Consider the following 117,808-nt stretch of genomic DNA (forward strand, 5'->3'; position numbering starts at 1 on the left):
TATATATACAAAGTATAACATGAATTTTGAATTAAAAAAATGTTCTTTAGGATGTATAAATGTTTATGCAGCCCTGGTCACAAATCTGGCCCCGGCCCTGACTATATTTTATCAAATCCGGCCCCAATCAAATATTAACCCCGGTCGCTTATTATTGTGTTGCCGGTTTTTATATACTGAAATTCAGTTTAATGTAATTTCAGTTTCAACTTGTATAAGTTACAGTGCAATTTTTATTCTATTCTTCTAAATGTAATCTTTTTGAGTTAAGGTGTTTTTTCTCTGGGAACATGTTTGGAGGTACCTTTATAATGTTTTACAGATGGTTTCCAGAGATTTATAGTCGCATGACAAAGGGTGAAAAATGCTGATTCTATACCCTTAGAGTTAAGCCAAAGATTTTTAATTTTCTATTTTGTAAGATTTTTTTGAAATTGGCTCAATATTGTGCCTAATATTCTAAAACAATAAAGTGAAAACCAACTAAAAGAAAAGTAAAGATAATCGTGTTTTCCATAATTAATTACTTTTTCATAACAAGTTTTTTCCATAATTGTTAACATTTATTCATTTTTTAGTTTTTCTATGACCCCACTAGAACTTGTTAGGGCTTCCCTCCTTCCACTTTTATTATTTTCAAGAAATTTAGAATGGTTTTGTCTTTTTTTCTTAGAAAAAGACAAACTTTTCTTCCTCAAAAGTTGCAGATCAGGTTGCTGATAGAAAGAAATAATATATATACATGTATATATATACATATATATATATGTATATACATATACATATATATATATATATATATATATATATATATATATATATATATATATATATATATATATATATATATATACATATACATATATATTATCACATAGGGTCATATATATATATATATATATATATATATATATATATATATATATATATATATATATATATATATATATATATATATATATATATATATATATATATACATATATATATATACATATAACCCTAACCCTGATGATTTTGCAACCTTAATTTTTAAATCTTATTGTTAAAGCTTAAAAGAGGATCTTTTTAAAATACATTTATACTGTTATTTATAATACATATTTAAAAGGTTTCAGCAAAAGAGCAAGCAAAAGAACATTCTATGGCTGCAATGTGGCTTGGGATACCTTTGGGTATTTTACTAATTGTTGCATCATTTTATACATGTTTTACATGGTATGTTTTTGTTTACTTTGTGATTGATCACATTTTGTATAATTACAATAGTTTTAGTTATAATAATTATAATTATAATATAGTTATAGAGAAAAATTTGGAATTTTATTCATGGTCCTTGTTATGAATATATTATATTTGTGATAAATATATTATGAATATTTATTTATATAAATATTTTTATAGCTATGTAAACCTGGAAATAATCATAACAACCCAAACTAGAGTTACATATTTATAAACCATATGTCTACCATAACCTGTCTTTGTGAATAATATAAAATAAGCAAAATTTTTGTTATGCATTATCTATAATTTTTTTTTTTAATATATATATAATTCTTGTATTAATTATACCATTAAAATTTTTAGGTCAAAAGCTCCAAGAAGAAGACATGTTGGTAAAAAAATTTTAAAATTAATTTATTTGCAATAATTTAAAAATAATTTTTGTAATAACTTTAAATATATATTTCTTATGATTTTGTTTATAATATTTATTTGTAATTGAAGTTTTTGACCAAAAATGGGAATTTTAGTTATCAATTTTTGATAAAATTATTTTGTTGTGAACACAGAAAATCTGAAAAAACATTTTTTTTTTCTAGTCATAATGGACAAAAAGCCAACTCTTCCAGAAAATGAGGAAATTGTAACAAAAAGGGTGTCAGAAAAATACCCAGGATCTCCTGACAGATACCTTTATGCAGCTAATATAACTCCAAGCCCATCTGAACTAGAATGGGAACATGCGTGGGATTTTCTTGCAAATTCTCATTTTAATGGAAGCAAAAAAATATTTAAAAATTTTAAGAAAGAACATAGCAAGAAAGTAGCATGTGACGTGCAAGTAGCATGGAAGGAAAAGGAAACAGATAGCATTGCAACAGTTGATTCTCAAGGCTCGTGTTTTCAATGGAAACATCAAGATGATTTCGAATGGTCAAAAGATAGAATTAAATGCCTAGGAAGAGGTTTACTAAATGTAAGCACAGAACATTTACAATGTTCAATATCTGTAAGTTGCTTTATATAATACTTTTTTTATAACTTGCAAAATATTAGATCATGTCCGGACATGATCACCCTGCTACTGGTAACATATAATCCAGTACAACCTGCTTTGTGTCTTGTTGCCTAGTAAGACTCACTTTTTAGAAAAAGGCTAGAAGTTAACTTTGACTTATTAAGCTCCCTGCTTTGAGGCTCTTATTTAAGTAAAGCTTTGAGTCAGGTACTCAGTAAAAACACTCAACCTGGGAAGATGTTAAATGCATCTGGCTACTGTCTTGTATAAAGCCTTGTAGTTAACGACTTTATGGGTAAACAGAAAATTTTTATTTAAAAGGTATTATTTGAAATTAAAAGGTATTGTTTGAAGTTAAAAGGTATTATTTGTCATTAAAATGTATTATTTAACGTTAAAAGGTATTATTTGACATTAAAAGGTATTATTTGGTGTAAAAGATATTATTTGACATTAAAGGTATTACTTTAGTTATGATCCATTATTCTCAGATTACTAAATCTTGTCTTTTACCTCAGAAGTAAAGAAGACCACAAAAATTCTAGCCTAAAATCTCTCATGCATGGATTTAGTTTTTTTCCTTGAACATCAGTTCTTTGGAATTCGCTTCTGTCTTTTTACTTCTATTTATATAACTCGCAATCTTTTAAGTTGTCTGTCAATTGTTATTTCTTTTCCATAAACTTTTAACTCTAATAGTGGTTGCTTGCAGCCTTTTTGGAATCAAAGATATTGAAAAAAAAAAAAAAAGTTTGATCTTTGTATTTCTTTTAAGGTTAAGGCAAAAGTATTTGCAAAATATCTTTTCTCTGATTCGCCTTGTGAATCTAATGACCACCCTCTCCAGTCATTTCAAAGAAACAAATCGGTTTATTATTAGACATTGAAAAACTCCAGTCTTTTTTGCTAAAGTTATTTCTTACTTTACTCCTCTACAGCTTGTTTGGTCCAGACAACATTCCTGTCACAGCCTTTTAAAAGGGCTACTTAGAGCTTTTTTCAATTCTCTTTAAACTATTTAATAAGTGCTTCACTGAATCTTGTTTTCCTGCCTGCTGGAAAATGGTATCTGTGATTTCAATTTTTAAAAACTCTCAAGATTACTCTGATTTATCTAACTATTGCCCAGTCTTTTTACAATTAGTAGAAAAGTATTTGAGTCTTTAATTAACAAACATTTAGTATCTTATCTTTAGTCTAAAAACTTACTCTCTGGCAACTTCAATCATTTCGCTTAATAGAAGCTTCTTTTGTTCTACTGCTGACTTGCTAACCATTAAAACAGAAAAGTTGTATCATGTATTAGATGGAAGCGTCAACCAAGAACTGTTGCACTTTTGTTAAAATTTAGTCTTCTCCATTAGCTCAATTTATATGGTATATCTAGGATAGTTTTAAAATTATTTTTATTTGATTTTCTAACTGCAGTATTGTAGTTATTCTTGATAGACAATGCTCTTCTTTATTTCCAGTAAAATCTGAAGTACAACAAGGTTTCATCCTTTGTTCTGCATTGTATATCATTAACATTAATGACCTTCTTGATAATCATACCTCTAAAGCGGCTCTATTTGCTGATGACACAACTATGTACTCTTGAAAAAAAGTCGTTATTTTTATATTCTTTAGAACAGGTGATCTTAAACGAGATCTTTCCTCTGTTACAGTTCCTCTGTATCCTATGTTACAGATAGATATCCTCTGTTGATCCTCTACAGAATGGGATTTTCAGTATATAATATCCCAATTGGAAACTCAGTTGCTTACTGCTGATAATTATTGTAGTATTGTTGTTTAATGCAATTTCATCTGCAATTGTTGTTGATATTCCTATATTGATGAATTGATGAATATTGATGAATTGATGAATATTGATGAATTGATGAATATTGATGAATTGATGAATATTGATGAATTGATGAATATTGATGAATTGATGAATATTGATGAATTGATGAATATTGATGAATTGATGAATATTGATGAATTGATGAATATTGATGAATTGATGAATATTGATGAATTAATGAATATTGATGAATTGATGAATATTGATGAATTGATGAATATTGATGAATTGATGAATATTGATGAATTGATGAATATTGATGAATTGATGAATATTGATGAATTAATGAATATTGATGAATTGATGAATATTGATGAATTGATGAATATTGATGAATTGATGAATATTGATGAATTGATGAATATTGATGAATTGATGAATATTGATGAATTAATGAATATTGATGAATTGATGAATATTGATGAATTGATGAATATTGATGAATTGATGAATATTGATGAATTGATGAATATTGATGAATTAATGAATATTGATGAATTAATGAATATTGATGAATTGATGAATATTGATGAATTGATGAATATTGATGAATTGATGAATATTGATGAATTGATGAATATTGATGAATTAATGAATATTGATGAATTGATGAATATTGATGAATTGATGAATATTGATGAATTAATGAATATTGATGAATTGATGAATATTGATGAATTGATGAATATTGATGAATTGATGAATATTGATGAATTGATGAATATTGATGAATTGATGAATATTGATGAATTGATGAATATTGATGAATTGATGAATATTGATGAATTGATGAATATTGATGAATTGATGAATATTGATGAATTGATGAATATTGATGAATTGATGAATATTGATGAATTGATGAATATTGATGAATTGATGAATATTGATGAATTGATGAATATTGATGAATTGATGAATATTGATGAATTGATGAATATTGATGAATTCATGAATATTGATGAATTGATGAATATTGATGAATTGATGAATATTGATGAATTGATGAATATTGATGAATTGATGAATATTGATGAATTGATGAATATTGATGAATTGATGAATATTGATGAATTGATGAATATTGATGAATTGATGAATATTGATGAATTGATGAATATTGATGAATTGATGAATATTGATGAATTGATGAATATTGATGAATTGATGAATATTGATGAATTGATGAATATTGATGAATTGATGAATATTGATGAATTGATGAATATTGATGAATTGATGAATATTGATGAATTGATGAATATTGATGAATTGATGAATATTGATGAATTGATGAATATTGATGAATTAATGAATATTGATGAATTGATGAATATTGATGAATTGATGAATATTGATGAATTGATGAATATTGATGAATTGATGAATATTGATGAATTGATGAATATTGATGAATTGATGAATATTGATGAATTGATGAATATTGATGAATTGATGAATATTGATGAATTGATGAATATTGATGAATTGATGAATATTGATGAATTGATGAATATTGATGAATTGATGAATATTGATGAATTGATGAATATTGATGAATTGATGAATATTGATGAATTGATGAATATTGATGAATTGATGAATATTGATGAATTGATGAATATTGATGAATATTGATGAATATTGATGAATTGATGAATATTGATGAATTGATGAATATTGATGAATTGATGAATATTGATGAATTGATGAATATTGATGAATTGATGAATATTGATTAATTGATGAATATTGATGAATTGATGAATATTGATGAATTGATGAATATTGATGAATTGATGAATATTGATGAATTGATGAATATTGATGAATTGATGAATATTGATGAATTGATGAATATTGATGAATTGATGAATATTGATGAATTGATGAATATTGATGAATTGATGAATATTGATGAATTGATGAATATTGATGAATTGATGAATATTGATGAATTGATGAATATTGATGAATTGATGAATATTGATGAATTGATGAATATTGATGAATTGATGAATATTGATGAATTGATGAATATTGATGAATTGATGAATATTGATGAATTGATGAATATTGATGAATTGATGAATATTGATGAATTAATGAATATTGATGAATTGATGAATATTGATGAATTGATGAATATTGATGAATTGATGAATATTGATGAATTGATGAATATTGATGAATTGATGAATATTGATGAATTGATGAATATTGATGAATTGATGAATATTGATGAATTGATGAATATTGATGAATTGATGAATATTGATGAATTGATGAATATTGATGAATTGATGAATATTGATGAATTGATGAATATTGATGAATTGATGAATATTGATGAATTGATGAATATTGATGAATTGATGAATATTGATGAATTGATGAATATTGATGAATTGATGAATATTGATGAATTGATGAATATTGATGAATTGATGAATATTGATGAATTGATGAATATTGATGAATTGATGAATATTGATGAATTGATGAATATTGATGAATTGATGAATATTGATGAATTGATGAATATTGATGAATTGATGAATATTGATGAATTGATGAATATTGATGAATTGATGAATATTGATGAATTGATGAATATTGATGAATTGATGAATATTGATGAATTGATGAATATTGATGAATTGATGAATATTGATGAATTGATGAATATTGATGAATTGATGAATATTGATGAATTGATGAATATTGATGAATTGATGAATATTGATGAATTGATGAATATTGATGAATTGATGAATATTGATGAATTGATGAATATTGATGAATTGATGAATATTGATGAATTGATGAATATTTATGAATTGATGAATATTTATTAATTGATGAATATTGATGAATTGATGAATATTTATTAATTGATGAATATTGTTGAATTTATGAATATTTATGAATTGATGAATATTGAGGAATTGATTAATATTTATTAATTGATGAATATTGATGAATTGATTAATATTGATGAACTGATGAATATTGATTAATTGATGAATATTGATGAATTGATGAATATTGATGAATTGATGAATATTGATGAATTGATGAATATTGATGAATTGATGAATATTGATGAATTGATGAATATTGATGAATTGATGAATATTGATGAATTGATGAATATTGATGAATTGATGAATATTGATGAATTGATGAATATTGATGAATTGATGAATATTGATGAATTGATGAATATTGATGAATTGATGAATATTGATGAATTGATGAATATTGATGAATTGATGAATATTGATGAATTGATGAATATTGATGAATTGATGAATATTGATGAATTGATGAATATTGATGAATTGATGAATATTGATGAATTGATGAATATTGATGAATTGATGAATATTGATGAATTGATGAATATTGATGAATTGATGAATATTGATGAATTGATGAATATTGATGAATTGATGAATATTGATGAATTGATGAATATTGATGAATTGATGAATATTGATGAATTGATGAATATTGATGAATTGATGAATATTGATGAATTGATGAATATTGATGAATTGATGAATATTGATGAATTGATGAATATTGATGAATTGATGAATATTGATGAATTGATGAATATTGATGAATTGATGAATATTGATGAATTGATGAATATTGATGAATTGATGAATATTGATGAATTGATGAATATTGATGAATTGATGAATATTGATGAATTGATGAATATTGATGAATTGATGAATATTGATGAATTGATGAATATTGATGAATTGATGAATATTGATGAATTGATGAATATTGATGAATTGATGAATATTGATGAATTGATGAATATTGATGAATTGATGAATATTGATGAATTGATGAATATTGATGAATTGATGAATATTGATGAATTGATGAATATTGATGAATTGATGAATATTGATGAATTGATGAATATTGATGAATTGATGAATATTGATGAATTGATGAATATTGATGAATTGATGAATATTGATGAATTGATGAATATTGATGAATTGATGAATATTGATGAATTGATGAATATTGATGAATTGATGAATATTGATGAATTGATGAATATTGATGAATTGATGAATATTGATGAATTGATGAATATTGATGAATTGATGAATATTGATGAATTGATGAATATTGATGAATTGATGAATATTGATGAATTGATGAATATTGATGAATTGATGAATATTGATGAATTGATGAATATTGATGAATTGATGAATATTGATGAATTGATGAATATTGATGAATTGATGAATATTGATGAATTGATGAATATTGATGAATTGATGAATATTGATGAATTGATGAATATTGATGAATTGATGAATATTGATGAATTGATGAATATTGATGAATTGATGAATATTGATGAATTGATGAATATTGATGAATTGATGAATATTGATGAATTGATGAATATTGATGAATTGATGAATATTGATGAATTGATGAATATTGATGAATTGATGAATATTGATGAATTTATGAATATTGATGAATTGATGAATATTGATGAATTGATGAATATTGATGAATTGATGAATATTGATGAATTGATGAATATTGATGAATTGATGAATATTGATGAATTGATGAATATTGATGAATTGATGAATATTGATGAATTGATGAATATTGATGAATTGATGAATATTGATGAATTGATGAATATTGATGAATTGATGAATATTGATGAATTGATGAATATTGATGAATTGATGAATATTGATGAATTGATGAATATTGATGAATTGATGAATATTGATGAATTGATGAATATTGATGAATTAATGAATATTGATGAATTGATGAATATTGATGAATTGATGAATATTGATGAATTGATGAATATTGATGAATTGATGAATATTGATGAATTGATGAATATTGATGAATTGATGAATATTGATGAATTGATGAATATTGATGAATTGATGAATATTGATGAATTGATGAATATTGATGAATTGATGAATATTGATGAATTGATGAATATTGATGAATTGATGAATATTGATGAATTGATGAATATTGATGAATTGATGAATATTGATGAATTGATGAATATTGATGAATTGATGAATATTGATGAATTGATGAATATTGATGAATTGATGAATATTGATGAATTGATGAATATTGATGAATTGATGTATATTTATGAATTGATGAATATTGATGAATTGATTAATATTGATGAATTGATGAATATTGATGAATTGATGAATATTGATGAATTGATGAATATTGATGAATTGATGAATATTGATGAATTGATGAATATTGATGAATTGATGAATATTGATGAATTGATGAATATTGATGAATTGATGAATATTGATGAATTGATGAATATTGATGAATTGATGAATATTGATGAATTGATGAATATTGATGAATTGATGAATATTGATGAATTGATGAATATTGATGAATTGATGAATATTGATGAATTGATGAATATTGATGAATTGATGAATATTGATGAATTGATGAATATTGATGAATTGATGAATATTGATGAATTGATGAATATTGATGAATTGATGAATATTGATGAATTGATGAATATTGATGAATTGATGAATATTGATGAATTGATGAATATTGATGAATTAATGAATATTGATGAATTGATGAATATTGATGAATTGATGAATATTGATGAATTGATGAATATTGATGAATTGATGAATATTGATGAATTGATGAATATTGATGAATTGATGAATATTGATGAATTGATGAATATTGATGAATTGATGAATATTGATGAATTGATGAATATTGATGAATTGATGAATATTGATGAATTGATGAATATTGATGAATTGATGAATATTGATGAATTGATGAATATTGATGAATTGATGAATATTGATGAATTGATGAATATTGATGAATTGATGAATATTGATGAATTGATGAATATTGATGAATTGATGAATATTGATGAATTAATGAATATTGATGAATTAATGAATATTGATGAATTGATGAATATTGATGAAATGATGAATATTGATGAATTGATGAATATTGATGAATTGATGAATATTGATGAATTGATGAATATTGATGAATTAATGAATATTGATGAATTGATGAATATTGATGAATTGATGAATATTGATGAATTGATGAATATTGATGAATTGATGAATATTGATGAATTGATGAATATTGATGAATTGATGAATATTGATGAATTGATGAATATTGATGAATTAATGAATATTGATGAATTGATGAATATTGATGAATTGATGAATATTGATGAATTGATGAATATTGATGAATTGATGAATATTGATGAATTGATGAATATTGATGAATTAATGAATATTGATGAATTGATGAATATTGATGAATTAATGAATATTGATGAATTGATGAATATTGATGAATTGATGAATATTGATGAATTGATGAATATTGATGAATTGATGAATATTGATGAATTGATGAATATTGATGAATTAATGAATATTGATGAATTGATGAATATTGATGAATTGATGAATATTGATGAATTGATGAATATTGATGAATTAATGAATATTGATGAATTGATGAATATTGATGAATTGATGAATATTGATGAATTGATGAATTGATGAATATTGATGAATTGATGAATATTGATGAATTGATGAATATTGATGAATTGATGAATATTGATGAATTGATGAATATTGATGAATTGATGAATATTGATGAATTGATGAATATTGATGAATTGATGAATATTGATGAATTGATGAATATTGATGAATTGATGAATATTGATGAATTGATGAATATTGATGAATTAATGAATATTGATGAATTGATGAATATTGATGAATTGATGAATATTGATGAATTGATGAATATTGATGAATTAATGAATATTGATGAATTGATGAATATTGATGAATTGATGAATATTGATGAATTGATGAATATTGATGAATTGATGAATATTGATGAATTGATGAATATTGATGAATTGATGAATATTGATGAATTGATGAATATTGATGAATTGATGAATATTGATGAATTGATGAATATTGATGAATTGATGAATATTGATGAATTGATGAATATTGATGAATTAATGAATATTGATGAATTGATGAATATTGATGAATTGATGAATATTGATGAATTGATGAATATTGATGAATTGATGAATATTGATGAATTGATGAATATTGATGAATTAATGAATATTGATGAATTGATGAATATTGATGAATTGATGAATATTGATGAATTAATGAATATTGATGAATTGATGAATATTGATGAATTGATGAATATTGATGAATTGATGAATATTGATGAATTGATGAATATTGATGAATTGATGAATATTGATGAATTGATGAATATTGATGAATTGATGAATATTGATGAATTGATGAATATTGATGAATTGATGAATATTGATGAATTGATGAATATTGATGAATTGATGAATATTGATGAATTGATGAATATTGATGAATTGATGAATATTGATGAATTGATGAATATTGATGAATTGATGAATATTGATGAATTGATGAATATTGATGAATTGATGAATATTGATGAATTGATGAATATTGATGAATTGATGAATATTGATGAATTGATGAATATTGATGAATTGATGAATATTGATGAATTGATGAATATTGATGAATTGATGAATATTGATGAATTGATGAATATTGATGAATTGATGAATATTGATGAATTGATGAATATTGATGAATTGATGAATATTGATGAATTGATGAATATTGATGAATTGATGAATATTGATGAATTGATGAATATTGATGAATTGATGAATATTGATGAATTGATGAATATTGATGAATTGATGAATATTGATGAATTGATGAATATTGATGAATTGATGAATATTGATGAATTGATGAATATTGATGAATTGATGAATATTGATGAATTGATGAATATTGATGAATTGATGAATATTGATGAATTGATGAATATTGATGAATTGATGAATATTGATGAATTGATGAATATTGATGAATTGATGAATATTGATGAATTGATGAATATTGATGAATTGATGAATATTGATGAATTGATGAATATTGATGAATTGATGAATATTGATGAATTGATGAATATTGATGAATTGATGAATATTGATGAATTGATGAATATTGATGAATTGATGAATATTGATGAATTGATGAATATTGATGAATTGATGAATATTGATGAATTGATGAATATTGATGAATTGATGAATATTGATGAATTGATGAATATTGATGAATTGATGAATATTGATGAATTGATGAATATTGATGAATTGATGAATATTGATGAATTGATGAATATTGATGAATTGATGAATATTGATGAATTGATGAATATTGATGAATTGATGAATATTGATGAATTGATGAATATTGATGAATTGATGAATATTGATGAATTGATGAATATTGATGAATTGATGAATATTGATGAATTGATGAATATTGATGAATTGATGAATATTGATGAATTGATGAATATTGATGAATTAATGAATATTGATGAATTGATGAATATTGATGAATTAATGAATATTGATGAATTGATGAATATTGATGAATTGATGAATATTGATGAATTGATGAATATTGATGAATTGATGAATATTGATGAATTGATGAATATTGATGAATTGATGAATATTGATGAATTGATGAATATTGATGAATTGATGAATATTGATGAATTGATGAATATTGATGAATTGATGAATATTGATGAATTGATGAATATTGATGAATTGATGAATATTGATGAATTGATGAATATTGATGAATTGATGAATATTGATGAATTGATGAATATTGATGAATTGATGAATATTGATGAATTGATGAATATTGATGAATTGATGAATATTGATGAATTGATGAATATTGATGAATTGATGAATATTGATGAATTGATGAATATTGATGAATTGATGAATATTGATGAATTGATGAATATTGATGAATTGATGAATATTGATGAATTGATGAATATTGATGAATTGATGAATATTGATGAATTGATGAATATTGATGAATTGATGAATATTGATGAATTGATGAATATTGATGAATTGATGAATATTGATGAATTGATGAATATTGATGAATTGATGAATATTGATGAATTAATGAATATTGATGAATTGATGAATATTGATGAATTGATGAATATTGATGAATTAATGAATATTGATGAATTGATGAATATTGATGAATTGATGAATATTGATGAATTGATGAATTGATGAATATTGATGAATTGATGAATATTGATGAATTGATGAATATTGATGAATTGATGAATATTGATGAATTGCAACACTTTTACTATGCCCTCCATTTTACATCTTCTTGTATTATCTTTCACCACTGATCTCTCATGGAAAATATATATGCATTTCATTTCAAAAATACTATCTGCTAAGATTGTCTTTTTTATTGTGTTAACTATTTTCTTACTACTGGTGTCTTCCTCTCTCTTTCTCTCTCTCTGTCTCTCTCTCTCTCTGTCTCTCTCTCCCTCTCTCTCTATCTATCTCTCTCTCCCTCTCTCTCTCTCTCTCTATCTCTCTCTCTCTCATATATATATATATATATATATATATATATATATATATATATATATATAATTTTAAATAGTTCTACAAAATAGAATGTTCAATGCTCTTAAAAAACAGAGCAATTATAAATTAGTAGAAAGGCCTTCCATAAAGTATGTACCCAGTAAATGTATGAATGCGTACAAGGGGGTGTTAATTGCAGAGAGAAATTACACGGTTTGACTATCTCTTGTTCTCTATTTCTCCTAAATTTCTTTTTTTCAACAAAAGCATTGAATTTCACGAGTTTTAAAAAATCAATATTATGTTATTTAACAAAGAAATGTTGAATTAACTAAAAGTTTTTTGCTTTTAATGTTTTGAAAAATCTATGCCTTTTGGAAGGTGAATGTTGATTTTGTAATGAGTAATTCATGCAGACGCAGACGAAGGGGGTCGTTTAAGGCATACATGTGGGTACAAAGGAAAAGGGTCCTAAATCAGTGGTTTTACTGTGTGCGTACTTTATTACTTTTAAACTTAATGCATGGGTCATGATTTTCCGTAAAGAATCTGATCATTTCTATTGCATGCTTATGCCTATCATGCATACTTATAGTCTATCTTTACTTTTTATTACACCCTATTACTACAATTATTTTATTACACCCTATTATTTATTATACCCTTTTATTACTATAGTGTCTTTATTTGCTATGTACATCTGTTCAAAATGTCTTTTCAATTTTTGTATCCTTCCTCTTTTCCTAATTTTTATAACAAATTGCAAAATAACAAGTTTTAAAATAAGATAAATTATCTTCCTAGATTTTTTTTTCATCCATAAAAATAATAATAAAAATAATAAATCCATAAAAATAATAATTAATAATAATAGATCTTTTCATAAAGTTTTCCTTATGATTATTTTATATAGTTTATTTATTGAATTTGAATGACTTTTATTTGATTGGCTTTTTATGTATTCAATTTCAATCACTAAGCTTCATAATATTCATTTACATTTATAATTTTTATTATTTTAATTTCAGAGCACAAGTTTTAACTATGATGCTCCCCCATCTTTTGAGATTGCAAGCCATTTAGATACATTTTCACCAATAGCTATGTCTTCTCCACAGTCGGTTTCAATTGAAGAATTACTTGGCATGAAGAGATGTAAGCCACTATTAAGGTGCAACTATCTGCAAATTTCCTTTGATCCAGACGAGGAAGTGAAAACACCTGAACTTTTTAGATCAATAGTAAGCTTGACTGATGACTTTAGTGATAGCATTAACGAAACTATTAACCAGGACATTAGTTTAACAGATTTAACACAGAATGATATAAGCTGTTCTGAAGAAATATCAGTTCCTTCAGATGATATGTTGTTGAATATACCTCCACTGTACTCTCAACTTTCTCCTAAGAAAGTTAATTTGGAAACAGTTCATCCGATCAAAACAAATAAAAATAATTCAATCAAAATAGATCAAAATCAACCAGTTGTTGAATTTATTTCCAATTCACACATTTTCAACCTTCATTCTTTTGAAGAAGAAAATAGTTTGGTGTGCAAAGATAATTGTTGTATGGTTTACTTGGACAAACTCTTTGAAGATGTTGTTGAAATTGGTTTGGAAGATGCTAAACATGAAAGATCCATGGAAGATGTTAGATGTGATTCTATTCCTAATAGCATTAATGGATCTGACCAATCTTTGTTCTTAAAAATTCGTCAGCCATCAAATACCAACCAATACTCTATAATGAAAAAAATGTATTTTCGCATTAATATGCCAAAATCCTCTCAATTTAAAAGCATAATCAGTAATACTGTGAAGAAATCTCAAAGGGAAGCAGCTAAGGATGCCAAACAAACATTAGTACGTACTCAGAAAATGCATATGAAAAGCTACATAGCATTACGCCAACAATGTCGAATGAATGAAGCCACAAAGATTCCATACTTACATACAATAAAACGAACACAGTTTCAGTCTAAAGGTGTCAAAAAAATTTCTAATATTATTAAAGAAAATCGAACTTTAGACCCTGATGTCTTAGACTCAGTAAATCCAAGTCGTTCTTTAATACGAAAACGTAAATCTTGTATAGTTTCATTAAAAGAACAATATCCAGTTGTATTTAAAAGTTCACTGAACTCTCCTAAATGTGGAAAATTAGCTTTGGACAATTTTCAGAGTGAAATGCGTATAATCAAAAATCGTTCTCCTTTGCATAAGCGCAAAGTCTTACATAGAAGGCTCAGTTCAAAGGTATTCAATTTAAATTATTGTTTATAAATTTTTTTTCAAAAGTATAAAAAAACTATACATATGTATATATTTTTTTAAAACTGCAGAATAAGATTGAGGTAAAAAACGAAGTCATCAAGCAACCTGAAGATAAGCTATCACTAGAAAGAAAGTATGTATTTATAATTTTATTAAGTAAATAAAATTTTATTTAAATCATTTGGATATCATGAGATTATACTTCTCTTTGCATTAAACAAAATGTCCATTTTTGTATAAAATAATTTCAGAAAGTTATCACTTGGTTCAACCTCTTTACTGGTTTGAATAAATTTATATATATTTAAATATTTGTTGATAGTCAAAATGAAACTTAAATTTTGCAATAATTAAACATTGTTGTCTTTAAAAATCATTTTAAGGATAACTAATTACATTTCTAAATAAATATAAAAGACCAAAATAGAGTGGAAACCAAGACGTTTATTTTTTTATACACAGCTTTTATCTCGATGTATAATGTATTGTTTGCATTTATTTTTGGTGTGAGTGGCAGAAGAGGGTGTGAGTCGGAGAAGAGGGTGTGAGTCGGAGAATAGGGTGAATGGGGAAGGAGTCAATTAATTCCGCTTTCATTATTTCTGAAAAAACTAATATTACTATGCTTATTTTTGTGTGTTCTAATTTTTTAATGTGTAACCATGTCAATCATGTCAACTTACACGTTTAAATTATATTCTGTAGGGCGTTTGCTGGGCATCTAAGCAGATGGCAGTGTGAGGAGCATCTCCCATAACAATCAGCGCCTGATGAAGAAGGCATTAGAAATTAGGAAGACGAATAAAAATGAATTTTTTTTTTAATCATATTTCACGACTAAACTATAAAAAACCTGACTAAATACATACAACTTACACAATTTTTTTTTGTAAATATTTTATTTGTAAATATTATATAGAAAAAAAAGAGTTTTTTATGTTTATTAACTTGACGAGCTAGTGACGAGTTAGGTGATGAGGTATTAAACTTTTCATCTTTAAATTTTTATTAATGAAAGTAGAAAATTATTGCGTTTATTTGCTTTACTTCCATTTCTATAGAGAATATTATTAATTTAATTTGTGAAGTACGTCGAAAAGAACGTCAAAAGTTTAAAATTTGTGAAGTACGTCAAAGGTTTAAAATTTGTGAAGTACGTCAAAGGTTTAAAATTTGTGAAGGACGGCAAAAATTTAAAATTTGTGAAGGACGGCAGAAGTTTAAAATTTGTGAAGTACGTCAAAAGTTTAAAAAGGAAAGGGTAAATAAATTAAAAAAATATTTGAAATTCCTTTTATCATTAATTAGTTATATTGATATTATTTGTTGTTACTTAAATAAGCAATTGATATGTAAATGTTTTTCGACTTTTTATGTAGAAGTTGTATAAACAATAGATACAAGCAATTACTAAACGATCACTTCTTATTTCAAATCTTTTAAAACATATGTTTAATAAACAATATTCTTTTTTAAAATGAAATTTTTTTGTAATATAGATTTAAAGAGTCCTTGCACAGGTTATCTTGTTGGAAAAAATTTTAAGGTTTTGACAAAAATAAATACTTTTTAGGTGTGTATGAGATAAAATTATAGTAAGTTCCTAGTAAGTAAGCTCTTAGTTAGGTCTTTTATTTAATTAATAATAATTCATCGTTATTTTTTAAACAAACCAAAAAGCTATTTATTTAAACATTGAAATATAAAATGTTTTAAAGGCTATTTTGTCAAACAAAAATTAATTTCCTACAATTGCAGAGAAACTGATTATATAAATATAAGATGCGGTGTTTCACAAGGATTAAAACTAGGGTTAATGTTTTTCTAGTTTGTATTAATGATTTAAGAAAATTTTACAATATATGAGAATATTTTTTTTGCGGATAGTGCAAATTTATTTCATTCTCATCACGATGCAAAAATATTGTTTGATGTTTAGCATAATATTTTCAGTTGATTTAACCATTTATACTTCCATGAATTTAACTAAAACAAGTTTTAAGTATCTTGACAAAAATGCAGCCTGGAAAAGCTTAAAAAAAAAAAATATTTAAAATAATAATTTGCTATATTAAAGTAAATCAAAATTTTGATCTACTTTATAAAGCAAAGCATTAAACAAACAAAAGAATTGATCAAATTTATTTAGTATTTATCCTTAACTAATTGATACCTTGATTAAATAAACAAATGATGGAGAAATAAAAACATCCTGATAGAACCAATACCGTTTTAGCAATTCCAAAGAAATGTTTATTAAGTTAAATATACTTTAATGTTTATCAACGAAATTTTTATTATACTATTTTTATTTTCAAGTTAACGCTTCACCAGATTGTCATGCAGCATTTATATTCAGAGCTAGACTTTGCAACATTCAGAGCTGGACTTTGCAACACATTTATACTCAGAGCTAGACTTTGCAACATTCATAGCTTCAGACTTTGCAAAACATTTTAATCTTTGTAAGAATACAAAAGTATGAAGTAAAATACTTATGAAGTTACTATGAACTCTTAATAAAATCAAATTGTAAGAAATGGCAAGAGTGAACAAAAGTAATTTTTAAGGTTTTATGGACAAAGTAATTCTTGAGGCTTTCTGGATTGACAACGACAAATTTAAAAACGTTCTATAGTTTGTTAACTATCGCATGATATCGCATTTAAAGTTCTCTTATAGTAACATGTTGTTAGAGAACTTTAAATGGATCATTCAATTTTTATATTTATTTGTAGCATAATAAATATGTAATTTTTTATATTTAAAAGTTATAAGTTATTACTGTGAATGCATTTTCATTATTTACTGAAATTTTGTGAAAGCATAACTTTTAACTTTTTCAAACTCTATTCCAAACTTTTGGCCACAGTCGTGGTCAAAAGTTTAGAATCACCTCATCATTTATATAAAAATTCGATTTTATATTGTAATAAAAGAAAAAAAGTTCACTTATAATGACACAAAAACACGTACCAAACATTTTATACTATTTATTAACAACTATAACAATTACATTCTCGTGATTCAATACTTAGTATACTGTCCCTTGGCCTTCAGAAAAGCTGCTACTCGATTAAGCATGGAACAGCTAAAGATTTGCAATACTCAGATGTTATACTGATAGCCCATACATCCTTTATGGCGTCTTTTAACGTTTTCTCTAACGTTGGATGTTCTTGATTAACTGCTTCATGGTTGTCCACATATTTTCAATCGGGTTTAGATCCGGACTTGACCCAGGCCATGGACCAAACAACTGGACACCTTTCTTCTCTAACTAGCGTCTGACAGCTGCTGTCTGGTGGCAGGGTGCACCATCATGCTGAAAATGAGTGCAGAAGTGTATTGCCCTATATGGGGGAAGCTTATCTCTCATAACATCCAGGTAAACTTACCCACTAATGGTTATATTCTTCAGCATAAAATAAATACCACCTGTGCCAAATGTGCAAAAGCTGCCATGGTCTTTGGGGCTTGTTTGATCGTTGGGGTCACATATTTTGCATTGTACCTTTGGTTGATGGGTCTTCAACCTACTCTGTTGTACATGCGTACTGAGTGAAGGTTGATTCTTTAAAAAACATGACATTTACCCATTGATCTTCTGTCCAGGTCTTGTACAGCTTACAAAATGTTAATCGATCTTTGACATTCTTCTTCGTTAATTTTGGCTGGCTTACGTGAGGGCAGCTTAAATTCAACTAGCAAACGCTTTCTGACAGTCTGGGTCAGCAGTCTCACTTCAGCAGGTATACGGTCAGCAATGTTGACCAAAGACATGTTTAGTTAAGCAATCGCAGTTTTTTGGAGTAGCCTATCAGTTGCTGCTAACGTCACTTGAGGTCTACCAGAGCGTTATCGAAATTTCTAACTTCCCAATTCGGCTGTCCTGGTCAGTTTTCTTCTCAACGTATCCCAGTCATCAGTTCTTGGATACTGAGGACTGGGATACGTTGAGAATCTGTGCAATTTTTGATTGGGACATGTTCTGCTGGCTTCGAACATAAACCTGAGCCCCCTGTTGTTAATTCTCTAGAACGCATCATTTCACAAAATTAGATTTATTGTTTTCATATGTTTTATTTATTGTTTCCATATATTTTATCATATTATAAATTATTTATAAATTGATTAAGATAAAACAAAAAAATTTTAATTAAATTAATTAAAAAATCAATTTATTTTTATCAGACATACCTCTGTAATCTTGCAGCTAATTTGAATGAATTTCTAACTGACACAGAAAATGAAAACAGTCAACATCCAAATATTCAATATCAGTCTATTAATCACAAAGTTATTTACTGTCATATATTTATGCCATTTATTTTATTTATGCCAGTTATTTATTGCCATTATTTATGCCAGTTATTTACTGTCATTTATATATGGCTTGTGATTGGTGTTAATAAGTTATGCATTACAGCCTAGAAATAGCGTATGCAATGTCTGTTAACCTCTTAACTTTATTGAATAGAGAGATACAGACAGCTGAGGTGTTGAAAATAGTAATCACTAGTGATCTCTAGTGTTCAATAAACTAGCAAATTGATGTACTTCTAATAATGTTTGGTTTTTAATACCAAAATCGCAGAAATTAAATTTTTAATTTTAATTTAATTTTTACGTAATGCTTCTTTTTTTCTCGCTTTATTGTTACAACCTCAGTCTCTTTCAAACGTTTTCTTAGTTAATTTTTTCAAATGTCCATTTGACCTCTTAGCAAATAATGTTTATCCATTTGACCTCTTAGCAAATAATGTTTATCCATTTGACCTCTTAGCAAATAATGTTTATCCATTTGACCTCTTAGCAAATAATGTTTATCCATTTGACCTCTTAGCAAATAATGTTTATCCATTTGACCTCTTAGCAAATAATGTTTATCCATTTGACCTCTTAGCAAATAATAATTAAAAAACTAAAATCTAAACAAAAAATAAAAATAGTTTTTATTAACAAGAAACAGTAACCTGTAATCCTTATCACCTTTACTTCATAAATTTTTCAAATTTGGAAAGCTAATTTCAACAGATTTGTGAATTATTTTTTATGAAATTTTCTAACATAATTCAGTAACACTAAATGCATCTAACAAACAAACAAAGAGTTAAAAGTTGTTTTGAAAATGAAGTCTGTTTAAATTTTTAAAAAACCAATCATTTTATTCTGTACTTTAAATATAAAATTGAACTTTAGATAAGCTAATCAGGAACAATGAAAAAACTTAGATCAAACTTTAAGTTTATTGCATGAATCTTGGATGTTGAGTGTATAAATCTTGGATGTTGTGTGTATGAATCTTGGATGTTGAGTGTATGAATCTTGGATGGTGAGTGTATGAATCTTGGATGTTGAGTGTATAAATCTTTGATGTTGTGTGTATGAATCTTGGATGTTGAGTGTATGAATCTTTGATGTTGTGTGTATGAATCTTGGATATTGTGTGTATAAATCTTGGATTATGATTGTATGAATCTTGGATGTTGAGTGTATGAATCTTGGATGTTGAGTGTATGAATCTTGGATGTTGAGTGCATGAATCTTGGATGTTGTGTGAATGAATCTTGGATGTTGTATGTATAAATCTTGGATGTTCTGTGAAAACTTTAGCTTAAGAGCTGTAATAGTAAAAAAATAATTTTGCATTTCCAAACTCTGTTAAACATCAAAAAAATTAAACTGAGAAAATAATCAAAACGTAAAACATTTTGTTAAAAGAACAATATTAAGATATTATTTCTCAGAGCTTTTCTCTTCAAAGTCTATTTAAACCAATTTAGGATGTGCTTTGATCGAAAAGTATACGAAAGTATAATATTTATAATTTATATAAGTTAACTATATAAACAAAAAAGTCTGTCACTTTATAAATGTTCTCACGTTTTTTATAATAGCGACTTATAAGAACTATATCCAAAACATTGTTTGTGTCCATAGATATGAAAGTATAAGACTGTACCCTTTAGCGATGGAAACCCTGGTGTTTTCCAGGTGCCACCTCATGACACAGGCACCTGAAAAACATGACCTTATTTTGTGTTGGATTTTTGTATAACTCTTTCAGTTCTCGAGCTGCGTCTGTTATGTGGTTGTGTAGCATACTCAACAAATTTTTGCTTTGAGCTTTTAGAGATCTATAAGGAAAATTATTCATAGCAATTTTTATAAATGATAATTGTTTAGAAAAACAAAGATAACAAAAAGTATACGAATTAGATCAAAGTACAGGCACTAATGACCAAATTTCAGCTGGGCGTATGCGAAATGAACCTAAATATAGCCAGTAAAAAAAACTTTACCCTAGAGTTTTAAAAGACAGCCAGTATAAAAAACATGTCCTTAACTTTTAAAACTTTTTTGGGTTAGCATTTAAAATACTTAAAAATTAAGTCTATTACTAAGTATTGAATCAATAATTTTTTTAAATTAATGGGTTGAAAGTTAAACAATAAGTAAACCAGTTTTAAGTTCAAACTGGTTAACACGTTAAAACTTTTAACAAAATTAGATTTTTTTTAAGTTTTCTATGAACATGTTCTAGAACATCAATTAGAAAATGATTGCTTAACTTAATACTAAGCATTCATTAAAAAATAAACTTGTCTAAACTTTATAAGGATTGTCTAAACTTTATAAGGATGCACCTCCTTGTCCATAAGAAAGATAAAAATAACGTATACATGTTGGTAACAAATAAAAGGACAATTTTTTTTTTTAATATATATGTAAATAAAAACACAAAACTAGATAACTAGTTAAACTAACATTTTTAATAATTATGATAATTAATGATAATTATTATAATAATTAACATATTATGAGTAAAGAAAGATAATTAATGACAATGTAATAACTTTTAAGACGTCATAGAAGATATACATAGAATACAATATTCACATTACCAAAACAAATAATTCAGTTAATTCTATAAATAAACTTTTTTTAATGCTCTATAAAATATTTTTAACTAATATATAAAGTTAGTCAGAAACCATTCATAACAATATAATCAAGTTACTTATTGTTTGTTTTTTATTTTTATTGGCTCATTTTTATGGCAACGATTTTTCTATAATTATTCTTCTATAATTATTCTTTTCTATAATGCTTCTGCTTCTTTTATTTTTAAGTTTTAGTTCAACCTACCCATTTCCTTTTTTCTCTCCATTTCGAGCTTTTTTTGTATTTTCTTTAATTGTGACTCGTATGCTTCCTTAGAAGTAAGCACAAAAAACTCGTCTGTATTTTTAGACAACATTTTCAATACATTTTTTTAATCTATTTTGACTCTGCAAAATTTGGATATGGAAAAATATTATCATCTCTATCTCCTGAATAAGATAAATTTTTAAAAGAGAAATTTATAAAAAAGATTTAGTTTTTAAAAAATCAGAAGCTAATGATGTTGAAACAATTTAAAAGATGAGAAGCTAATGATGCAAAATCAATTGAATTCTGATCAATTGGCTGTTTAACTTCAGAGTCAGAAACTTACTCGTCAATGCAGCTTGATTACTTGTAGCTTTTAGTTTGACAAACATTAGATTAAAGTTTAATAAATTAGACCCTTTAAGTAAGCAGAACTGGAAACATTCCAGCTATTGCTTATTAATAAATCTTTCCATCATACTTAGTTCCACTAAACCATTGCTGGTATGTTCTGGAATTTTCACTAAGATTGTTGGTTCAGCTAATTAGCCAAGATCATTTGCTATTGCAGATCTTGGGTTGGTAGTTACATTAAAAGTTGTTAATTGACTCGATATCTGGTAAAAGTATTTTTGCGTTGTCTCTTGTCTGATTAATCTGCTCAATTATTGTTGTATAACCAATTGTTTTAATTTGATCAAAGAGGCATGGATTAGTCACTAATTAGTGACTAATCCATACCTTTTTTTTTCGCAATTCAGAAGACAATTTAACCTGTTTTCAGAACACAAATAGTTGGGTAAGAAAGCTTCAGACGGAACAATGGAAGAATTATATGGAAAGGTTCCACACAATTTAAAGCCAGATTTAATACTGGCTATAATGAAAAATTTGTTTTATAAATTATTAAAATTTTTATTTTAAGATTATTTTTTAATATAATTTTCTTTATAAGCCATAATCTATATGAAACAATATCTTTAGTTTTTTGTTTCACTTATTTTAACTTTATTTTATTTTTAAGTCATACATCCAAATATTGTATAAATATTATACAAATATCTAAAAAAATAAATGCATATTTAAGTAATTATTAGAACATACAATATAAACTACTTATAGATGAATATTTTAAATAAATATTTGCTGTGATGTTACTCCTATTATAAACGCACGCCAACTAAACTAACTTTTTTTTTTAATAGCTAAGTTGCATTTACAAGCGTAACGCAAAAATCAAGACATAAATCATGGAATAATAAATTTAAAATGTGTCTGGAATTGGTCACTGACTCGAAATTCGTCATAGAGATAATAAAATTGTTGTTATGGGCGATGCCAAGGATAATATTTTTGATGTTTAAATAAACAAGAAATACACATATTTATTTATATTTTCTCTTTACCATCCAGTAAATAAAATTACAGGTAAAATAAAATATTTTAAAAAAGGAAACTATATAAATTAGGACCAGTAAAACAACACGGCTCTCAATGATGTTAGCCTGAAATACTAACAACTAGACGATGTGTTTTCCACAGATAGTTGGTTTAGAGTTTTCAGAATATTCTCCTCCATTAAAGTTTTAAAAAGTGCTCGATGTTCTTTTAAGTTCCATAACTAGAACGATTGCTTTAACATCGTTGCAGAATTCTTTTGCAGTTCTTCCACAGGTTGTGTAAATTTAATTTTTTTTTGTTCTTTCATGCGCATGTTTATCATAGTGCACTGCGGAAGAGCATTTAACTAGAAGTTCACACCTCCTTTCTTACTAATGTTGCTTATTGGGCTAGAGCTAGCGTCGAACCTCGGAACTCTGGGTTCTGAGCCAGATCTCTAACCAATGCGCCACGGCGGCTCAAATTTATTAACTTGTATTAATAAATTTATTAAATTTATTAACTTAACAAAACATAATTCTTTTTCGTACTTCAGTAGCATGAGACCATTCGATCTTTCATCACTCATTGTTGTTCTCAGTTGTGATTTTACAATTTTGAGTTGACTGAAAGAACGCTTATTTGATGCTACACCATAAGCAGTTGTGATTACAAAAATGCATAGTTTACGGGCTAGTTTCAGTATTTCCTTTAATTTCACAACATGGTACAAAATGTCTTGCAGCGTCTTAACTGGTGTTCTTAATGACTTAAAGTCTTTATCACCTTCTAAACAGATATCTATCATAATTTCCATCTGGCTTTTCAGCACATGAACGTCAGGAATTTGATCCTTGTATCCAGGAGAAAAGTTTTTTTTGTTTTTTTGTTAAGGTTTCAATACCCAAAACGTCCTTATTTAAAGGAAAACTAAAGATTTTGATGATGGAGGAAAATATTTTCTTTAGAGCCGCAGAATTTTTGGTTAAACCCATGGCTAAATAGTCTATGACCTCTTTGAGTTCTTTTCGGTAGAAAGCTTTCATCTCCATTATTGTTAATCTATGGTGACTTTGCTCGTGCGGTCCATCTTGTTCTAGACAGGTGTACAAATTGGATTGGATTGTCAATGCGTTCAAGTTTTTCCTTTAAATGACTAAATCTTTTTGTGCTTGACGTGAAGAAAACATGCAATTGTTGGAGAACATTAAACAATTCTCGTATTAAAGTATTAACATTGCAGGCACGTTCAAGAGCAGTGCTTGTTCTTTGGTCTAACAAGGTACTTAGGGCACATTATGACCAACTTCTTCTGTTATATACTTTTGTACTTCCTTAAATTGTACAGACATTGAACTCGCGTAGTCATACGACTGAAAGGCCATTTTTGATGTGTCAATGCCTTCTTTATGTAAAGAAAATTAAATTAGCTCAGCCATCCCTTTTTTAATCTTATCAGTGCATTCGACTGGTTTCAAAAGCCTTTCCCAAATCTTACCGTTTTCACTGGCTGTTCTTACAACTATACTCATTATGCCCTTGTGTGACATATTGGTAGTAGTTTCGGCCATCACAGAAAAAAAATTGGAGCTGTTAATTTCATCAATGATCTGGCTTTTCAATTCATTTGCAACGAAACTAATCATTTCATTTTAGGATGATGGACTCTTGTATGTAACTCTACTGGACGAAGGGATCTATCTTTAATCCAGGCTTTTAATGTGGAATTATTGCGAGAGATGAGATTGACTACTGCAACAAAGTTACCTTTGTGAGCACTGTCAGATTCCCTAAATGCCAGCCTTTGACTTCCTAAAGTCTTGCTTGTACCGATAAGAATTTTGACAGTTTTTCTATTATTATTTTCTATTATTACCTCTACTTATCGCTTTTCTATAAGAGCAAGTCTCTTGGATTTATCAATAAGGTGGTCTATATGTTCTTTTTCATAAAAAAAGTGACAATATTCACTTAATGTAACTTTATGTGCTTGAGAGGTGAAGTGCGCCTGAAGTTTGTCTTTTCCATAGCTTTTCATCTTGGACCAAGATCTAACATTTATCCAAATATGTTCAGTTTTTTCCTTCTTTCCAGCACCCTTGGGGAAAAGGCAGCAGACAATACAAAACGTGACATCCTTCTGGTTGCTGTATTTTAATTGTTCAAACTCTTTATACCACTGAGGATTAAATCTATCTTTACCGTCACTTAGGAAGCTAGCAAGCTTTGGTTGGTGTGGTACTAACTGGAGTAAATACAATTTTTGATTGTATATGGATGTAAACCTGAGTCATGGCTTATCAATGCTAATGAATCTGATTGGTCAATTATAATATTTTGAGCTTTGATATCGAGTTTTTTTATAAGAGCGTTTCCCATTTCCAAAACATTTTTTGAGATTTCCACCACAGAACTTGTTGCATTCACAATTTCAATTGCAGCAAATTTTTCATTTACTAATTCTTTTTTACATTATTTTTTATGTCATTACAATCTTTAAGATTATCAATTAAAACACCCAAATTCCCATGAGCGAAAGACAATTTGTTGTTTAACTGCTTACTTCAGTAGTATCCAAGTTAATAATATTTGTGTCATCCTTTTCTTCTTGGCCAGGAAACTCTTTTGCTCTGGAAAACAAGCGCAGATACCATAATTTACCATATTTTTTAAATGAGTTAATATTTATAAAAGTTAACACTTTTATGATAATAGAATAAGGTTAATAACCTTATTATCCTGCAAACTTAATTCCGATCATACTTTAGTATACTGATAATTGGAAGTAATAACAGGCGCAAAGCGTTTATATCAATAGCATTTATTTTCTCATGCTTTCTTATAAAAAGCTTTATATTAAATTATTATATTTAAAATATGAATCATATCATTTTAAATGATATTATATCTTACATATAAAGACAGAAATGTTAAAATCAAAGCATGGAAATAAATTTTCAGCGTAAACATGTTGCAGCCATTTTTATTGTTGATAACGAAAAGAAGTAGCGCAAAAAAAAAAAAAGTGGAAATCAAAATGGCGTTTCATCATGACGAAAAAGTTCGCCACGCGATATACTTCGTCTTAAGTCGTTTAATAAACGTAAATTTTATTTGTCTGAGTAAAAATAAAAATTCCATCTTTGGTGGATTTTCGCAAACTTTTTAATTTTATTTAATTAGAAAATATTTTTTTATTTTCTCACCGATTTCCCAACTGTCCCAACTCGTGGCAAGGAAATTCCCAACTTTTCTCTTTCCAAGATTATGAGGGGGGAAGACCCCCCTTACCGCTGTTTTGATGTTTATTGTAATTTTAAGCTTTTTACAAACTTTCTCCTTTTTGTTTGCTATAGTATATAATATCTTTATATATCAACAATAGAACTTTAAAAATGTTTTAATTTGTATTTTAGAAAATTGGATAAGATTTAAAAAATTATTACACAAGCGACAGGATTTGAACACTCACGTTGTACTTTGAAAGTGCAGCAAGCTAACTACTTCGACCACACACACACAGCCACTTCGGCCACACACTTCAGACACACTAAACTGCCAATTTTAAACACTATTTAAAAAACAAAAGACGGAATATAACTATAAAACGGCAAATAAATACTTCAAATCTTGTACTTTAAATCAAAATTAAGGAAATTGTAATACATTTTTTAAATAAAAGTAAAACTTTATAAAAGTAAAAATATCTATAATACTTTAAAAATGTTTATCAAAAAAAATGTAAAAAAAAAATGTGAAAGAGCAACGATTTGAACCACGACGTTTCACATTACAGTACTGCGAGCTAAGCACTTCGGCCACTAAGACGTATTGTTGAGTCAAAGTTTCAAAACTATTTAATAAACAAAAGACTTTTTAAAATGGCAATTAAATGCTATACATCAAAATTAAGAAAATGTTGTCGCAATTCAATTTTAAATAAAAGTATAACTGCAAAACTTGATATAAGTTTAAGCATTACATAATTTGAAGTTTACATAAGTTACATATTTGCATACATTTTTTTTCATATTTTTTGATACAAAATGTGCTGCGATTCTTTCTTGCCATTTACTCGGGTCTAATGGTTGCTGTGACTTCCGTGTCAAACACTTACGAATGAGTAACGGCATCATTGAGTTCATTATTAAAGTATTATAGGATGCGTATGCAATGATACCAGTATAGATGCCATTTATAATTGATCCTACTTTGCATTCTGAGACTATTTCGTTTAAGATGTTTTCAGAATAAATGTTTTATAAATAAGGCGATAGAATAGAACCTTGTCGCGCATTGTGAGAGACTAAATTAATTTGAGGTAAACCTTTGATATGATATGTTTGCAGTACCAGAAAGCTACAGCAATGACGTTGTGTGTACTATAGTACAATGGAAGTTTTTTTGGAAATAGACCTTCTCAAATAGCAGATTCCAGTTGCAAGTATCAAAAGCTTTATTGGCATCTAAACTGCACATATATAATAGCTGATAGCTGCTAGTGAGTAATCGCCTAAGTTGAATGACGTAAAAGGAAGCACTAAAAAAATCACTCTTATCCAGCTAGCACACATACGTTGATTAAACGTTAGAAAAATGTTGCGCATTGCGTTGGTCCAACATCAACCGCCAACGTTGTTTTCATATCATTTTGGTGACAAGTGCGATGTCGCCAACAACCAAAAAACAACGTCGGCCCAACGTTGTATTTTAAGTCGGCGTTGCGTAATATTTTACGGAATTAAATTTATTTGTTATATATTTAGTATATGTATATGTATATATATATATATATATATATATATATATATATATATATACAACCCTTAGATGTTGTCCGAAAGTTTTTTCGATATTTTGTTGACAAAAAGTAAAAATTAAAATGCAAGACCGGAATTTTTTTTTTTTAATAATGATAGACTGCCTGCCCTAACCAAACCCTCAGTCGATGTAGCAGCACTCCCTTGCGGGTCAGGCTATTTGTCAGTCGATGTAGCAGCACTCCCTTGCGAGTCAGGCTATTTGTCAGTCGATGTAGCAGTACTCCCTTGCGAGTCAGGCTATTTGTCAGTCGATGTAGCAGCACTCCCTTGCGAGTCAGGCTATAAGATAGTCGATGTAGCAACACTCCGCGCATGATTTTCAGTAAAAAAAATAAAAATAAAAACATTTTATTAAAAAAAATAAAAATAAAAACATTTTATTAAAAAAAATAAAATAAAAACATTGTTTATATTGTTAAAAACATTCACAATGTTTTTAAAACATTCTGGTCAATTAAATTTGCGTTTTTGTGGTTTTTTTAAAAAACGATTAATTTGTAATTAAATTAATGGTTTTTACTTTCGTCCAACACGGAAATGTTGGACGAAAGTTAAAAGTAATTAAAAGTGACGTATATGTTGGCGTAAGAATCACTTTTTTCCTTCCGCTCTTCCCAAAGCCAACAAACTATAGATCTATTTATTTATATATATATATATATATATATATATATATATATATATATATATATATATATATATATATATATATATATGTATATATATTATATTTATACGCATGTATAATTGTATACGCATAAATAACTGTAAATGTTATACATACATATGTTAACCATCTTGATGAATTATCATTGCTGATGATTTTTATTAAAACTTTAATATTGCATCTGATAAAACAGTCATTATTTACGTTTGTTTTGCTTGTGGCTTGATATTTCGTTATTTAAGAAAGAGAAAAATATATTAGCAAAAAATATTTCCATAATCCACTGAAATATTTCAATGAAAAATAATACTTTTAAATTATGCAAATATATATTTGTATATCTGCCTTTTCTCGATGCAAGTACAACGTTGATCCACTGTATAAAATCCAACGTTGTTCCAATGTATTTTGGAACAACGTTGGATCAATGTTGGATGAATCAATGGATCAATGTTGATTCAATGCATATAATCCAACGTTAATTCATACACATTGGATTAACGTTGTGTTATAAACATTGGATAAGAGTTAATCCAAAAACATTGGATCAATGTGGGGTTATACATATTTGGTAAACGTTGATCCATACACATTAGATCAACGTTGATCCCTATATATCGGATCAACTTTGGATTTAAATCGGAAAAACAATCAACTTTTGCGATGTTTTTACATGTTGAACCAATGTAATTTTGCTAGCTATTTTTAATTACGTCGTTATAACGACTGGATTAAAAATAAAAATTAAATTGAAATTACATGAAAACCTAATATATTAGGTTTTCATTAATATTAATACGATTAAACTAACATCATCGTTGTATTTGATTTGGAGAAAACACCCGACGTTCGCGATGTATTTACATACGTTAACCCAACGCAAGTGTGCTAGCTGGCTATAAAGGATAAGAATGATTCTTTTAAAGCTTAGATTGAGCTTTAGAGTTAAAAATATTATTCTCGCGTAAAAGTAAGTGAATATCCAGTTTTGTGATCACCATGTCTGAAAATATTAACAATAAAATAAAATATAGCTCGGTTGTCTTTTTTTAATTTGGTACATATAAATAATAAAGTAAAACTTTTATGTTCTATTATTAATTCATTACAACTTAAAATGACATTAGCATAACTGTGGCTAAGTATTACTTTTTAAATGTTAAATTGTTATAAAATAGCGAACAATACTATTGCTATGCAAAAATAGTTAAATAAAATTGTGGTACAAAGAAATAAAATTATAAAAAAACTGTCAAATTTTTTACCTAATTATTATAAAACCGAACCGGAAAGATGATAAGAATTAATTAGCAACAATTATGATAAAATCATTCCAAACCTAAATTATATATTTATATAAAGAAAGAGAGAGAAAGTTGTTTATGATTTTCAAACAGATTGGATCATGTCAAAATTTTGAATTTTACTCATAGCTCTGTGTAATGAGTAGGTTTGACTAAATTAAGTCTTGTTTTATCTCAAACTAATGCATGAATTGAAACACTAAACTGCTTAAAAGAGCACCCTTCAAAAAATAACTGTAAAAGTTATAAGTTTACAAAACGCAGCTTACGGTCTTATATAACATAAGTTATCTGAAAAATGGTCTTATAATTTCTTTGTCTCTGTTGTTCCAGTACAGTTTTTTTCTGCTGTGTATTAGCATAGATCATTAGTAACTATTGTTTAAGTTTTCTAACCAGTGGCGGATTTAGCGTGGGGGAGGGGGACAAGCTGCTACCCTCCCTGCTTCGCGCTTCCTAAGTTAATTAACTGGCGCCCCCTAGAATATAAATTTCTCATTACAAAATTCTGCATTTATTTAAATGGAAAAAGAAAACTAGGTCTCAACAAATCATTGTTTGCATACCTGTTTTACAAATTCGCCCGCAATTATGGCAGAAAACAAAACAGAGACATTTTGTTTTAAGAAAATATCTCTTATAATCATAATATACACATCAATGGACTTTTATCATAGTTTGGTGTATCAAAACAACTGTGACTTTGTAGAAAGAATTTTAAATTGTCTGATTTGACAATGAAGAAACAATATCTTTTTGCATTGACATTAATTTTAATTGACCTTGCTGAGAGCATTGAAAATCATAAAAAAACGTGGAATATAGTTAAACAAATAATTGGTAAAAAATAATGTATAAAAAATAATCTCCCCCAAAAGCTTTAAATTGACGGGGAAATGATTTATGATAAAAAAAGAAATAGCTGAAAAACTAAACTCATTTTTTCTTGAAGTAGGGCCGAACTTGGCGAGTAAAACTCCGCCAAGTACCATAAAGTTTGAATCTTGTATTAAACCGTATAATACTATTATGGAAGAATCTAATTTAAATCTAAGCGAGTTAAGGAATCCTTTTAATAGTTTTAAAAGTAATAAAAGTGCGGGCATTGACAAAATTAGTGTAAATGTTGTCAAGTCAGTTTTCGATATTATTGAACTGTCATTATTTCATATTTTTGACCTATCATTAAAACTAGTCGTTGTGCCAAAAAAACTTAAAGTTGCCGTTATCACTCCAATTTTTAAATCTAGTGACAAAACTAATATTTCAAACTACAGACCTATTTCTGTCTTACCTTGCTTCTCAAAATTATTGGAACGAATTATGTACAACAGACTTTATAACTATTTGATGTTAAACAGTTTGCTGTACAGTAAACAATTTGGTTTTAAAAAAGACAATTTAACTAACCATGTAATCGAACTGATTAATCATGTATCAGATGCATTCAATAATGACTATTTTACCTTAGGAGTTTTTATTGATCTGTAAAAAGCCTTTGACACTGTTAACCAAAAGATACTTATAAAAAAACTGGAACTCTATGGAGTAAAAAATAAAAACTTACTTTGGTTTGAAGATTACCTGGCGAACAGGTCTCAATGTATTATTTATAAAAAAATTGAAAAAGAAAAATACATTACATGTGGCGTGCCCCAATGTTCAATTTCAGGACCATTATTATCTTTATTGTATATAAATGATTTATACTTAGCATCAAATATATTAAATGTTATATTGTTTGCAGAAGAATCCAATCTTTTTTATTCCAACAAAAACATAAAAGTTCTCTTTAATATATTTAATGAAAAACTATTAAAAGTAAACGAGTGGTTTACAAGTAATAGGCTTTCGTTAAATGTAGAAAAAACTAAATTTATATTATTTACAATTACCTAAAAATTACCTAATCTTTTAATCAATAAAACATTTATTAAAAGGAAACCAATCGTTCATTTAGGAGTAATACTAGATGAAAGTTTGTCATGGAAACCACATATAAAATACTTAGTAAATAAAATCTCAATAAATATTTTCATATTATATAAAACTAAACCATATCTTAACACTACTTCCTTGAAAAAAATATACTTTTCATTTATTCATAGTTTTATCTCTTTCTTTAATATTGTATGGAGTAGTACTAATTATAGTAAATTAAAAAAGCTTTATAGTAAGCAAAAACACGCATGCAGGATTGTATATGGTGCACACAGAACTTTTCATTGCGAACCTCTTTTAAGAAAGCTTGGTGCCCTAAGTATCTATCAACTTAGTATACATCAAGTTCTACAATTCATGCCTAAAATAAAATATGGGCGTTCTTCTATTGTAGATCAGTCTTACTTTAGTGAAATCTCGCACAAGTACCCTACTAAATTTTCAATTAACAACTTTATTGTACCAAAAACTAATTTAAAACTAAGTTCTTACCAAATCCAATACCGTGGACAGTTTCTATGGAAACACTTTTCAAAATTTATTACAAAAAAAAAAAAAAATTCAAAAACATCTCTTTGGAAAAATGTAGTAAGAGTCTCTTATTACAAAATGTAATAAGAGACTCTTATTACATTTTGTAATTTATTAGATAATATTAATTATCTAAAAAAATAGTTATTGACACTGCTTTTCTTTTGTTGCAGTTTTATTTTTATTTCATTTTTTGTTAAAAAACTTTAATACTTTTATATTGTTATTAATCTTTGATTTAATGCGTTATATTTCTAAATTAATATTTATATTATATTAATATTTATATTTTAACTAACGTGTGTAAAATTCTTATTATGTACTTAGCTACTTTTCATTTTTGTATATAAACTGACGATTTTTTCAATGTAAATGGATGATAAGACAGTTTATGCCTTCTGCTTGCTCCAGCTCTCTTATTCATTAACACGATTTATTTCATTGTAAATTTTAAAATACGGCAAATAATAATAAAAAAATAAATAAAAATTATATGTGACAAGCTAAAAAAAAAAAAAAATTTTGCTTCAACCCAGCGGTAAGTGTCTTAGACACTTACCGCTGGGTTGCGATTTTCAAAAAAATATTTCTAGGGGTAATGTGCCACCTTCAACCTTTATTGCTCCCTATTCATTCCCATACGCCCGTCCCCACGACGCTAAACCTCAATCCGCCACTGAACCAGACATCTAAAATTCATAAATACCGGTTAATACGAAAATTAAAATTGCATTAACATTTGTAGCGATTATTTACATACAACTTGATGCTCATTGTCAACAGCTTTTTTAACGTGAAAGTGTCAAGATCGAGTGTCGGTTTAAAAAAGTGTTAACCTCTTTATCACCTAAATAAAATTTAAAAAAAAAGCCTGCAACAAGATGAGCAGGATTGGAGAAATAATGATCTTTTTTTATATAATAAAATAATTAAAAACCAAGCCAGTATAAGATCCTTTCGAGTTCTTGCTGATATTCCAAAAGATGTAGTTGTATTAAAAGAGCGATTATTAGTGTACTAGTTGAAAGATTATGTACTAGAAGAACAACATTATTATTGTAAAATATTTCGGTAAAATGACTTTTTTTCATAAATTCACGAATGCTGAAGCGTTAGAGGAAACAAATATATAAAAAAAGATGAAATGTTTTTTGTTTTTTTTTTAATTCTGCTTCACTCCCAAAAAGGCTGCAAGCAACCACGGTTAGGTTCGGAGTTACTAGAAAAAAAGAATAGAGTTATAGAGCAAGGAAACGGTTGATAAAAGACTTAAAAAGTTGAGGTTGCATGAGTCAGGAAAACTTAAAGATGGGAGAGAGTGAGCGGAGAAAAAAGCTATACGAAAAATTGTTTTTAGAGCCTTCAGAGACAGAAACAGTAAACGAATGAGACTTTGCTGAATGACGAGTTAGGCGAGAACGAGTTTAAGTTGAAGGAATAGAGATGAAGTTGCTGGTCAAAGGAGCTACCCTTTGAGCAGCGACCATGATAGTATTTGTAAAAAAGAGATGCATTTTTACGAGGATGGAAAAAAGGCTTAAGCTTTGCAGATAGAGCGGGTCCAACTACGTTTACAAGGCGTTTTAGGACCTTGTCTAGAAGTGTAAGCGCGTCAATAGAAGAACGAGTTCAAATATGACAACAGTATTCCATAAAGGGACGAATAAGAGATTTGTAAAGGTAGAGAATGGAACGAGGAGAGAGAAAATGGCGAGCACGATAAAGAGAAACAACCTTAACGGATGTTAATTTTGCAATTGATTGTATACATGGTTTCCATGAAAAGTCAGTAGTAAACGATAATATAAGACGCAAAGAAGAGGACTCAGTGAGGTTGCAATTCATTAATATGGAAATGTCGAAAGTATTGCAATAGTTGTTTGCAGTAAATAACTTGTTTAATTGGAATAGAAGGAAGAGTATGGCCATAAAATTCAAGAGTCCAATTTGAAGAAAGTTCTTTGCAAATAGCCTTATTCTTGGGAGAGGTAATAAGATCAATCCCATGAACAAGAGATGGAATGTTAGGCCTTCTTTTGTTAATGACGCTGTTGAAGATTTTCCAAAAGTCTCAGTGGCTTTAGATCCAAGCCATTCAGTGTGATGATCATTAAATTCACTATTACAACAATATTGGCAGAGCGGTAAAGAAAGAGGACATAGTCAATGTGAACTTTTACTTTAAAACCTTAAAAGGCATATAAACCTTGTGTTGTTTTTTGGAACTTTTTTTTATTCTATTAATTACTGCGCGCGCACGCGTGTGTAACAAATACGCTAAATAATACCATTCAACTTATGTTATTTAAAAAATTTTATTATTACTATTTAAAATAATTATCATTAGTTCATAAAATAAAATAAAATGATAATAAGTTGAAAACTGTTTATGTAGAATTTTAATAAGTTCTTCATTTAGTAAAGATTTAAATAGTTAAATTCACGTTTATTTAATTTTTTATATACAAACAAATTAAATACTTAGTCTATTATTTTATATACACACATACGAAGTACCGATAAAAAGTAATAAGTAAAAATGCATTTAGTCAGATTTTTTTTTTAACTTAAAAAGGAAGTGCTAACTAATATTACTATATTATTATTACTTTAACTCATCTTAATCTGTTTGTCATAAAGACCATAATTATTTTTTCAATATAACAATAATTCAAATGTTTTTTGAAATAATTAGAAAGCTAACTTTCTAATTATTTCAAAAAAAGAGAGAATTGTATGAAAAAGCACAATTTTAAAAAATATTTGAAATAAAACATTTTATGATGAATCGTCCTCTGACAAATTCGTATAACTAAAGTAAAAAAAAAATATATCAATGAAATTAAAATTGTCAAAAAAATCATGAGGCATCAGCAGTATCATGTGAAAATATTACCTTGGTGACGGTTTAATGAAGAAATCGATACTAAAAAGAACAATAAAACCGTTAGAGTGTTATTCTAGTCAAATGCGCGCGCGCACACACACACACACACAAAATATACCACGATACCTCGTATATGTTTTGTCTATTATTTTCATAAAAATGAAAGACTGGCGATCTACAATTTAATCTCATTTAATTTTAATCGATATAAATTTTTTGTAAACAAAAAATGACATACTTTAGTAATGTTATCAAAGAAAAAAATAAGTTCGAAGCGGAATCACGTACGGAACAGAAAAACGCAAATTTTAGTTACTAGATAAATAAACTTTAATTTCTCGAAAAATATAAGTTTCAGCAGTATACTTTTTTTTTAAATTGTTTTAGTCGCTTTCCGTGGGGGAAATATTCCGATGTGAAACAATATCCCATGTACCACCGAAACAATTCTATTTTCTTTCCCATCCTTCGGTCGTTCGTATATTTTCCTCTTCCCGAGAAATCAGAACTTTCCTTTCTTTTCTTTCCATATTCTCTATTTAAACATTTTATATTTATATGACGTTTCTTACTTCTATATAACTAGTTGAATAATATACACTCACAACTTTTTGTTTGTTACCAAAAGCAAACAACTAATTTTAATATGCTAGGATAGAGCGGGGCTAGTTGAACAATGTACAACAAATTTAGCAGATTTCATGAACGGTACGTGCAGGGGGATCCCGAAGCAAGGGGGAGAGTCCCCCCCTCCTAAAGCTGTTATATGTGTATTTGAGTAGGCCCATTAGTACATTTAGCATTTAAGTTAACAAGTTTCGAAATTGAGTTGGCGTAGTCGGATAAAAAACAAATATGGCACCCCCTTTCCCCCATGCGAGACCTCTTCGGGACGGCCCAGGGTGCGTAGGATTTCCATAATTTTTTCTCAACTAGAACGATAATTTAACCTGCTAAAACTTGGTTAAAAAAAGTTTATTTTTTGATTTGCTTGAAGAGATACTGCTACAGTTAACAAAGCTGCTCAAACTGCCCTAACTGTGTAAAAAACATACTTATACAGATTTGAATAACTACTTCAAAAAAAAAAAAAAAATGAATGAGCTTTGCTCTTTATACAGTTAAAATGGTTGAAAACGCTTTTACTTTAAAATACAAAATCTACCTAAAGTTATTTCATTTATAAGTTATTTCGTTTAGTAAACCGATAAAATGTGATTATTAAATGTATATATTATAATTAAATTAGAATAAAATACCTCTCAGTAGAGTCTCTTCTCATTTTTTTCTTTTGCGGTACTTTTTGAGAGGTCGGTGTTTTATGTTTCTTTGAACACGAACTAATAAGTTGACCTAAAATGTATTTAAAAAACAAAAAAATTTTTTTGATAACACAAACTTCATATCAAAACTTATACAATATAAAACTCAAAATAATAAAAATCAAAACCTAAACTAAATGAAATAAATTTTTTTTTAACTAAATTAAAAAAACAATACTAAATCAAAATTTTTCTTTTAAAAATTAATAGATATTTTTCTTTGTAACCTTAACCTTTGTATTATTAATTTAAATATTAAAAAGTATAAAAAACAATAAACAATTATAATAAAAATCCACATACATTCTGTTTTATTGCGAGGCAATAAAAAAGAATGTAAATAACATTTTTTCCCTGCAGATTGATTACCAATAAGTAGCTGCATGTGAATGTTTTTCAGGCTTACTTTTTGTTTTTTGACGAAATAGTGGAAACTTCGTGATAACAATTGGATTTTATTCTGCTCCATTGGAAAAAGCCTAGAACATGTTCAGAATTTTCAGCCATGATTAAAAAAGCTTTTATCACATCGTGAACTCTTTGGATTTTTTCTTATTTGATATGGGAGCAACAGACTCGTTGTGATTTTGTCTTCAGACTTTAAAATCTTTTTGAGACTCCTGTTTCAAGAACATTTAAATTATGTTTTTCATTATGGAACTAACACACTGATTAAATTAATTATGACAGTATGCTAGTAGTAGAACGCCTAGTTCACCATCTAGAGGTTCAAGGTTTAAATCCACAAAATGTCTCTGGAAGTCCAACATGTTCCTCAAAGCAGCAGTCTTATTAATCTTACACAAGACTCGTGCTTCACAGTTTAGGATTAAAAGAGTTTCATATTTGATTATTTTTTCCTAAATGCATATTTCAAACATTTTTTTAAAAATGTTTATAATGTACAATAATAATTTCTACATAAAAGTATTAAATGATTTAAATAATTTTTCAGTTATTCATTCACTAATCAATGCGAATTTCCACCTCAGGGTAAGATTTATTTATTCTGTATATTTCTTATGCCAAATAAGTTAAAAACTTGCATTAATTTTTTGCATGATGGCGATACTGCAGTATCGCTATCATGCAAGATTTTGATTAAAATTTGTTTATATAACTAAACTTGCATTTTTAAATAAAACTTTACATACGCATGCATGCGTAATGCGTTCGTTTTTGAATTTCTTAAAACTTTATTAGATTAATTAAAAAAAAAAACATTTTAAGTTGTAAAAAAGTTAGACTTCGCTCATTTTAAGTCAGCATGTCAATTGAGTATATACGAAAGTATAAACCTTGTTCGTATTTTAAATTATCTTTCATATGTAATTTTTAGATATATGTGAAAATATACTTCCTTTCGCCTTTAAAAGCTGATAAAAGTTACAAAAAATTTGTAAAAATATTCCTCACTAAAAAAAATGTAAGAGTAAAATGTAAGGAAAATGTAAGAGTATTATGACATAAAATGATATTCGTAAATCTGTTAAGTTTAGGTGAGAACAGGTTCAACAAAATTTTCAATCAACATCAAAACAAATCTTACATATGATATAAAACAATCAATTTTTGATACAAACCAGTGAATAACTTTTGAATCAAATCAAAACTAATCTCACTTTTGATAATTTCTTGTGGTGTCAGTGTGGTATTTGAAGATCCATCTTCAATATTATCTTCATCTTGTTCATCTTCTTCATTTATTTTTTCTGATGTTATTTGGTTATTAGTTATGTTACTACTCCCTAATAATAAAAGCAGCATTATTTTAAAATGAAAAAAAAAATGAAAACCAAAAAATCCAAAAAGCAAACGTACGCGTGTGTGTGTGTATATATACATTGCTCGAAGTGAGACGGGATGCCATTCCGACACCTCTATATAAATTTCTATATATAACAAAAAATTAGGCGGTATGGTATTTTCAACTTACCGAATACAATCCCATTACTTTTTTTTTCTCCACTTCGAGCACTGTGTATGTATATGTGTGTGTGTGTGTATATATATCAACCCTCGGAATTAGGAAAAATGAGGTCGGCAATAATTTGCCGACCTCAATCTTTTAGAGGTCGGCATCAGGTCGTCAAAAATCATTTGATACAAAGGTCTTACCATAAAACATAGAAACGAGGTTGGCAATTTTTTGCCGACCTCAAACACTTTCAGGTCGGCAATTAGGTCGGCATTGCCGAATGCCGACCCTAATTCCGAGGGTTGATATATATATATATATATATTTTAGAGTTTTGTTTTATTATTATAATACAAAACAGCCTTAAATATCAATATCAATATATATATATATATATATATATATATATATATATATATATATATATATATATATATATATATATATATATTTTTTGATTATTGATATTTATATATTTATTATTGATATTTATATATTTATTATTGATATATATATATATATATATATATATATATATATATATATATATATATATATATATATATATATATATATATATATATATATATATATATATTGATATATATATAATTGATATATATATATATATATATATATATATATATATATATATATATATATATATATATATATTGATATATATATTGATATATATATATATATATATATATATATATATATATATATATATATATATATATATATATATATATATCAATAATAAATTTCCAAATTGGTTACTAGAAACGCTTTCTCTTCTTTTAAATAATTAGATTTAATAAACCATTTAATAAGATTAAATTTGAATAGATTTAGTTTCAATTTAATTAGCAATTATTTTTTTTTATTTATAGATTTAGTTTTAATTTAACTAGAAATTTTCTTTTAACAAGCAATTTATATTATTTTTTAATTGACTTTATTAAAATTTGTTTCACTAACTTAAAATTAGTTAATTTCACATTTAGTTACTTTACAACTTTAAAAAAGTAACTTCTTATTTAAAAGTTATTTTGAATTAATTAAGTTTGAATAATACTTATTTGGCATTGATTGGCTGATCGTATGATTGTGTTTTGTTGGTTTAAATACAGAGACAAACAATTGCTGGTTGACAAATGTTTTTACTGCAAAATTGCATCTGTTTTTATATATTGCAGGTAATGTTTATTTGTTGGTATAAAAAAAAGTTTAATGAGTATACTAATTATTTTAAGCATTTTTATATTAACTTAAAAAATATTGTTAAGTATAAACAATCGAATGTTGAAAATCAAAGAACAAAAAAATCTTTTTGATATACCTTCACTGACCAAAAGATGTTGAAGATGATTAGCAAAACGATCAACCATTTTTTTAGCTACTCTATTTTTACATAATACCTAAAAATATTGTCAATAATTAGTTGCAACTACTGAAAAATTTTACCAATTTATTATTTATAACTAAAAAAATATATAATTATTATGTTGCTATTAACTACTAGAATTGTCATTACTTCGTTGCTACTGTCAACTAACAAACAAAGTTTTACTACTCAGTTGCTACTAACTACTAAAAAACCGTTATTACTTTAAAACAAAATAAAATTGTAATATAATATTTATAATAATAATAATAATATTTATAATATACTATTACTAATATAACCATAATATTATATTCATAATATATTTATAAAATACTATAATTAATATTACCATAATATTATACTCATTATTGTATGTGTAAAAACCCTACTTTTTGTATTTTCGAAGTCAACATTATCAAATCTGATATGACTGATTTATTTCGCGGACAAATATTTAAATGATTCAGTACTTTGCAAAACATCTTAATGTTTGTGCTGTCAGGATCAGATAAAATTTCATTTGCAATCTTAACAGCAATGGAGTCGTGTACATACTCATCCTAAAAAATAATTTTGCACCAACAATTACAGAAAGAAAAAAAAAAAAAAATATATATATATATATATATATATATATATATATATATATATATATATATATTTGTAGCATTTTTGCTTTTGAAAATTGTTTAAGATTTCTTTTATGAATTTTGATTGTAATTATAGGTCGCTTTTTTATTTTTTGAAATATAAACCTAAAACAAATCAGTTTCTTATATAGAGATGTTAGTCATTTTTGGGGTCTTGTTTTATTCTTGTAATTTTACTAAATATTTAAATGTTAAATAAAATTTTGTATTTTACTTTTATTGCATAGTTTTAATAGTTGTTTTTTTGTTGTTGTTTTTATAATCAGTAGATTCACTTTTTATAAATCACAATCACTAACAACTACCAACCAATAGAGCAGTCAATATTTAACAAAGTATCAGATACAAGTCAAACGTTAAACCCAAAATCATCACCAAAAAGACTTTTAAGCTGCATTTTTATTTAATCATAATCATATATAACCATTGTGGTATTACTGCTATTAATATTATTTGCTTCATTTCTTATGCCAAATCAGCTATTAAAATAAAAATATGCAGATCTAACCATGGTTGACTTAACCTCACTTAACATTAAATGGAAAAGAGTGGGTAACCTCACTAAAACTTGTTTTAATAACAGATTTGCAAACATTACTAGATGTCTCTGCCTACATCAACATTTAAATATACCAAATTTTACTGAATCAAATAGACTTTTAAAACTTTTTCCTTGATTTAATAAAAAAACATCATGAAAAAAAATCGTTGACTTAATAATTGTTGCTATACAGAACTTTTTAAATTCTAGCAATTAACTGCATCTTACATTATTTTATTAAAATTATATTCTTCTTGCTTTTTTTTTTTTTTTTTAAAAAAAAAAAGAGTGCATAGCATTGAACTTAATTTATAATATTTAATAATTATTAACTAATAATAATTTAATAATTAGTAATAATTTATAATAATAAGGTGCTTATATTTTTTCTTTTTTTTAAAAAATAACAAAATTTGACAAATTTTAACTAAAACTATAACTAATTTCAATTATATCACTTTTGAAAAACAATTTCAATTATATCACTTTTGAAAAACAATTTCAATTATATCACTTTTGAAAAACAATTTCAATTATATTGCTTTTGAAAAACAATTATAACTATAATTGCAGGGTTGGGTCCACGATATTTTAGTTTGATTTAAGTAACTCCCAGATAAGTTCAAAACTCCAACTTTTGAATGTTCATGCTTAGTTACAACTAGGTTCACGCCCAGCTACAACTAAGTAAATACTAAATTGTAGATATTAAGTTTAAATAACACAAGGCAATAAGACAAAAATCATCTTTTTCACATTACCTTTACACATTTAACAAAAGCGTTAGCCTATACACCTGTACTTGCTACATACATGTACAATTAAAACCACATCTAATCATGACCTGGGTACAGTTTTAGCAAAGTTATTAATAAAACAATAAAACCAAAACAAAAAAACTATATTAAATTATAAAAATTATAATTTTTAAATTAGACTACAGATGTTAGGTTAGTATATTCACATTTTAAAGTAATCAAAATAAAGATTTTATCTTGATTATACTTGAACTGTATTTAATCAAATAAACATAAAATTTAATATATACAAGCTCCTTTATCTCTAGCCTTTTTAGCCTTGTGCTTCTCAAGGCCTTTAGGAAAAATGTTACATTAAAATCATGCAATATAAAGCAAATTCAAATTTATGAAGAAAATTTTAACCAAGCAAAAAAGTTATAAATTAATTTAAAATGAATAACGAAAATACATACAAACTGATTAAGAGTTGGGGACGATAAACTTGACTTATTTTTGTCTAACTGCACCAAATTATTTACATCTGTTAATTGAAGCAAAAGCTCAATGACATTTTCAGTATTTACTTGACTTAATGGTGAAGTAGAAGGAGCATTGTCTAAAGTTTTTAAAACTGGAAGAAATGCTTCCTCTATCATTCTCTGGTTTGATCTAGACAAAAAATTCATTATTATTATTTGTTCCTTTAACACATACCCACCCACACACATATAATTTTACTATAACATATATAGATCAGCAATTATTTACTCATTTTGTCTTTATAGCATACGACTTTTTCAGTAGAAAAAAAACAAAGAATAATAAAAGAAAAGATTGCTGCCCATTTCAAACCCTCATTTAATGTATCGGCACTCCTTTATATATATATGTGTGTGTGTGTGTGTGTGTGTGTGTGTGTGTGTGTGTGTGTGTGTGTGTGTGTGTGTGTGTGTGTGTGTGTGTGTGTGTGTGTATGTATATATATATATATATATATATACATATATATATATATACTTATATATATATATTTATACACATATAGATCTGTCTATATCTATGTGTGTGTGTGTGTGTGTGTGTGTGTGTATATATGTATATGTATATATATACATATACATATATATATAAATATATATATACATATATATATAAATATATATATACGTATATATATATATAAATATATATATATATATATATATATATATATATATGTATATGTATATATATACATATATATATATAAATATATATATATATATATATATATGTATATGTATATATATACATATACTTATATACATAAATATATATATACATATATATATAAATATATATATATATATATATATATATATATATATATATATATATATATATATATATATATATATATATATATATACATATACATATGTATATAAATATGTGTGTGTGTGTATATATATATATGTATATGTATTATATATATATACATATACATATATATATAAATATATATATACATATATATATAAATATATATATACATATATATATATAAATATATATATATATATATATATATATATATATATATGTATATGTATATATATACATATACTTATATACATAAATATATATATATACATATATATATAAATATATATATATATATATATATATATATATATATATAAATATAATACTATTCAACTACTAACAAAGATTCTTCAAGCAATTCTGAAAGACTAAAAATCTTTAAGAGAACTTATTTCAGTTGCATAGATAAAGTGAGTAAACCTTAAGTGTTAAAAAATAATATTTTACATACATATTTCCAAATGCATAAGTGGGTAAAAACATTCCTAGACAATGTCGAAGTGAAATTTCGCTTTCTGTTATAGGATTGTACCACAAAAGTATAAGACGCGTTAGAGTATGTGAACTTGAAATATGTCCAACCATAAGCAACTTTGCCATGCCTTCAGCCACTAAGGTATACAAATCAGCACTCTGAAAAAATTAATTACTTAGCACATTGATTATTCATTATAAATATTATCATAGGATTAAAAAAGTGTTAAAAACTAAACACTTTTTGGAGGGTTTTATTGATACAACGTTGATACAATGTTTTGTAATATTTTTGTAATATTATATGGATTTTTTTGTAATATTTATTAGATATATTTGTAAAATAAAACTTGTATACTTCATTATCAAGAAATCCAAGTAAGATTTCAAGTACTCCTTCAGCTGCATTTTTCTTCCTTGTATTGCTTTTCAATTGTTCTGGAGGTGTTTCAAGAACAACTGTAGTTTCACCATCTTCTAATTAAAAAAAAAATTAAATAATAATTTAAAAAATATTTAACAGAATACATTTAACATACCAAATCTTACATTTTTAAACGTTTAAGGTTTCATAATAATGGCCAGTTAAATTGTACATTTTTAGCCAGAAGCAACAAACTATTTAACTAGAATCATGCTGAAATCTTTACACATAATTATATTTAGAAATACTCATAAATGGTTGTATGGAATTAAATACGCTAAACTTTCTAGAATAGTTTTTATTTTGTTTTGTATTTTTGTTTTGTATTTTTGTTTGTATTGAGTTACTCTTGCATAATATTGTAATATATAGTGCTGTTTGTACATAAATTATTTACACTTGATAAAGACTTTGTAGAAACTGTCAAGTATGTGAATAAATATATATTTTATTTTGTAAATAAATGTTTATTTTATTTTGAATACCCTAAATAAAGTGTTTTTTACATTTCTATTTTTGCTTATTCATAAATATGGGTATTGCCAGGGAACTCAAATTAATTTAATAAAATAAACTATTAACTAAAAAACTTATATATATTTATAAAAAAATTTATCTTATTAACATAAAAATACTATATATAATTAAAAGATGTTAAGTGCAGTGTCATAACTCTCAAATTCCACAACATTCCTGGTAGTATCCACCACATCCTTGGTAATACCCAGCACATCTCTGATAGTATTACACTTAACTTGCTTCTTCAAAGTAACAGCCTTGTTTGAAATCTATTAGCATTTTTTTATTCATATTTTATATACTTTACTTATATAATTCTTTCAACAATTCAATTTTTTTACCAGAATGAAAACGTAATGATAACATGGATATCAACATAAAAAATAAGTTTCATTATAGTAAATTTCATTTTGTAATGTTAATATATATTAATAAATGATAATAACTATAATTTATTAAATTTAGCATAATCAAATGCAATTTGGAGTAACATTGTGGCATATATATAAGTAACAATTTACCATAAGCCGATTATCAAGTTGAAATATGAGTCAGTTTGTACTAAGGTAATTGGCATATTCTAGGTAATATCAGCTAAAGATGTCCTTGATATTTAGATTGTGTCTATCTGACTAAATGACTGTTTTGCCCTGACATTTCAGTAACCTTTGTGCCTTTGAAGTAAGGTAATAATAATATTAACTACTATAAAAGGCTTAGCTTTTTTTTTAAAGAGCTCTCAAATATTTGGATTATAGCCTTCTTTATAGAAACCCTCAACAATATTCATGAATATTTTTAAAGAGTTCTCAAATATTTGGATTATAGCCTTCTTTATAGAAAGCCTCAACGCTTATCATGAATTTTTTTTGACAGAATGCTGATTTGAAAAAAATTTGAAAAAATTTTGAAAAAAATTTGAAAAAAATTTGAAAAAAAAATTTAAGATTAGTAAAAAAAGTTGCATAGCTGTTGCTAAGATTAAATGTACAATAAGTAAACATTAAACTTCAAAAATTTTATTGATTTATGATTATAAAATAAGTTGCTTTAGGTTAGTTAACAAGATAATTGCTAATTAACCTCATTTGTGCATAAAATTGAAGGAAAAAAAAATTTTTTTTAATTTTTAAAAGTGATAACAATCATTTCTTTAATATAAGTGTAAAATGTATATTGCTAAGCATTTAACTTTGAAAATTCAATTGCTTCCAAATAATTTTTTTATTATGTTCATTCATTATTATTTATTGTCAACCAAAAAAACTTGTAAGGATTTTAAATTTTAGAAGTATAAAGACATCCATATTTGATAACAGTCGTATTTAATCGGTGACATCCTAAACCAGATTGAAATACAGTACACAAATAATATTTTCATTTGGTACACAAAGCAGTTCTTAGTCTCGGAATTACCAACCAACAGAGATGTTACAAAATATGGTACACGAAACAGTTCTTTGTCTCAGAATTACCAACAGAGATGTTACAGGATATGGAACTTTATTGAACTGTAATGGCATAAAGGTTAAAATTTTCCGCTAAAAGATATCACCTAATGATTGAGTACAAGTTTTCAATTTATATTGCTTGAATTAATTACTGTCAAAACTATTTATGATAAAGTAGTAACATTGTGAAATAATTGTTTTTCCAAGAAAAAAAGAAACCAAAAAAATATATATTAAACATTGAGATAAATCTTGATAAACTTTTTGACATATAAGTATGCAAATTTTTAATTATAAAATGTGATGCTTTTATTTGTTCTAATGTTTTTGCTAAAAAAGTACATTATAAATGCTATAATAGATGGTATAATGTACAAGAGTACAAAATACCATCTATTAAAGTAAAGTTTCAATGTTTTCAAGATTAAATTAAAACTGCGAGGAAGCTTCAAATTACATTACATAATAAGTTTGTAACTAGAAGACAATAAAAACCATAAAATTATTATTATTACTATTATAATACCTTATTATTATTTTTTTATCTTTTTATTTTTTCAACATCTTTACTTTCAACAAGACTGCAAGCAACCACTATTAGAGTTGGAAGTTACTGGAAGAGAAAAGATGAAGTTTATAGAGCAAGATAACAATTAACAGAAAGATTGCAAATTATATGAATCGGGAAAACAAGATGAAGAGAGTGAATTCCAAAGAACTGATGTTCGAGAAAAAAAACTAGATGAATAAGAATTTTTGGAGCACTTAGGAACAGTCACAGTAAAAAGATAAGACTTAATTGAATGACAAGTAACACCAGAATGAATTTTAGTAGATGGTACAAGAGACGCTAGCTCTTTAGAGCAGTACCCATTATAGTATTTAGAAGCAACATTGCAACAATGTGATAATGGTTGGAGGTTGGCTACAAACGTATAAAAACTTAGAAAAAGTACTAATAAAAAATATGAGGGGTTGGGATTGATAAGAGGAAATAAACAAGTTTTGAGTAATAAAGAAGAGTCATAGTTGAAACCTAACATGTGATTGTTGTTTATTTGGATTATGTTGAAAAGTGGGACACCATAACAAGTCAATATTATGTAAGAAATAGTTTGAAACCTGTTATACACAAAATAAACAAAGAACTGTAACAGGTACTCAAAATTTTAAATTTCTCCATAATAATGCTCATGTACTCAAACTGCCACAAATTGTCTTGACCAACTATTTGAAAAAAAATGTTGATGACTATACTGACATCGAAAGCCAAAAAAACCAGACAACACTCAAACTACATAACACTCATGCAACATAACACTCATACAACATAATACTCATTCGACATAATACTCATGCAACATAACACTCAAACTACGTAACACTCATGGAACATAACACTCATGCAACACACAATATAATCAATGTCCTGACATCAATTAATCATTTTACAATCAAAGAAATCATTCAAAACGCACTTTAAAAAAGAAAACTGACGCCATGTCAGTTTTTAAGCATATGGAGCATATGTGATGTTATTATAACTAGCATTAGCTGGCTTGTATTGAACTTGTCTCTAGTTATACCTTGTCACGGTATAACTAGAGATAAGTTCAATACAAGCCAGCTAATGCTAGTTGGGTTTGTGAAAGTTTGTGAAGTTTAAAAATTATAATGTAATAAATTTGAGCCAAAAAAATGTTTTACTTCTTCAAGACAACAAATGTTATTATGCTGAAAAGTGGCACTCTATTACTGGTCAATATTATGTAAAAAATTGTTTGAAACCTATTATAAGCAAAATAAATAAACAAAGACCTGTAACAGGTACTATAATTTTTCTATAATAACGCTCAACCCTTTATTACTTAAACTGTCACAAATTCTCTTTACCAAGTCGCAATTAAGATATCCAGCCATACTCACCAGAATTAACTTCATCCGATTTTTTGTTATTCAACATAATAAAAAAAAATCTTGATAGCTGATGTAGAAAGTCAAAAAAAAAACATAACCAAGAATCTTCATAGCATACCCAAAGATGAGTATAAAAAAAACATTTGACAAATGGTTTGAAAAGATGCAAATTTGTATAAGATAATCATTTGGAACATTTAATAAAATGAAACTATTAAGAAGCTTTTTTTGATTGAGGGGATCTGTGCACTTTTTTAACAAACTAAATAACCTTTTTTTTTTTTTTGTATAAAGCTTACTTTTTTACAAAAAAAGAGAAGCCTATTGATATTATTATATTTATTATTATATTTACAGTATAATCTACAGTATAATGATTATACTGTAAATAATATCAGGTGATTGGTACCCCCAATAACAATCACTTAATTCTCATATACTTTGAAATAATATGTCAATCAAATAAAATAAAATAAAAATATTGTTTTAAAAAGTTAATGTCAAGTTATAAAGTTGTAAAACTTGAACTTAAAAAAAAAAAATTGTTTATATAAATATAAATGTTTTTTCAATTTAAATTGTTTATATAAATATAAATGTTTTTTCAATTTAAATGTCATAAAATGCATTTCAATAACAACAACAAAAAAAGCAGCAGCTAATTAAAATTAGCTGAAAATTAGGATCAGTATTAAAAGTTAAATATATGCCTTCACACTCCACATTTTCTTTATCATCAGCATCAAAAGCTTGCAACCCATATAAAAGTAAGATATCAAATAAAACTTTGACAGCCATTATCTGTAATAGTTCTTGATCAACTTGCAAAACCTAAAATTTTAAATATATATTTTTTTAAATGCAATTTCTTTTGAAAAATACTCCATCATATATCATATTATAAAACTCATCATTAGTCATTAACTCATCACAAGTCATTAACTCATCATCATCATTAAGTATTACATTATCACCATTAAGTATTACAATATTAGGTCATTAACAAAATTTCAACTCAATTAACCCCTGATATCCTGCTTGCTGGAACTGCTTTATGAATTTAATACTGAGCTCTCATGGAAAAACATATATTTAATCCAGATCAAAATTAGCATCTGCAATGGTTCCCAATTTGTTCAGCTTTCCATTTTCATTCTTTACCTTAAATAAATCTCTAACAAATCTCTGTGTTCAATATTGTTTTATTGTTATCATACTTGTGCTGGATCTTCAAATGATACTCTTTCTCTTTTGGACAAGGTTCAAAAATAAAACTATGTTCTAACTATGTTTAAAAATATTCAAACATAGTTGGACATGTTCAAGAAGACAAGCTTGAACCCTTGTCACATAATCATAAAATTACATCATTTTCTCTTTGTTACAAGTACTACCAGGGAACAAGGAAAAATTATTATACTCAAAAGGTTAGCTACACATCTCAACAAAAAACAAAAAAAACACAAACAGATTAATACTGTGAAATGACCAACAATTTACCTGTACAAACAGTAAAAGATGCTGCATAGCAAACTCTTTATTTAATAATGACATCAAGCCTAAGCATTTTACAGCTTCATTACGAATAAAGGGATCTTCATTCTTTATACCTTCAAAAATCTGTAAAAAAAAATATCAAAGTTAATTGTTAAGATGTTTTATATTTATAATACATTAAGTATTTAGGATAATTTGGTTTTGTAATTTTTATTACTACACTTAACAAATTATTGTTACTTTTATTATTATAATCATATATGAATCGGTAAATGTTAAAAGGGCGGAAGTCCAATAATGTAAACTTTCGAGAAACAAAAAAAAAAAAAAAATGCATTTTCCGCTGTTGTAAACTTTTGTTAATGGTTCAATAATTTTTTTAACAAAAATTTACTACGATGGAAAATCCAGTTTTTTTTAGTTTCCTTTTAAGTTTACATAGTTGGACTTCCGCCCCTTTTAACATTCACTGATTTATATAATATTGCTCAAGTTATAAATTCTCACTCGTGAGTGTTTGACACAGAACTCACTGCAGCCATTACACCCAAATTAATGGCAAGAAAGAGTTGCAGGCATTTTTATAAGAAAATGTGAACCAAAGTCTATGCAAATATCTAACTTATTGTAAACTTCAAATTAAGTAACCTTAAAACATCAAGTTTCATAGTTTTAATTTTACTTTAAAAATGTGGCAACATCTCCTTATTTTTGATTTATGGCATTTATTTGCCATTTTATAAAGTCTTTTTTTATAAGTAGTGTTAAAACATTTATCAAACAATACACCTTAGTGGCTATAGTGGTTAGCTTGCTGTGTTTCTAATGTAAATCACAGTGGTTCAAATACACTTGTATTATTTTTTTTTTATAAATCTTTTTTTGATTTTTCAAAATACAAAATAAAACATTTTTGAAACTCTATAGATATTATATACATAACATATGTAAAGTTATTATATACTATCACAAAAAAAAGGGAATAAATTTTAAAAAAAAGTTTAATATTTCTAAAAACCTCAAAACGGTGGTAGAAATTTGTTGCACATTTGTTATGATAGTGTTGTTAATGTGTTCATATTAATGTGCTCAGGTAATTAGTACTAATAAGTTGAATAAGCAGGTAATTAGTTTTAAAAGCTCCTCCTCTCAAACAGCGAAAAAATTTTTTAATAAAAATACATTTTGCTATTTCAAATTTTGGATTAAGAATAATCTTGATAACCAATTCTTTTTTTGATCTGAACTTTTGTTTTGATCTTAATGCGGTAGTGGTGTAGAGGTAGAGCGCTTCATAAGCAAGAGGTTCCAAGTTTGATCCCCACCATTCATGGTAGTACTGCGCTCAACTCCTTTCTCTGCGCAGCGGCCTTGTTTGTCAAGATTCGTGTTTCGGAGTTATAGAGTTGAGAGAGGGTTATACCACAAATAAGTAGCCTCCTTGTCTGCAGTGGCATTCTCGGCCTTGAGGAGGTGAATTAACAAAAAATAAAAAATAAATAAAAATTTGGTAGATATATGACAATGTATTGCATTATGTGACCCTCCTTTAATATCACTGAACATACCCACTAATTTATCAATATCAATATATTGTAACTGCACTTTTGCAGTCTTATTTTAAAGCATCTCTGTAATAGAAATGAGAAAATATCTTTTATACAATCAATTCAAAACATCTTTCACTGTTATAAGATAAGCAGAAATCATGATTATAAGCTGTTTATAAATGAAGCATAAATTTATTTCTGATCATAAAACATTTGAGATAACAGAACTTCTAAAAAACTCTGTCAATCTGCAAAACAGTGCACCTGGATTTGTAATCTTTAACTGTTTGCAAAATATTATTTTCTAAAGTATGTAAACTTTGACATTTTGCTGATGGAAAGGAATGTATAAAATGATTATGTTTGATAAAAATGAAAAAAAAGGTGAAAAATAATGCAGTTGCCACAATACCATAGAGGGAATGGGACATAGGTTGTAGTTTGTAATTGTCTAAAATATCAGCAAACTTTTTTTAGCCACCCTCGATGACTTTTAACCTCAACTTGCCACAGCCAAAACAATTTTTAAATGCCATAAAGTTGTTTCTAAATAAATAATCATTTAATTTATTTCACTCACTGTAAACTAATTACACAGAAGTTGAACTTTAAAATTTATTTCAAAATTAAAAAAGCTGTCTTACGATGAATTAACCAGTTTATTTGCCTTATGCTTGGAAGAGATTTTAGGTTCAGATTTATTATATAAAGGTGAAATGTCAGACTCTGCCCTTATTAATGATATTGTTCAAGATTTTCTGCAAGACTCTAAAACTTATTATTTTTTTTAAATTATTAAATGTTTTTAATTTATTAAATACAATGAGTATTTAGTAAAGAACTTTAATTTTTATTCTGTATTTTATTTATGTGTTTTGTCTGTTTTATACTTGTCATAAAACTAATGTAATTAATGTTACTTTACTTCATTTTTGTTTTTGCTTTTTGTCTGGACTAAATTTTCTTTGTTCAAAGACTTTTCTAACTTATTTCATTCTTTCCATAGTCATTCAATGCATGTGTGTGACCATTTGAAAAATGGATATGGCAACATTTTTATTAATCGTTTTTGAAATTTCCTTATATAACTATTTAAAAAATGATCAAATTATTTTACTGATTTTCCAGTTAAATAATCAAAAAAAACATAATCAAAAATTAAAAAAAAAAAAATTAAAAATTTTGAACAAAAATAAAACAAAATTAAAATTGAATTATATTAAATAATTTGATCATGACATACCAACTCTCCTTTTAAGTTGATCAACATTGGACTAATCTCTCTACACTTCATATGCACAAGCATACTAGAAGCAATAGTCAGACATCGCAAGATTGTTTCTGGATCATTCTTAATTAGAAAAAATCAAATTAATTTTCTAATTTTAGTTATCTATATGAAAAAATTAAAAAACCAAAACAAAGAATTTACTTTTTCTACTCTTTCTGTCATCTCTTCTTGACTATTCGCAACTGATTTATACTCATCTCTTTGTTTCTCCAAGTCAGCTATTTGGTTTTTTAAAAAAGCAGCCTGTTGAAAGTCTTGATCTTTGACTGCTTTTTCCAAGTCATCAGAGCACTCCATTAAATTCATTCGAATGCGAGCTAACTAAACATTAAGTTATTTAGACTACACAAATAAATTTTAACTGCTTGAACAAAGGAATTAAATAACATTACAGTAGTGGAGATTGAAATTAAAACTTTATTGGTGGAGTTGTTTTTTAACACCACATTTTTATTAGCTTATTTTATATATACATATATATATATATATATATATATATATATATATATATATATATATATATATACATGTATATATATATATATATATATATATATATATATATTTATATATATATATATATATATATATATATATATATATATATATATATATATATATATATATATATATATATATATATATTAGGGTGCATCCAACAAAAATTCAAAAATTGATCTGTCCCTATTCTTAAAACTTTCTATTTTTTTTATTTATTTCTAATTTAGGAGGGCCACTTCAAGTCTTAAATTTGTAACAAGAAAGTCTTGTTGCAAATTTAAGACTTGAAGTAGCCCTCCTAAATTTTATTTAACTTGGAAAAAATTTAACAGAGTTTCTTGTGAGAACCCATAGAAAGTTTGAGGAATAAGGACAGATCAACTTTTGAAAGTATGGGGCGTTGGATGCACCCTAGTATATATATATATATATATATATATATATATATATATATATATATATATATATATATATATATATATATATATATATATATATATATATATATATATATATATATATATATATATATATATATGTATGTATGTATATATATATATATATTAAATTTTTATTCTCAGCATAGTATAGTAGGAGTTGCGAATATTTTAATCACATTGGTAAGTCATGAATCATTTATTCATTAAATCAATACATAATGTATTGAGATATAAATCTCAATACTTTTATGTGCTGATTGCAATTTTTTAATCTATTATTAAGTTAATTATAATTTCAAAACTATCAAAACATCAAATAAAGATTTAAAAAAGTAGTCATGGAATAATTTTTAGTTGATAAGCCCGCAAAAATGTTCTTAGTTAAGCTAACAACCCAAGATGATTTTAAAAATTAAAAAAAAAAATTGCCACAGTGTGCAGTGTACCTAAGCAGTTTTCAATGTAGCAAGAAAAAAATTAATGGTGGATTTCTATGGCTAAGATCAGATTTTTTAAGGTTTAGACCTGTTAATCTGCAAAGGAACATAAAAATGTTAAAACATAATGACAAATAATTAAACCTTAAGAGCTAGTTTATAAGGTTTAGGGTATAAATAAAATATTATAATATTATGATAGTATAAGAATGTGGGTAAAAACTTGCGCTGAGCTTGTAAGAGGTTATCAAACACTCATATTAATAAAATTCAATGTTAAAACTTATTATTGAGGAATTATAAAGAACTATATGTAGGGTTGTTCTGAGTGGTACAAATACAAGTCTGATGAAAGCTACCAAACAAACAAGAATAAGATTCCATCTAAAAAATCTAAAGATTTACTAAATCAAGCTCAGACAGGAGAAATGAAAATGACCACCAAGAGGTCCACTGACAAGACTAAAGATTAAATTATTTAGTGAATTAGCATTTACAGAAAAAAACAATATATTAGTGGATTAATAAAAGTAATAATATCAAATCAGTAAATAATCTTAAATTCTGGTTACACTGATTACAATGATTGAGGCGAGTAAACATAATATAATATATAGATAGTGTCAAAAACATTTTAATAAAATATTTATAGAACTTAACAACTGATGTGGTAGACTAGTGATAGAACACTCAGCTCACAACCATGAGGGTTTGGGTTCAAATTAAGCCTAGGCCTCTAAAGTAGCCTTATTTAACAATGTTTATACTTCTGAGTAAGTGATTTAAAAGAGTTACAAATAAAACAAAGTAAAAAAAATACGAGTACCACTTAAGCATCACTTCCTTGCTACAACCCATTGCAAAAGTCTAAGTAAAGCAAGGTTTTTTAACCTGTGGTCCATGGACCCCTCAGGGGTCCATGGCATGCATTCAGGGGGTCCATGTAGCAGGCACAGATTTAGAAAAAATATGGGGTGGAATTTTCATTTTTAAACAGCTAAATTTTTATATTTTCAATTGATAGTTTATAGCAAGACATATGTGCCAAGACTTCACTGCCAAACAACACTTTCAAGTGCCATTATTGTTATTTTTATCACACAAAGGTGAATATTGTTTTACATGATCATTTTCATTGTCTTATAATATAATTTCATAATAGCTTTTGTTGTGTTTTTTCTTTTTTTCAATTTGTTCATCTGTCATGAGCATTTTTCTTTTAAAACCAGACAATTCAAAATCTCGTAATTTCATCATGGATCTTTCTGTTAAATTGGATAAAGTTTTAATTTTAATATTACATATTCGTATTATCTTCCATCCGCTATCGTTTTCTAAAACATTAAAAACAGCTCGCACATTGGCATCTTGAATAAAACGTAAATTTGTCGGTCCTTCTAAAGGTTTAATAAAATAAACAGGCGAATTGTAACAACGTTTCATTATTTTACAATAACCATTCTCAATAGATTTGCAACACAAAGTAACAATATTATAACCCAATAAGAAATTTTGAAACAAGTCACCAAAAAGAATACTGTTTTTCATTTGTGTTTCAAATCCTTCCATTGTTTTTTGTTCAACATGATAAACAATTTCATTAGGACTTTGAGTTTTGAATAAAGTTGTGATTCTTCTACAATATCTTCATCTTTATAAGCATCTTTAATGTAAAAAAAATGTTTTGTGTATATACTGTTATTACTAAATTGAGTTTCCTCAGTTTGATATTCAAATTTCTTTTTTTTTTTAATAATCTAAAATTTATAATATAGTATAATCTAATTTATAATATAGCTTTCATTATTTATTTCATTAGTTTCATTAATTCATTAATTTTTTCTCCTTTACAGTTTGTTAAAAATGTCAAAAAAAAAGAAAATATAACAATACATATGTCGTCTACGGTTTCACTTTTGTAACTCAACAAGATGGAACATAAAAATTGCAGTGCTTTTTATGTGATAAAGTGCTTGCTAATGGCAGTATGAAGCTGTCAAAATTGTTAGAACATCTTAAATCTGTCCACCCAGGAAATGCATTTGATAATGTTGATGTTTTTTTCAGGCCAAAAAAGCTCGATTTGAGAAAGCTAGAACTTTACCCAAACTAGGTTTTACTCCCACAAAAAAACCATGTTTAGAAGCATCGTTCAAAGTTGCATATTGCATTGCCAACAAAAAAAGTCACACACTATTGCAGAAATTCTTCGAAAGCCTTGTTTACCGAACATAGTAGAACTTGTTTGTGGTAAAGATCAAAGAAAGAAAGTTGAAGCGGTGCCTTTGTCAAATGATGTCATCCATTCTAGAATTGTTGAAACTTCCAAAGTTTTGCAACAGGTCATTAATGAACTTAACTCTTTGCCATTTCCATTCAGCATGCAACAGGATGAGAGCACAGATGTATCACAGTGTAGCCAGCTCATGGTGTTTGTAGGCTATGTTCATATAGAAACATAAAGTATGAAAGAAGAGTTTCTGTTTTGTGAATCACTTTTGGAACAACAAAAGCAAGGGATGTTTTTAGTATGATAAAAAGTTTTTTTGCAAAACACAGCATCAATTGGATAAATAAGCTCAACATTTTGTGTACAGAAGGAGCACCTGCAATGCTTGAAAACACTTCTAGTTTTGCATTATTGGTCAAGAAAGAGATTCCTAACGTCATGATAACTCATTGCTTCTTACACCGACATGCATTGACATCACAAAATTTGCCTACTTTCTTGAAAAGAGTTATGGCCACCTGTATCAAAATAACTAACCTCGTAAGAGCCAGAAAAGAAATGGGATCTGACCACGAAGTACTGCTGTATTATACAGAAGTTCGCAGGTTATCAAGAGGACAAGCTTTGAAGCGCTTATTTGAGTTACGTATAGAAGTCTCGATATTTCTGAAAGATCAAGAAAGTGCATTGCATCAAATTCTGGAGAGTGAAAACTTTTTGCAAGGAATAGCTTACTCAGCCGATATTTTTAGCTATTTGAATGAAATAAACCTGTCTTTTCAGTGAGCTGCCACTTTGGAAAAGAAGAGTGGATGTAGGTGTTACTGCAAATTTTTGTATGTTGGAAGAACTGCTGTCGCAAAGTGAAATGCAATCACCAAGAAGTTTAAATGAAGAAATACAAAAGGAAGTCTCAGAACATCTTAAAATGCTACAGAACTCGTTTGAAGGGTACTTATGCCTTGAAAGCCTTGATCAGAAGACTTGGGTGCATAGCCTATTTATGATTGATATCAATGATATCAATGAAGATTTTATTAAAGATGATTTAATAGACACGAGATCCAAAGCAGTATTGCGAGCTGATTTTCATGCAAAAGATGTTTGTGATTTTTGGTGCAGTTTAGAACAAGCTTACCCTCTTCTTGTTCTAAACTGCACTAAAAATCAAGCAATGTCCATATTAATTCTGTTTGCTACTACGTACCTTTGTGCGTCAGGTTTCTCAGCATTGGTGTCAACAAAAACTAAAAATTGTAACTGAATAGATGTCAAAGACGATATGGGTCTTGCGTTGTCTAAAACAAATCCTCAATTTAGTGTGCTTATTGAAAAGAAACAGCAGCAACCATCTCATTAAACAACTGATACGCAATAAATTTTACTTGGTACTAATAAATAAAGGAGTTTTTTTTTTCTTTCCTAATACATTTACAATAAGGCTTGGAAGACCATAAGATTGCTAAAATTTTGAAAGTGGTCCATGACTACAAAAAGGTTAAGAAACACTGAAAGAATGAGAATAATAATGCTTGAGATATGGATTGAAAACCAAGATGTAATGTCTAGTTCAGGCATAGAAACAAATTATGCTTAAAATGGACTAATGATGCACAATTAAGTCAGCGTTGGGTTCCATTGGACTAAGTAATATGTCAAATAAATGCTCCATCCATTATGAACACTTGTGACTACAATCTTGCTTGACAATAGTATAAATTATGTAAAGAGATAAAGAAATTAGTGTATTTGTGTTTCATATGTATATACGTGTTTCATATGTATATTTTATGTAAAATCTCCATAGTTATATTACATAAAAAGTTTCATAATTTATTTCAACTGTTTACCCTGCTTTCTATGTCTGCAAATTGAATATAAATTTGTCATACTTTTTTTTAAAAGTGATATTCTAACAGACTGCTGCAAGTTTTAAATCAACTTTTAATGCAAATTTTTAAGTTTTACCACGTTATCCTACACACTAAAGTAACAAAAAAATTGGCTTTGTCTGCATGTAAGAATTGAAATGTAGCACATTGAAGCTTTAAATTTTTTTCCTAAAACTGCATAATTTATTAACTTTGAAGTACTATAACTTAAAAACTGTTTGAAATCTGTCAAAAGCACCTGTAAAAATGAATTATTTGGGTGAAAATCTTTTACTAAAAACAAAATTTAAGATAAACATTTTTATTTATGCTGACTGGTATATTTTATAAACTGTATACTTATAAAAGTTTATTAAGAATATAAAAGACAGAAGTAGATCAGAAACCAATATTGTGACAAATAACATTTTTCCTTCTGTAACTTTAAAAACAAAAAAAAGAACAATAAAGCAGCACCTGCAATTCATTTCGACGATTTTTTTCTTTCATAGCTGTGGTAACAACAGTTACTATGGGTCTTCTAACTTCTGCAATAATTTCAATCAGAGTTTCCATGAAACGATTTTCATTTTTTTCCACATCAGCATATCTGTCAACTAAAATTTGAATGGAAGAAAGAGGAATACATTCAGTCACCAATAAATCTCTAACTAACTGTTGCAGCCTCTTCCTACCAACTTCATCGGAAAAATCAAGCAAACCAGCAATCTTTAATAAATACTCAAGAATAAACTCTGGTTGGTCTTCTTTTCCTTCAAATGCTGTTAATAAAGCTGAGTCTATGAAGTTCTTTTCTGCGTAACTAATCATTAAAATAAACTTAAAAATAAGATCCTAAATACTGCATAGAATTTATAAATATAATTTATCAAAATATAAAATATAATTACTATAATTACAATTTATAATTATCAAAAACAGATAAAAGAAAAAAAGAAAAACAAATAAAAATTGTTTAGAATCTATTTTTGATAATTATAATTTAAAATTATCAAAAATAGATAAAAGAAGAAAAGAAAAACAAATAAAAATTGTTTAGAAGACTAAAAAAAAAATCTAGTAAAGTGAAATGTTTTGTTTATACTGTAATGTTTACACGTATAACTTTGTGAATAGTTTATATAGACGTGTTCATGTGTAATGCTTATACTGTCATGCTTTTTTTTTGTGGTGTTGTTGCAAATTAATTTTATTATTGTTGCATTTTATATTTGTTGCTATTATTCAAGTGCTTTCTTTTCTTTTTTCTCACCATAACATTCAAATAAATCTTTTTGTTTGAATATTGAATATATCACCCTTTTGATCGCTAAACCTTGTGTTATCTCACTCATTATCTCTCATGTCAGTTTATTTATCTTATCTTTTTTTTTTTTTTTGATAGTTATTGTTCTACTTTTAATTACTATTATTATTTTGGTCTCTATATTATTAAATTTTGTTGGTTGTTTGTTTTTTGCTTTATTTGTTTATTTTATTAAGGTGTTACTTCAATGCAAAGTGACTTAGAAACATTTTGGCCAAAATACAAGTTTTTGAGTAGCGCAATTTAAATAACGCCATTAGCTAACTATTTTCTTCAGTTTCTTATGATTTTAACAGTATATTAAAAAAAAGTATTGAAATAATACATTTAAATGTTAATTTATGCTTGAAAGTGACCGAAAACAGCTTTATTTATCATTAAAATTGTATCATTATTAAAATTTAATTTTCTCCCTAAATATAAAACCTTTTGTTTTGATTTTCATTATATACAAAGATAATAGATAACTTTATCTTAATTTAAAATAATATTTGCATATGTATTTAAACATCTTGTAAGAAATACATTTAAAATTTTAACAAGTTTAAACTGATTTTTATAGAGCTAAGACTTTTTTCCTTCGACTTTGCATAACCAGTTCTTTTTTTAAAGAGAGTTTGTATCATTCTTTTTTTTTTTTTTTTTTTACATCTTCACTTCCAACAAGGCTGCAAGCAACCACTAATTAAAGTTGGAAGTTACTGGAAGAGAAAAGTTGAAGTTTGTATAGCAAGATAACGATTGACAGACGATTTAAAGGATTGCAAATTATATGAATCAGGAAAGCAAGATGAAGGAAGCAAATTCCAAAGAACTGATATTCGAGGAAAAAAACTAGATGAATAAGAGTTTTTGGAGCACATAGGAATAGTCAAAGAAAAAGGATGAGATTTAATTGAATGATGAATAACATGAGAATGAATTTTAGTAGATAGCACAAGAGACATCTCTTTAGAGCAGTGCCCATTATAGTATTTGTAGAAAAGAGAAAGAGAAGCAACATTACGACAATGTGATAATGGGTAGAGGTTGGCTGCAAGAGCAGGTCCAACTATGTTTACAATGCCTTTTTGCACCTTGTCTAAAAGAGAAAAGGCACCATTAGAAGGTCCGCCCCAGATATGGCAACAGTATTCCATACAAGAACGGATTTGAGATTTATAGAGATAGAGAATAGAATCCGAAGTAAGAAAGTGTCAAGCACGATAAAAAGATGTAACCTCAGCAGATGCTAATTTTGCAATGGATTCGATATACAGTTTCCAAGAAAGATCAGAAGAGTTAATCCTAGAAGATGAAGGCTAGATGACTCATTGAGTACATTACCGTTCATAAATATAGAAAGGTCTAAATTATTGCAATAACGATTGGCTGAAAAAAATTGAGTTTTATCTGAATTAAAGTTCACCAGCCACTGTGAGTCCTATATTGCAGCAGAAGTGAGATCCTTTTAAAGCTCAAATGCCTCCTCCAAGCAATCAGAGAGTGTTGGCTTCTTATCATGACAAGAATAAATAGTAGTATCATTAGCAAACAATGCCACCTTAGATGTGAGAAAATCTGGAAGATTATTAATGTAAATTAATGAGTATAGGGTTAAGGATTGAACCTTGAGGAACCCCTGAAGTTACAGTATATGAAGAAGAGTGCTGTCCATCGAAGACAAATTTTATACTACAATTGGAAAGGAAGGACTCAATAATCTTAAAGATGTTGCCAGATACACCGTAAGAAGAAAGCTTATGGAGAAGACCAGCATGCCAAACTTTATTAAAAGCTTTAGAAATGTCAAGAGCGATAGCCTTAACCTCTCCACCTCTATCTAATGCACGATAAAACCTATTGGTTATTACTGTTAGCAAATCAGCTGAAGAACAAAAAGATCTAAATCCATATTGATGATCAGAATGTAAGTTATTAGATTCAAGATTAGAGATTAAGTGTTTGTTAATTAAAGATTCAAAAACCTTGCTTATGATAGGAAGAAGACTAATGGGACGGTAGTTAGATGAGTCAGATCGCTTTCCAGAATTTTTGAAAATAGGGATAACAGATGCCACTTTCCAGCATGCCAGAAAACAAGACTCCAAGTTTGAAAAGTATAGGCGACAGCTCCAGAGAACACTTCTGCAAGACTAGAACAGGTATGTTGTCCGGACCACAATTTGTAGAAGAGTTTAAGCAGGAAATCACTTTAGAGAAATGGATCAACCTGTTTGACAGCTATAGCAGGTAGAACGCAACTAGGGGAATCAAGAGATGATATTGATGAAAAGTTCTTAGCAAACAATTCAGCTTTGTCTTTAGGTGAGGTGACAAAGTCTGAACCATACACGAGAGGTGGAATAACAGATTTGCCCTTATTATTGATACTGTTAAAGATTCTCCAGAAGTCAAGAGAGCCTAATTTTTGTGATGAAATATGAGATTTCATGACCTGAGAAAAGCGGGCTTTGGCGTTAAACAAAACCTTTTTACAATGGCTTCTAGCAATAGTAATAAGACGTCTGTTTTCTGAAGAATTACTTTGCTGATAGAAGTAGAAATAACAGTTTCGATTGAAAATTGTAGCTGCACATCATGAGGAAAACCATGGAGAAGAGTGAGGCTTGATCTGGAATCAAGAGTGAAGCTTGAGTTAGAATTATCGAGAGGGAATAAAAGACTCCATGCCAGCCTGAATCCATGAAGTTATGTAAGAAGCACATTTGTCAGCAGGAAGATGAAAGATTTCTACCCAAGGGTTATTACAAAGAAAATCATGAAAAGTCCCAGTCAGCTTTAAGGTAGTTGTAAGAAGTACGATGATAGGGGGATTCTGATGATAAAGAAGAACAAGATAATAGTTTTAGAGAGATCAAACCGTGGTCAGAAGCACCTAAGGGTGAATGTGGAGAAACTGAGCACTGACTAGGATCAGAAACAAGACAAGAGTCAAGCAGAGAAGCTAAATGATTAGGGTTGTCAGGAAAGCGAGTTGGAAAGTTGACTATTTGAGTAAAAGATTGAGAAAGGCAAAAGTTGTGGGCCTTAACGCCAGCAGTGTCACTGACACTAGAGCCAACCCATTCAATGTGATGAGCATTAAAGTCACTAACAACAACAATATTGGCTGATAAATAAAGAGAAAGGGCTTGATCAATTTGATCAGAAATAACATCAAAAAGAGTGCAGTCTTGAGATGAAGGTGAGTGATATAGACCAAAGAGAAAGGCGATAGAGTGAAGTGATGCTAAATGAAAGCACATAAAAGAATAGTCTGGGGATTCAAACCTAGTTTCCCGACAAATGGGTGAATTCTTATGAATTTAAATGCCCAGGCCAAGCATGTGACTATTGGAGTCTGTACAAATTAAAGGAAGATAACCATCAACACTAAGATGACAAGATGAGACAGCTGAACTCAAATTAATCTCATAAAGAGTAAGTAGGTCTGGTGAACTTTGCAAGAGATAAGACTCAACAGAAGAAAAGCTACTTCAAAAACTACAAATATTAGTGAAATAAAGGTTTAGAGAACTTGGTGATGACGATGGTTTTTTGTGTTTTATAGTTTTTGGTACTTTATTCATTTTTAAACTTGTTAAAGAAATTGACTCAAAGCATAGAGAGTACTCAGTACACTGTTTAATAGCCCAAGCAATTTCCTCATTACTATTAATAAACCCTGAGCTGTAACAAAAGGCTCCAAATGTGGCCTCGACAATGCACACTGTTATTTTTCAGCTGTTGATGGAATAAGCCTCTCTGAGAGCTACCAAAGAGTTCGGGAAACCTGACTACCAGCTGGCCTCAGAACCATAAAACTGAGTTTTAGAGCTGTCATTGTTTTTAGGCATGAGTTTTAGGCAACTCATTCTATTATCTCATTAGGAGATAATAGAATGAGTTGCCTAGTCATAAAAACAGAGACACAAGCAAAACCCATGCATTGAGTCAAGAAGATCCAGCGTTCAACATTCTAAACTGGAATCAATGAATTAAAAATACATCTGCGCCAGCCTAATAGATGAAGAAGGGGTGCAAGGCAGGTCAACAGATAGAATCTGTTAAACCCTTAAGTCTTTGCCTAGGAGGCCTTCTACAAGACAGTAGCCAGATGCATTTAACATCTGTCTTAGATGAGTATTTTTATTGAGACACCATCTCTAGCATTTAATCAATCAAGAGCCCTAAAGCAGGGGGTGTTTTAAGTTGGAGTTAGCTTCTCCTAGCTTGTGCCTGAAAAATGTATCCTACAAGGCAGCAGGGCATGACCTGACCTGATCTCTATTAGAAAATAAAAGTTAGCTGCCCCATTTGCTCCATTTTGAAATAATGTGGTTTCAAAAAGATCATTTTATTAAAAAATTAGCAATGTAAAAACTAAATACGACATAAATCAATTTTAACTTTTATGTTTTGAGAGTTTTTCTTGACATTTCTTTTAATATGAATATATATATATATATATATATATATATATATATATATATATATATATATATATATATATATATATATATATATATATATATATATATATATATTAATAAAATTCTAAAATCTGCCCCTGCCTATAATAACATTTCCAAAAAATGTATGCTATGTTTGCAAGAAAAATTTGAAATAATTACTCATTTAAATCAAGAAAATTTATTAAATAAAAAATCTGAATTAATTTCTAAATGTAGGCACGAAAATAAATACCTCTTAAAAAATTATAAAAACAAATGACCAAATTAAACTATTCCCATTCCAAAGAAAATTATTTAATAAATACTTTCTGCAACTTCCCGTTAACAAAAAAAATATAGTAATTAAAAAATTTTTTATAATAATTTATAACTTCCTGTAAAATATTTTTTTCTATAAATTGAATTTTTTTTGAGATTTAGTAACTCTTCCTGATGATCCAGCAATGGTGAAACTTAAAGTAGAAGATAAAAGTTAGATAAGTGTTTTTTACTAATTTATATATATATATATATATATATATATATATATATATATATATATATATATATATATATATATATATATATATATATATATATATATATATATATATATATGCATGCAAAAGGTAATACCATTTTCTTTTACTTTGGTATAAAATGAATATAAAGTTTACTAAACATTAACTTTATTTAGTTATTGAGGACAGAATGTTATCAAAAAGTAAATTTTGAATTACTTTAAAATTTACTTTTTAATAACATTTTTTTTTACAAAATGAAATTCTTCCCCTTCCCCTTGACCATATTTGACCCTTTTTTAAAGATTTATTGTCTTGTATTTGCTTTTCTACCCTTTTAACATCATAGAGCGAATTTTCAGTAATTTTAAACAAATAATTCAAAAAAATTAATTTTGGCCTAAATTTTTAAATTTAAGTTTTTTCCTCATCACTGTGCAATGACTAGTTTTTAACTGAGTGACACCAAACCTAATTTTGTGACTTTTTAACACCAAACCTAATTTTGTAAAATTATAAATCTGTAATTTTTTTAATTTTATTTATGATTAAATAAATGAATAAAAATTATAACAATTATATTTATATTAATATGTGTGTGTGTGTGTGTGTATATATATAGATATAGATATATATTATATATATATATCAGGGCTCGAATTAAGTGTATCGCAATTGCGATTGCTTTTTACACCTTCACAATTAGTTTTTTCTTAAAAAAAAAAATTTTCATGATTGTTTTGTCTTTTTATAATTTTTTTTTTTTTTTTGAATCATTCTTAAAAGAATTTTTTATTAGGGGTTTTTTATTAGGGGTCATAAAAGTATGCCACGCTAAATTTATCTTTTAAATAGAAGCATGATCACTTACTCTCTTGCGAGGAGATTTTCATTCAACATAAAGCGCTTTTGAATTTAAATTACTTTAAATCTCTGTGTAGAAGCAAATAATATTTTTAAGTTATATTTAATTTGATTTTACTTTATGAAATAAAGTACATCACAGTAAATTTACCTATAAACTAAATCAAAACAATCTTTTAAATTACTACAGTTAAGTTACTCAGTTAAGTTACTACAGTAACAAGTTACTTAATATACTCAAAGACTCACAAAAGTTAGCCATACAAATGTTTCTAATAATATCTTTTATGTTGTTAACACATAAGCTTTTACCTAAAAATTATTTTAACAAGTAATGAATAGAATATGAAAAAGCGATACCTTTTTTAAATATTTTCATTTTATTTAAAGCAATGTCAAGATTAAACATTTTCTATAAATATGCAAGTTGTTTTTCAGGAATTTCTAATAAAGAAATCTATTTGAATAAGAGAATTTTAGTCTTCTGAAATTCTCTCTATTCAAATAATTTTGCAATTAAAATTTGAAATATAATAAAAAAAAAATTGGAAAAATTTAAAAGAATTTTATTGCTCAATTGTAAATTTAATTGTAGCGGCGACCATAAAGTTAAATGTAGATCTAGCTACATTAACAATATCAGAACATAGAACATAGTGCAAGTGAAGAAGAAAGCTTTATCTAAATTGTAAACTTTTTGAATAGTTAATTATTTTTTGTTTCTTGAAAATAGTTTAAAAAGTAGAAACTTTCTATTCCAAACATTAAACCAGTGATTATTGCAAACAATAAACCAAAAATTAAATAAAAAAACAAATTATTTTAACTCTGTTCAAAGAAATTTTTTTCCAAAAAAATAATTTAAGCATATACTTAAAGAAATACAATTCGATTTATTAAACCTTAAGTTTTTTTCTCTTACTTTTCATTGTAAAATAATTTGAACAAAAAAATTATTTTACAATGAAAAGTAAGAGAAAAATTAAATTTGAACTTAAAAATTATAAACGCGTCTTGTGTTATTAACGTTATAAACTATATAAAACAGTGTCACAAAGTTGTTTAAGATTAACAAAACTTGTGTTGATCTAAAAAAATTTAAAGAGCTTGTGTCACAAGGTATTTTATTGTCAAAACAATACTGCAGTATTGTTTTATAGCTGTTTTACAATAATTCAATACCCTTAAAAATGTTTTATTGTCAGCATATATAAAAGTAATTAAAGTGGTTTAAATATATTATGTACTTGTGTTTTTACTTCTACTTTTTTACTTAAACTTTTTTAAGTATTATGTTAAGTAAAAATAAATACTAAAAGTAGGTATTACTTTTAATAATGTAATAGTATTAAATATGTTACTTGCTGATTACATTACAACTCACTCATTCCACTATAACATTAACTAAGATAATATTTAAACATGAGAGATATTATGTTAAAAAAATAACAATTACGAACTAATGTACAAAAGATACTATTTTATATCAACGCAACCCCCTTACCACAAAGTGGCTTTAAGGATGAAAGGGGGGATTCAAAATTCAAAAAAAAATTTTTGTGATTTATAGATTGTTTTGAGTTAATTATATATATAAAAAAAGAAATTAAAAAAAACCTTTGTATATAATCACAAAAATGTGTTAGTTCAGGTAATAGTTGTTGCAAGAGGTCTTCTCCTTTATCTCCTAACTTTTTTAAATATTGACAAACCATATACCAAAAGTAAACATTTTCAACTACAAGAGAATCAGCTGAAGGAAGTTTTACATTGCCACATGAACAATCAGCAGTTGAAAGTAGTGATGCTACGTGTTCTTCTAACTTTTGAATTGATGCATCTAAAATTAAAATTTTCAAATAAAAATAGAGTAACAACTCTTGTTGTTACAAGACTTGTCTTGTAAAATAGAAAAGATTAATTTTTTTTTTAAATCACAGAATTCCTTTTATAGACCAGTTGCAAATGTTCACATTTGCAACTGGTAAAATGCCTGTATCTTGTTGCCGCAAACTAACGCATGCACAGTAGTAGTTAGGCAAAATTAAATAAACAAAACATTGAAACAAAATGCCTGTATCTTGTTGTGCTTTTGGTTGCTTAAGCAGCAAAAAAAAAGTAAATTGTTTAATTTTTTACCGAATTCCATTTGTAACAACAAAAGAAAAGAAAGAAGGAATTTTTGGATAAGTGCGATACAACAAGATAAATACACTGAAACACAAATAGATAACGCTTGTAGACTTATTGAATAATATTGTGATATCAATTTGTGCAATAGTTAATTCAAACAAAAGTGTTTTTTCTAACCAATTATCAAACATTTCTAAACAATTATATACAATTTTCTTTTAAAAATATAATAATTGTACTTTAACACTTTTTTCTTAACAAAATTTATTTATTTGACATATTTTATGTGGGGAAAAAATATATTGAAACATACTATCATTTACAATCTGAAAATAATTTTTAAATTTACATTGTCTTTTCTGTATTTAGACAGGGAGGACAGTACCATTTTCTTTTATTCCAATAGAGGCAAAGTGAAACCACTCATAGTTGCAATTAATATTGGCACATGGAACCACTTGACCAAATTGTGCTTTATGACATAAACAGTAAACTTTACTTAAATATTCTGAATTTGGTAAACAATTTCTAGTTAATAACTTAGGTAGAACTTTTAAAGTAAACACATTAATTAACTTAACAAGCATGTTTTCACAAAACAGTTCATTCTTTGACAAGCAGTAGGAATAAAATTCATTAGGGGACCATATAAATAAATCACAATAAGGTAAATCACATATTAACATTTGACCTTGTTTGTGGTAGGAGTAAGGGTGTTCTATTTTGATTATATGATTTTTTTTATCATTTTTGTGACATGCTTCATAAAGGTATGAGACAGTAATTCTACCACAATTATACTCTTTCCAACACTGTGAAAAACATTGCGCACAAGTTATTTCTGATAATCTGTTAAAAGATTTTTAGGTATAACATTTTTTGTAAAGTTTCAATTATTGTATATCCTTGTTTATTAAAACTTCTTTTGAAAAGTTTACCTTTTTTTTTTATAAAAACTTCTTATGAAAAGTTTGCTTCAAATAAATATGTCAAAGGTTCTGAGATACACATTTCATTGGTTTCTTCTGCTGTATCAGTTTCACTAGAAAAAAAAAAATCTGTTTTGTCAATACTTAGAACAGCTGTAAAAAGTCCTTGCATAAAGTTCTTTAAGTTTGTTAAACTTGGACTTTGAAATACCAGTATATTGCTTAAAAATCTTGCACATGTCCACAGACAAAATAGTTAAAACCCTCAAGGGATTTATACGCTTTCATACTTTCTCAGCTATATAAACTTTGTGATATATATGTCACCATAACTGACTTTAGAAAACAAACTAGCATTATTTCTTCAAAATTTCTCCTCGATACCATAAGGATTGGGAAACAAAACATTTTTTAATATCAATTTCTAAAATAAAATTCTTCATCAGGATTAGCATGAGAATTGAAGTCAGAGAACATGGGTTAGGTGAACTCTTATTAAATAGTCCAAAATAGAGTTTTTGTTTATTTTATATTTTTGCCTACCTACTACCGGGCATGCACTTAAATTGTAAACATTTGCAACCCGCCTATATATAGCTATATGAAATACTAAAAAAAAATACTATTTTGTCATGCACTTCTCAATTGAGCATGATTTTATACTCTTTAAGATTTTGTTAAAAACAAAACTTGTATACTTGTAAAGTAAAAAGTTTGCAATAAGAAAAAAAATTTTGCATTGGTTAAAAAATATATTACATTCCTTACTTCAATTAAAAAGTATATATATATATATACTTTTTAATTGAAGTATTGATTATAGTTCAATTAAATATATATATATATATATATATATATATATATATATATATATATATATATATATATATATATATATATATATATATATATATATATAATCTGCCTCTGCCCAAGCCTTAGTAACACTTAAAGAACATAAACCAAACCTCCTTGCATGTTACTGGTTGTCTTAAAAAGTGATATTGGACATGTAAACAAAATTAAATTGGACAAAATTAATAATATTCTTAGAAATAAATTAAATTTACAACAGCAGAAAAATACCACTGATGTTATAAATTGGTTCTCCATAATCGAAATAAAAATGACTGTACATTTATTCAATTTCACATTAATGATTTTTCTCCTCAATACTACAGATATTTAGCTAAAACAATTAAATTTGCGAAAAGCCACACAAAACCTTACTTTATTTTAATAAAGAAACTTGGAAAAAGAATGATGTAATAATGGATAGTTAAGATGGAGCAGAAATTTGTGAATTTGTTGGACTATATATTTGAGATTTGTTAAGTAAAATAATCAATATTAATGATTTAGGCCTTTATTGTGATGATGGTTTAATAGTAATGCATAAAAAATCTGGTCCACAGCTTGATAAAATTAGAAATATATTATAAATTTTTTTTTAAATATTAGCTTTCAAATCCAAATAAGCATAAATTTAAAAATGAAAAATGACAGAAAATTGTAATTGCAAACAAAAAACAACAACTTTCCAATGAGCGGAAATTGTTTATCAAAAAACGTGGCATATAAATGTGTTGTTTCCTCTAAGAATGTACCTGATAATTGGCTTGACAGATGGTGAATGGAAAAAAATGTTTTGCCAATCATAAGCAATCCTTTGAAAATAAAAAGTATTCAAAAGACACCATCCTGTCAAAATACATATGGGAATTAAAAGATAAAAATATTGACGATTTTATACTGAATTGGTCCATCCTTAAAACAGAACCTGCATATAATATTTCCAAAAAATACATACTATGCCTACAAGAGAAATTTGAAATAATTACACATGCAAACCAAGACTGTTTATTAAACAAAAAAAAATTAGAATTGATTTCTAAATGCAGGCACAAAAATAAATTTCTCCTAAAAAACTATAAAAATAAGTGAGCTCAAATAATAATTACGTAAAGTCCCCCCTTTAAAAAAAAAAGCAGAAGTAATCAATTCTAAAGATTTCTTTTTATAATAGTGTCAGCATAATCCACAAATGTGTGAAAATTTACAGTAGTTAAGACATTTACGACTTCCTGTAATTTAATTTTTGGTATAAATTGAAGTTTTATCAATTTGATCTTCTACTTATTTATTTATTTATATATATATATATATATATATATATATATATATATATATATATATATAAATATATATATATATATATATACACACACAAACACACAGATGCTTCAGAATAAATGGTGGGCTATAGCCCGTGCCCGCCTCCATACCTGTGCAAATCAGTTTACACAGACGAAATAAAGCCTGTGCAAAATACAAATTTTTGGTAAAAATAAAGTTAAATATTTTTATGTTTTTATTTAGTTATTTTCTTAAAAACATCTCAAATGATGTAATTTTATAAAACTGTTTGTTTTACTAGTTAAAAAACAAAACTATTTCATTCAGGATATGCTAAAAAATATTATGAAATTTTTTTTTGAATATTCTGATGTAAAAATAAAAAATAAAAATCAAACAAGTTATTTCAAACAGCTATAACTGTTCCGTATTATTCTGTGTTATGTTAAAAGATAAATAATTAGTGTGTAAAAAGCAGGCAAAATATGCATGTGTTGGAAAATAATTTAACATAATAGTCTGGGTTTTCAGTATTCTTTGGAATTTTGTAAACTTATACAGTAAGAACTGTTAGATAATAAAGACAATTTCTTTTTTGTATAATTTTGTATTATGTCACGGTTAAATTTTTAAAATTTAATTTAGTTTACAAAGCACAAGAAAAATAAATCAAAAAAGAAGCGCAATAAAAAATGTCATATTTTATTCCATTATTTTAAAAAGACAATATATTAATATTTAAATAGATCTTGCAAAATTGCTACATTAATTGCAAAATTTTTTAGGTAAACGTCAAGATGCTTGAATAAAGAAACGTGATGGTTGCGAAGCTTGATATTCTGCCATTTTTTGCGTTGCTTGCAAATTATTGGTTTGACTATATCTAGAGTAAACTCAACAAAAATCGAATTATACAACTAATAAAACTGGAGAATAAAAGAATAAAGTCTGAATAAAAATCGAGAAACAAAACCAAAACAAAAACATAATAACAAAAACTCACTAAGTAGAGTCCATACTAATAACTCTGAGCGAAAGATAAAAACTGCAGTGTAACATTAAAAAACTATTATCTCAACTTTACACGTATCCAACTATACGAAGTTTAATTACCAAAGTCTTTTTAAATGACTTGTCACTCTCCTACTTTGTTAACAAAGCGATTGTAGAAGTTTATATATACAATGACATTTTCAATCATAAAGAAGAAGAGAAATGAATGAAATTTTATAATAATATAATTAAGATCATTCGTTTTTATAAAACAACAATATGATTGTTTTATTAGAACGATTGATTATATTTTAACATATGGATATTGTTTTTTATTTATTATTTAATTAATTACTAAATTATTAAACAAAAAATAAATATAAAAAAATTAATTAAAAAAAAAACTTAAGGTTTTTTTTTTTGCAAGCTGTTTTTCTGTGTATTTATCACTAAAAAAACTTTTAAAATTACGACTACAATTTTTACTATACCTGGCATGGAGAATCAACAAAATAAAATTTCAGAATAAAAAAAATTTCATCAAAACATAATAACTTTAATTTTTCAAAGAAGCCCGTGCTAGACTATCAAGGCGGGCAGCCGCGCAGTCCGCGAAGACTGGTTATTTATAGCTCTTGCACTCATTTACTCCTGCTGAAGCCTGCACACATATACATGTATATATGTTTGTGTACATATATATATATATATATATATGCGCGTGTGTGTGTATATATATATATATATATGTATATATATATATATATATATATTTTTTTTTTTTTTTTTTGTTATTTCACCTCCCCAAGGCCCAGAAGGCCACTACAGATGAGGAGGCTACTTAATTGTGGTTATAACCCTCTCTCAACTCTATAACTCCGAAACACGAACCTTGACGATAAAGGCCGCTGCGCGGAGAAACAAGTTGAGCGCGGTACTACCAGGGACGTGGTGGGGATCGAACTCGGATACTCTCGCTTATGAAGCAAGCGCTTTACCACTACACCACTACCGCAATATATATATATATATATACATATATATATATATATATATATATATATATATATATATATATATATATATATATATATATATATATATGTGCAACACTGTTATTGCCTTATGAGACTACAGCTCTAAAATTCAGCTTAATGGTTCTGAGGCTGGCTGGTTTCTCAAACACTGTAGTACCCCAAGAGTGGCTGATCCCATCAACAGCTGTAAAATATCAGAGTATTAGCAGTGCCATGTTGCGCATGGATGGTGCCCCTGTTAGAGCTTTTGGTGTGCATCATCAAGGCTACATAAGGAGCCTTAAGATATGACTTTAATTAGCCGGACTGAGGTAACTACATAGGTCAATGATTAGGATGCTGTTTATTTATATCATGAACTAAGTACCCAAAAACATTAAACATGAAAAACATCACCATTACCTAATTATTTCAATATATTTTTTACTGATATATGTGGTCTTTAAAGTAACTAATAAAACTCAAAAATATGTTTACTTTGTCGGTGACCTGAATATTAATCTTTTGAACCATGCGTCAAATAATAGTGTTAAATGTTTTGTAAGTACATTTTAACAAAATAATCTTATTCCACAAATAACCAAACCTACAAAAATCACAAAAAGTTCTTCTCTACTTGATAACTGCTTTAGTACAGGTATAACAAAAACTGATTTGACTGATCATTTTCCAACATTTCTTATTACTAACAGCACAATACCTAATAATACTCCCTCAAAACATATATTTAAACAATGAAACCAATGAAAACTCCACACAAAAATTTTGCAACTTTCTAATCAATTGTGTTGATTGGGAGCTGGCTCTTCAATCTCACGATGCTAACAATGCTTATGAACTTTTTTCATAATTTTGTAAACTATACAATAAAGCATTTTCTCTGAAAAAGTTTTATATAAATTCAAAATCACTTTTATCTCCATGGATAACAAAAGGTAAACTAAAATCGTCAAGAACAAAACAGAAACTTTCTGTTTTGTTCTTGACGATTGTTTTCTGTTCGACAAGTAGTTTTCAAACTGGTTTGAAAACTACTTGTCGAACAGAAAACAATACATACAATGTGATAATATAGAAACAACCAAAAATGCTATAACTTGTAGAGTTCCACAGGGTTCTATATTAGGACCTTTACTTTTCTTATTATAGATAAATGATTTATCTTCAACATCAAACTTATTAAATTTTATTTTACTTGCAGATGACTTTAATTTTTTTTATTCTCCTAAAAATATTGAAACACTTTTAAAGGTAGTCAATGAAGAACTAAATAAAGTAAATGAATGGTTTATATACAACAAACTGTCTATAAATGTTCAAAAAACAAAATTTTCCCTTTTCCACAAACCAAGCAAATCAAAAGAAATACCTCCTATTTTACCTAATCTCAAAATTAATAAAACTGACATCAAAAGGCAAACTTCTGTTAATTTTATAGGAGTAAATTTTGATTAAAATCGATCATGGAAACAACATATAAACTCCATTGAAAAAAAATATCAAAAAACATTGGCCTAATCTATAGAGCAAAGATATTTTTAAATTTTAGGTTCTTAAAAAATTTATATTTTTCTTTTATACATAGTTATCTAACTTATGGCAATACCATATGGGCAAGTACAAATCACACTAAGTTAAGAAAACTGTACAGCAAGCAAAAACATGCTGTTAGAATTGTATTTGGAGCTGGTAAAGCTGTTTCTTGTGAACATCTTTTACATAAACGTGGTGCCTTAAATATTCTCAAACTAAACATCCATCTAGTTTTACAGTTAATGTATTAAACAAAATGTGGACTGTCTCCGAAATATTTTAAAACTTATTTTGAAGAAATACACCATAAGTATTCTACAAGATTTTCCATAAATAACTTTGTTTTACCTAAATCTTATTCAAAACTGAGTTCTTATTCAATTTAGAATTGTGGGCCATTTTTGTGGAAAAGTTTTCCAAACATTGTTGCCAAGAAGAATATTTCACTTAATCAGTTTAAAATTAAATCAAAGCGGTGTTTATTACACACAGATGTTGATTTATCTTGTTTCTTTTAAAACAGATCAATAAAATCATCTAAAACACTAAAAATCAACTAAAAAATAATGTAATTAATTAAAGTTTATCTTAAATTTAATTACCCTGTAAGTTCAAAAGCTAAATTAAATAAATACTGACATTATCCATTATCATTAACTGCATTTTTTTTTAATTGTTTGTTTGTATGTATATTTTTTGTTTTATCTAACTTATTTATGGTATTACTTTTAGATAAGAGATCTTATTTTAATGTTAATATTTTTGTAAACATTTTTCTTATTTCTTAGTTTATATTTTATACTCTTGGAAAAACTTTTGTAAAAAATATATATTGTAACACAGAGCTCAGCGATAGGACAAAAATAATTTTTTCTTCTTACTCAGGCCATTAATTTTATTTGTAAATTTATGTAGGTTGTAACACTTCTTTAACATCAAAATATAATGTTCAAAAAAAATAAAAAATAAAAAAACCTATCCATCAGTTGAATCTTACCTCTTGCAAAACTCAAAGGACTTGCTTGCTCTTTGTGAGACTAATTTAAATTAAGCTATTTCTTCTTCAAATCTCAAGGTTCTATCCTTGGCCCTATACTCTTTTTAATTTAAACGATCTTTTAAAAATTCTCACATCAAAGGCCAAAGCCCGCCATTCTCAGGTCATGAAATCTCATATTTCATCTCAAAAACAAGGCTCTCGTGACTTCTGGAGAATCTTAAACAGTGAATCTATAAAAAGGGCAAATCTGTTAATTCATCTCTCATGGTTCAGATTTTGTTTCCTCACCTAAAAACAAAGCTCAATTGTTGGCTAAAAACTTTCCCCAACCTCATCTCTTGATTCCACTAATCACATCCTACCTGATATAGCGGACAAACAGGTAGATCTATTGGTTGACATATCACTCCAGCTTCTTTATCTCAAATCCGCCCTTGTATAGAATATTGTTACAATATATGGAAGAAATTTTCGAATGATGCCCTTTCTCTTTTATACAAGGACCTGCTCTTGCAGCCAACCTTCAACCATTGTCACATTGTCGTAATGTTGTTTCTCTTTCTCTTTTCTATAAATACTATAATGGGCTCTATTCTAAAGAGCTAGCGCCTACTTTACTAAAACTTACTAAAATTTGTCATTTACTAAAATTAATTATCATGTTTCTCTTCATTCAATTAAGTCTTATTAAGTCTCAATTGTGACTGATCCTAAAAATCTTTCTTCTTGTTCCTAAGTGCTCCCAAAGTTCTTTAGAATTCGCTCCCTTTATCTTGTTTTCCTAATTCATATAATTTGCAATCTTTCAAGTCATTTTTTAATGCTTATCTGGAATTAATAAACTTCATCTTTTCTCTTCCAGTAAATTTTAACTCTAATAGTGGTTGCTTGCAGCCTTGTTCTACCTATTTGTCAGTAAATGTAGCAGCACTTCTCATATGTTCTATGTATTTGTCAGTAGATGTATGGAAACAGTAAAAAAAACAAAAACATTCCAATTGAATAACTTTTATCGCATTAAAAAAAAATACAAAAATATAAATAATAAAATAGAATGTTTTTATTTTTATTTTTTTTAATAAAAACATTTCATTCTATTAATAACCTTTTTGTGTCGTTTTTTTAAAAAACAATAAAATATTATTAGTTTCCTTAATTAAATTTAATAGTTTTTAAAATAAAGTGTACTTGATTTTGTCTTTTTTAAACACAAAGAGTTAAGAGGTTTTTTGTTTTAACAAAACAATTTTTATTTTTTACCACAAACAATAAACTTAGATGTCTAACTATAAGAATATACATATTTAACTTTAAAACATCAGTATTCAATTAGATAAACTTTAGAGCCAATAATATCCTGGCAACAATGCGCATTGAGTCTACTAGCTTGACTATAACATCTAATGGAAATTTCGACCATTCTGATTCAATTAAAGCGAATAAATCACTCTTATTTATTGGTTTTTGACCTTTTAACTGATGATCTAGGTGTTCCCATATATGTTTAATTGGATTGAGATCAGGAGTTTGTGATGGCCACTCAAGAAAGCAAATTTTTTTGATGACAAAGAATTTTTAATAGAGATGGTAGTATGCTTTGGATTATTATCTTGTTGAAATATCAATCCTCGTGGCTTTTTATCCTTAGCATGACAAAGCATTTTATTATTGATTATCTTATTATACACATGCTGATCCATAATTTCTTCAATACAAAGAATAGGTCCAATGCAATCATGGCTGAAGCAACCCCAAGCCATAATATTTCCACCGCCATGCCTAACAGTTGTAAGTTGGCACTTAGGATTTAATCTTTTACCTGCAGGATGTCGAGCATACTCAATTCTATCCGATTTAAATAGCATGAACTTTGGTTCTTCAATCCAAAGAACTTTTGCCAACTAAATTGGTGTCCAATTTAAGTGTTGTTGTTTTTTTGCAAACAACTCAAGCTTTACGGTTCTTTACAGAGTGGCTTCTTCAATGGTCTTCTGCAAAACAAGGAAGCCTTACGAAGACAATGTTTAGCATTTGAGGCCACAGCAGATTTTTTGGAGCTTCTTTTGAGATTTTTACCAGCAATATTTTCTCTTTTTTATTAATAATATTGGGTTGACCTGTTCCTTTCTTGTAGTTGGTTGTTCTTTAAATTTTATATTATATTTTAAGAAAGTTTATATCGTAAACGAATAAGCTTAATAAAATTAAACTTCCATTAAAAATTAATTAAAATATTGCACAAAACATAAAACTTTAGGACGCTACTGTATCAGGCCTTGTTAAGAAGCATTACACAGCTCACATTTTACGTTCAAAATGGCAATTTGCGTATGCATTCAGCAGTTTTACATTAAGTGAAAACTTTTTTAATTTGGAACATTCAAATTATCTTTTAACACTATTTGTGACATTTGTTTTTAATTTTATAAAAAAATATTTTAATTATATAAAAAAATTTTAAAAACAACAACAACAAAATTAACCTTTCAAAAGTGCTTCGAGCACAAGCTTAGAACACTCAAGCGAACCTTCAGTGTCAAGAGCTTCAAGAAGTTTTACAACATTGTTATCAAATTTACGCAACCATTGTTTTAACATGTGAATGCATGATTGCCTGACCATATCAGATCTTTCATTCAGACCAAAAGTTAGCAAACTAATTCTTTGGGCAATAGTAAGGGCGCGTACAGAAACCTTTTCACTAAGAGTCAAGTAAGCAGCTTTACGATTCAGATCTTTAATATCTCGAGTGCGAGCTAAAAAAAATGTATTCAAAAAGTAAATTTAAATTAGATTTATATTTTTGCAAGAGATTTTGAATTACTACTCAAAAATTATTTTAAAAAAAAATACACCGTTTAGAAACAATAAATACTTCAGTCAGAAAGAACAAATATTACCACCAATAAAACTATTGTAACTTCCACCAATAAAACATACTTGTCAAGCAAAATTTATATTATGGCAGGATGTGTTAGAGTTGTTTAATGTTTAATAGTATGATTAAAAGAACAAAGATTGCTTTTGGCTTTATGATTGTTTTTTCCTATAATATTGTTACATTATTTACATTGTTACAGTATTAATATAAACATACATTTTTATGTATATGTTTATATTAATACTTTTAATCAGGGATGCTGAGTCCCAAAAGGACTCCGGCTTTATATCTCTACTTTTTCTAAGTCTGTAGTGTTCAGAAGCTCTAAACATGCTTGTTGACTTATTTTGTGCTATAATAAAAAAGGACAGAAATGGCGTGCGATTGCATACTGTAACTAACCACACTTATGGGTTTTTTTTCTTTACATTTGATCGTGGCTGTTTTAATGCCCGGAGTCTTGGAGTCCCGGAGTCCTTGCTGCCATTATACCTAAGGACTCTGGGCTCAAAAAACGATTGTTCCTCTAACCTAAAAGTCTTAATTTTTTTCCTATTAGTAGTCCATAAACTTATTTATATTTTTAGAGCACCTGGATACCAAAAACTAGGATAAAGTAATCTTTTTGTGACTTTCAAATCCGGAGTGCTTTTTGGGACTTCGCATCCCTGATATTAATATATATATATATATATATATATATATATATATATATATATATATATATATATATATATATATATATATATATATATATACATATACATATACATATACATATATATATATATATATATATATCAGGCTTTGTTTTAAAATAAAAAACGGCTTAGCTCATTAGCTTTTCATGATTTTGATGTCATAAAATTATCTTTATTATTTTTATTATTTAAGGACATTAACTTTTTTAAACTACTGCAATAAAATAAATTACTGCAAAACAAGTCTATTTTACTAATTAAGAAAAACAAATTTTGTAAATGTACATATTGTGGAATGCCTATTTTGTTTCAAATTTTTTTTTTTTAATTTTTAATAACTAAATTTGTTTTTTTTATTACTATTTAACATAAATTAAATTTCTTACTTTTCTCGACATTTGTATAAATGAATTAAATTATGCTATTTTTTTTCATTATTTCTTAAAATTGCAGTTTCGCAAATAATGATTTTTTACTTTTAAAAAGTTATTAACAAACAAAAAAATATTACTTGTTGCAAAGAAAAAAACTCAAGTTAATTACTTTACCAGCACTTTTTTTTTGTGACAAAGATTTAAGTTTTCAAGTATTATTTATTTAAAAATATATACCGTTGTGCTTTTAGTTGCCTTAAGATAAAAAAGTTAGACATACGCTTTATGAATATTTTTGATGCAGTGCTATAAGTTATAACATGTTTACAAGGAATTTAATTTTTAGTAAAAAATAGAAGAGGAGGTAGAAAAAAAGAGAGAAACAAAAAAAAACTTATTTCTTTTAATTTGAATAACTTTTTTAATCAAAATTCTTTCTTAATTATAAGGAAATATCTGTTTTTACTGATTTGATATTGCACAATCTGTTATTTATATAAAGCTGATCTAACTATTATAAAATACTATTTTCTAAACTTTTATTTTTTGTAAAATTAAACTTATAAATATAAACAAAATTTGTAATAACTAATGCTTTTTCATTTTTTTGATGAAATGAAAAAACATTTTGTTATAAAATATTATAACAAAACAAACAAAAAAAATTTTAAATACCAAAAGTAGCGTTAATACAAAGATAAAATTTAACGTGCTAATAAGTTGTTTGTTTTTTTTTAATTGGGTATTTATTTTTGCTATTGTTTGTTATGAGAAATTGCCTTAATAAATATTCTTACTCTAGCAAGATGATAAATAAAAAAATTTTTGTTAAGTTTATTTTATGATCTCTTTTTTTATGCTCCTATAACATATTTTCTTTACATTTTTGATAGAAAAGTCAAGTTTATAAAAATAAAATTTTTTTTGTTTTTTCCTGAAGTTATTACATTTGTAGCGCGAATGTCAAATTAATTGTCATGCTAACTTTTTTATGTAATCATCATTCAAATTTCATAAGAGGTTTTTATAATGTTAATTACTTCTTTTATCTTCCCGCTGTTAAAATATTGAAAAATGATAAAAACACGCAAAATGGCTTACAGCATACATAAATGGTTTCAACTGAAACTTTTTATATTAGGAAAATATAAAAAAAAATTGTTTTACTTTTTTTTAATGTTAATTAAAACTATTTATATTATTGTTTTTTTATTTGTTTATGTATTCTTATTTGGTTGACATATAACTGTAAATAAATAAATAAAAATAAGAATTATATAAATATTTTTATTTCAACTTAAAAAAAAAAAGATTTATTTGCTATTCTCCTAATATAAAAAAAATCCATTGGAACCTTTTTTATTTTTGTTTTAGCAAAACAAATTGTTTGTTTGGGGGGTCATTTATAAAGCACGTTGCCCTACATTTTTTAATTCTTAACCCCTTCCCTCCTATCACAAACGATCACATATACTCCTCTCCCTCCTAAACTGTGATAGCAGTTTTTACATAAAAAATATTTTAAAAGATTGTAAATACTTTGCAGCATTTAAAAATCCAACCTAAAGAAAATAAGGCAATACGCATAAACATAAGAAGCGTAAGTAAAAACTTCGACAAACCAATTTAAACGACTCAATTAATAAAGTATTAATAAAGTTGTAATACTAAAACAATTTTTTAAAGTTGCTCTTGGTCTTGGTCTTGCGGAAAAACTGTTTTTCATATGATAACTTTCATAAATGTTGTGAAAAATCACTCAGGAGGAGAGTTCCACCAGTTTTTTAAAATTTCCTTTTTATAAATTTTTTTAAATTATTTTTAACGAATGAGTTAATAATTTGAAATTCTTTTGTTACATATATGTAGCTCTTAATAATAGATATAAAAAAATCCACGATAATAATTGCTCGGTAACGTTAGTGATGTAACATAAGTTAAATATATAGTATCAAAAAAACCAGTTTATTTTCCTTAGCGGTCACCTCTGATAAATATTTGTATATTTTTATAATTGGTATAGAATCCCCAATATCTTGTGAAAGTTTCTAATACAAATCACTTTATTGATTCACAGAAATCAGACCTAAAACTAACTCTAAAATACACTTTTTTATCCGCCCAGATTGCCTGGGTATAGAGTGGCTTGATACACTGTGTTACTTACAATTGATTTAAAGGGCACTTGCTTTTAATCACACAATTGTAATGTTTATTGGAATCTGAGTTGTTTTTCATTATGTGATGGTTATGAGAGTTAACAATTGATTTGATGTTTGGCATACAACTGTAACGCACCTTTAAAGTATTTCTATTAAAAATCTTGTGGTATTTATGGCCATCTGGAAAGTGTTTGTTTATTAAATCCAAAAAGAGTTTACCAATTTTGGTAAAAACATTTTTACTATATGGGGGGTTAAACCAGATTTTATTGCGCTTGCTATTTTTTGATAGAGTTTGAATATAATTAAATCAAAATATAATTAAATTTAAATAAGTAATCAGACTTTTTTAAACTTAAATATATTCTAAAATTTATCCAACCTTCAGGGTTAGGGTTAGGGTATCCAACCTCCATCAAAAAACTGCAAGCGTAATATTATCTGGTTTAATCCTCCATATATAGTGAATGACCGGGGCCCCGGCTAAAAATGAGACTTTTTGCAAACCCGGCCCCAGCCCCAGCAAAATTATAAGATTTAGTATGGGCTGATAGCAGGGGCTAGAAAAAAATTTATAATACTTAATATATTATAATTTTATGCTTAAATTTACTATTTATTAAATACTGGCATACATTTATATGATTTTAAACTCTAATTTACTTCCAACAAGAATGCAAGCAACCACTATTAAGTCATGAGTTACTTTAAAATAAAGAATAAGTTAAAATACTAGAAAACATATAAATGAAGACTTAAAAAGTTGTAAGCTGTATAAATAAGGAAAACATGAAGATGGGTAAGAGTTATAAGGTTTTTTTTGATGTTCGAGCATAAAAGAGGTTTTTTTTTGATGTTCAAAGAAAAAAACTGGATTAAAATGGGTTTTTATAGCATGAAGGGACAGATACAGTAAAAGGATGCAACTTGTTGAATAAATAGCCAAGCAAGAATGAATTTTGGTTTATCGTTATGAAGATGATAGCTCGTTTGAGCATTGACCATGATTGTATTTGTAGAAAAGAGAAAGAAATGCAACCTTAAAACAATAAAAGTGAACAAAGGAGAGTAGCTCAAGCTTGGTAGATAAAGCAGGTTTAATTACATTTACAATGTGCTTTTAGACTTTGTCTGAGAGTAAGATTTGCAATATAGGAATGCCAACAATATTGCAATATCTTTTTCCAGTAAATAAATGAGATTTGTTGTATAACAAAAATTGTGGATTTTAAGTCCAGAGTTTTTTTTTTTTTTTTTGTTATTCACCTCCTCAAGACTAAGAAGGCCACTACAGATGAGGAGGTTACTTAATTGTGGCTATAACCCTCTCTCAACTCTATAACTCCGAAACACGAACCTTGACAAACAAGGCCGCTGCGTGGAGAAACAAGTTGAGCGCGGTACTGCCAGAAACGTGGTGGGGATCGAACTCGGAACCTCTCGCTTATGAAGCAAGCACTTTACCACTACACCACTACCGCAATTAAAATCCATAAGCCACTGAAAGCCTTAGACTGTTACAGAAGAGAGAATTTAAAATCGGCTGCTTGTTCTAAACAATTAAAAAAAAATGCTTTAGATTGTTTATATTAGGGAAACAGCATAAAAGAAGAAGGCTAAAGCCTGATGATGATGATGATGATCATCATCATCATCATCATCATTTAGTATCCATATAGTAAAAATGTTTCTACCAAAATTGGTAGAAACATTTTTACTATATGGGGGATATATAGTATAAAGATTTTTCTTTTTTTCTTTTTGATGTTTGCTGTTGTGATGACGGAGCACACTCAACTGTAACTTTATATTTTAATGGTTTTTTTGTATCTTAATTTGTATTACATGGCTGATGATTGACTTTAGGTATGAAACTATTAGTATCATAAAAAGTTGTATATATAAGAAATAGAGCATTAAATATATATATATATATATATATATATATATATATATATTTAATGCTCTATTTCTTAAAAATAAAACAATATGTTTTAGTCATGAGAATAACTGAATTTTTCTAAAATTGCAGATTTGCTTAAAGTGGTGTTTAAAATGTTGCAAAATTGATAACAACTATCTATTAACAATTATTGTAATTAGAAAATTATTATCTATTTATTATTATCAATTGGTATTGAATTATCAAGATAATAATTTTCTATTTTCATTTATTACTTTTTTATCATTGTAAAAACCACTTTAAGTATTTTTACTCTTTTAAGAAATAACGCGAGTAAGCGCAACTATTGCACAACTTGTATGAATATATATATATATATATATATATATATATATATATATATATATATATATATATATATATATATACAGGGTTGCAAATAAAAAAACATTCTTTTTTTAAAAAAACCAAAAATCATTGGTTTTTTTGGTTTAAACTTCTTTTTTTTTAAAAAAAAAAATTTAGTCAACTTTTTCAATTAAATAAAAGCATTAGTCATTTTACATTTTACTTAAGTAAATTATATTTTCTATTAACATTACTGCTGTAATTCATCAACCAATACATCATTATTTAATGCTCTGAATATAAAAACAAGCTTTGCCATTTTTCTACTCCCATCTTGTTTCTTAACTTGGGATGAACAAGTCCAAAAGTCTAAAATATTATTTTAATCCCAGCTGTAGAAGCTGGTGTACTTACCTTCAAAAACTCTCAACCAAGTTTTTCAACTCTTTACATATAAAGATCATTGCAGCCTCATTTTCATTTTCAGAAAGATTAGATCCAAAATATCTAGGATCCAGCATGTTTGCAAGGAAATTAGCATCACTGACAGTCTGAAGATATCTAGTTTCCAATATTCTTTTTATCAGTTGATAAAAATGATAACATGTTTATCAGCTCTTTAAAAATTTCAACAGTGTTACTTATTTTTTGTTTGATCTCTTTGCAACTTATCTACTCCAATTGGTTTTAATATTTTCAATAAAAAAATAGTTTGGTTTTAATTGATATTTTTTAGATTGGTTTAAACCATGGTTGGAAAAACTGTTTGAGGTCAGCAAAAAATCGCTGACCTTGTTTCTTTGTTTGGAAACAAATAAACAATGTAAAACCATTGACTTCTAAGTTCAGGGTTCGTAGCCAATTATTTATATGCAATTCCCTGATTTTTCTATGACTATTTCCTGACTTTTTTAAAAAATCAGATGAATTTCTTTGATTGTTAGGGTGGTCCTTAAAACAACTTTTTTTTAAATGTCTGCTCTCACTCTCTTAAAATGTTTTATGTAATAAAAAAAATACAAGAAATAAAAAAATTTTTGAAAAAAAAAAAAATTTCTAAGGGTTGCTCAAGACCCTTAAGCATCAGACAGGTCCTTATAATTATCAAAAAAATAGTTATTCAAAAGTATATCAAGTTGGGTCTCAAAAGAAGCAAAATTATATGAAAACCTTTTATTATTTTAGATTTCACTGTCTAGAAAATGACATTTTAAAACTAAAAATGAAAAATTTGCATTTTAACAAAAATTCCATATTATAATTTTTTTTCTAATGTTTTTTATAAAATGATAATTATTTTTAAAATTTTTATATAAATTTGCTTCTTTTGAGACCCAACATGATAAACTTTTGAAGAAATTTTGTTTTGATACTTATAGGTCTGATCTATAGTCTAATTATACCCCTCTGATGTTTAAAGGTCATGAGTTACCCCTAAAAAAAAATTTCTTCTAAAATTTTTTAAGCTAAAATTGTTTAACCTAAAATTGTTATGTATGATGAAACTTTTAAAACTTAGTTATTAGTTAAGTTATATATTAGTATGAATCTTAGTATACATGTTAGTATGGAACTTAATATTTAGGATGACTATGAATAAACACTATGAAAAACATAAGTTTCAGATGAACTTCAAGAAAAACTAAAAATTATGCACATAAAATATTTTTAAATCATCTTTCACTAACACAAAAACGTATAAATATAAAGTTGTATGAAATATAAAGTAAATATAGTTGTAAAAGTAAATATAAAGTTGTATGAAAACACAAATATCTTTTAACATCTTATGCAATAGTTAGTCTATAGAAGAGACTACTTTGGGTTTTATCAATTTTGTCACTTGTTAGTGGGTTAGTCGCTTGTTACCACTAATTGTACCTTTGCTAATCCAACAATATCTTCAGATAACAACAATATCTTCAGATAAAAATCCAACAATATCTTCATATAACAACAATATCTTCAGATAAAAATCCAACAATATCTTCAGATAAAAATAGCTCAGTATAACAAAACATAGCTTAGAAACATTATAAAAATTCATTGCAACTCATTGCAAATTCTGATGACATAAACATTGAGAACAAGTTGATAACTTTGTCAGAATTAGAAGTAGTTAATATTCCATTTGACTTTTTTTTAGGTGTAATCTGAGCATAAAATTTGGCAGCAAACAAGTACTCTTGTTAACAACCACGGAATCAAGCGGACACTTTTAAATAACTTTTCAGCAGCTGAAATCAAAATATGTATGCATTATATGTATGCATTTTGAATTTTAAATTCTTTAATATCTTCAAAAGAACTGCACCATTTTTTCTGAGCTTTGACAATGTAATTCACCATGTAAACCCATAAATTAACCCATAATTTTTTTCAATGTCAAAATAAATTAATGGGTAGCACTAACAAAAACATAATACCTTAATTGTAAAATGAGTAACTTCTTAATCAAAACTCCCTGACTTTTTCCTGACTATCTGATTGAAAAAAAAATCCCTGACTTTTCCAGGTTTCTCATGACTAACCAAAATTAACTAACTTTCCAGGTTTTCCAGGTACAGTACGAACCCTGTGAATTTCTCTTTCAAAACTGATAATTTTAGACTTGATCATATAACGAAATAAATTTTTATATCCCTCAATGAAATGAAATTTTAAAAATACCTAGATTAAAAATAAAATAAAAAGAATATAATTTTTTTTTTTTCTTTTTTTTTTGTTATTCACCTCCCCAAGGCAGAGAAGGCCACTACAGATGAGGAGGCTACTTAATAGTGGTTATAACCCTCTCTCAACTCTAAAACTCCGAAACACGAACCTTGACGAACAAGGCCGCTGCGCGGAGAAACAAGTTGAGCGCGGTACTACCAGGGACGTAGTGGGGATCGAACTCGGAACCTCTCGCTTATAAAGCGAGCGCTTTACCACTACACCACTACCGCATAAATGCTCTATATAACATCAGTTCAAAATTTGATACTTTGAATATCTAAGAAAATCATCTGTTAAATATGAACATGAATAGTCATGTGTTTTATTGACATTAAATTTGCATTTGTATTTTTTAAATTAAGTAACTGATGTAAGAATGATGAACAACCTCTAGAAAATGTAGGCCATTTTTAAATTTTTGTTGGGTTTTTTTTTGACAATATCTAGAAAATATGGTTTTTTTGAACAAAGAACTTCTAGAAAATGTGAAAATTAAATTAAATGGATTCAAAGGAAATACTTAAAAAAATTTAAATATTTCTAAATGAAGTAAATTTACAACATTTAACAAAATATGAATTCTATATAAATAAATACTTTTTACTTTTTTGATTTTTCTATAGCTAAAAAGAAAATAAAACTTGCTATGTAGAAGAAATTGTAAAACAATATAATGTAAAATAAATGATAATCATACCTATTAGATGAGGTAGCGTTTTTCTTGACAGTGCTATATTCATTAGGACTGTTTTACGAACATCGGCATTAGTATCAGTATTCATAGAGTGTAAAAAAGCATCAATAACAGGGCACTGTTCATCTTCAGGATCTTGGAGACGATTCAGGGCCAAAACAGCTTGTATACGAATAGATGGTAATTTATCTTTTAAACGATACATCATACATTCATAAATAGAATCACTTAAGTCTTCATCTGAAATTTAAAAAAATTAAAAAATTAATAAATAAAATTAACTATCAAACTGTCAATGAATATCTATCAACCTGTCACTTAACAACTTTCTAACTGATCAACTGTCTTAAAATCAAAGGTTGATTTTTGAAAAAAAAAAGCAACAATAAAACAATAAAAACATAGACTATAGAAAAAATATTTTATGTTATTTAAATAACAAACTTTTGTTTTTGTTTTGTCAAAAAGTTAAAAGTGTGTTTTCTTAACCAATTTTGTCCATAGGTTAAAAGTTTTCTTAACCCATTTTGTTCATAGGTTAAAAGTTTTCTTAACCCATTTTGTTCATAGGTTAAAAGTTTTCTTAACCCATTTTGTCCATATGTTAAAAGTTTTCTTAACCCATTTTGTCCATAGATTAAAAGTTTTCTTAACCCATTTTGTCCATAGGTTAAAAGTTTTCTTAACCCATTTTGTCCTTAGGTTAAAAGTTTTCTTAACCCATTTTGTTCATAGGTTAAAAGTTTTCTTAACCAATTTTGTTCATAGGTTAAAAGTTTTCTTAACCCATTTTGTTCATAGGTTCAAAGTTTTCTTAACCAATTTTGTCCATAAGTTAAAAGTTTTCTTAACCCATTTTGCTAAAAAAATTAAAAAATAGCTGTAGCTCCAAAAAAACAAGAAAAAGTATTTGTGGAAGTAAGTGAAGACCTTAGTGCTAAAAGTACTTAGGTCACCTTTTGAGGAAATCAATCTAATTGGTAAAAATTTTAAATTATGGTTAAGCCCTGTGTACTGGATATATTGCAACATTTAAAAATGTACTTATGCCCCTCTTTTAAACAAGCCGAAAATAAGAATGATACAGTTTTATGGACAAATAGTACATAAGTCCTCAAATTCGTTGCTAAAACTACTTATCTTAGCTTTCCCGCCAAACGGCTTTTAGAAATAGTTCATAACTTTAAAAAAATGGGAAACACAGCAAACACTACATTACCCAATATTCAATCCAACTAAAAAAAAATAAGACTAACACCATCAAAATGGAAGAGAATTAAAACATGGATATTTCATATTAAGTTTATTTTATTTCAGGAGAAGCTCACACATTAAGCTGAAGCCATCAAGAAAGCCTGCCATAATTGAATGTTGTTGTAGATGTCATTGTAAATTCACAGATATTGAGAAAGAACAGATTTTTCTGCATTTTCTGCTTTTAAAGATCATGACACACATGATCTTTAAAAGCAGAAAATGCATATCTGCAGGGTTGCATAAATGTAAGCTCGTCAATAGTATCGGTCAAAGGCCTAGAAAAAAAATGGCAAAGAACAAAGCAGCTTCTTTTATTCAGTCACTGCAATGAACCAAACGGTTTCCATTTGCATAGCAGCATTTCTTGCTATGCATGGGGTAAAGGAATCTAGACCTAAAAAAAAAGTTCTTAACTTTACTATTCCCATTGAAGATGGCCGAGGCAAACACAAAAACCATTTAAAAAATTGATAAAAAAAATTAGAGATCGTGTTTGCAATCACATTAGACTGTTTCCTGCATGTGAAAGCCACTACAGCCAATCAAAAAACAAACACAAAAATATCTGGAATATCTATTCCATATCAAGTTTAAAAATATCTATTCTAATCACAAAGCATGCAGCTATGTCCCTCCTCCATAGCTGAATGCCTTTTGATTGGAATTTTGAGCACATTGAAAAAAGAAGAAAAAAGGACAGGGTAATTTTACCTTCACAGACTATTTAAGGTTGTGTATGTGGAACATCATCTTACAGACAATATGATTGAAGATGGAACCCCATTTTTTTGTTAAAGTACTTGACTTTTAAAAGAGCTTATGATCCCTTGATAAAATCAGTAACAGGAATTAGTGAGTTCAGAGGAGCAAAATTTAAACAAGGCAAGCTACCACTATGTCGAATTTCAGGAGAATGTTCTGACATTATAAAAACTTTCAACCCTCCTTTCACTCAAACCTAATAGGGCATACGTAAATTTTTTGCTTGTCAAAATTGCCAAATTTCATGATATTTGTGAACTTTTAACATATGGCAATCTTCCAGAAGGAGTAACTTTTAATAGTAATATTCATGTCATAGATATAGATGGAGACAGGAGTGATATTTAAGACAAAGAATAGACTTATTTTTTTATAGTAATAATATGTTGAAAAATTACATTAGTTTAGTGTCGCAATATGACGCAATTACATATATCTTCTAAAAGATAAGGGTTTCAAACTTTAAAAAAAGCAGGTTTATTCTTTATGTTATGTAAATATCAGGTCTTCAAGTTGTAAAATTTGTGAGGCCTAAAAAGTATAATTTAGCACCCTGTTTGGAATCAGAACAAGACCTAGACACTGCATTTCACATGATATCTATTTATTTATACTACTTAATAGAGCATTATACATACATACATACATATATATATATATATATATATATATATATATATATATATATATATATATATATAGAGAGAGAGAGAGAGAGAGAGAGAGAGAGAGAGAGATATAGATATAGATATATAGATATATATAGATATATATATATAGATATAGATATATCGAAATGACGAAATAACATATCGTCAATACGCCGTGTTGGGTATGAATCTAGTGGCGTGTGTAAGTTGATTGTGTTCGAATAATCAATTACTAAGCAATTTCTATGTCCTGAAGATACCACAAAGCATTGAGCATGCCAAGGGCTATGGCTTACTTGAACTATATCTTGTTTGAGCATGTTTTCTTCAATTTCTTGAGTAAAAATGGAACGTTTTTGGTCTGCCTTGATTTTGTTGCAATAGGTTTAATGCATAAGTGTTAGGTATTAATCCATAGGTGTTACATTCCATGCTATTTGTAGCAAGGCGAAATTTAAGCTGTTTTTTATTTCCTTTAAAGCTGATAGTTATGGAAGAACGTTGTGACAGAATGTCCATTCCGACAATTACAGGCACTACCAATTTAGCAACAAAAAACTGTATATTTAATTTTTCCCAAGCCATTAGTAATGAACCTTTGAAAATTCTTTTAACTTTTAGAGTGGAGTGATCAGCCAGTGACACCTGTGAGGTGTACCCAATGTTGTAGGGAAGTCTTCTCATCTTCATTGTCTGTACATTTTTCTTTAACTATGGCTGTCTTAGTGTTTTATTCTGTTTTTGACAGACACACGATTGCCCAGTACCTTTTTTTTAAAAATTTGTACAGGTAGAGTTATTCTAATTGCTTTGTTGATCAGCAGTAAGGGACTGTGTTGGATAACTTCTGGCAAACTGCTTGAGGTTAGTCATGAAGTTTTTAACCGATTCTACCTCATGTTGCTGATTAAAGTTTGTGATGCATCATGATTGCTGTTGACCATTTTGAAATTTGTGGTCAAGAATTGCTGTTGCCTCGTCATTTAAGGTTGGATCTTGAATTACAGTAAAAGCTTTTACTCCACATAAAACAAATAAGACTTCAAGTTTACTTTCTTCAGGTATATCTGCTTTTTCTAGATAAATTACTTATGCTCAGATTGTCACTGAGTACTTTTTTAAACTATTTTGCAACCATTTTTTTTTAATATGTATGTATATTTGATTAAATTGTTGTGAACCCGCAATTAAATACAATATTAAATATTAGACTTTAATCAAACATATAAAGTCACTACAATAACAATACTAATATAAGTAAAACACAATGATGGAAATAATGATAGAATTTAATTAATATATATGGTTTACTGAAGCATCAATTTTTTAATGACGGGAAATGATGTCATGGCTTCAGAATGCTCTATAAATATATCAGTTTCACAGTGTGCAATCGCACGCCATTATATGACCACGCAAATAATATTTTGTTTTGACTATTTGACCACAGCTTTTAACATGTTTTTAAAATTTTAAAATGCGCTAAAAAAACTTACAATGGCTTACCAAAAACAAACTTTATTTTAAAAAGAAAAGAAATCTTAACGAAAGAGTAAATAAATAAAGTTTAACTAAAGCTAAAATACAACAAAAAATTTAATTCAACAAACTAAAATGCTAGGTTTATTCAAATCATATTTTTTATTACGTTTAGAATGATAAACTTTTAATCTTATCTTTATTAATATTTATATGATATTACAGAATAACCTTAAAATAAAATAAAAACAATTTACTTCTAGTGATTGTTTAAAAAATACTTTAAATAAAGTGTTTTTTTACTAATTTAAAAATATAAGTTTTCATGTAAATTTAATTAGTGGCTGCTTGCAGCCTTGTTGGAAGCGAAGATGTTTAAAAAAAAAAAAATACACACTAGTAAATGATTACGCATTAAAAAACTATTTCATACCTTGTTTTAACATTTGTACTTAATTTTTTTTTTGTTTTGTTTTTAAATTTGTTTCAAAAGATTAACATTTATAATAAAAAATAAATAATTATATATATGAAACAACAGTTCATTAATACTTTATAATATAAATTCATTAGAAGTATTTTTGCTACTTCATTAAAAGGCGTTTTAATAATATAAATGCATTAATGAGCAAACTTTATTTGGTAAAGGTTTTCAAAAACATTTGTCTATTTTATTTCAACAAAATTTTTATCTTTTTAAATGTTAGTAACTTTAATGATTCTTATATAAAGGCTTATTCCATATCAAATCACCAAGTTTTTTGAAAGTTCCCCAGGGTACCATCTCAGATTTGCTTTAAACTTTGACCACAAACAGATCTTATGAAAAAAATACAATTCAGAAAACTTCAGCTTAATTGACCAATTTGTTCAAAAGTTATGATTGAATTAAAAATGACCAAAATCCGAATAATTTGTGTATCAGGAGCTTACAACAGTTTTTTTAGATTTTTGACAAACCATAACTTTTTAAATAAAAATGGTGATCACCTGAAATTTTGTAGGGTAATAGTTTTTCACTCAAATAATCCATTATTGCAGTTGTTTTGACTGATTTTTTACAGTTTTTGAATTATTGTACCTTAAAGTTGCTAAATATTGCAACATAAATATTTTTTCGAACTTTAACGTGTTACAGTTTAATACTTACTTACAGAAAGTTGATTTTTTTGTTACCTTTGTGTACTTAGGGTCACCACTTGTTAAAATAATCAAAATTATGCATTAAAAATTAATTTAGCACATGCAGCAGCCTATTAAAAAATCACTTTTTTTTATATTATGATAAATTACATTGACTTTGCTGGCATAGAGAGTAGAGAGTAGCGTAAACAGTTGAAATAAATTATGAAACTTTTTAATGTTGAGGTTCTATATATAGACAACCACCAAAATAAATTTAAAGGCCTATACTCTATCTTATGACTTGATTGTAGCCTTTTGAGAGTGATGATATTTTTAAAAAGAGAACAAAAAAATACCACTTACCACATACAAAATTTATACCTCAAATTTTATACAAACTATACTGTAAAAAAGTGCATTCAAAGAGTAAGATAATCAGTTAAAAGAAAAAGTATGTATACATGAAACTAATTAGCTTATCTCTGATTTATATAACTCATAATACTGTCATAGTCACTACTAGCAAGAATATAGTCACAAGCACTTATGCTTTTAATCAATGGAACACTTATTTGACATATTGTCTTGTCAAATGGAACCCAACACTGACTTGATCGTGCATCGTTTGTCCATTTTAAATTTAATTTGTTTCTTTGCATAAACTTCACATTAATGTCTTGGTTTTCATTACAAATATCAACCACAAGCCCTATGTACCATTCTTCATCATAAAAGCATGCAATATATTTACTGGGTTGAAAATTTGAAGGATTTTTTTTAATCAAATTAATATCATTTAACACATGAGTATCATAGACAGTATCACGAGAGATTCTTCGTAAAAACAATTTCTCTCCATCTGGTACAAAACAGTGATAGCTTCTTGTTCCCGGAACTGTGCGCATCCCTTCATATTGTTTCTCAAGGTCAAAAGTTATTTCATGGTTATTGATATCATCACTTCAAAGATAAAATATGCTAACACCTTTGATGTTTTTTTGAGCCCATGTAAACAGATATTGTGGTGTGAGAATCTAATTTGTAATTGCTGCTCGTAGACTAGCTTTTGCTGCTTCTCTTTTTATAGTACCTCTTATTCCATCACATGGACTTTTGCCATGTGATGTAGCAAAGAAGTGATGCTCAGCATTTATTTGGTGATCTACAATGTGATAAATTAAGTTTATTAGACATTTATAGTTTTTATACTGTGATGCAGCACCATCACTGAAGTATTTAACTTTATTCACTGTGGGTAGTTTGATTTTGGCCATAGGGAACAACTTTGTGAGAAAACAATGGACTGCTGATTGCTCATGACAAAGATGGTCAGAAATTAAACAAAAGCATTCACATTTAAGGTGATCTTTTTCATCTTTGTAATAAACAGCAAATGGGTGTAAGGTAGCTTGATCGGCTTGCCAGTAAACCCTTGTATAGCATCTTGTACAAGAAAACTATAGTTTTCTGCAAAATCCATCAGAATAATGCAGGTATATTGGTTTAATGCTTGTTTTGCCTCTGATAAGTAGGAAGACTGTGCTTCTTTGATAAAGTGGTGGTGACAAAGGTCATACAAAGTTTCACTTAAAGTTTCAATAAATTCACTAATGCTTGTTTGGACTGTAATAAGTGCAGTTCGGTCAGTTGACACCCATTGTTTATATGTGATCTGATCATCAAAATCAAAATCATTCTTTTTAAACACATTTTCAAAGTCTTCAAATTTATTTTACCAGGGCAGTTGGAACATAGATGAAACATGCAGTTTCAACTATCTATATTACAAACACATACTTTCATTAAATCTTTGTAATATATTAAATGGCTGTTAGGAAGAGCAGAGCACATCAACTTAGCATTTTGATGGTAAGAACATACACAAACTGAGTGGCTTCCACTACTATCAACAGTAAGGCACCACTTTGGCCTTAGTTCACAGAACTTGCTGAATCCAACTTTGTGCTCAGGGTATAACTTCTTAAATTCCAGATGAAGTTCTTTTAAACGAACTAATATTAAGTGTTTTTGTTTTTGAACTTTAACATTATTTATACGCACAGAAACAAAGTCTTTTTTTCCTTGACATTGTCTAGTGAATTTGTCAGATTCATATATTTCAATGACTCTCTGCTTAACAATATCCTCTAAAGGATGTCCTTTTTTAGCCTCAGGTTTAGCAAGTATTCCCTTTTCATTTTTCAGCTTTCTGGCTTTCTTAACAAGATGGTCTGAAACTGAAAATGCATTGCAAGTTTTTTTAATTGACCAACTATCAGGAGTTAATGTTAGTAACTGAACTTTTTCTTCATTCAAACTGATTTTTAGTTTTTCCTTTATTGCATCTAAAAGTTTATCTAAATCATTACAGTTAATGCACTTTTGCTTTTTCTCAGATATTATTTCTTTTGGGTCTATATCCAATGCTGATGCTACTAGGTTCGTCATACTTGTTTCCAGTTTTTTAACTTTTTGCTTTCCATATTCTAATTTGTCACGTTTACTTATATTTTTTAGAGGAGATAATTCCAGTATAGAAGCACTCTTATTTAAAACTGTCTTATTTAGGTCTGAAGAACTAAGCTCCTCATCATCAACATCTTTGTCTTCATCTTCTTGACTAAATTTTCCTGTAATTTGTTTAAGTTTGAATTCATTCAAACAGTTAGGGCAAAGATTTTGACCAGGTTTGATCTTAAGTTGACTTGCTGGTAAAATATCGACTTTACACAATCCTTTAATAATTATTTTCTTGTGGACTTTAAACGGATCACAGCAGTATTTTTGAAGCGCTTCATATCTAGAAATATAGGCTTTTTCATGGTGAAAACATATCTCCTCATTTAGTTCAAAAGTGTGTTCAATTCTTTGAATTAAAACTTCAACATCTGTGTTCACAATATCTTTTAGTTTTATGTCATTATTATAAGTACAAATTAAGACATTATGTCATTAAAAAGAAAACTGAATATTCACAGATAAATAAAAATTATACTACTGTCATCCCTATGACTAATTATTAGATTATGACCTAAGGCTAGCTCATAGTCAAATAACATTCTCCTTTTGAAAATATCATTACTCTCAAAAGGCTACAATCATGTCATAAGATAGAGTATAGGCCTTTAAATTTATTTTGGTGATATAGAACCTAAACATTAAAAAGTTTCATAATTTATTTCAACTGTTTACGCTACTCTCTACTCTCTATGCCAGTCGATGTAATTTATCAAAAAGTCAATGTAATTTATCAAAATTTAAAAAAAAAGTGATTTTTTAATAGGCTGCTGCATGTGCTAAATTAATTTTTAATGCATAATTTTGATTATTTTAACAAGTGGTGACCCTAAGTACACAAAGGTAACATAAAAATCAACTTTCTGTAAGTAAGTATTAAACTGTAACACGTTAAAGTTCGAAAAAATATTTATGTTGCAATATTTAGCAACTTTAAGGTACAATAACTCAAAAACTGTAAAAAATCAGTCAAAACAACTGCAATAATGGATTTTTGAGTGAAAAACTATTACCCTACAAAATTTCAGGTGATCACCATTTTTATTTAAAAAGTTATGGCTTTTCAAAAATCTAAAAAAACTGTTGTAAGCTCCTGATACACAAATTATTCGGATTTTGGTCATTTTTAATTCAATCATAACTTTTGAACAAATTGGTCAATTAAGCTGAAATTTTCTGGATTGTATTTTTTTCATAAAGATCTGTGTGTGGTCAAAATTTAAAGCAAATCTGAGGTGGTACCCTGGGAGCCTTAAGGTGATTTGATATGGAATAATTTGTTATTTTTTAATAGTATTAGGCATCAGAAATTTGAAATCGACTATCTTATAGCCTGCTGCCACAGAAAGTGCCGCTATCTACTCAGGGTTTGGTTTGGGCAAACAATATATCAAACAATAAAAAAAAAAAGTTTTTAAACTTTTTCCGATTTAAAAAATAATTTTTTTTTAAAAAAAGACATTTTATATATATATATATATATATAAAATGTCAACTCATATATATAAACATTTATAAAAAATAGCAACAGACAACTCAAAATGTTGACGGGCAACCAACATATATATATATATATATATATACATACACAACTATGTGCATATATATGTGTGTGTGACTGTGTGTGTGTTTATATATATACATATTAATATATATATATATATATATATATATATATATATATATATATATAAATATATATATATATAAATATATATATATATATATATATATATATATACACAACTATGTGCATATATATGTGTGTGTGTGTGTGTTTATATATATACATATTAATATATATATATATATATATATATATATATAAATATATATATATATATATATATATATATATATATATATATATATATATATATATATATATATATATATATATATATATATACTATATATATATATGTACCATAAAATTGTAAACATATTATTTTAATTTAAAATAATACCAATAGTTTCATCATCATCCATATTTGTAAATATCTTTGTAATAAGTTGACAGCATCTGTATCTAACAGCCCTTTCTCTTGAGTTATGATTCTGCACAAGAAAATTGAACAACTTTAAAAGAAAAGGGTTCATAGTTTCATCTGTGAGTGTCTTGTCTTGGTCTATTGATTGATTCTCCTAATAGAAAAAAATGTTTTTAAAAACTCTTTTAATGTTAATTATCAACTTACCCACATTAAATAAAAACTTGTTTCTAATTTAAAATGATTATTATTTTTGAAATTTTTATGCCTGATACATATAAAATGAACATCATATACAAATATCAATATGATTTATAATGTGGTATAAGTGGTAGAGCACTCCCTTTATAAGAAAGAAGTTCCCAGGTAGATTTTTGCCACTTTCCTAATAGTTCTGCACTCAATTTGGTTTGGTCTAGTTCGACAAGGCTTGTGCTTTGGAATTGAAAGGTAGAGAAAGAGTTGTAACGACAATAAAACAATAACGAGTAGACTCCTGTGCGCCTTAGGGAGGTGAACACAGTAAAAAATAAATAAAAAAATAAAACTTCATATACTTCTCATCCTTATCCCTTCAAAATAGAAACATACCTTTTTGGTAAAACTAATGTCAGAGGTTCAACTTTAGTACCTACCTATTACTATCTAAGTTGTCAAATACTTAACCATTAATGTTGAAACAGGTGCTTCATTTGCAGGTGGAAGAAAAAACACTACCTCAATGCTCATTATTAGGCTGACATGTGTGACTTTAAAATTAATTTCAATTTGCCATTCAAGTTAAAATAAAAACAACAAAACAAACAATTTATTTTTCTAAATTCTAAATGAATTAATCAAAATAAAATGATAAGACATGTTATATTTAAATTCTAATCAAAATAATAAATATAAAAATGGAAGACAAACATTTTATTTAAATTCTATAAAAAATAATTAAAATAAATACAACAAAAAGGAACATTTTTTTTTAATTCTGTATAAAATATCTTTTAATAAAAAGAGAAGCGCTTTTTCAAGCACTCACTGAAGTTTTTTCGGGTGTGTGGGTGAGCAGGAAAAGCTGTGAGCATGAAAGCATTGGCCAAACAGAAAAAATTGGATAAAGCAACATAGACTTAACATATTCTTTAATGCCATGCCTCGACCAGATTTCTTATTCTGTTAATGTTTTGCCACCACATGAATATTTGTACTAATTAAATTATTAAAAATATTCCTGTCAAACTGATTTTGCTGATTGTATATAATTGAATTATTATATGTTTGAAAATAATTGTTTATCTTATACATCTTTTTAATAGTAGTTAAAAAACACTATCCTGTTTTTAATGGGTCTAAATAAAAAAATTAAAAGAAATTTTATGGGTTATTTAATATTGTTATAAAATTATTGGTTTTATGCCTAAGCCCATAATAAGTTATCAATGAATAAATATATGTGTAATATTGTTTTTAAAAAATAATTTATATCAACTTATATTCCTAATGCAAAGATTACTAACCAAAGCTTGTGTTAAACATCAATTCATATTCGAAAAAATAAAAAAAAAGGATTCAAAACCAAAACATCAGCAATTTGTGTTTTTTCTCTGTAGCTTTGCTTAAAATATTATGTAAATTAAATATATAAAGCCCAACTTTTTTATCAGCTCATAAAAATAATGAGATAAAAAAATAGTTTAAAATAATAATTTTCAATTAAATATATACAGAAAATCTTGTGTATATATCCATAGTTAAACAAATTTTTATAGTCCAACCATTGTTAAAATGAAGGTATTAACTTCATTTTAATAAAAAGTATGATACATGCGTAATTGCAAGTAATAAAAAGCATAGTTAAATCATGTGATCTGGTTAACAGTCAGGGATGGAATCTCATAGTCACCCAGCAACATGAGACAACTTGTTTTCTCAAATAGCAACTTAAATTTTGAAAATAATACTTGTTGGTAGCCCGGCAGAACCGCCAGACAGTTTGTTACTTACAAAAAAGTGTTAATTAATAAAACCATATTTTGAACAATGAAGATTTTATTCCTTGTGATTATTTAAAAGAAACTTTTAAAAAAGTATTTAAACTACACTACATTCAAAAATGTATGTAAATTATACACTAGGTTTAGAAATGAATACACTACAGCAAATTATATAAATTTACTAAATGTAATAATAAAAAAAAAAGTCAACTTGAATTAAATTAGACATGCACACGATTTAAAATATTTCAAATTGCATCTAAATTGCTTTTTAAAAAATTACTTTTGCATTTGAAGCTCATTTTATTATAAATTTCAAAATTACATTTTCTTTAACTTAAAATATCAACTTTTTTAAATGTATTAATCACATTTTGAATTACATGAATGGTCACAAGAATCATTAAACATGTTGAACCTTTTGTTTTTCGTTAGTAAAATCAATTTTAATCTAAACTTTTTCAAACAAAATTAATGTAACAAACATAATTAATGATGCACGTGGAAATTTTATTTCTAAAAAAAAAGAAGTCTTAGCAAATTAAATTACTTGTAAAAACATGTTTTAAACATTCATCTAATTTAAATTTGACTGAAGATTGAGCGAGAATAATAGATTATTCTTTTTATAAAAAGTTAAAATCCTAATTCTCATTATCACTTTTTTTATTAATAATTTATTTTTCATTATTAATAAAAAATACAGCTCTTATTAGTCATATTTTAGTAGTCAGTCATTAGTATTTTTTTTTTTCTTCAGTTTTTTCACCCAAGAAAAAAAACACCAAAAAGTTAAAAATATCAGACTACTGATTAAAATAGCAGATGACTCATAAGTAAGACATCGAATGAGTCACAGCAGGATGACCAGGAATAAACTAGGAGTTCCACCCCTGACAGTCATTGAGTTATACATTAAATTAAACTTGCAAACAAAACAAAAAAAATGTAATAAATTGCTAAGATATTATTAAATGCAAATAACTCTGGATAATTAATTTTTTAAAGTTTAACTGATGTAAATAATTAAAGCTTGTAGTAAAAAATCTTTGCTCTTTGATAAAATATTGCTTTAACAAAATCTTTGCTCTTTGATATTGCATATAGTTTTTGCATTATACAGTATATAATGATTCTTAGTTAGAATTGTCATTGCTACAATTTCAATTTGACATTCATAAATATTGAAGCAAACACCAAAATTTGTTAAAATAAACATACAGAAAAATAAAAAAATAAAAAAATAATTTATTAAAACTTGTTAAAAAATATTGGTATTTATAAATATAAAGATAAATATCCAGTGCCCGCCTTCACACCCATGTAAATCAATTTAGACGGGCTAAATAAAGCCCTTGCAAATATACAATTTTTTTTACTTTAAACAGCAAAATTAGTTTAAAAACTTTTTTTAAACAGCAATTATAAAAAACATCTAGAGAACATAAAAAACATCTAGCGAATATAAAATATCACTTTATTAAGTATTTTATGTAATTATGCAATAATATAAAAAAAAAGAAAAAAATTTTTATTCATTGCTATGTTTTTGTGAGCATCGTTAAGATAAAAGAGTTCATAATTGAAGATTTTTTTTTTAAATATGACATTATTTTTAAATAAACTCAATAAATTCAAATGATCTGTGCAAGAATTATTAAAAAACAAATTTTAATCTGCCCTTGCATTTCTTCACTATGCTTTCCCATTTTCTCAATGAGAAAGATTATTCAATAAAATTTTAACAAGAAAAAATCACTATTTACACTTTTAAACTGTTTAAATAGATCTGAACTGTGCAAGGCATAACTATAGAATAAAAGAAAATTTCACATTTTTATTACAAAATCCAGAGTAATGGGAACCCCAGTAATAAAATATAACTTGAGAGATTCCATGATTCTTACTTAAAACCAACTTATTGATTTAGCCCAAATATTATATATCTTAAGTATACTATTTGTTATTTTTATCAAATTTTTTAAGTGGATTTAAACTTATGGCCACGGCTGTATAATAAAATGCAAGAGAAAATATCAAGGAGGGTATCAATATTTCTATTTTTGGAGATAAAAAAAGAAAGGCTGATGTAGAAAAAGAATGACAAATTATATTCCTAATCTGAACAAGCTAACAACTGAAACAATATAAAAGCAGGTTTAAATCATCTAGCTATGCTACCTTAGAATAACATTTCAAAAAAATTTGACAGGGTTGGAGTCATTACATTTTAAAAATACTTAAGTAAAAAGTAAAAGTACTGCTAGACCAAAAAAACTTAAGCAAAAGTAAAAAAGTATAGTCTGTTGTAAGTACTTTTTATTTACAAAGTAATAAGTAATTTTGTGGGTTGCAAAAGTGAATACATCCAACATTAATGTACATGAGATAATTTTTTAAATCATCTTAGAATAAATTTAATCTATGATCAATACATCAATCAATTATATGCAACAAACTGGCAGGTTTACACTAGATTATGAGGATTTATAAATTAGCTTCATTTCTTGGGAATTACTATGTTTTTGTTTTATTTAGGACATGTCAGTATTCATAAACATGTATTACATCATTAGCCATTTATAAACATGTATTACGGCCTTATCTTGTAGCTGTTATTACAATGCATATCCTTTAGAGGATATAAATTGTTTTTACAGTAATTGCCTAAATTTTTATCTTTTATTCTATTGTGGTTTGGGATGAAAACTAACCCTGCTACACTAAAAAAACATTTACCTAAAAACATAAACCAGGTATTCTAGGTAGACTTTTGTTTTAAACTGCAGGATTTTTAACGCTTGAGCATGAAGCTTTATAACAGAAACTTACCCTGCAATAAATGCCACTTTGACAAAATTGTGACAAATCAAACTTGTCTCAAACACTATTTATCACATCAATTCCTTTATTATTAACGAGTATGTTCACACATGTCTACAGACATGCACATTGAATTTCACCTTGTCTAATTAAAAACAACAAGTTGCACACTTAATAGTTCATTATTAACTTCTGTAGATGTATTACTTTATGATTACTTGTTCCATAACGCCTGATATTTTGTTAACATTGATCTACTAATCTTTTTGAAGGCTGCATCATAGTCAACAGTTACACCATGAGTAATTGTTAAAGTTCTTTGACTAATGTGGAGATTGTTGATAAGGAGGCAGATGAAATAGCATAGCTGCATTTTGTCCTGTTATTTTTAGTTTTCATAACCTAATGCAGTCAGCTTGTGTGATGTGTTGCATATTATACAATTCATTTAAACCAATAAACTTTTGTAAGTATTGTAATGAAGTATCATAAGGAAGTAAATGTACTTTGCAACACCTTTACTCTGCAATTTGAATAAACGTTCAATTTTTTTTTTTTTTAATTAGTATTGAATTGACAACAGATATTCTAATAAAAACACATGTTTAAAACCACCAGTTAACTTAATTGTTAAACTGTGAGTAAATTGGTTAGTAATTTTATTAGTGTTTATTAATCTGTTAACAAAAAAAATTACATTCATTTTTCAAACTGTATCAAAAACAACAGGCACTGTTTGGATTTAAATTTTTACAGCTATTTCATCTTTTCTTATCAATTTCAAAAACTTTATTTAGTTTTTTTCGATGGATTTGTGCATTTCAAAGCTAATTTATGTCATTACCAAACCCTCAATTGATGCATGTACACTTCACAGCAATTTGCAAAACTTTGTAAATTTTGTAAACCTTTTTATAAATATATGATATTACAATAATAAATAATACAGTAAAATTATAGCTTTTTTTTAATTAATACTATTTTTCAAACAAATCTTTGTTGTTGCCAGTGCAACAACGCTTGTTTGCAGCACTGACACTGTTTGCTTAATACATTCATAAATTAATTTACTTACATATTAACTATTAAAAGTTATACATAAAATTATTACTTTTTTTTTTTTAGACGTATATGTTGCAAATAATGCGCAAAATTCAATAATTTTTTCAACAACTGTTTCAGGTTTGTAATATATCATTGTTTTTTTTAGATGATCAAGAAAAACTTCCCAAAACTCTTCTTCTTTAGAAGTAACCATTAATTCTGACATTTGCTCGCATAATTTTGATGCAACAATACCATCTTGAGCAGCATTAAATACCTTCCTAACACCTGTGATTAAATCTATCATTTCAAAGAGTAGAGTACTGACGAAATCTAGTCAAAAACGTTATTAACTTGGTATGTTTGTTTTCCTAAGTTCTCGCGCCAAATTTTATTTTTTCCCTATGCATTTTCTTACGGTTTAGAAAGAAAATATCGATTTAACGTCAGAAAGACGTTAAATTTAATAAAAAAGTTGCTCGATAATTTTGCATTTTGTTTTGCCGTAATTTTTTTGTGTGTGTGATTATGAAGGTGTTCCCAGAAGTTCTTTCGGTCTTATCACAGAGCACTGCAAAACAGCATAGGAAGTTGGATAGTAAGAACAAGTATGAGCATAGGAAAGACATAGGATGCAAGAAAAAGCAGTAGGAAGTTTACGTCTCCCTCCTTACTAATGTCGCTTATTGGACAAGTAATTCAAGTTGACGCTATTCACATTCATTTAGAGAATCTTTTTGTAGCCTCCTTAGCTTCAAAATTTTGAAAAACTGAACATCAGAATGCTGATAACGATGATAAATTTCGAAGTAGTGAATATACAAAGTTAAAAGACCTAATAAAAATTGAACCATCAACTTTAACACGTGGTATATCTAAAGTTGAAGAAACAACATCTTCTGATAAAAAATTTATAGGGAACACAAGTTTAGAAGTTCGAGATAAGGGCGCAAGAAGGTAAAACCCTGGTTATATTGTTGTCCAGGAATTAGCAGAGAAATTTACAGAATTAAAATGTGAATCAGATCATTTACCTCAGTATCCAGGAAGGGAAGAAAAGGAAGAAAAGAATATTATTAACTTGGATACAAGTTAATAATATATTGGATCAAGCTCAAAATATTATAATTGACAAATTAGGTTCATTAGCATCGATAAGCTACCCAGGTTTACGTCCACATACAATTACGGGCAATCAAAAATTGTATTTACTCCACCTAGAGCCGCACCAACCAAAATTTGCTAGCTTCCCAAGTGACGGTAAAAATATATTTAATCTCCAGTTGTACATAGAGTTTGAACATTTAAAATACAGCACCCAGAAGGATGTCGCATTTTGTTTTGTGTGCTGCCTTTTCACCAAGGGTGTTGGAAAGATGGGGAAAACTGAACATGCTTGGATAAATGTTGAGGTAAGATCTTGGTCCAAGATGTATATCTATGGGAAAGACAAAATTGGAAGCTTCAGGCGTCCTTTATCTTTACTATAATTAAGTAAATTATGTCAATTTTTTATGAAAAAGTGACGTGTAGGTCACCTTATTGATAAATCCAAAAGACTTGTTCTTATAAAAGAACAAAAAAATAATGGGAATAGAAAAACTAAATTCTTATCGATACATTCAAAACCTGCCTAGAACAAGATGATCCGCCCAAGCAAAGTCTGTCAGTGCTCTAAATCAGTATTTAGGGAAGTTTATTGATCTTCTTCAGAGTATTGTAAAAATAATTTTAAAAAATTTTTAATAAATAAAATTTTCGACATTAACATAAGAACTAAAGCAAAGGGACTGAAAAAAGTAACAACTTTTGATTACATTGTTACTCTTTTCTTCATGAAGAATGTCATTGAATAGCATTGAATAGAATAAAATAAAAATATTAACAGAAATCTTAGAAAAACTTCATTGCCATTGACAGTATTAATATAATTGAAAACATTGCCAAGAACCTACAAAATATCAGTAACGACACAGATGCTATGAATGATTTGATTGAAAGTGCGGTGATATTTTCTAGGGCATTTCACATTGATGTAGAAAACATTTACAGACGACATTATATATTAACAACCCTGGAGATGAAAACTTTTTCACCGGAAAGAGTTCAAACAGGTCATAATCAAATTTTCAGTTTTTCTTTGAATAAGGACAATTTGAGAATTGAAACGTTAACAAAGGCAAACAAACCTTTAAGGCTCAAATTAAAAAGGATTAAATTCCAGACGTTCATGTGCTAAAAAGCCAGATGGAAATTTTGTTAAATATCTGCGGTTGAATGAATGTGAAATTAAAAGACATTTTTAAACAAGCCCATAAACTATACATTTTTGCAATCACAGCTGCTTAAGGTGTATTATCAAAGAGCGTTTTTTCAGTCAAATCAATATTGTAAAATCACATCTGAAAGCAACAATGAGTGATAAGAGATAGAGTAGTCTCGTGCTACTCAAGTGAGAAAAAGAACTTTGTAAAGGAATCACGGACATCTTGTGGATGGATCTTGTGGATGTGGATGGATGTGGATGTGGATGGATCTTGTGGATGTGAATCATCTGGATGGATTCAACTGAAGAAACGCCATATTAAAATTAAACAGTAGAGGAACAATGAAAGACTGAAGATAAAATATTGTGTGTATTAAGTTTAGTATAAATCAAGTTACAAATTTTTATTTTATATGAGGCCTATTGTTTATATATTTATATATAGACTATAATAATATTATTCATAACACTAATACTATTACTTCAGCATTAAAAACGTGTTTAGTTGTAAGTTTTGTGGAGGTTAAAATTTTCACTATATAAACATTTTTTAAATTTTTTATTTTTTTTTTCATTTTTCAGAGCACCACGGAAGACCGCATTTAATAGTAAGTTCACAAGTATATATTTTATACAAGGCATATTTTATTGTTATTCATATCTATAGACTGTAATGTTTTTTTTTTGTTTTTTTTTTTCTCCTTTTATTTAGCCGTACATATATTTACAAGTTCCGTGTTTTATAATATATATAAAAATGGCAAGGACGAGAAGAAGACAGATTTGCCTTATCACCAAGTCCCTTGTTTTTTCTAGACATTCATATAAATACATTGTAACTAAAATTAAAAATTAAAAATGAGAGAAAAAAGAAAAATGTTTCAAAGAAGTTAATATAAAATGCAAAATAGTTAAAGAAGTAGTTTATTCTCAATAACATGAAGATTAACTTACGGTCATGCAATGCTATATATATTCAAATTTCAAAGTTATTCATTAAAGTAAAATTTTATTAAATCATTCAAGAAAACCAAAACCAACAGCATAAAAAGAAAACATGAAAAATGAAAACATAAAGGTTAATTTATAATCAGAAGACACTATATATACATATATATATATATATATATATATATATATATATATATATATATATATATATATATATATATATATATACATATATATATATATATATATATATATATATATATATATATATATATATATATATATATATATATATATATATACATACACATATATATATATATACATATGTATATATACACATACATACACATACATAAAATGAGTATAATTTGTTATGCATAATGCGTTCTAGTATTTTCGCATGGAAGAATGAAAATAGGTCTATAGTTAGAAATATTAGTATCATCTCCAGACTTAAAAACTGGTATTACCCTTGCCATTTTAAGTTTTTTTGGAAAAGCTCCTTGTTTAAACGAAAGATTAAATATATGCAAAAGAACTTTTTTAATATAGAAAATACATTTAACTACAACATTACTACTAACATTATCAAATCCTTGTGCTTTGCTTAATTTTAATGAACTCACAGCATCTAATAATTCTTTTTCAGTTAACTCAGCATTTTCCATAATTGAACTGCTAGGAGTCAAGTATTTCTCCTTGTTAAACTCACTGTGTTTTAATTTTGATGCCAAATTTAAACCTGCATTGACAAACACCTCATTAAATGTTTTAGCAATTATAGATTCTTTAGTAATATCTTGATGATGATAGTTTAGTTTTTTTCGAAGACCATTTAGCTTAAGTGTTTTTTTTCTTTGATGACTTGCCACGTTTTTTGAGTATCACCTTTAAATTTTATTATTTTATTTACAACACTCATATTGTGTTTAGTTTTATGAAGGGTAACATTAACAGCAATATAATAATTAGTAGATTTTGTAAATGGAACAGAAATTAGTTTCTTAAAATATGAAAAACATTTTCCCAAGCAACGCCACAGCACAGACGTTAAACGAGCTTTTCAATTTTAAAAAACTTTTGAACAAAGATTTATCACGCCTTTCGGACAAATCTCTGAATTCACTCGTGTTCTTTAAATTTTACTATAATAAAAAATAATGCTTAGAAATCGTACTATCTTGTTGTAAATTTCATGAAAAACAGAAAACAGCTGTCAACAGCAGTTTTTTTAAATGTAAAACAGAAAACAGCTGTTTTACATTTTAAAAATCTTAAGCTACATTTTTTTGAGTAACTGGTAAAAAGAAAAAGATTCGTTTTTAATTTATATATATATATATATATATATATATATATATATATATATATATATATATATATATATATATATATATATATATATATATATAAATTAGTAAAAACACTTATCTAATTTTTGATAACTTCAACACTGTGTTTCACCATCAGTAGGTTCATCAGGAAGAATCTTCCTGATGAACCTACTGATGGTGAAACACAGTGTTGAAGTTATCAAAAATTAGATGTGTTTTTACTAATTTACTATTGCTCTGTTCTTTTAGAACATTGAGCACTCTGTTTGTAGAATACACTAACATAATTTATATATATATATATATATATATATATATATATATATATATATATATATATATATATATATATATATATATACATGGCCGCCGAGAGGGGGAGTAGACGGGAAAGATTCCCGGGGCCCCGTGTGTGTACAAATAATTTTTTTCATGAAGTCTTATATATTCATCACTTATTTTTTGTCTTTAAGATTTTTAACAAATATTCTTCTTTTTATTCTTGCTATTTTTCTTTTGTAATATCAAAATTCGAATTTTTTCAATCGAATTTTTTTCAATTGAATTTCAATCAAAACTTTTTATTTGTTAATTTTCTTTTAAAACGTTTACAGTTGTAAAGATTGCATGACTTGATCTCTCATTTATGCTGCATTTTAAAATTTTCGTTTTAGGCACTGCTGATGTTTTTTGTAAGCGTAAACTTTTAATTTTAGTTTACATTATGTAAATAACATATACGTGTTAAATTAAAACTTTTGATAAATATTACAATTGCGTTAAATACAAAATATTGTTATTAAAATATAAATATTATTTAAAAAATGTTATTATTCGTAAACTTTAATTTGCATTATTTATATGAAAAATTCTGTATAAAGAGCTACGTTTTAATTTCTGAAATACAGAATATGATTTCTCGCCATAAATCTGGATACGAAAAACGAAAAGAGCGACAAAAAAGAAATGAAGAAAGTTCAAGAGGTATAAGAACACAAGAAAATTTGGCATTCAAAATTTCTTCAAAAACACAGAACGATGACTATTGCGATAATGGAGATATTGATTCGGACCCATTAAGCGCAAGGAGTGAAACGGAATTTGTTGGAATTTCCGCGCAATCTGATATTTCGACACTTTCTTTGTATACCGATTGTGCCAACATCGATATTGGAGTGGTAAAAGTAAATGTAACACCAAAAAAGGTAGAAGATGCCATTTTAAAAGGTCCAGAACCTCACCCAACAACAGTTTCTGTAGAAAAACACGGTTGTCAATTCCTTACCTATTTAGTAAGCTTTCGTTTAAAAAATAAAGAAATAGTTCCTCGTGATTGGTTAGTTTGGAGCAAATCTAAAAATGCTTTGTTTTGTTTTCCTTGTCGTTTATTTTATAAATTTCATAAGCAAAAATCAATTTTTGGTACAGAAAATGGTTGGCAGGTTAATAGAGGGTACAAAAAATTATATGACAGAATACCTGACCATGAAAAATCTAGTAATCATAAATCTTGTTATATACAGTGGCGAAATTTAGAAAAAAATATTAATAAACGTACCACAATTGATTGCTATACAGTAAAACAAATACAAAATGAGACACAGAAATGAAAAGATTTATTAAAAAGATTTATTAGATGTTATTTTGTTTCTTGCTGAGTGTGGATTGGCCTTTAGAGGTGTTACTCATTTGATTGGAGATTCGAACAATAGAAATTTTCGAAAGAGTCGAAAGGCTCACAAAGCTTTATTGTGAAACAGTGTTTAACATTGTTTTTTATACACTTTTTCCTAACTTTAACTTTTAAAAGATTTTAATAGTTTTGACTTTTGAAAGATTTAATTAATTTTCATTTTTAATTTTCAATGACCAGAGCACGCTTTTTGGTCCTGGGTATATGATTGATCATATTAAGGGCCCGTTAAGAAAACTTCCCCAGGGCCCGAAATTTCTCTAGGCGGTTATGTATATATATATATAGATATAGATATATAGATATAGATATAGATATATATATAGATATAGATATAGATATATATATAGATATAGATATATATGTATATATATACAGCTAAAGAAATAAGTATCCGAACAAAACATTTTATTATGGAAAATAAACTTTGTTAGATTATTTTAGGAAAAAATAACTTTATCAAAATGAAATAAATAATTATTCGGAAAGAAAATTTAATTACGAATTCAATATGCAAAAAAAAAATATCGATAATAATATTTAATTCATAAAAAATTAAGATACATTTAAAATATGCAATTTTTTAGCATTAAATAAGTATCCGAACAAAATTTTAAAGATAAAGGCTTAAAGATAAACGCTTCTACAAATAATTATTTGTTATTTTTAATTTTTTAATATCGAGTCGGACTTTAGCTTTTATGACTTCTGCAAGTCGAGATGGTATCGACTCAACTAATTGCTTTGTCGTATCTGAGTCGATATCAGCCAAAGCTTCTTTAACTCTTCTTTTCTTTTTAGACATCGTGTGCCACATTTTTTATCAAGAATATCCCAGAGATGTTCAATTGGATTGAGATCTGGACTTTGCACTGGCCATTAAAGTAACTCAATTTGCTTTTGGATAAAAAACTCTTTTGCTTTCTTTGACGTATGTTTAGGGTAATTGTCTTGTTGGAAGATAAAATGTTTTCCTAATCGCAGTTTTTCAGTTGATGCCAGAAGATTTTTATTGAGAATGTTAACATAAACCTCCATAATTCCATCAATAAACTCCAGTTATCCTGTTCGGTTTCAAGCCATCGATCCCATACCATAACTTTGCCCTCACTAAATTTTACTGTGCCTCGAATACAATTAAGTGTGAATGCTTCATCTTTTTTCTCCATACTTTTTGAGCTCCATCAGACTTCACAAGATTAAATTTTGACTCGTCCGTCCACAAAACTTTCCTACAGAATGATACCGGCATATTTACATATTTTTTAGCAAATGCAAGTCTTCATTTTCGATGGATTTTTGAAAGAAATGGTTTCTTGCGTGGAACTCTTGCATTGAATCCACTTTATTTCAATTGATTTTGAATAGTACATGAGCTCACTTGTAACCCAAAATCTTTCTCAAGGAGGCTTGACACTTTTGGTGCTGATAAAAGCGGTTTATTTTTTGCACCATTTTGACAATTTGTCGATCTATTCTTAATGTTGTTTTACGCTTAGCTCCGGATCTTTGCTGATTTTGCACATATCCAAACATATTAGGCCGGGCGAATAAAAATGAGCAATTGCTTTTACTCAGTAATTGGTCAGCTCTACCTGAATAAAAAGTTCTAGAATTTTCCTTAAGTTTTTATTCACTTAAAGCTGAACAATTACTGAGTAAATTGCTTAACTTTACGTGAATAAAAATATGAAAAAAACTCCTGAAGTTTTTATTCACATAAAGCTGACCAACTACTCAGTAAAAGCAATTGCTCATTTTTATTCACCCGGTCTATTATACTTTTTAATCAGATCGCTGATGGTTCCTAATGCCATTCCAGTCGCTTTATTTATCGACCTAAATGTTTTACCTTGCTTGAACAAGTCAATAATTAAATTGCCCTGAGCTTGGGACCATTCCTTGATTTTAACTCCCATGCTTGATGATATCAATGGTAAATCAAATGAATTTAAAAAAATATCAGTTATTTATTAAAAATTACTCGTCGTAAAACAACAATATTTCTAAAACTATTGATTTAAAAACCTTTTTTTTTTAAATCAATTTCAAAACTTCGTTTACGAAACAACAAGTTCTGTTAATTATTTTTCGTTGAAGTTTTAACACTCCTTCGGAAACCGTTTTAAATAAGGGGTCGTCCATAAAGTACGTACGCTTATTTTTCGTCGAACTTCCCCCCCCCCCCCTTCCCGCATTTTGGTGTTTGCAAAGAAACACTACATAAATCATTTTTTAATAAATACTTTTATAATTTAAGCTATTTTTTTTCAACTTTGTTGTATAGGTTGGTTTGGCGCTTAACCATCCATTTATAAAAGTATTTATCAAAAACATATGTTTTTCTGAAATAACTTGACAAAGTTTATTTTGCACAATAAAATGTTTTGTTCGAATACTTTTTTCTCTGACTGTATATTTATATATATATATATATAGACACACACACACACACACACACACACACACACACACACACACACACACACACACACACACACACACACACACACATTTATATATATATTGACGACGAAAAGTGAAGAATCCAGGAGGGGGTGGGGGATAAAAGGTATGCATCTACCCCTCACCCAACCGTCTGAAAGTCCTAACAAATCCGCCTTAAGTATAGTTTATTTTTATTTGATTCGTTATTAAAACAAAAATAAAGTTTGTTTTAGATTTCTCCGGAATTCGATCTCGGATCTCCGTAGTCGGCTTCCTACACATATCCTCTCGGCCAAGCGCACACAATAACTTATTGTTATTTAACTTTATTAAAATTAATATTTGTATATATATTTAAAGACGTTTTTAAAATGTGCAAACAAAGGGCTTTGGGGTCGTATAAAGTATCTATGGTACTCTCCACCTTTTTTTTTTCAATAAACTTTTCTATTGAAAAAAAAAAGTTGGGGGGGGGGGAGGGATTTGAAAAACGTAAGTACTTTTTAAGGGGGTGGGGACTTAAAAGTACACATGGTAACAGAGGGAAGGGGAGGTCAAATTTCAAAATTTTTGGCGTACGTACTTTATGAACGACCCCTAAGTAAAAGAGTGTGCTTTTTTTTTTTCTAAAGTAGAGCTTTTTGTGAGATATGAACAATTTTTTTCAATTTTTTTCTTAAAATTAAGGACAATTGTATTATTCAGTAGAATGAACGAAAGCTAGTTAAAGAATTAAATAATAAATAAAGTAAATTGAAGTTGATGCTAAGTTATTAATTTAGTAAAACAAAAAGATAAGTTTAACGTAGTTTTAAAATACATATAAAAATACAAAAACAAATATTTGTATTTTTATATGTATTTTAAAACTAATATACAAATATAAATACAAATATATGTAATCGGCGTTTTCAATTGAAAACGCTGATTACAATCAAAATATGGATTTTAAAGATTTGTAATTAAATATGTAATATGTATTTAGGAATAGAGTTGGGAACCCCGCTGTTTTTAACAACCGAAATCATGGAATTAGGAACTTTGTTTAACACAAGGTTTTTTAAAAATTCAAGGTTTTTTAAAAATTCAAGGTTTTTTAAAAATTCAAATAAAAAAATAAAATAAAATAAGCCCAAAACGAAAAATAGCTAACTACTCCTTGTTATTGTTTTTTAATCAAATTTGGTTAAACATTTTTAAATATACATTACTTCGGCTGAGATTTGATTATTTTATAATAATATTCTATATTAATATTTCATAATATATTTTATAACATTAACATTAAGTAAAACAAAATTTATTAATAAATGTTTATTATTTATTAATAAATGTTTATAAATATTTCTGCAAACACATAATATAAATTGATTGCTTTAATTAAATAATTTTTCATTGCTGCCAACAATACCATAAATTGATTGCTAGTTATTTTTCCTTCGTAGTCAATAATACCATATTTTTTATATTATATACTTCTATATACTTATAACACTGCATAATTCGTAGTCGATAATATTATATATGCTTGACTGTTAGTTAATTTATTGTTGTTATCAATAACACTATCTTCCTTGGTACACATAACATTTATGAAGGCATTAGCCCACAATCACCAAGCATTACATTTTTTTTTAATGTTAAAAATTGTGTCAAATACCCGATTACCCGACTAAACTCTTGATACGACCGACTATAACTTGGAAATCACCTTTCTTTGAAAATCGCCTCTTGTCATAAGAACATACTATCTTTCTTATAACTATGTAAATTCCTGATTTTTTTTTTTGCTCGATTGTAATCAACTTCGAACTTTACAAATTCGAAATTCTTGCAATTATGGTTTGAATATTATAATTTGCAAATACGTTCCTAAAATTTGTTGGTGTTTTGTCAAATTTATCAAAGTTTCTAACAATTTTTAACTCGAATAGACGTTATTTGTTTGTAACTATTCTAAAGTACTAGTTTTAATGAAATTAAAATTGCGGGTTATTTAAACAATAAAGTTTCTTATACTCTAATAGTTTCTTACAGAGACGACGACACGGAGGGATAGGGGTGCCAGGGGCACTGACCCCCATTCCCCACCTTTATTTTTTTTTCCAGTAATTTCTAAGTTTAGAGGAATTTTTTTTAGAAATTGGCGATTGTGCCCCTCCAATTTGAAACCCGCGTCGTCGGTCATGTCTTAAATGGAGTATGAGTATGACAAAAAAAAAGTAATTCTGCTGTTTGGATTTTAAAGATTTTGAAAATTAAAGGTGGCTCAACGATTAATCTCTATACGTTCAGCAATCACTTTCCGCTAATAAAATTAAACTCACATCAGTTACTATTTCAGCAAACACACTCGGTGAGCCACCAACAAAAAAGTTCAAAACATTAATCAATTATTTTCCGATATTGAAGCGTGAAGAAAAATTACTTCCTACTATACTTGCACAGTTAACGACTCTTGATGGGATTTCGTTCAATGTTAGATGCCGTTTTAGTGATGTGCCGCTTATATGTGCAGGTCTTGTAGCTACAGGATTCAAAAGTTTACCCACAACAGTCAACCCTGTGCGTAAAATGTTTGTAAAATACAGAAAAAAAATAAGAAATTTTTAATTTCTGATATAGCCGGGGAAAAAATCCTGGTTTCGGTGTTAGAGAATATTTTCTTTATATTTTATCTTTAAACGTAGCCATCGCTACCTAAATATTAATTTACATGCACGAAATTGTCTGTTCTGTAGCTTAGGCTTAATTCATATAACAGGATTAATGCCCGCAGATAAGTGTATTGAGTTATTAGAACAAAAACTTGCACAACATGGACTTGGTTTGCAAAAAGATATTGTTGGTATTATAACTGACAGAGCTGACAGAGAAAGGAGATGATAAAAGTTGGAAGATAAGTACCTGTAAATTAACAGTTATGGTTTGCCAATGGTGGGCAACGGTCCTTTATTGAGATGCTATACCAAAAGCAGGATATATAAAAATCAACAATTCGACAAGTCGTATGTTGCGGCTGAGTTTGGGAATTAAACAACTCTAATAAAAGACTGAAAGACTAAATGGAACAGTGCTTTGCATCAGCCAGTGCTTCGACGCAACTATTCACTAAAAAATAGATTTCAAAGATATTAATAGACAAAAGTGTGAATCTTTTGATTTATCTTTACAATTTATCTATTCGAAGTATCAGTAAAAGCAACAGTTGAGACCCTTTACCGTTGAGATGTTAGTTTGTTTACCACCTGTTTGCCATAACTTCTATGTTTAAAAAACTTAAAGGTGCTCATAAAATTATTAGTCAAAATTTGCATTCATCTCTTGTCTTTCAAATGCAAATAAAGGCGTACAGATATAAGTGGGATCCTGCAGTATCATAATGGTAGAATCAACGTTCATTTCAAATCTGAAATAGCGCTAGTAACAGTTCTTTCTTCAATAGAGTGCTGCAAATCAAGAAAGTTTTTGATTCTTCTGATTCCCTATCTGACTCAATTTCTTTTGGTCTTATAACTCCTTTTAGAGTTTCAGAGGAACTTTAAATTCGTCTAAAATAAAGCTAAAAAAAAAAACATTTGCCCAGCATACCAAAATGTTAAGATACTCTCTCAGTGAAAAATCTGGTGCTTAAAAATTGGAACTCGTGGTAATTTTTTAAAAGCAACGTATAATTTTTTAATGACTTTTAAGCATACCAGTGTTAAATCTAAACGTCATTTTTTGCAGCATGACTTTTTGCAACAAATTAAGAGGCCTTTTCGGCGATGAAACTTTGGAATCAGAACTTCCTCAAAACGGATTTTAAAAATAATCAAAAATAATTACATATATGTATTCTTAAACAGGTTTAAAAAATTTATTGAATTGTAAGGAAGTTCTTCGATTTTTTAATGTTATACATATTAATTATTTATAACGAGTTCATTGCTTTTATGTAATAACATAATCCTGGGATTAAAAATATTGCACGGGATTACAAACCCTATTCGGGAATCTAGAATTAACGTATTTTTTATTTTTAATTTTTGTTTTAGGTGCCCCAAGAAGACCAAACGACCTTGTCACAGAGCACCGCAGAAGAGCATTTAAATAGGAAGCTCACGTCTCCTTCCTTAACAATGGCGCAAAATATGCCCCGAGCTCGCTTCGAATCCAGGATCACGGGTATTTGAATATGTTTGATCAAATGTATATGACCACAATCCTGTCTACTTTACAGTAGTATTTTTAATAAGTAATTTATTATTATTATTTAACTTTAACGTTTAATACGTATCGATAAAATTAATACGTATCGATAAAATTATTACGTGTCGATAAAATTAATACGTATCGATAAAATTATTACGTGTCGATAAAATTAATACGTATCGATAAAATTGGTTTTGTTAATTATAAGATATTTTAGTTTTTTATTCAGAGCTTTATTTGTGTAATAAAGATTTATTAAGTTGTATAATTTGAGGTGTCATTTTTATATAAGTAAAAGCCACAGTGTCCAATTGAATATCTTGAGACTTTTTTTTTTTTTAATGGCTAATGTGAAGTTTTCTGTTTCTCGTGTGATATATCCGTATGCGTTGATTTGAAATTATTCGTAAAATAACATGTTAACTAAGAAAAAACTAAAAATAATAATAAGATCAACTTTAACATGTTAACTAAGAAAAAACTAAAAATAATAATAAGATCAACTATTATTATTAAGAGTATCGATGCCTTTATCACACTTCTTCAAAAATGTTTACTTTTGAATATTTAGTCTTGAAATTTAAAAAGTTTTACTTTTTTTTGTTTCATTTAATTTAAACATGCAGTATCTCTTTGTAAATTATCTTATATTTATTTTATTTTTGACACTTATTATTTTATGTTGTTGTGGATGGAATTTTATTCATTTTATTATAAAAACGACAATACGAGGCAGTATGTATATATGTGTATGTGTCATGTGCGTATGTATATACACGTATATATTTATACATTTTATATCTTTCTTAACTAGGTTTACTTTTAATTTTTTAGTACTTTTTTGTTTCTTAACTTCTTATACTTGAGGTTTTGTAAAGATTTTCGAATATTTTACGGACTTCTAAAATAGGATTGTAACGGGGCTCGGTGATAAGGCTAATTGATGCCCTCTTCTTGCTCCAGCCATTTCCTTTTGTTATATTTGTACGTTGTATGTATTCTTAACGGCGAAATAAATGAAACTACTACATGAAACTATTAACATAATATAAAATCTAATGTACTTTTTGCGTTTTTCATTTGTTTGAATATATGTAAATTTGTCTGAATTTTTAAGATGTTTGAGATTAATGCATGTTTTAAATTAACAGTAAAGGCAGAACATTTTTTGCGTTCTAAATTCATTGAAAAACTTCGACTTTAAAAAACACTCTGGTTGAAGGAAAACAACCAAAATAGAATCATAATTTAAAATTAAATTTCAAATTTTATCATTATTTATTTAGGCGCTTCAAAAGGTACGGCTATATAAAGTTTAGAACACCCTCCTTTTTTGAACGCTTTACAGTTTTAGTAAACAAGGATAAAAA

The 117,808-nt window shown here is 27.1% G+C and overlaps 3 protein-coding genes across 8 annotated transcripts in view; 2 read left to right on the forward strand and 1 right to left on the reverse strand.

Annotated features, from left to right (window-relative positions):
* Window positions 1-17,425, forward strand: part of LOC100197733 (uncharacterized) — a 95,275-nt gene extending 77,850 nt beyond the window's left edge. Inside the window, exons 17-22 of one of the 4 annotated variants that reach the window (XM_065799303.1) lie at window positions 1,112-1,218; window positions 1,591-1,619; window positions 1,827-2,236; window positions 14,763-15,992; window positions 16,079-16,143; window positions 16,716-17,425. In XM_065799303.1, the coding sequence (XP_065655375.1) occupies window positions 1,112-1,218; window positions 1,591-1,619; window positions 1,827-2,236; window positions 14,763-15,992; window positions 16,079-16,143; window positions 16,716-16,767 (1,893 nt within the window). In that variant the 3' untranslated portion in view covers window positions 16,768-17,425. The remainder of the gene's footprint in view (window positions 1-1,111; window positions 1,219-1,590; window positions 1,620-1,826; window positions 2,237-14,762; window positions 15,993-16,078; window positions 16,144-16,715) is intronic. The other 3 variants (XM_065799305.1, XM_065799304.1, XM_065799306.1) reach the window with 3 other exon arrangements.
* An 18,684-nt stretch (window positions 17,426-36,109) lies between these two features.
* Window positions 36,110-103,960, reverse strand: LOC100201297 (condensin complex subunit 3). 3 transcript variants are annotated; one of them, XM_065799307.1, is made up of 19 exons: window positions 103,617-103,960; window positions 97,677-97,854; window positions 87,923-88,159; window positions 78,622-78,894; window positions 67,995-68,217; window positions 59,707-60,052; window positions 53,892-54,071; window positions 53,703-53,810; window positions 50,913-51,032; window positions 50,123-50,243; window positions 45,460-45,578; window positions 45,079-45,260; window positions 43,736-43,931; window positions 41,721-41,891; window positions 41,284-41,362; window positions 39,643-39,768; window positions 37,958-38,051; window positions 36,708-36,737; window positions 36,110-36,623 (listed from the first exon to the last, which is right to left on the reverse strand). In XM_065799307.1, exons 1-19 carry the CDS (start codon window positions 103,854-103,856, stop codon window positions 36,590-36,592), a joined length of 3,057 nt encoding a protein of 1,018 aa, XP_065655379.1. In that variant the 5' UTR covers window positions 103,857-103,960; the 3' UTR covers window positions 36,110-36,589. The 3 variants fall into 3 exon arrangements, with proteins under 3 accessions (XP_065655379.1, XP_065655380.1, XP_065655381.1); XM_065799308.1 differs by having other exon boundaries at window positions 36,352-36,623; window positions 45,460-45,575; window positions 103,617-103,954; XM_065799309.1 differs by lacking the exon at window positions 103,617-103,960 and adding an exon at window positions 98,336-98,525 and having other exon boundaries at window positions 36,352-36,623.
* Window positions 103,961-105,698: 1,738 nt separating this feature from the next.
* On the forward strand, window positions 105,699-109,888 carry LOC136080967 (zinc finger MYM-type protein 5-like). The gene is made up of 3 exons (XM_065798319.1): window positions 105,699-106,181; window positions 106,398-106,423; window positions 109,012-109,888. Exon 3 carries the CDS (start codon window positions 109,015-109,017, stop codon window positions 109,711-109,713), a length of 699 nt encoding a protein of 232 aa, XP_065654391.1. The 5' UTR covers window positions 105,699-106,181; window positions 106,398-106,423; window positions 109,012-109,014; the 3' UTR covers window positions 109,714-109,888.
* Window positions 109,889-117,808: the final 7,920 nt, after the last annotated feature.

Source organism: Hydra vulgaris, chromosome 06 (assembly GCF_038396675.1).
Source record: "Hydra vulgaris chromosome 06, alternate assembly HydraT2T_AEP".
NCBI lineage: Eukaryota > Metazoa > Cnidaria > Hydrozoa > Anthoathecata > Hydridae > Hydra > Hydra vulgaris.

Coding starts and splice junctions, on each gene's coding strand:
- LOC100201297 (XM_065799307.1), bottom strand. CDS start 103,856: ATGATAGATTTAATCACAGGTGTTAGGAAGGTATTTAATGCTGCTCAA. Junction 97,855..103,616: donor ATACGTCTAAAAAAAAAAAA/GTAATAATTTTA, acceptor TTTTTCTATTAG/GAGAATCAATCAATAGACCA. Junction 45,579..50,122: donor AGAAAATGTGGAGTGTGAAG/GCATATATTTAA, acceptor TTTTTTAATTAG/AAGATGGTGAAACTACAGTT.
- LOC136080967 (XM_065798319.1), top strand. CDS start 109,015: ATGATTTCTCGCCATAAATCTGGATACGAAAAACGAAAAGAGCGACAA.